General features: G+C 39.9%; 1 protein-coding gene across 1 annotated transcript; it reads left to right on the forward strand.

The window, feature by feature from the left end:
- Positions 1 to 40018: 40018 nt before the first annotated feature.
- Positions 40019 to 119483, forward strand: LOC114665035 (protein lin-28 homolog A-like). The gene is made up of 4 exons (XM_028819397.2): positions 40019 to 40534; positions 41866 to 42041; positions 98780 to 98964; positions 113204 to 119483. The coding sequence occupies exons 1-4, from the start codon at positions 40525 to 40527 to the stop codon at positions 113424 to 113426; spliced, it is 594 nt and encodes a 197-aa protein (XP_028675230.1). The 5' UTR covers positions 40019 to 40524; the 3' UTR covers positions 113427 to 119483.
- Positions 119484 to 121896: the final 2413 nt, after the last annotated feature.

Consider the following 121896-nt stretch of genomic DNA (forward strand, 5'->3'; position numbering starts at 1 on the left):
GCCATTCAATTTATTTTAGCTGTTGTCTGTGTCAAGGCGCTTGTTTTGAGAAATTATTTTGTCATTTCCAGTATAAAGGCACAAAATCTTAAATACACTGGCAATGATGTTTTGAGGTGAGAAAAATGTTAGCAGAAAGAGAAAAAAAAAAGCAAAATGGCACAGAGGTGTCCAGGAATAGCACTTTCTGATGACCAAATCAATCACTGCTGGAATCGGAGTTTCGATTACTTCTCCTCGGCGAGGGTGGGAGTTTCATCAATTTGCTGACAGGGCCTCAGTTCCTGCTTGGGGGGTTGTTAGCTGCAGTGGTCAGTGTGCTGGTCATCAAGGGCAGAAGGCAGGCTTGGATATTGATTTTAACACAATGGCTATTATTCAGGGAGGAACTGCATTTTATTAGCAAAACTGACACACTTAGCAAGCATTCCAGTTATTTTAAAGATGCAGTTTTAAAATGCTACACAATTAGTGTCGCCTAAACTTTTATTTCCTATCAGGCCTAATCGCAACGTCTTTAATACAACCTATAGGGTTGAAAGTTTTGACTTATTTAAAAGGTCTCTCAGTCCTTCCTTTGCTTAGATTCTGAATCTGCTTATTCCATCAGAGTTACGAGGGGGGCAGCAGTAGCTATGAGGCAGGAATCGTCAGTAGAGGGAATGGCAGTTTGTCACAGGGCACTCTCATGCACACACTCTTGCCGAGTCAGTTAATATTTGCCAGCCTGTACATCTTTAGGATTGGAGTGCCCAGAGAAAGTTGCACATAGCCGATGAGGAAGTCTACACCTGTGTCCTCACAGGTGGCGCAGTAGTAGTGCTGCTGCTTTGCAGTATGGAGACTGTGGAAGATTGTGGGTTCGCTTCCCGGTTCCTCCCTGTGTGGATAGCGCTTTGAGTACTGAGAAAAGTGCTATATAAATGTAATGAATTATTATTATTATTATTATTTACATCGGCCATGGCACAGGCAGTGTGGCATAGTGGTTAAGGCTTTGGACTTCAAACCCTGAGGTTGTGAGTTCAGATTCCACCGCTGACACTGTGTGACCCTGAGTAAGTCACTTGACCTGCCTGTGCTCCAGTTGGAAAAACAAAAGAAATGGAACCAGTTGTATCATAAATGTTGTAAGTTACCTTGGATAAAAGTCTCAGCCTGTCTGTTAAATGACAGAGCTGCTGTGAAAAGAAAACGCACTTGACGTCATCTGTGCTATCTTCACATTTAACAACTCCTTATGGAAAAATACTTGGCATTATAGATCTAAGTGGTAGATCAATGACTTCTTTACTCAGTTGATATTCACCAATGATCTCATCCCACTATGAAGGATGTCACAACAGACACTGTAGCTGACTAATTGGTTATTTAAGGGGAAACATTAGTATATCAGCATGGTTATCAATGTCCACACACTGCTCCAGGGGCTTAAGGGTCTGAAAACTCTACATAGTCCGAACACTTCCTTTGTGGTGTTTGCGTGGCCTACCAGTGTCACATCAGTTTTGTGCAAGTCCTCTGATCCCTTGTCACATCCCAAAGTTAGGCTAATTGGTGACCAACTCTTACTAAATGTGTGTGCCCTGCAGTATCCTGCCATCCTGTCCAGAGTTGATTCACTTGAAGTCCCAGCTTCTTGTATTCTTGTAATAAAATAGGCAGATGGATAAAATAAAAAGGATTCTTCTTCAACCTAACATTCTGCAGCCAGCCCTACAAGCAGGTCCTTCAACTTGGAGGGAAAACATGGGGGTTAGTGGCAGGATTGGCACTCCAGCCACCATAAAAAAGAACTCACACTGTTCCAGTGTGGCACTGTGGTGTCACCCACTGTACTCGGGTCCCAATCCAGGTGGTTCATCACGCGGTGAGTGCAGCAATACGCTATCAGTGCATGCTCCTGAATTATTAGGACCAGGCAAAAGATGAGCAAAAATTATCAAGGCAATCAAACGGTGTGCCTTTCTTTCGCTATTCTGTATTCGGTCCATTTGAATTGTTCATACCATTTTGCAGAGAAACATTGAGCCTTTCCCTTTATCGTGCAAATTAGGTTGAGTGGTTGGTTCATTAAGGCAAAAAAGCAAATTTCTGAATTTTATATATGTGTAAATTTATTAGCACATATTTCTGAATGCAAAATAATGAGAAGAAAAACGACAATTAGATCATTTAGAAATGGGGTCACCAACTCCAGTCCTGGAGGGCTGTAGTGGCTGCAGGTTTTCATTCTAACCCTTTTCTTAATTAGTGACCTGCTTTTGCTGCCAATAAACTTGCTTTGAATTAATTTTAATTAACTTGCTCTTGAAGACTCAGACCCCTTCGTTGTTTCTTTTTCCTAAACAATAATGAGATACAAAATGAGCCAAAACATGACCAGCAAACTGTGTCCATCATACAATATCTGAAAATATAGAAGGATGATGGTGTCAGGAGTGCTGATCTGCTCAGGTCCTCAAAACATTTTAACGGAGCCCTTAGAAAAGAGAAAATCAAAAATTCCAGAAATATCTGCTATTGCACAATGAGAGCGGCAAGAAGCCATGGAATTAAAGAACTGATTTAATTAACAAGAATCAGCACCTAATGAAGCAACTGGCTGGAGTTTCAGGCCCTGACTTAGTTGGTCTTCAGCTGGCTTCACATTTCATTTCTGTTTGGGTGCCATTTAAGGAAAGAAATGAAGCAATTCAGAGGAATGATGAAGAAATTCAGGGGAACAAATCTTTAAAAACAAATCAGTTAAAAATAAATTCAAAAGAAGTTAATTAGCAGCAAAAACAGTGCACTAATTAAGAAAAGGGTTAGAATGAAAACCTGCAGCCACTGCGGCCCTCCAGGACCAGAGCTGGAGACCCCTGATTTAGAAGTAAGACTGAATCATTTATTTGTGGCACTGCTTGGAGTGAAGATGTGCAGCCACAGTGAAAGCCCTGGACTGAATTTGGGACCCCCCTCTTCTGTCCAATTCAAAGTTAACATATAATTTGTCAAGATGGGCAGTGGGGGGACCGTCCTAGTAGCATCACAGGGCACATTCGATCACCCAGTTATGGCAGTGGACCGAACACGCGTGTCTAAACTGTAGAGCCAGCTGGGGCAGGAACGAGCAGCACAAGGCCGACATGCACGCACTGACGACGGGCAGCTAATGACAAGTGAAGGCTGCTCTGCTGCGCTCACTCTGCTGTGTATAGTTGACTATGTCGCGTTTCGTTCCATCATATTGTCAGTATTTCAGTAAATGAACAAAGTCAATCAAATAATACCGACGAACGCCATCTTTTGACTAACGTGTTTAGGTTTAGTTTGGCAGGTCAGACGAAGATCAGCTCAAGACACAACATGATCGCCATGTTAGCAGCTATTTAAGTGGTGATCGATTTCTGCACGTATTTATCAAAGATCCCTATGAGATAATCAGAGCATCGTATGTACATCATTGGGAACCCGAAAATAATCAATATTTATGATGGAACCGAACAAGAGAGTCGCACGCAATCATTGCCGATACAAACCGTAACTGCAATGACGGTAACAATGGACTCATCACGACTGTGCAATAACACGGGCGTAACTCAGAAAATGTACTCGGGGAAACATCAGGAAAAAACTGCTTTAAATCGCTCTTAACACTGTGAGTAAAGTTCGAAAGGTTTTTTGTGTCAGTGTATCAGAAATGCATTAACTTTATAATTATGTCCCATTATTCGTAAAAAGGTTCATGGTATACGTTATCAGAATATATATTAATATGCTCAAAAGAGTATAAATATATCCTGTGCGGATGGTTATTTCTAACATATTAATATTGAATTTCAAAATTAATTCAAGACATATCTTCATAATAACAATACTGTGGCAGACACACTCAATTTATCAAGAAAACACTTTTTCTTTACGCTTTTCTTAATAGGGTAGTGTTGTACATTAAAGTATTATCATTATTATTATTATAGGCTTCACAGTTTTCTTACAATATTTACATCCAATAGACAGTTTAAACAGCACAAAAATAGTATATACGGTATTAACTAAGTACATTAAAATACAACAGTAGTTTGAATAAGATTTGCCAACTTTTTCTCATTGTGTATTATTATTAATTATACCATTCTGGTAAAAGTCAAATAATATTTTCCATCGTTCTTTAGCTGCTGCAAATGTAAATCTTTCCAAGTCCCTCCTAATTTGCTCAGTTAACACAGTTTTTACGTGCTGAACTATTCCTCTTTCAGTTTTTACTCATCCAAGCTTTATACGATCAGCACAAACTGCTGTATCCAAATTAAGCACCGGTTAGTGGAGGTAGGCTTTAAACTTCAATAAAACACTCCCATTGCCACAAGCTATAAATCAACATTAAACACAACTGTTTGAAACCCAACATGAAAGAAATCCTAATTCACAGTCTAATTTTAGGAGCAGCGCCGCAGAGCCCCCTGGGACGTCAGTGCCCTCCATCACTACAGTACTTTACGTTTACTAATGCGGCTGACGCCTTCATCCAAAGTGACTTACAACAGGGCCGGCGCCACCATTAACGCGAATTAGATATTTGCGAATGGCGGAGATCATAAGGCGGGGGGACCCCGCCGCACGGGTATACCGTACAGTCGGATGGCGCACTAATAAGCTTGACCTAGGGCTCAGTAACTCAGCACCGGCACTGCTCATAACATTTATGATACAATTGGTTACTTTTCTTTTGTTTTCCTAATTGGAGTACAAGTGACTTGCTCGGTGTCTCTGATTTGAACCCACAACCTCAGGGTTTGAGATCCAAAGCCTTAACCACTGCGCCACACTATATTACTGCTAATATTATAATAATAACACCCGTCCGTTCGATAAAATGCCAGGGTAACAATCAGGACAAAAAAGGCCCACTAAATTCAAGGCAGAGCCACGAGGGCCGTCGCCACGCCAGCCCATCACAAGACGCATTTCGACACGGTTTGGAATCGCCAGTTCCACACTTGGACAATGAGGAAGGAATACCGTGGTGTCTGCAGAAATGCCCACGCTCTCTTAAAAACAAAAGGTGCCGAAGTGGGTCTTTTTAGTGACACTGAACTATTTTTAGTTAACAAAACAACTATGCGCATGGCGATTCTAGAAAGAACTTTTAATTCAGATCAGTAACAGTCTCCATAAAAACGAATAGATAACGGATTTGTGAAATACCAATGTGTACGACTCTTGTTGTATACAAAAACACGGGCTAAGTTCAAATCTTCTTGCTCGGTCCTGGTAGCCTATACGTGAACTGTTTTTGTCCACATATTAAGAATCTTTTCGAAGTCCAAAGAACCACTTTCATAAGCAAATTACCACTCACCGTATGGTTCTTTGTCAAGCGGTGAGGAACTAAGCAGACCAGTAAAGTGCCATTAGAACGCCGCACTTCTCAAAAGCGCAGCACGGTGCACAGAGAGACCGTGGAGGCTCCGCACACATACAGATTGTTGGGGGGGGGGGGGGGGGGGGGGGGGGGGGGGGGGGGGGGGGGGGGGGGGGTATAGGATTACTCACATCATTTTAATGTTTCAGTTTTTCACGCTGCATTCGATTTAATCCAATATTAATTTGTATAATAAAATGTGGTGCATTGCGTTAGACAACCCAAAGCGCGCTAACGCGTTTTAAAAGCTGTATAAATAAATCCATAAAAGCATTATTCAGAGTGAAAAAAATGGCACGCAATAAAAAAAACGTAAATGTCAACAATAGACTTTAAACAGTTCGATTATTAAAAAAAAAAAAAAACAAAGCAAGCGTTTCCCAACGTTTGTCACTTTGAAAAGGCAAACGCTTAAAAATAACGGCTCTTTAGTGTCACTTTACTGGGTTGTGTGGTTCCTTGTACAACCAATGCTTTACAAAGACCCATTTCATTCTGGGAAGAGTTCTCTGCATATGAAGTTGGTTATTTGTGCTTTAGAAGGGTTTCTAATACTGTATGCGGGCACAACAGAAATCTTTAATGTACAGTAGGCTACCTTGTAGGATACAAGAGATAAGAAATCCTAAACTTAGCCTAAGTGTTATCGTAAGCGGCAAGGGTTCTTTTAAAATCGCGAAGCCTCTGTATGAACTATTTGTGTTTGCTAATGAAATGTTACGAATCTTACTAAAATAAGGTCCTTTCTGAAACCTTAATGTGGATAAATGGCAACACTCTGAAGAACGTAAACTCAGAAAGACAAAAATCGTATTTTAGACATAGGACCCTCACCCGCCCAGCCCACATTACCGCCTTAAAACTGATACATGAGCAAATGTTCAAGTAGCTATTATTATTATTATTTATTTATTTATTTATTTATTTATACAGTTGCAATGGAGCCGTAAGGTCGCTTCGCCGCTCTGTTACTCGCCGACTGAAGGTCGTTCGTCCCCCACGTGCCGTTTATTGCACCGGCTCGAATGAGTGTGACTGTGCTCACCGATGACCCACTGTCTGTCCAGTGTCGGCCCCACCGTTGGGCGAGTGCAGTCAAGATGAATCACTCACTCGGTGAATGGGTGCACTTTTACTTTTTCACATTATTTTTCGCATCAAGCTCCTTGCATTGTGAAGAATTTACGCTCGGAGGCAAGTCGTTCCCGTAAATGAGTCAGGATCAGGAATTTAGATCCTTGAGTCGAGTAGTTAAATTAAAGTGACCTTCTTTTGTCTTTATCTTACTGTCACGCTACTGGCATTTGGTTTTTTCGTCATTAAAGATTCACGCCCGTAAAGGAAGGGTGGTACTGTTTTACGGGATCCATGAATCACCTGGAGGGGGGGTTGGGGTTCTGCTTTGAGCTCCCGGGCGTTCTTTGTGTGCCCACCAGGAGAGTTCATATATCAAGAAGGTTGAGTGGGCTCAATGGCCTTTTGATTTCACATCCTTGGGAAAACATGAAAAGCCGTGTCGCTAAGTCTGTTCGGGGCCAGCATGCAAATACTTAGCATTTCAGAAACCTTAGTAAGCTCCTCCGTCACTAAGGTCCACCGCCCATGGCCGTCTCCTGGTGCCCCAAACTGACTAGCGCTCTGTGGATGGCAGAGCGTTCAGCTCAACGGCGCCCTGTACTTTGGAACAAACCTCCTTTAATGAAATCAGTCAGTTAACTCAATCAACTTAAAACGCATTTGTTCAGCAAGGCACGTAACTTCCCCTGATATTCCGAGCCGTCCTCTCGATTTTTCCTCTCTGTCCTGGCCCTCAGAATGATTGGCATTTTGTATCACAAATTGTGTTACCTGTTCAGACTTTTCTTGCAATATATGTATTTTTTTTGGTATTTTTAATCTGGTTTATTGTCTCTTATTGTAATTGAATCATTGTATTTACCTTTAGTTAGTGTTTTTGCAGATAGTTGTTTCCAATTGAATTGAATTTCTGTGAAGTGTTTGATGCATATATAGGTATTATTGATTATTAATTTTTCGTGTTTTTATTTGTTTCATTAAAAACATGAAATATATCATGCAAAACAATACATAGTGTATTAAATAGAATAATGGAAAAGTCTGTATTTATTTCCATTCCACATTAAATACTGAACTGGAGACTACATTGTGTTGTTTGATATTTCTAATTTTTCTTGGTTATAGTATGACCCTGTCAAACCAGCCCCCTCCTTATGACCCTCTTGTTTTTTTTTTTTGTTTTTTTTTGTTATTCTGTAGGTGATGTACAGTAATGGACGTACACGCCTGCCTGTTCTGCACAGTGAGGTTAGCTCATATCTAAGCACTTTAACTTGCATCTCTCACAGAGGATTTCTGGAAATAGCCATCATTCTTTGAATGCTTGGGTCTTGTCTGCACGTGTGCTGCATTGTTTAGGAATCCTCATGTCAAAGGTCAGGTGAAGGTCATTTCCTCTTTATTCAGGGAAGGGAAAGCCAGTTGCGTCCCCATGGAAACCAGAATTAGTCTAAAGTGGCACAGTGAAGAGCTCTGATGGTTTCCCTCAGCTTGGCTCTCAGGGTTCCTTCAGCAACACAAGTCATTCTGGACTGCAAATGGAGATTCATGTATTGCGCACGGGTCCTCTGTGGGAGTGATGCAGAAGCTGCTGGAAGCAAACAACGCCATGTATGTAGCATTCATTCTGAATGTGCATGAAATTAGCTAGTAACAGTTTTTGATTTTTACCAAATATCAAAAAACTAGTCCTAGATCGAAAATGCATCTAAAATATTATTTTAACGTTGGACTGACACCTGTATGGCAACGTTCAAGATCAGGAAATACTGTATTAGTAGAGTAGTTGTATGTCCAAGCAACATGCAATATGTTGCCACACTCCAGCTGGATTCAAAATACAGAACTTCATTTTATTTAATTGAGCTTCACTGGTTGTACCCTGTACTCCTGTTTCTATGCTTCATTACCAGAAACCTGGTGGAAAAAAAACGGAGAAAAATTCCATCTAAAATACAGTTAGGTCTGTTAATATTTGGACAGTGACACAATTTCATAATTTTGGCTCAGTGTGCCACCACAATGGATTTGAAACAAAGCAATCAAGATGTGACTGAAGTATAGACTTTCAGCTTTAATTCAAAGGGTTTAACAAAAACATTGTATGAGCTGTTTAGGAATGACGCACATTTTTATACACAGACCCCCTATTTTCAGGGGCTCTAAATTATTTGGACAAACGAACATAATCATAAATATAAGATCATTTTCAATATTTGGTTGAAAATCCTTTACAGTCAATGTCTGCCTGAAGTCTGAACCCATAGCCTTCTCCAAGTGCTGGATTTCCACTCTAGTGATGATTTGCCAGTCCTTTACTGCAGCTGTCTTCATTTGCTGCTTGTTTGTTAGACTTTCTGCCATTGGTTTTGTCTTCAGTAAGTGACATGCATGTCCAGGTAGGTTGAGGTCACTTGATTGACTTGGTCATTGAAGAATATTCCACTACTTTACTTTGAGAAGCACTTGGTTTGCTTTTGCAGAATGTTTTGGCTCATTGTCCATCTCTACTGTGACGTGTCATCCTATCAGTTTTGTAGCAGTTGTCTGAATGTGAGCAGATAGTACAGCCCTGTACACTTCAGAATTCATCCCGTTACTTCATCCAGCAGTCATATCTTCAATAAACACCAGTGACTGTCTTCCATTAGCAGCCATGCATGACTGTGCCATACCACTGCCTCCACCATGTTTTACAGATGATGTTGTATGTATTGGCTCATGAGACATTCCCTTTCTTTTCCATACTCTTCTCTTTCCAACATTCTGGTACATACTGATCTTAGTTTCCTTTTTTCCAAAGTAAATTGTTCCAAGACTGGACAGGCTGTTAAAAAATGCTTTCTAACAAAGTCTCATCTCTCCTTCCTGTGCTTGAGGTTTACCAGTGGTTTGCATCTTCTGGCAAACCATCTGTCTTTACTTTCATGGAGTCTTCTCTCGATTGTAGACTTTGGCAATGATAGGTCTACCTCCCAGAGAATGTATTTGGTTTGGTTAAATGTTATGAATTGGTTCTTCTTCACCAAGGAAAGACTTCTGCAATCATCCAGCACAGTTGTTCTCCATGGTTGCCCAGGACTATTGGTGTCACTGAGTTCACCAGTGTATTCCTTCTTTTTAAGAATGCACCAAATGGTTGATTTGGCCCTTCCTCGTTTTTCTGCTATTTCTCTAAAGGGTTTGTTTTGTTTTCTCAGCCTAATGATGGTCTGTTTTTACTTGCATGGAGAGCTGTTTGGACCTCATATTGAGAGTTAACAGTGACAGCTTCCAAATACAAATTCCACACTTGTAATCAACCTCAGACCTTCTACCTGCTTAATAGTTAAATAAATAATGAGGGAACTGCACTCACCTGGCTATGGAACATCTGGTTAGTCAAATGTACAAATACTTTTAAGACCTTGGAAAAGGGGGATTATCTAGAAAAATGGCTGTCTTTCCTAAACAGCTTGTACAATATTTTTGGTAAACCCCTTAAATTAAACATGAAAGTCTATACTTCAATCACATATTGATTGCTTCATTTCAAATCCATTGCTGTGGATACTGAGCCAAAATTGTGAAAATTGTGTCACTGTCCAAAAACCTATGGATCTGACTGTACCTGCACACAAACACACAAAAGTAATTGTGGGTTCAAGGCTCTTCATCACAACTGTCTAGTAATACGTTTTTCAGTTGATGCAAATGCAGCTTATGTGGCATGCTGAGGGTCAAACAATGGGGCTCAGGCATTATTCAGGGCACTTAAAGCCTAAGGCTACATCCACACTCCATACATTTTTATTTAAAACTGGTGCCTTTAAATGAAACCATCATAATAGCATTTTCATGTCGTATACGAAATTATCCCTGTCCGACTATCATGACTGAAAATCCATATGACATAGATATCACCTACATTGGACATGCATGCATTGGTAGAAAAATCCTTGAATGGATGGTAACGCCACCAGCCACTGGATTTGCAGTAATCTAAAAACTATAGCAACCACTATAGCGTTCAAACTGTAAATAATTCAATTTAGATGCATACAGATAAGTAACACAACAAAAACCATGAAAGCAGCTTCTTTATGTCCACTATGTTGAAATGATTATGAAGAGTGACCAATCAGGGAACGAGACAGTGTAATTAGGAGGATCCAATCAGGGAAGTGCTGTGTAATAAGTACAAACCAATCAGAGGGGGATTTGAGTCTGCGTTTTTAAAGGTTTACATTTTTACCCATCCAAATCACAATGCCAAGCTGGTGTTTTCAGAATTATATGTTTCTGGAGAGCATTTAAAAAAAAAAAATCTTTGTTTTCAGGGGTTCAAATTACCAGGGTAGTTGGGACAAAAGGCAAAACTGGAGTCTAATGTGTGAAATTTTCCATGAAAACATAGTTGTGTGGACATAGCCTAAGTCTCAGCCAACACGCCATGATTAAAATAAGTGAGGACATTAAAGCCAACAATTCCAACTAGCGTAAAGAAGAATATAGTAATCTACAACAGTGTTAATCAATATAAAAAATGTTATTAGTAAACATAATAAAGAACATTGAAATGACAGTTCCTGGCCCTATGTACTTTACGAATATATTTCTAACCACTATTGGCGAAATAATTTCAGCCTTTCATAAGAACATCACTAATTAAAGTGAAAGGAAGCCATTCCCCCAGTAAAAGCTCGCCCAGTATTGTGCAGGTTACTTCCCAATCAACAAGAATAGAGATTAGGGTGGGAAACCCTGCATTAGCTTGAATACCGGGGAGGACTATGCAACTGCCAAGCTAATGACATTGACAATAGCGATGGCAAACAAACAACGGCAGGGCCCGTAATCACGAACGCCATCTGCAGTTTCCTCTTCATCAGGCTAATCAGCCTGGCATTTTTTTTTCTAGCAAGCATTACTGGATGACTGATTTCTTGAAAAATCATTTTGTGACCTTACAGAGCTGAAGAGATGACGCAATTCTGATAAGGGGATCGACATTTTCCAACTTACTTGTTAGAAATGATATTACAGTGGCAAGAAAAAAGTATGTGAATCCTTTGGAAATAACTGCGTTTATGTATAAATTGTCTTAAAATATGGTCTGAACCTCATCTAAGTTACAGTAAGGTAGACACATAGCCTGTTTTTAGTAATAACTTACAAATTGTTGTATTGTTTTTGTATGTATTGAATACATCATTCAAACGTCCACAGCGTAGGTTGGAGAAAGTTATGTGGACCCTGATTTCAGCAAAAGCTGACTGGAGTCAGGAGTTTGCAATCCCAGAATCCACTTAATGAAATGAGACTGGACGTGTGGCTTGGAGATACTTTGACCTATCAAAACATTCTAAATCTGCTATTCACAAGAAGCATCTAATGATGAGAAGCATGCCTCACAAAAACGAGATCTCAGAAGATCTACAATCAAGAAGTGTTGATTTGCATAAAGTTTGAAAGGGTTGCAAAGTCACTTCAAGGAGTTTAGATATTCATCAGCATGCAGTTAGACAAATGGTATATAGATGGAGACCATTTACTGCTGTGGCTACTCTCACTAGAAGTGGGCGCCCAGCTAAGATGACTCAAAAGGCATAATACAGAATGCTCAATGAGGTAAAAAAGAACCCTCAAGTAACAGCTAAAGGTCTGAAGGAACCACTGGAACAGGTTAACATCTCTGTTCATGAGTCTACCATACACAAAACGTTGAACTGACACCAAGAAGGAAGCCACTGCTTTCCAAAAAATACATCACTCCATGTCTGAAGTTTACCATAGATCACCTTTACACTCCACAACACTATTGGGAAAATGATTTGTGGGTGAAACTAAGGTTTGGGAAGAATATACAGCGGTATGAATCGCATAAAAAGGGCACCACCTACCAACATGAGAACATCAAGCTAGTGGTGGAGGGTGCATTATAATTGGGGGCTGTTTTGCTGCCTCAGGGTCTGTTGAGCTTGCCATCATCGAGGGGCAAATTAATTTCTAAATTTCTCAAGGTATCCTACAGGCTTATGTCAGGGTGGCAGTCCACCAGCTAAAGCACAGTAGAAGTTGGGTGATGCAGCTGGAGAATAACCTTAAACATCAAAGGAAATCTACTACATAATGGCTTAAAAAAAGAAAACCTGCCTTTTGGAGTGGCCCACTCAGAGCCCAGACCATAAATCAATGGAGATACTCTGTGAGAACCTCAAGAGAGACGTTCATATCCAGAAATCTTAAGAATATGACTGAGCTGAAGCAGTTCTAAAAGGACGAGTGCCTTGATGACCTTGTAACTGAATGTTTGACTGCCATAAAGTGCTGGACGGCTGATAATTGTCTTCAGCTAAATGAGAATAAGACTGAAGTGCTGGAGGTTGAGCTGGAAAATTATTTATTTACAATTGCGCAGAGGCTTGAAGTTTTTCTTATGTTCACCCTGTGATTTGTAATTTAGGTGTTACTTTTGACCAGTCCTTGAATTTTCTGGTCCACATGTTAGATTGTTGACTAAGTCATTAAAGAAATGTTACCAAGCTGAGGATTCTCATGTCTAGGGCTGAGATGGAGATGCTTAATTACATTTTTATTCCCTCTTGTTTGGACTTTTCTAATGGACTTTTTATTTATCTTAATAATTCATTGGTGGCCTGTTCTCAATCAGTCTAAAATGCTGCTGCAAAGCTCTTAACAAGATCAAACAGAACATCTAATATTACTTCTGTTTTAATAGCATTACATTGTCTTCTGATTCATTTTAGAATTCATTTTAAAATTCTTGTTCTTGCATATTGCGCCATTACATGGCCTAGCTCCCAGATATGTGGTGGAACTTCTCCAGTCTTACTCTCCCGCTCGATCTTTTAGGTCTTCTGGTCAATCGAGGTCTACTAACCATCTCCAGGACTCGATTAAAGACTGACGGTGCTCAAGCTTTCGAGGTGGTAGCCCCAAGACTCTGGAATTCACTTATCTGGCCCTGCACTCCAAGAGCTCAGTCATTCAAAGCTTAATATGTATCTTTTTAGAGAAAAGCCAAGGTGTAATTTTGCTTGGCTTTTCTCTACATTCATAATGAATAACACGGTACAACACCCTAGTACTACGTATCTTTTTAAACAGACATTTGGTTAATCATAGGTTTTATTTATTTTAGATATTCTAGATATGTGATGTTTGTCATTTTTGTGAGATTTTTTGATTATTGCCTTTATATATATATGCATATGTACCTTGTTTATGCATTTATTTATTGTGCATGTGAAGCACTTTGTGACTTTAGATCTATGAAAGGTGCTATTTAAATAAGGCTTATTTACTTACTTACAGTAATTATAAAAGTCTGAAATTCCTCCTGAATGTTGAGCTGGTCTCTTTGATAGTTACTGGAAATGCTCGCTAGAGGTTATTTCCGCCAAAGGAGGTCCAACCAGTTATTAAATCCAAAGGGTCACTTATCTTTTCCACAGCACACTGTGAATGTTTAACGGGTGTTGTGAGCTCGCCAAGTACAGGTCAAAACAGAACCGGGACCAATGAAGAATGTTTGGGACACCAGCTGAGTCGTCCCGTTTAATTCCCTGCTTTACTTTTTCAAACTGAAACAAGGCAACAACTAACATAACCCCGTAAGGCAAAACACAAAAGAAAATAAGGGCTCAGGTTTAGCCATCACAACAAAAAAGAGGTCTCTCGTAGAGCTCTGTCTTTTCAGGAGTCCTTCCCAAAAAAGACAGCTCAGTGCAAGCAGTTAAGGTTTTTATAACAGGAGCACCGGAAGGGGTGAGCTAATTTCCCTAGTTTCTCGGAGCTGCGGGGAGAAAAGGAGATGACATAGTTAGCGACAGCGCCCCCCTCTCACCCCGGTGGGTTATCACCTACCTTGAATGAGCCAGCAAGGAGATCCTCAGACTTGCATTTGTGACAGTGTGTTCAATGAAGACATGAAAGATTATAATTGTTTGTATGTTATAAGCTTAAAGGTACTGTATTTGTCTGTACTTGTGACTTAGAAGAAGATCTGTGTCCGTATTTGTCGAGCGTCTCAGACTAGGAAAACAATGCTGATTGGCTCAAAAATCTCACACTGATCTCAAGTTGGTCCAACTCTTAGGAGTAGCGGTACAAGTAGGTTTTCAGTTTTCCTAATTTATGAAACTACTCCTAACTTCACCAGGGTTTGGGAGAGTTTGTGAGCTGTCCTAATTCGCAAGATGGCGAAACCAGGAATAGCTGAATGTTTCGGACTACATTGAACTCATAAAAAGATATTGATATGACAGAGATGGAAAAATATCTGTAATGAATCATATACACTACATGATCACTCCATCTATGTGGAGAAGCCATGCACTGTTTGCCAAAATGAAAATGCTAGTAATGTTACGTGCAGCTTTAAAATTGCAATGATCTGGGTTTGTCACAACCATTTCTTGAATTTTGCACCAAACTTTGAATGCCCTTACAATGTGTGAGGTAAACGTAAATTAATAAATTTCTTTACCATGCCATGTGAAGTTTGCATTCGTGCCAATCGGTGCACACATGATGATCATTGCCCCAAGTGTGGGTGAGCACAAATATGTGAATTGGAAGTGATATCTCAGTATCAGTACATGGATAGTCATGGATGTTAGCTGTATCATAGTAGCCAGCATACTACCCTGAAGATAAGCAAAGCTGGATGGGTGACTGACTACAAAACAATCCGTGCACCCCTTGAACATTCCTGTTACACTTTACAAGCCAGGGAAGGTTCAAGAAGGCTGGTGCAGACTCCCAGGGCATTGGATAAATAGAAGAAGATAAGGGGTGATCATGGAGAGGGGCACGGCATAGCATAGTATGCTGGCAGAGTGAACATGACTTATAACTTTACCGAGTTTCAGTATTACTGTTACTCTGCAAAACATTTCCCTTGGCCATAACAGCAGGAAAGTAATTCTTCTCAAAGTATGGCCGTGGATCAATCATTGTTAAATGAATGTGCGTGTTGTCACCTACCATATTATGCTTTCCTTCTTTTCATTTTGTTATTAGACAACACTTTAGTTTGGGTACTGCAAAAATACATGTGGTACTCATTTACTCTTATGTAAGAAGTTCTTAACAAAAGCTTCTTTGGATCTTCATAACACTTTCAAAGCATCAGTAAAGTGTTTATTCATCTCTGCAATGTGACCTACTAATACTTAAGCGTGGTCTGAGCTGACTTAACTGGGACACATTTGTCTTGATATTACATATTTGAATTCTTCATATTAACAAATCATTTTCAATAACCCACACTGCACAGAGATGAATAACTGATCTACCGATGTTTTAAAAGTGTTATGAAGACCAAAAGAAGCCTATGGTAAGGTCTTCTTACACAAGAGTAAAGGAGTAAGAGATGAAATTTTGCAATACCTAAAATGGTTACCTATCATTATTATTATTATTAATAGTACAGTATCAGAAAATTACAAAGTGTTATCATATTTTCCAAGCAAACTGCAAAACGTCATTGTGTGTCCCACTTTGTTGTATCAGGCTGCCGTAAAATTGTGACTTCATTTATCCTAGCTGGGACTACCTGTGAGACCCTTCCTACATACTTGTCGTGTGCTGCTCTCATGTAGGACAAATTCTTTATCTAGTCTGACACTTAATGCAATTCCTAGGAGTAATTCTGAGATGCCTAATAAGCACAGGCCCAGATCACATTTTATAACCAATTCATGCCGAAAATCGTGTAAATCTAAAGGGTTCCCATACTTTTTCACACCACTGAAATCGTGAACATACAGCTGCTCTGATGATTACCATGTGATGCCACAAAATTGGGAACAGATTCAGCTTTTTAAATGACATTGAACTTTCATTTCAAAAGCTGGAACATCACAATAATGTTATTATCATTATTACATACTAAACAACTTAAACTTGACAGTATTGGTGGAGCCAATGTATTTTAACCTATTTACTTCAATGCAGTAGAGCGGCTCTTTTAAAATATTTACTGGGTGGTACACTAGAGGCCAGTCATCAAATCTTAAACAGTCATTTCTAAATTACACCTTAACCTGATGCTTCGAGCTTTTTCATTAATAAACACTGTGTTCTCCTTTACCCTCTGTTTACAAAACGTGACTCATTATGCTTTGAGTCAGTTTTGAAAAATAAGAAGGAAATATCCTAGTGCAAAACAATGGAACACGAGCCTGTATGAATCATCCCTGCTAGAATATGAGAAGGGCTCACAATTACACCTCTCCGTGTCTCTTTTTATCAAATTCTCAACAGGGGAATGCCATACAGAAGGTATTACTGTATACAATTGAATCTATTAAACATATTGTATCCAATAATTGCCTGGTAAAATACCTCAGATGTACGTATGCTAAATAATATTACCAGTAGCATGATCCATGTGTAAAGCAACAGTGGTGTGCTGGCTAGCACTTCCACCATACAGCTCCAGACGACTGAGTTTAAATCCCGACCCAGCTGCTATGCCAGTGTGGGTTTGTCACAGCTTTACTGCCATACAATAAAACTCAGGTTCATCGGTAGTTCTAACATTTCCCAATTTGAGTGAATGTGTCTTGTGAAAGACTGGCATACTGGCCAGATTGGTTCCTCTCTTGGCTCTGATATGATAGATGTTTGAAAAAAACTCTCTGTTTTGAAATTTGTCAATTACAAATAATACAATTTGCCTGCGAATGCTGTAATTTAGATTTAAAAGCTCCTCCAATCAGGTCAGCTGCATTGAGTCATTACTAAAATGAAATTAAAGCTGATAGGAGAGCAGTCCTTACAGTTTAAATTAAACTGAATGCAAACTTTTAAGTCATTATTATTATTAGTAGTAGTAGTTGTAGTAGTAGTAATAGTAGTAGTATTATAACATAGCATTCTCAATTCCTTTTAATCCAATACTAAGTAATGGGGAGCTGGAACCCACACTGGGTTACTTGGGCCCAAAATAGGAACCATCCCCTGACTGTGTCAGGCCATCACAAGGCCCACTTATGTACACAAAGCCACCACTTAACATAACATGTGTGTCTTTGGGGAGCCTAGGAGGAAACACAGAAACAAGCATGATAAAAACATGTGATCTCCATATGGATAAGTCTGGGCATGGAATCTGAACCCATAACACTGAAACCATGAGGCAACAGAGAGAAACACTGCACCACCATTCATAACATTCTCAAAACCACTTAATCCAATTCAGGATCACAGGACCTTCAGCCCATCTCAGCAACACTGAGAAACCAACCAAGGAAAGGATGTCAGGCTCTCAAAGGGCCCAAACACCTGCCCTCACAAACTTTTAGTGTGACCAGCTCATTATGGAAGAGATGGTTCGATATTCAGGAACGTACAGGAGCTGGTGTATATGCACTGTAAAAAAGTTTAGCTAAAAAATAAGACATAAACAATGAATTTCAGGAGAAAATGACTTAATATTAGTGAAATTATCTGTCCATGCAGCAAGATAATTTTGCTTGCCAAGACATCTTAAAATAAGTTAGTTATTTCTAAGTTAGAGCTTAGAAATAAGAAAGCTCTGATAGGAGTTCAAAGGTTTGAAATAAGTAGAAAATGCTGTTTTATAGAACAAATTACTTGAGATTAGACTTTCTACCATGGAAATACACTGAATATTAGAAAATCTTTTTAAATTCAGTTATGTTGCATTCTTAATTTTAACACACTGAAAAATGAAGGCGAAGGAATAAGGGAATAAATCACTAATATAAGTAGAAAATTCTTAATACTAGTGGAGAATAATTGTCTTGTTGCTTGAAATACGTTAGCTCATCTTGAAACAGGTAGTCTAATATTTAATCTCAGAGTATACTGTACATCTTAAAACAGTAAAATTATTTTACAAAAATCACGGGACTGAGGGTCTCTGCCAAGATGAAGAATAATCATGATTACTGTCAAGTCAAGTCAACTCAAGATGGGGAGCATGCACTGGTACAGTGCGTTGCTGAATCCACTACACAACGAAACAACTTGGGATCCCAGTTGGCAACCCCCCAGGCAGACACGTGTTCCAGTCCCACCCTCTGGAAATGACCCTCTATCTGCTGCAACCAGGTGTTGCATGGGCGACCCCTTGGCCTGGTCCAGCCACTCAGGTCCCCAACAATGAGGATCTTACAAGCTGGATCATCCTCAGGGAAACACGCCACATGTAGTGCCGCAACTGACGATCCCTCACAATGCAGGTAATGTCCTCATTCGGGACTCCATGAGCAACCGCTCATTCGACACAAAGTCAAACCAACGGTACCCAAGGATTTTCTGGAGAGACACAGTACCAAAGGAGTCAAGTCTTCGTCTCAGGTCACTGGATAGCGTCCATGTCTTGCAACCATATAGCAAGACAGGAAGCACCAGGATCCTAAAGACTTGGACCTTTGTCCTTTTGCATAGATATCGGGAGCGCCACACACCCCTATCCAGCAACTTCATGACCCCCCATGCTCTCCCAATCCATCTACTGACTTCATAGGAAGAGTCACCAGAGATTTGAATGTCACTGCCAAGGTAAGTAAACCTCTCGACAAGGTTGACACTCTCTCTGCAGATAAACACACTGCTGATGGCTGTGCCCAAGAGGTCACTAAAGGCCTGCATCTTAATTTTTATCAGGACACTCGCATGACCAGACACTCAGACTCCTCGCTCAGTCTCTTGAGAGCCCCGATCAGAACCTTCATTGACTCCGCGAAGATCACAGCATCATCCACAAAGTCAAGATCCGTGAATCTTTCTTCTCCAACAGATGCCCCACAGCCACTGGATCCTACGACCTTGCCCAACACCCAGTCCATACAAGCATTGAACAGAGTAGGAGCAAGAACACACCCCTGACGAACCCCAGAATCAACTGGGAAAAATGCAGAGGTTCTGCCTCCACTCTGCACAGCACTCACAGTACCAGTGTACAGGCTGGCCATGATATCCAGCAACCTCGAGGGGATCCCGCGAACCCTCAGGATGTCCCACAGGGCAGCTCGATCAACTGAGTCGAACGCTTTACGAAAATAGACAAAGGCTGCAAAAAACTCTGCCGATATTCGCATTTGTGCTCCATGAGAACCCTCAGTGATAGGATGCGGTTGATGGTAGACTTCTTAGGCGTAAAGCCAGACTCCAGTCATTGGTAGGTGATCATGGATCCTATTGAGGACGACCCTAGCAAGGACCTTACCGAGAACAGAGATTGCTTGCAATGCCAGGAGGACATCCTTACCATCAGCGTGGAGAAGTTCACCCTAGATACCACAGATCCCTGCAGCCTTTTCCTCCCCTCAGCTGGTTCACCACCTGTGCAATCTCAGTGAGATTGGGTTGTTCAGAGCTAATTGAAGAATCAGCCTCAAGGACCATGGACCCAGAGATATCCAATGTCCTAGCCGGAGGATCAGCTTTGAACAACTGCTCAAAGTAGCCAGCCCAGCGGGTCACAACTGCAGTGTCATCCGTAAGGACCATTCCATCAGCCGCCCTGACTGCGACTCTCCGAGGAACAGATTCGGATGAGTGTAATGCTTCGATTCCTCTGTAAGCAGGACGTGGGTTGCTAGACCACAGATGGTGTGTCACTTGCTCACAGATTCCTCTGACAAATGCCTCTTTATCTGCCCTCAGAACCCTCGCAGCCGTCCTTCTCATTTCCTGGTACAGACCAGAGTTGCCATTGAGCCGTGCTGCCCAGGTAAGTGAAGGAGTCCACTTTTTCTAGGGGTTTTCCCTCAGTCCAGACAGGCTCTTCTCAGTCAACGTTGATCTTCAGCAGCTTGGTTTTACCCTTGTGGACAGTGAGACCCACCTTGACTGAGACAGTAGATATTTCTGAGGCTTTCTGTTACTTCTGTTGATTGTTATGAGAGCAAATCCAGGTCATCAAGCTGACTCCAAAACATCCACTGGATACCATTTCTTCTTTTTTAGAGTATCACCATCTCTATCATCCAATCCGGGGCAAACAAAAGAAAGCATCGATAGAAGGCAACTTTGTCTCACTCCAGTCATAACCTTGAAATTCTGTCAGGCGTCCATCATGTATGACTCGGTGTGTCACTCCATTCTGATTCAAGACAATGATTTTCTACAGGATCCCATAATGAAGAAGCAGCTTCTACAATGTCTGTCAATCTAGACTGTCAAAGAAGTCTTCTCATAGCCCACAACACATACATATAGTGATGAGTTCCACTTGACTGTTTGAAAATGACCTGCAAAGTGTCAGTTTGGTCTGGACATGACTGTTCTTTCCTGAACCCTGCCTGCTCATTCCTCAGCTTTTGGACAACTGGTCCTTTGAGCTTCTCTAGGAAAATCCTGTTGAAGATCTTCCCAGGAATGCACATGGGTGTAATGCCAATATAATTTGTACATAAGCTGAGATTCAATCTACCTACTGCATTTCTTTTTTCATTGCACTGGGTAGCTTTAGCCTATCCCAGCACCACTGAGTCCAATGTCATGTCACTGGTCGGATGACAGACCACCACATAACACATACCAGGCCGGTGAACCTAAGATGTATGTTTCTGGATTGTGAGAGTAACCTGAACATTCTGAGAGAAGCCATGTGAGTATGGAGAGAGCATGTGAACTCCATATAAACAGTGAGAAGTCTAAAATGTAGGCACGCTCCATTGGAACTGTGAAGGAGCATCTGAGGAGGAATCTGTGCACCATCAAGCTATCCTTATTACATTGCTCTGTTCAAACCGCTGAAAATTGCAAAAGTACATGATGCATTTACATCAGACCTTGATTAACTTTCCAGATAGAACAATATATTTTAATGACGATTGACTGATTAAATGATTTTCTCATTTCATAACCAGATTGTACCACAAGCATAGCGTCACGTTTTCCTAATACAGTTCGTGATTCAAGGAAAGGGTTTTGGAAATCTATAAGTCAAAATGCCCCTTGGTGATTTTCTTACATATTTATTTATTTACAATTGTCTATTATTGTGTATTTTTTAACAACTGATCTGGTCATCGTTTTTAATCAGATGTCAATACTGAGCCTTTAATTAAAGATGATACTAATTAAGGTGTATTGACAATCAGAATTGAACCGTGATATTATTGTCACTGTCTTAAAGTGAGCCTTTTACTGCAGCCATTTTCCATATCACATTTTTTAAGTAGTTGTCATGAGGATGGCAAGCTGCACTCAGCAGTAGGGGCTCAAGTCAGGAACCTGCCCTGGACTCCTGTAGCCAGTACACTACAAGGCACATTCGTTAATAGAGTCATTAATCAAAGTCCGGTCCATAGATTTAAGTCACACTGTTTATATTAACAGTGTCCGAGAAGTCCATTACACAATTCATAATGGAGACAAAGCAGCAGCAATTGCCTAATAAGCCAGTTAAAAGTAATAACCTGATCCTTCTCCATACTACAAAAAGTCATAGCAGCTGTTTGGAGATGTGCAGGCGAGAGTGAACAGGTACATCAAGGGACTTAGAGGCAGGCGTACACCAAAGGACTGTGACTTCAGTCTTGAGAGCAGGCCATAATGGGATTTCATCCAGTTGTCTGATATTGTCAAAGACTTCAATAAAGGTGATCCAGTAGAATTCTTCCACTTTACATTTACATTTATCCATCCATCCATTTTCCAACCCTCTGAATCCAAACACAGGGTCATGGGGGTCTGCTGGAGCCAATCCCAGCCAACACAGGGCACAAGGCAGGGTGCCAACCCACCTCAGGAACATTTACATTTATTTATAAAAATACTTTTTTCCAAAGCAAAATACAAAAGAGCTCAAGTAAACATCACTCTGGGGGTCTATTTGGGAATAAAGATTATAGGACAAGGTTACAAAATTGATCACCACAATTGAAGGGCTCAGAGCAAAATACAAGCGAGTCATAATTCCTACATTAGAAAATCTAACAGCTACCATCAATTAGGCAAAAATTCACCAAACAAGAGAGTCTTCACGCCCCTCTCAAACACGTCTGAATTAAAAATGTGGGTCGGTAGCTCATTTCACCACCTAGGAGCTACACATGGTAAGACTCTGGATTGAGATTTAACACCACGCAGAGGTGGCATCACCAGATATCATTCATCAGCAAATGTGAGTGGGGAAGAAGGTGCAAGGACCTCGCAAGTCTCTCTATATACAGTATATACAGTGTATATATCTCTATATATACTGTATATAAAATCCAACGTCTGTCTGTCTGTATGTCTGTTTGCTTTTTGTGAGAGAACTGCTTAACGGATTTAGATCGGGATTTTTTGTATAATCTGCTTGAACAGTCTGGTTGCGACCTCTCTCATCGCGCTAAGAATCATAATCTGCTTGCAGGAGCGATATGTATACGTGCTAATCTAAGACAGAGGCTGCGGGTCGAGGGGAGGGGGAAGCGTGACGTCAGGAGTGGGGAGCCAGGCAGGGCCCTCCTCACTGTCCTTTTTCACTAATACACAGGCAGAGCCACAGGGCACGGCTACTATATATATATATAGGTGCTGACATGTTGTCTACTCTGTAGGCAAGCATCAAGGATTTGAACTTAATACATACCATTACAGGGAGCCAATAAAGTCATCTGAAAAGTGGTGTGACATGGGCCTGTCTCAGATGTGTTGCTGCATTTTGAATCATCTCCCAGGACTTGTTGACATATGCTGGTACTTCTGCCAGGAGAGAGTTGCAGTTGTGCAGATGTGACAAGACCAAAGCCTGGACCTGGAGTTGTGCTGCATATGGTTTGATCTTGTGGATGTAGAGAGTGAATCTGCAAGACCAAGAGACAGTTGCAACATGGTCAGTGATGGACAGCTGGTCATCAATCACCACCCCAAGGTTGCCTACACACTTGACAGGTTTTAGCAATAATGAGATGAGCTTAGCTGAGCTAAAATGGGTTGCTGAATAGATGGACAAACTGCAACAACAGGAAGGTCTATCTTTGCCAGGTCATGCTGGAGATGTTGTTCCTTCGTCCAAGTTGAAATATCAATGAGACCTGCATGGATTCTAGCTGATGCTGTGTCGTCCACTGGATGGAACAACAGGTACAGCTACACTTTATTATAATAACACTGATGAGAGAAACCATGGGTCAGGATGGTAGGGTCTAGTGATGAGGTATATAGAGAGAAGAGGAGAAGGCCCAGCACCAACCCTTGGGGCACCCTCAGTGCTAGCCTTGACGTTTCTCCCTGCTGGCACACATGGTAGGTTATGCCTAAGATGTAAGACTCAGAACACCTGAGATTAGTCCCAATGATACCAAGGTCAGACAGGGTGGCAAGGACGATCTAGTGGTTGACCTTGTCAAAGGCAGAGGAGAGATCAAGCTGTTAAATAACAAATCACATACTTGGTGCAAATTAAGGAGTAGTGCACTTAAGACCAACATTCGGAAGCCATTGTTTACACAGAGAGTCATGGGAATCTGAAAATATTACCGAGTCATGATATTGAAGGTGAAATCATCACAACTTTGACAAGCTTTCTGATTCAGATATTGTGACAATTTAACTAGTAGCTAAGTGAACAAACTTAATGGACTCAATGATTGCCTCTCATCTGTGAAACTCCTTATATCAGGAAAGACTTTCTGCTTTCTAACTGCAATCTTTATTGCCAGTTAGTAGGGCATAATGTAACAGTCTTTGCTTCAGTATTGCACATGAAAATCCTTGATTATTATTTCTAATAATAATGTTTGTCTGTTTGTGTGCATATCATGTAAAAACGGCTAAAACAATTTTCTTGAAATTGTGCACATCCATTGCCAATGATCTGACTTTAAATAGAGGCTACATAGTGCATTGGGGAGAAGGGTTGTAACGGAGGGGGACAACACAAAAACCAGCACCAACATGGGGACTACAATTCCCATCAGACAGCAGGAATGAGCTAGGCCTGATGGGAGGACACATTTATTAGCATGCAAAAAGTTTTGTACCTGCCAAAGCCAGATCTCATTCTAAACCATGCAGGCAGCATTTTCTTCTCAACTAATGTGAAAAACAATTTCATTGCATTGCTGGGTTGCATATTTTGTTTAAGACTATGCCATTTTGTTTAGCCATATTGAATTTCCAAAAGTCACCATTTCTTTTTATCTGGACCCTTTTCTGTGAAATATGAGGATCCAAAAGGAGTGTATGATGTTGCTAAACCTTGAAGAAGCAAACTTCTGTTCTTTCAACCCCCTCAAAAACCTTTAAAACTCCAAGATACACTTTTTAGTCAGTTTAATGGTTAAGAAGTCACATGCGAAACAGATTTTACCATCAAAAAGAAACTCAGCAATTTCATTCACCAAAAATCTGAATTATCTTGTGATGTTAGACTGTACAGTACATAACTAACCGGGCGAGAGTCAGACCACTGAACAAAGACAGTGGTGGTCTCCTCCGTGCTGGTCAACGCATGCAGATATGAATTTCATTGCATTGTGCACACATGACAATAACTCTGAAATAAACTGATGGTATAAAGTTTTTTTATCTACACTTAAGAGCTACATGTGGGCAAAATGAATGTCAGTTATAAATGCAAGATGGGAGACACTGCCCTGCAGGAAACAACTTCTGAAAAGAATTTAGGGCTTTATGTTGACATAATGTTCTTGTCATCTAAGCAATGTCAGTCAGTCAGTCATTTTCCAACCTGCTATATCCTAACATAGGGTCACGGGGGTCTACTGGAGCCAATCCCAGCCAGCATATGGTGCAAGGCAGAAACAAACCCTGGGCAGGGTGCCAGCCCACCCCAGGGCACACACACACATCCACACACCAAGCACACACTAGGGACAATTTAGGATCGCCAATGCACCTAACCTGCATGTCTTTGGACTGTGGGAGGAAACCCACGCAGACACGGGGAGAACATGCAAACTCCACGCAGGGAGGACCCGGGAAGCGAACCCACTAAGCAATGTGCAGAAGGCAAATAAAATGTTAGGTTATGTCATAAAAAACTGTTGAATATAAATCAAGGGATGTTATGCTTAGATTATATTATCCACTAATGAGACCACATCTGGTGTTTTGAATTCAGTTCTGGTCACCACAGAATACAAGAAAGACATAGCAGCACCTGAAGCTGTGCAGAACAGAGAAACCAAGTGCATCCCAGGACTTAAGTACATGTCATACTGTGTGACAGGCTCGGAGAATTTAGCCTGTTTAGTCACGAGCAGAGAAGACTGTGTGGGGACCTCATCCAGGTCTTCATCATCCTCAAAGGCATCGATAAAGAAGATTCAGCAGAATTCTTTCAATTTAACAGTGAATCACATACTCGAAGACATCAGTGGAAATTAAGGGGAATGGCTTTAGGATAGAAGGCAGAAGCACGTCTTTACTCAAAGAGTTATTATGGGAACCAGGACCAAACTACCGAAACCTTGACACCCTTTAAGAAGTATCTGAATGAGACACTTGGACAGCTTAGCTATTAGCTAAACAAATGAGCCTGACGGATTGGACAGTCTCATCTCGTTTGTCAGATTTAATATCTTCTTATGTTGTGTTCAAGCCTGGGTGGGGTGCCTTCCATTGCACATACTGTACATGGTCAAAATTGCCAGCATTTCATAGAAGTTAACTGTAATTTTCCACAATAAAATACTGTAATGAAAAACCTATTGTGTAATCACAGTAGACTAAGCCATCTTCTGTCATGAGCAAATTACTATGAAATTGTACTTGGAAGGGTCCATGGTGCATTATAGGACATTTGCAGTTTTTTAGAGTTTCATACCATTTCATTTATTTCTGGTAAAATGACAGTTCAAAGTCAAACCTGGATACTAGGGCACTGATGGAAACTTGACTGATATTGTACATAAAGTTAGAAAGTTTTCATTTGCATAGAGAACCAGAAACTCAGGGAATAAGTAACCAAGTAGTGTGGTTGACAGGAGCAGACATTTAGGGACCTTCAAAACTCAATATGATGTACATTTTGGGGAAATTAGCTGAATACATTGTATAAACATCTGATAAAAATACATTACTTAAACTGTACATTTTCACAGTCAAAAAACTGTAATAAAATAAACGGTCAAAATAATATTTAAATGGATACATTCAAGTAAACTTCCACTTAAGCAGTGTTATAGCTGTAGATATCAATTCATTGTTTCAATGTGTAAAACTATACGTGAATAATATTCCTGTAAAGTCACATCGGCACAGAAGTCTTAATTTAAATAGATTTGGATAAAGTAGCATATTTGCATAAGGAACGCCCCCCTGGCCACAACTCCGCTAGTTGCCCTGATGGCTCCCACACCTTTGTACTGTGACAGACAGTAATTTAAAAACGGCAAGCAAACTAACTTTTATTGTGTGCGCTATTGCGCTTTTGGTGGTTACAGAAACTGATTTATAGTGTGTTTTTCTTTTTTCAGCAAAATGGTGCACTTGTAGCACACTCAAAAGCAACCTTTTCTATATAAAGCAAATCTGCTAAACATTGTGATTGCAGTCATAAATATACATTAAATGACTATCTGAATAAACAGTATCTGTTAAAACAGTTCCCAGGTTTACTTCCCGGGTCCTCCCTGCGTGGAGTTTGCATGTTCTCCCCGTGTGTGCGTGGGTTTCCTCCGGGTGCACCAGTTTCCTCCCACAGTCTAAAGACATGCAGGTTAGGTGCATTGGCGATTCTAAATTGTCCTTAGTGTGTGCTTGGTGTGTGTGTGTGTACCCTGCGGTAGGCTGGCGCCCTGCCTGGGATTGTTCCCTGCCTTGCGCCCTGTGTTGGCTGGGATTGGCTCCAGCAGACCCCGTGACCCTGTAGTCAGGATGTAGCGGGTTGGATGATGAATGGATGTTAAAACAGTTTGGTAGTTCCTGGGTCGTATTCGACGGCTAAATAATGTAATTAGTAGCAGAACTGCAAGACAATCGTTAGATTACAGTCAAATTTATTTTATTTTTTGTGTAGCGGAGCATGAACTAACTTATTAGGCTGAATAACATTTTCATTGAGACTGTTTTAGACAACGTATAGCCAATTACTGGCTACTGAGTTGTAGTACTATTACAGTCGAAACTTCAGGAAGTTCATGTAAATTGTATATTGTTAAAAAATGTAATTTAATGTAATGTTGTGGCCCAGTTTACTGCGAGGTCGCTGTATTGTTTGTAACGGTAAAATCCAGTAATATGATGCAGTAAAATACTGTGAAAGTAATGCAACTACAGTAGTAGAAGTAATTTACTGTAAAGTTACAGTTTTTACAGTGAACATTTATTCATGCGTGTTTCTATTTAGAATATAGAAAAACGGAGCACGGGAAAGGCGCTATATAAATAAAATTTATTATTATTATTTAAAAACTACGTGTTCAAATTTTTATCAGTTACTAATAAAATTTAATTTTAGCTTCAATAAAGAAATACATAACGTAATGCACAGGAAAACTGGACTAACCGGTAAAAAGCCGCGCAGAACATACAGACAGTGCCGAGGTCATGATTCGAGTTTTGGAACTATGAAATTTCAAAAGGCCGTTTGGTTATTTATTAATGTATTTGTTTAAACTGCAATTATATACTTTTTTGAATGACTGATCGGCCCATTGTGAGTAGTTAAAGCTTTTATTTAAAGGTGACTCGTATTAAGCTGTACTGACCATTAGCCTTAAAATCCATCCATCCACTTTCAAAGAGGGGTCGTGTGGACTGGGGGCAGCTCGCGGAAATAGTGGCTGGAGTCAGGAGCTGTCCTGGGCACCTGAAGCCAGTAGATCGCTGTTGGACTTCACGACACAGGCACTCTGTCAGTGTCGCCCGTTATGTCTCAAAAAGTTTACTTAAATGTCAAACACATGAGACGAAATGGCCAAGTCACATGACGAGAACGGACCAGCTGTATAAGGAACATAGTTTAATGATGGCAGGTAAGGCGTCGTTGTTGATTTGTTTTTATTTTTCTTAAAAATCTGTAGCAGACCTTTAAGACAGAAAATCGGGATTAGAAGATTGTCTAATCGTTCGTCCATTCTCAAATTTCATTTACCGCAGAAACAAAAGCAGGCGATCAAGGCTTCTGAAAAGTGAGAAAGACCAGGGGAGCACTGCGAGGAGGGGGCGTCGAGCAGTGGGCGTCGAGCACGCCTTGTTTTGGACAATGGTGTAAATTGAGCCTGCAGCCGCGCTCTCGTCAAACCGCAAGCCCGAGGCTCAGGGCTCAGTGGCTCGCTGGAAGCAGCTGGGAGACAGAAGTGGCACCAGAAAAGTCCCTTTCCCCAGGGACACTCAGGTGGCAGTTTCTCCACCTCCGGGCCTGCGGTGGTTACGGCTGAAGTCACGGTTCTAAAAGCGCCGCTACACCCAGATCACGGTGCGGGATTGGATTTTGTTACAATTTTGCATTTTGATCACTTTTTTCTATTAAAGAATGGGTGTAGAAAAACAAAAACACATCTTTAACCCAAGGTCATCGTTCACAAGGTGAGGTATAAAGAAATTAAACCACAAACATGTATCTCTGGTTCAATCCCAAAAAGCTCACCTTTCTTTACTGTGGACCCTTACTTGTCACAGTCCTCTGAACAATGTCCCCTCTGTCACAGTCATAGCAGATGCTGTAAATTACCAAGGGGTGTTTGGCCAACACCTTATTAAAAAGACAGAGACACCTGCTGCAAATCTGAATCCAAATGGGGGGGTTGGGGGGCTTTGCGGGTGGAGGTGGAGGGGAATTTAGGCTAGTTGAAGTGCTAAGCAAATATATTTGACGTCTCTGTATTAGTAACGCAAAACAAAGAACAGCTCAAGTTTAAGGTGTGAATTATGAGATCTCACCCTGAGGACGGGGCTGATAGTTTATGTAAATGTTGTCTCTTTGAAAGTTTATTTTTAATCACTCCGAATTAAATAGTCAATTTCCAATATTGTAAAAACCGGGAAATTTTCACAAATTGTTGTTTTGGGGAAGTCCCCTCGTGTGTCGCACCAATGTTTATACAGGGGACATGTTCCAGTAGTAATCAGTAATAATAATGATGTTGTGTTCTCTGTGCTTATTCATCTTCTCCTCCTCCCCTCCTTCATCTTCTGAATTCGTAAATTGAGCAGTATGAAATAAAAAAAAATCGATGGGTTAATGCAGTTAAATGTCGGAATCGTGATACGATATGCTGACTTGCGAGACACTCTAAAAACAACGGTTCTTTAATGACACTTTACTGGGTTCAGTAGTTCCACCACTGTCTGTCAAAGAGCCCTTTCATTTTGGCGATGGTTCTTTGCATATGAAATTGGTCCTTTGGGCTTTGCAAAGGCTCCTAATATTTGGGCAAAACGTAAATCTTTAATGTGTAGGTGATCAGGAGATTACAGATTAAGAAAGCCTGAATTTAACCCGGTGTTACTGTATATGTAGTACGAATCTTTTTAAAATCAGGACCCCATTCTGTTATCATCTCTTTATGGCTATTTATACAGCCTGCTGCAGATCTAAATAAATAAAGGTTCTTTCAGGAACCTTCATGTGGATAATTCTTTAGGAAAGCAAAAATGGTTCCCTATGGCAGCGCTCTGAAGAACCGCTTTGGCACCGTTATTTTAAGAGTGTACATCCGGGAAACAAGAACAAGAAATTAGCTATACCTTATAGTTCCACTCCCTTAACAAAAATAAATAAAATACACGACAAATATTTCGAATCGAATCTAAGCCCCGTTCACTGTCTGACTTTTTGGATCTCGGGATTCGCCTTCTGTAGCTGGTTATTTGTGCACAATACTTTGGGACTGTTTATGCCTTGCGCTCGATGTGGCCGACATTGTTCGACTAAGAAGGTTAGAAAATGGATGGGCGGGTGAAACACAATGGAGACTTCGTTGTTCCGATCAATAGGATGTGCAGCAGTGATCGCCACTGATTTTCTCTTAACAGTAAAAGTTCTTTGACATGAAAAAAAGAAAGATATTACAAGAATGGAATTATTCAAAAATGGTACTTTACTATATTTGCTTGTGTGATTGTATGGATTAAGAGTCCTTTAAAATCAATAAAAATATAAATTGTATTTGTTTGTGGAACCCTCATGTGGATGGTTCTTTTTGGAACCAAAATGGTTTCCCTGTGGCACTGCTCTGAAGAACCACTCTGGTACCTTTATTTTTATAAGTGCATTTGTGTTTACAGTCCTATAACCTTGAAACTTGCTTGCACTGTCTCATTCAACCTCAGTTGCTCAGTAAAGTCCCCAACTCCAGTCCTGGAGGACCACAGTGGCTGCAGGTTTTCATTCGATACTTTTTCTTAATTAGTGACCTGTTTTTGCTGCTCATTAACTTCCTTTGAATTAATTTTAATTGACTTGCCCTTGAAGACTCAGACCCCTTAATTGTTTCTTTTTCCTTAACAATAATGAGATACAAAATGAACCAAAACATGACCAGCAAACTGTGTCCATCATATAATATCTGTAAAGAAAGAAAGATGAAGGTCTCAGGAATGCTGATCTGTTCAGCAAAACATTTTAATAGTGCTTTTAGAAAAGAGAAAATCAACAATTTTTGAAATGTATATGCCATTGTACAATGAGATTAACAACAAGCCATGGAATTAATAGAACAGGTTTAATTAACAAGAAGAGTCAGTGCCTAATTAAGCAACTGGTTGGAAATAAATTGGTTGGAGTTTCAGGCCCTGACTTAGTTGGTCTTCTGTTGGGTCACTCACTTCACATTTAATTTCTGTTTGAGTGTACAGTACGCCATGTAAGAAAAGAAGCAATTCAGATGAACAGTGAAGAAATTCAGGGAAACATCTTAAAAAAAACAAGACAATTAAGAAAGGAAAAGGTCACTTAGACAAGGGTTAGATGAAAACCTGCAGCCACTGCTGTCCTTCAGGACCAGAGTTCAAGTGCAAGTTCAAGTTCAAGTAGGCTTTATTGTCACTTCAACCATATACAGTTAGTACACAGTGAAATGAAACAACGTTCCTCCAGGACCAAGGTGCTACATGCAACATAAATTTACAACATAAATTACCAGAAAAACTAAACTAGCTAACTAAGAGGCCTAGTTAGCTGGCTAGCAGAGACAAGACAGATTGACCTAACATAAATTACCTAACATGAATTACAACATAAATCAACAAAAACTAACTAACTATCTAAGGAAGACTTTTTTAACCAGACAGCAGACAACAAAGTGCACGTGCAATTTGCAAACAAAAGCAACAAGTGACAGTGCGACAAAAACACAAACGTAACATAATAATAAGGTGTTGTGGTGATGAGTTGAGGTAGTGGAGAAACAGTAAACAGGGACCCTGTTGTTAAAGAAACTGATTAAAAATATCATTGTTTAAACAACTCATTATTTCTTAAAATTTGGAATACCCCTTCTTAAATAAGATGAACACAAGGCCCATAATTTAAGAAAATACCTCGAAAAACTCCTTACACGCATGCAGCGTTTGAGATCCTGGTGAATGGCCCACTGTGTACACAAACAAGTAGAATATGCCTAAGACATTTGAAAGTTATTTGGACAATTTAGGGACAATCGTATGCGTCTTTACATGCAGACAATAGCCGAACAGTTCACAATTTCTCCCATATTTGAAAAGGACGGAGTGAAAGACGGGATTCCATAAGGTGCGCACCTGCCATGTCCGTTCCACACGCGATTGATTTGATGTTGAACTCCACCCCTGTACACCACAGCATAACCCCCCGATCACTGTTCCCTAAATGAAGTTTATAACCGCTGTTCTGTTTGCAGGTCTGGAGTCTGGGGATGATGGCAGCAATAGAAATCCGCTGCTCCTTGGCATTTCCAGGTAAGTACACCATAGCACCAAGATTCGGGTACGGCTTAGTTATATTATTATTATTATTATTGAAGATGATTTTATTTTTGTTACTATTAAGATCTCCGTTTTCTCAAATGTACCCGCAGTCACAGGAGAGCACCACACCCACAGGTGCGCGACATGGGGACTTAAAGACTTCAGTCACTGCTTGGACCACCACTTTACTTTCGAGGGGAGAATAATGGGAGGAATTAAAATCATTCTTATTCTTCATTGCAAAATGCCAAACGTTTCTTGCCGGTATTAAGTTTTATAGATAATCCGAGGTTTAATGATTTTTGTAGCAACTGAAAATTATTAAGGGCCCGTCTGCACGCTCGCGTCAAACACAACCGACGAGCTGCCGCGCTGTTGAAATACGTTTTAATATGATGAGGTAACTAAAGAGTCGAGCCGTATACGCTGTTTTCTAAACTCTTCGGAATAACCGTCAATGGTGTTATCGATAATGGGAATCACTTAGGGCTATTGGGAAAAAGGTTAGAAGGAATCATATAGCTAAGCAGTTAACCTTTTATTGGCGTCGGCGCAAATTTGCTTGATCTGAGAAAGGCAATCGATATGTGCTCGTTTGATTATTTTGTTCTGTTTGATCTTTTAACTTGAAAGGGTTTTTAGTGCGGGGTGTGCACTCTGGACAGTTTTGAGTTACGTCTGGAAGCTTTTCTATATATAAAATAAATAAGAAAAAACAATTTTTAAAATTGTTATTATTATTGTTAATGTATTTGCATTATTATGCCTAATTGTTCGGTGGTCAGGACTTTGCGAAGTACGGAGCAGTTCCGAAAAAGGCGATCTTCATCTCCTGGACGGCATTTTCTTTACCTGGCAGTTCTTCCAGATATTTTTGGAGACCTATTATTATTATTATGATTATTATTATAACAATAATAATGTTACAAGTTATTATTTGCATTTATTGTATTAGTATGCATTTATAAACAGCAACGATAATAGTATTTTCTCTGTATAATTAAAAATAAATGAGAATTTCAAAAAAAAAAAAAAAATTCAGGGACTTCGGTTACCGACAGTATTAGAAGAACGTGATTGATTGAGTCTGTTACCACTCGGGGAAGGAATTGCGCTTTGATTTTTGGTGTGCTAAGTGTGTCCCATTACTCCTTTGCCAATACTAAATCGCGCAGGTAGTACTGTGCTTATTGAATTTCAATCATACCGGAGTGCAAATTGAAAGTCATTTTCGTAGCATATGCAAGTGCTCGCTGACCCTCGGTTAGTACACTGCGGCACTATTCCGAGTAAAAGCGGCTGACCACTGGTCACACTTCAGTTCTTTTTCTTAACAGAGGAAGTCGCGTGCGAAAGATTTAAAGCCCGGCAACTTCGGGTGGTAAAAATCATTTCGCCTGAGGAAAAATCTGACATGACAGTCTTCTCTGAATATCTACAATCAGACTTCCCTCACTCTGCCTGGCAATTGTCACATACATAAGTAAGTGAAATTAATATAATCATTTAGGGAAATTGTTCACATTTCACGAGCATTAAGGTAAATAATAATTCTGCACAAGGGCTCCCCACACTGTTGACTATATGATGGCCTTCAAGGAGACATGGATTTTTAGGAATCGATTTCTTTGAGCGACCACCTCTAAAAAAACGATTCCCGTGACCTGTAGAACAATCTAAAAATAATATTTCAACACGTTTTATATGATTGATTAATACAAAACAAAAAATAAAGTTCAGCATTCTGTTTTCCCGTAATTTCTCTCTTTGTTATTATACCGTTAGGGTTTACGTCCACTTCGAAAACAACGCTGGCTTGGCGGGTGGATGAGAAGCGACAAGCAAGGGCGTTGAATCTCTGCCTGTCTGTGTATTTTTTTCAGTAAATGGGTTTTTACTTTATGTACCGCTAAAGCCACGTTTCCACAAGAGTGCGTATTTGTTGGCTGAACACATTTAATATGTATGATTTTTATAGTTCATACTGTTTTATTGAATTTTTAAGACTAGGTTTGATACCTTGTTATCAAGTCAATTTTTTATTATTAAACCCTGTGATGTGAATTAGTAATTGTATGTAGAGACCCTAGTACCACATAATTGTATGTAGAAAAGTCTATGTAACTTATAAAGAAAATACATCATTTCCTTCTTAGAATATTAATAATAATAATAATAATAATAATGAGTGTTTTCACTTTATTGTTACACGCTACCTCAATATGTACAGTATAACGGTAAAACTTGTGTGCTGCTGGTTTAGAAGCAGCTTCGATCAAATGCCGTACATGAGAGTCAGCACCATGGACAGAGGAAGCAGCTGCAGATTCTTGAAATGCCGCGACGGCCCGTCACTTTCGCTTTTATGTAAATTATTTTATTTATTAAAAATAAAAACACATTTGTTTCTGTTAAGTGAGAAAATATTTAATAATATGAGATTATACGTTTCAATGTTGTAAAATTGGATACATTTTACTTTAGCGGTTGTCAATTTTATCTTTAAAATGTTTAGTATTTTAAAACCATTTATCTTTGACTGTTGTAATGCAAAAAAACAAAACAAAAAAAAAAAACAAAGCTAATATCATTTTAAAATACTTAAGATATTTTCACTTAAAATAATTTAAAAAATTTTTTCAGGAATCGCGAAATATTTAAAATAGATATATACATTGTAATCAAATTATTGGATTGTCAGATTCGTTTGTTTTAAATTAAATATTAAAAGGTATAAAAAAACCCTGCATTTACAGTGTGCATCAATTGCCGGAATCCTTAATTCTGAACGCTTAACTACTGCGTTTTCCCGCACGGGGAGGTCTCGGGCATTGAGTGTGGCGCTGCCCCGACACGTGTACGCAATCGAAACACCCACAGTGACGAATTTGGGGGAAAGTTTAATTAACACGAAAACATTTACAAGATGAATGTTCCAAAGAAATGTATGCGTTACTCTTAACAGGTGCTGATATTTTTAGTTTATTGTTATTTGGTTGATATTTTTATTTGTAGAACTATACAGTTATTTCGTTAAGTAATTCCTACCTATTCATAATTATAGATACAATTTCCAGAAGAAATGGGATTATGAAAATAGATATTTATTTTCCTCCTAAAAAATATCTTAAGATTTTCTTTCATGTCAGATGAGAGTATGAGAAAGGTGAGATCATGAAGATCGGGGTTACTTCTGCATAAGCGCAGCCATTCTCCGATTCTGTATAGACCATCTTTCCCGTCGACCTATTATAAACATATTGGATTACATGGTCGAAATTGTAGATGATAAGTATGAATATATACAAGTACATGTCTTTAACATACTGACATGGTAAGAACGCAACACATAAGAGCGTAGAGAACTTGGACCAATACATGTTGGCATGGCGTTCTAAGGTCGTACGAGTTCCGCTCCGACTTGGTGCCCGGCTTTCTCCCTGGGGTATATCGATTGTGGAATTGCGGCCTAGGAATAGGATGTTAACAGGCGCTCTCAAGGGGGAGGTTTGTTATTTAAATAATCATGTATGTGTATGATCGTAACATTTGCAGTAATCTATTTTTCCTAAAGGACATGTCTATTTTGGTCACGTATATGTGTTAGTAAGGGCTGTGTCAGCGTGCATCTGTTACAGTAATAGAATGCCATTTTTTTTGTTTTGTGAAAAATAAAATATAAAGGGTTATAAACACGACTTTTTGTGTAGACAGCTTTCATTTTGCATGCCTTTATTTACCTGTAAACGTTATGTCAATGTCAATTTATTTATATAGCACATTTAAAACAACATAGTAATGCTGTGGCCAAAGTGCTTTACAATAATAGAATAAAAGAAAAACAAAACAAATGAACATAAAACATAAATAGAAATAAAATATATGAACATAAAATAAAATACATAATAAATAGAAGTAATGTTATCAATGTAAAATGAAACTGAAGTTTTGCCTTTGTCAGTAGGCTGTGTTTTTAACTACAAAATGAACGACACTAATTGAAATGTTATCTAACCCCGCAAATCAATCATTTTTCAAACAAACTATTCGAGTAATAAACATTACAAGCTTACATTGAAGTAATTGTGTAAATGATCGTAATCAGACAGCCTAACGGAAGACACGTACAGTCTAAACATTCTTTATCACTCTTACAAATACCGGATCCTAAATGGAACTCTACATGGACGTGGGGTTCCTTGTTGAACCTTTGCTTGACATAAAACAATTTCATTCTTGAAAGAGACCATGCGTAAGAAATCGGTGCTTTGAGCTTTGAAAAGGCTCGTCATATGTGACATAACAGTAATCTTTAATGTCTAACGGGGAACTCGAACAAATCAAGAAAATCTCAACTTAAAATGTGGCGTGGAATGAATTCAGCAGCAGCAGCAGCAGTCAGGACCCCAGCGGTATTTCACGACTCCTTTTGTCAGCAAGATGATTTGTGTTTGTATCACACACTGGGCTATTTATGGAGGATTTTCGTGTAGTATTACTATTTTTTAATTCTAGTTTATTGTTTCTTATTCTAATTCAAAGCTTCCAGTTTCCTGTATTTATCTTTAGTTAGTATTTTCTGTGGATATTGTTTCCAATGTTGTATATTCCTTGCTGTTCATTTTGAATTTCTCTATAGTGTTTTGACCTTGAGAAAGGCGCTATATAAATAAAAGGTGTTATGTATGTATGTATGTATGTATGTATGTATTATTATTATTATTATTATTATTATTATTATTATTATTATTATTGCTACTGTTATAATTATGTGTTCGTAATCATTTTTGGAACCTGTTACGGATGTAAATAAATAAAAATTATTTCTGGAACATTAATGTGGATGAGTTTTTTAGTCGACCAAAAATGTTTTTTCTGTGGCAGCGCTGTGAAGCTCCATTTTTGGCACCTTTACTTTTAAGAGTGTATATACTGTACAATGAGCAAACGTTTTATAATGTATATTAGCGATGCGACACAGTTTAATAACATTTTCGCCTTTTCAGATTTCGGCTTAAAATAATTTAATTAAAACTATTCCAAGCAGTAAAGAGAATAAGTCCGTCAATTACACATTTAAAAATATAGAAAATTAATGTAAAGCTGAAGGCAAATATTTTAGCAAATATTCGATTTCTAAACAATGAAAAGAAATAAGAAATACTAAATGTAGTACAATGAAGAATGTAAGCGGCACTTCTAATCATTTATTGAATGTTTTTAAAAATCACAAGAAAATATCCAGTGGATGTCACTTGGATAAGAAATCTCACAAAGTATGCACTCGTCTATTCTCTTTTAACAACAGCGTCTTCTTCTTCTTCTTGTTATTATTATTATTATTGTTGTTGTTGTTGTTGTTGTTGTTGCAGCGCAATGTCTAAAATACTATCAATCACTGCTTGTATTTCCCCCAAAGTGCAGTTTTACCCTCAGCTCTGTTGACAAGGCTGCTATGTCTGCTCCATCAATTCAGTGGCCCGTTGCTTATGTAACACACCGGTAAACTGGACCCGAAGGACGGCCGCGGTCTTGGGCAGCTCAGTTTGCAGTTATGGTGCCCAGTGCCTTAAGCACATTGCTGCCCGTTTCGGTCTGCCAAGGCCGTGCCGCGATTCAGTGCAAGGACAGCACTGTCGCTATTCGACCTCGCCGTTCATTTCACAGAATGTCACACACGATGGCTCTCGGTTTGCGTTGTCACGCTACGTACTGTGCAGTTTCCTCAATGAGGAGGTTGCCATGGCTTTTATTGATATGAGCCTGTCTGCTGTCACCGTTCACGCTCATTCCTTTTGGCTGCAGCAGGACCGCACTCACTTAAACGTTGTAATTAACGAGGAGATGTACTTGAAAATGACAGGGAAACATAAAGAGGTTCAGCTAATTCAGTCCTAACTACTTATGTCCGTATTCTTGAGGAAAATAAATCTCTGCTTTTTATGCTTGTATTCATGAGGGAAAAAATCTCTGCTTTCGGGAGATTAGATAGAAATTAGGCGGAACGTGGTCCAGTTACTTGGAATTTGTGGTGTGACCTGGTGGGATGCTGATTCAATCCCCCCTCGCTGGAAATGTCCACCTAACAGCACAGCGTGTGTACGATTTGCACATTGTCTAACGCGTCAACTAAAGAAATGAATATTAAAATTAGAGCAATGTGTAAACAAATCGATAAAGATAAACAAGGTTAAACGGCAAAATAATACACATACCGTTTTTTGAAGAGATCTGCATAATGAAAACGACGCAGAGGAGATGACCTCGGCTTGCACCATCAGTTACAACTAAACCAGCGCCCGTGGATGTTCGCAAATGACCGCCACTGTGCCTGTAACTGTTATGTAAAAACGAAATAAGACCAACAATACTGTTAATGATTAAACTTTCAAAATAACTAATTGAGAATAGTAAGATTATTTCGAATATTCGTATACTATGTCAATTTCCTTAATTATTGTTTTACAGTATATCGAATGAAATTTATGGAATTTACAAAATTTGAGCATTTGTCTATTACACGTGCTTTATTTTTTTCAGTGTAATCCTCTTTTAAAATATTTTCTGCTTTTCTAAGGGTTCGGCCATATGCACAGATTACACCCTACTGTTTTTTGTGTATTGGGGAGGACGTTTCCCTGCACACGTATCGCCCTCCTCTTGGCCAGGCTGGTCCTGTCCAGTTTAAACTGACCATTGCAGAAGGGTCGCGCTGATACGATCTCTTGTCGGACCCCTCCCCCCCCCCCCCACCAATCCGTAGTCAACCCTCTGAATTTGGGCATTTGCATCTCACAGCGCGCCTTTCACAGTCCCGGGAGAACGCGGCATCCGCTCGTCCGGCTACGGAGATTTGCGCCAGTTTAAAGGGGCGAACGGACCACCCTCTCCGGGGGCCTAGTGAGACCACTTCCGAGGTGCTGCTCTGAAGCCAAACGGCCTAATGTGTAAAACGGGGCCAAAATCGTTACGTCAAAGTGCTACTTAAGAGTTTAGTCACTGACACGTTACTCTGCCGTACGGAGACAGAGAATGAATTCTGAGAACACCAACGGGCACTGATCGGCGTCCATCGACATTTTAATTATTATATTAACTTGTGTGCCATACAGTGAGAACTAAATGGATGGCAACAGTGGCTATCGGGATTATAGTACGCTCGAAAAGGTTCAAATAATAGTACAGGGTGACTAAAAACAAAATGGTTTTTATTTGGTGTTTCCTCGTGATTTAAAAAAAAAATCCCCAAAATTATTTTTTTATTATTTGCACATACACACACATATGTATACAATTAGAATTTTTAGATCAACGCATCAAATCCAAGATAGATAATTGGATTAATGCGTTGATCTAATTTCCCAAATATTTAGCTGCTTTGTTAATTGATTTATATTAAAACTATTCCCTATTGTTAATTGATTTAAAAATGTTATTTAAGTGAAACAAAGGATTCCCAGTGCCTTTGCATTCATTCATTCTAAATAGGCAGAATCAAACATAATTCGATTAAACGAAATCGGTTATCGCCGCCAATTTTTATTTTTAAAAATGAAGCCGTATACTGTCAGCATGTCGCACTCTTCAGAATTTGCCAGCTCACATACGAGTAGCGTCACACCGATTTCATTGTTCTTGTTACCTTTCTATAAATTAAGCGGGTTAAGAAAGGAAATTGATCCTGATTGTATAGAGAGAAGCTCCTCCTCCCCTTTTCGACATTAAGGTGAGGAATGTGGACGGGTACCGCTTTAATTGTTTAAATGGCCACTTCAAGACGAAGTGACCAAATGACCATCTTATATCCAAACTGGTGAGGGGGGGTGGGCTGGTCATTTAATATTGTCCCAAGCAGAGGGGGAGGGGTGCTTCGCTCAGCCATTGCCTTTCTGCTAGGTGGTCCCTGCCTGTGATTGGTCTCTTCCAGATTTGGGCTCCCTCACTGAGGAATGTGTAATTTATCAGTGAAGAGGTTGTAATTGAGAATCACGTGGATTTGACCCACTAGGTGGGGGTAGGATGTTGGAGCAGGGGGGGGGGGGGTGGATTTAGTGTATACATGTAAAAATATTGAAAGGAATTGGGGAGAAAAAAAAATACACACACAACCTAAACTTACGATTCTTTACCTTGGACAAAGAAAGTGTAAAATACATTTCTGGATAATAGGAGAAGACTCTTCCAGAGCCGTGGACTTACCCAGCATGGCAGAAGGTAGCCTGATTTCTGTTTATGTGTTGGTTTGATCTTTGCGGTTTATTCTTAGGGTAAGAAGGGGGCTGGGTTTCCCCCATTGTGTTTCAAATTTTGGGATTCTTTCTAAAAAATCCAACCTTTCACCCCCGGCCCTCCCACCTCTAACCTCCAACCTCCATTGTTGGGGGGTGAAGATGTTGCTAAAGCTTTTGTTTCTTTCTTGGAGCTTTTGATTTGTAAAGCTCTTGCAGCACGCTAGCACCATCTCGGACCTTAACGAGCTGGGGGGAAAGGGAGCTAATACTTGGCTGGAAGGCTGTGAGCAGGATGGGCTCGGTTTCGAACCAGCAATTTACAGGTTAAGCATTTTTTTTTAAATGGCCGTTCGTGTATGCAAAACAAAAGTGGGTTTGCGACGCATGCCGTGGTATTACCTAAGGTTACTTTGGGTGTGTATTTAATGTTTAGGTAAGCACAAAGCGAGAGGGCGGCGCCTTTTAACCTTTAGGTTTTAACCGAATGAAAAATGTATAAATATTTATCAGCGTAACATCTTAATATTTTTAAAAATATACTCTCGCTTTTGAAGATCTTGTCATAATTCGCCGATTTAAAGTCACTCATTTTAAAAGGCGCTCGAGACCTGATGGACGCTCTCAATGTTACGCCGTTGCAGTGCTTTAGTAGCACCAGGCGATCGAGATTTAATATCAATACTGGCAGTCACTTTTAATCTTGTACATTAAATTATGGTTTGAAATAATCGCAATTTGAGGACATCAGTATCGTCCGTGCTCTTTCGTTTACTGCACAATATTAACGTCCGATGCGCAGATGCCATATAAAGCGGATTGATGCAAGCCGAGCGAGGCGTGTGCGAAGTGGAATCGACGGCGTTGTGGCTGCTGGTAAATGAATCGAAAACACCTTTGCATTTTATTTGATGTATGGAAAGAGATCACTTGAAAAGAAAGCCCACCGGTATGTGCGAGAGGATGCATTTTTTTTAACTTTAATGAAGGCATTCTATTTTGGTTTTACGTAGATTATTAAGTAAACCAATTAAAATATAACGGCGGTAAGAAGTATTCGGTGGCTCCTGCATGCACTCTTATTTCATATTAATGACATTTATTTTTGCAAAAGCATTCGTTCCATACGTTAAGCATTCGGCGTATGCAGTCGCAGTTATTAAACAAACGTGGTTTATGTAAAGCAAGATGTTATGGAGGCGGCCCGTTACAATGCCGGTAACTTTGTCTTAACGCGGGTACGTGAGCTGGTGGTCGGTGTTCTGCATCTTTAGAATCCGCATGAATTTTTTTTTCCCTTTCTGTTGTAATTTTAAGGGGGTTGTGCCATAACTGAAGAAGAGGAATCGCCTAGTGCCGAGGAAGATTCTCGGGTATTCGTCGGCTCTGGCATCTGCAAATGGTTTAACGTCCGGATGGGATTTGGTTTTCTGTCCATGACCAGCAGAGAAGGGTCCACGTTAGAGACACCGGTAGATGTTTTTGTACACCAGGTAAGACGATCTCTACATCCTTCATCGGGTATGCTCACCAAACGCAAAGGCCTGCACAGATGATACGATGGCCTGGAATCGGAATGCAATTTACAAAAGAAAGGCGAAGGTTTTCATAATGGTACTCCACGAAATCAAAATTCAAAAATGCGGGGATCTCATTCAGGCCAATGAATGCAACATCCGTACCTACGCGTAGTTTTATACAATGAAAATAAAACGCACATTTTATATACGCAGTCAATGGAACGTGTCGGGGGGCTGTCGTCCTCCGTACGGTTGACGGTTATATTAAAACAGCCCGGTCATGTCTGTTCCATCATTCAGAAATGTACTTGGCAGAGGATCAGCCGACCCTGTTGCACATGTACATCACCGCGCATATGTCTGGGGGAGATTTATTTAAAAATACATAAATGGTGTAATCTGTAGAATGTGGGAAAGAAGCAGCCTGTCGACTACACAGCCCTAACAATGGCTCGAAAATGGCACTTTACTGGGCTCTGTGGGTCCCCTTAGAATTATTGCTTGACAAAGAACCATCTCGCTCCGGGAAGGCATCTTTGTATATGAAATAGTTTATTGGGATATGAAAAGGTTATTAATATGTGGTGTCAAAACGGAACTCATTAATGTGCACACTTAAAAAGTGAAGATGCCAGAGGGGTTCTTCACATAAAATGCCACAGGGGAACCATTTATGGCTCCCAAATGACCCGTCCACATGAAGGTTCCGGAAAGAACCTTTTATGTAGATTCATAACAGCCAACATGCATTAAATAACCATGAAGGGATGGTGATATATCTATGAAATACCGATGGGTCCAGATTTTAAGAGGACCTCTGGCTGCATTTAATAACACCGGCCAAATTCAGGTTTTCTTAATCTGATGGTGCCCTGCTAGGTACTCTCTTATTCATTAAAGGGTTCAGGTTTTTATTTTTCTTCTTCTACATATTGGGAAGTTTTTCAAAGCATAAAGAACTCATCCCAGAATGAAATGGTGCTTTATCAAACAATGGTTCTTTAAGGAACCTCATAATCCAGTAAAGAACCTTAAAGAACCAGCATTTTTGAGTGTAGAGTAGGCTGCCTAGTGGGATACTAACTGATCAAACATACTCTGGGTTATTACATGCAGCAGAAATCCTTTCATATCATAAACCCACTGGTATTTCACAAATCTGTTATCTGTCCACAGCTATGTTTTGGATCTAAATAAATAAAGGTTCTTTCTGGAACCTTCACATGGATGGGGATCCAAAACTGGATCTTGTATGACACCACCTGGAGGTTATGGGCATTTAATATACAATATCATGGCACGCGTATTTCAAATATGTGGCTTAGAACATGAGAACATCATAATGCCTCAATAAAAATGAAGCTCCACTGACTAAATTGCATCTACAGTCTGCATACTTAATGAAAAATTCAGACATTTGTTCCATTTGGAAGATTTGCAGTTTATTATAGGCTGTATTTAATTTTGTAGAAATTTTGGTGCCATGCTGTTTATGGTCACGACTGCTGAAGGATAAGCTGTTGCCACTCATTACCAAAAAAAAAAACCTGCTTCCTTGTCTTTAGGGGGTCCTTGACTGCCCCTCTTATATGCTAATATTTGAATATTGCGAATGCTTTCAAAGTTTCTTGTTTCATTTTCTCTACTATTTCAGCGGTACATCTATGTAGTTCACATTAAAAAGACCTTATTTTTGCATGGGGAAAGGCACTGTATAAATTAAATGTATTATTATTTTCAAAGATCCATTAAGTGCACAGCAACAGGGTGAGAAATAGCATTTTAAAACTCATTAATGTGGAGGCAAATAATTCCTCCTAGCATCACACATTTTGAGGTTGCCTGTTTTAGGCACAGTTTAGTTGTGAAAGGACTTCCATTCCTTTAAGCCTCCAATATCACAGAATAATCGTAAGTCTACCGGTATGTCTCCAGCATTACCCCCGCATGTATGTTCAAGGCCTGAAAGTTAAAGGCAGTTGCCTGATTTAATTGCGTTTTAAATGCACAGTTTTATTGGCTGGAGTTATAGGGGTGCCATTGAGTGCACATTTTATAACTGCAATAAACATCAGAATAAACAGTGGGGCATTTCCTTTTAAGTTTGTTGCCATTTTGTGGGCTACTGATAAGCGTGTCCCGGAGGTTTTTCCTGGGGGCTGTTTCGAGACCTAAGATGGAATTAAATTTTTATTCTTGAATCTCCTTTACAACTTAAGACAGTGTGGCTGGTGGTGAAGTGTTTGACTTTAAACTGGTGCTGATGGCTCCGACATAGCGACAATTCCTGGTCACTCAGTCATTATCTATCCTATCTTCTTAAAAATCATGGTTCTTAAATGACACTTTACTGAGTATTGGGTCCTCATTGACCCATTGCTTGACAAACACCCATTTGGTTCTGGAAAGGGTAAGTTGGATATGAAATTGGTTCTTTTGGCTTGGAAAAAGTTCCTAATACATGGGCAAAACAGATAGATGTCTACCTAGCAGCATACAACAGATCACAAAAAGCTGAACTTAGCCTGCTCTTAACTTATGAATCTAAATAAATTAAAGCTCTTTCTGGAACCTTCTTGTAGATGGTTCTTTTAGAAACCAAAAATGGTTCCCCTGTGGCATCATTCTGAAGAACCACTTTGGCTTGGCACCTTTTATTTTTAAGAATCTGTCTCTCTATCTGTGCCTTTCATGTTTCTGTCTTTCTGTTGGTTTGTGTAGCAACACTCCTTTTTATATACTGCCTTACATATCTGTTTCTCTATGATCTAGTTCTTTGTCTACCTATCTATTGAGAGTGATATTTACAGTATATTGTTGTACTAAATCTGTACAATTCAATTTTATTGTCCCAAGATGGAAATTTGGTTTGTCAGCAGGTTTTACAGAGAAAACACAACATAACAGTAAAAATGCATCAAGAAAGAATGCAACCATTGCACATCAACTTATTACAAATAAATAAAATGTAGAAGTGAGCATAATACTTGTGGTGAAACTTTAGATCAAATATATTAAGACATATAGATTTGACTGGTAATTTGTCGAAAATGCTACCCGCTCATCCTGTGAAGTTGGAATGAAGGACTATTTGAACCACATGCTTTTTATTTTTGAATGTGTGACCTGATGGCAACAACTGTAATTGAGAATGTAGTGGGCGAGTCCTGACTGACAGAATACTCTCTGCTTTCCCTAATACTTGCTTGTTAGTCATTTTGACCTTATTTTACTGCTCTATTTTACAATTTGATTTATTTTATTTTTGTTGCTGGCATTAAGATTTCCAAAAGTAAGCCAGCAGAACATAAGTAAAGACCAACTCAAAGAGTGTCATAATAGTAGGATTTTCACTAAGAAGACTTGGCTTCCTTACACAGTGGAGGTCCTGCTGTCCCCTCTTTGCAGATGACTCTGTGCATTCCTTTTATAAGTCAGTTGTGAGCCCCTGATTGTCTGCAGATATTCATAACTGTCAACAGTCTCCACTGTTAGGTCTCCGATTGTTTCTTCTGGGTGAATGGTGAATCTTCTGAAATCAATTATAAGTTCCTTAGTTTTTGTTATGTTTAGGCGTAGAAAAGACTCCTCACACCAGTTAATGGAGTCATCCACCACTGGACCGTGACCAGTTTCATTTTCATTCAGTAGGCTAACAAGCTCAGAGTCATCAGCAAATTTTAATGTGAACCTGTTTTCAAATTTATGACGACAACCATTTGTGTAGAGGACGTGCAGAAGAAGTGAAAGAACACCGTTCTGCACTCCAGGAATTATCAGTATAAAAAGATGAAATCAGAAACAATTTGCATCTATTGGAATTTGCTTGGCAGTAAACCAATTTATTTTACTTATCTTATTTTACTTTTGTGTTTCCTTTTTCCGTGGGTGGTGTTCACATACACATGAGAAATCTCCTCTATCACACTTAATCAATTCAGGACTGTGGGAGGGCAGCAGCAGGGAATGGCTGTTGACCGGGTGCCAGTCCACTACAAGGCTCACTCGCCAACACTTGAGCTAATTGAGGGATTGCCAGCTGACTTGGTGTCTTTGGGACTGGGGTTTAACGCCAAAGTACACCAGAGAAAATCCAATACAGACACTGGGGGGACATGCAGACTTCACACTGGCAATAGTCAGACGTGAGATAGGAATCCAGAATGCCACGAGAAATCTCTCCAACACCTAAGACCCTGCAGTTAATTATGAGTGCTGGTGTTTGGTGTCCTCCTGTAAAACGTGTGGCGCTGGGATTTGCTATTAAATATGCTTTATGAATGAAAACCCTGACATTGTAAGGCCTATTGCTTTATTTAAAGAAATTCAAGTTCCACAGCACCTGACTCTTGTTGGCAACCAATTTACTACATAAGGATGAGAACTCTGTGCAAGGCATTTTACAGTTCAGGTTCTTTTCTGGAGATTCGCTTACCTAATGTCCTTCTACTTAAAAGCATGAAGCGCCCTTTTAATAAATGCCTTGGCAGCTTTGTGTTTTTAGAAAGTTGGTTACCCAATATCATTTTATAATACCACATGTCTGTTCTCTACCTCTGCCTAATCCATTTCAGGGGGTACTGCGGGCTCCAGGCTTCCTTAGTTAGACCAACCGCAAAGCAGGAAGCAACTCTGGATGAGCTGCTGTTGGTCTGCAGAGTAGTTCACGCAAACCTCTAATGTGCTGCCATGTGTGTCCATGGCATGTGGGAGGAAAATGGGAGGACCCTGAGAGAGAAAAAACAGGCGGACACCATGGAAATGTGCAAACTACATACGGGGCAGTGAGCACACTTGGGATCCATGTGGTGGATCCATGAGGTGGCAGCACTACTGCTGCACAACCTTGCAGTGCTATAATTATGTACTCTGTGTGTGTTTTTATTTATTTATTTATTATATATATGTTACCGGCAATGTATGAAATGCAGGCATTGTATAGAATGCCGAAAATTGGATATCAAAGTATGAAACGATTTAATATGTCACGCATTTCCTAGGCATTCTATGCAATGCCAAAAGACCATACTTTGCCTAAATAGCATTTGTCATTCTATATAATGCCTAGGTATTACATACAATGCCTAGGGGAAAGTATATATAATATTAAAATAATTTGGATATTTCCTATTTTGCCTAAACATGCCAGGCATTCTATACAATGCCTGCATTTCATACGTTGCCGGTAACATATACACACTAGTACACGTGACAATACTTTTGAGTTTATTCTTTTGGAAGATTTTTAGAAATAAGCCATATGAATGGGGTTTTGAATTATAATTTCCTATAATATTCCTATTTCAGGCATCAATGCTTTTTTTTTTTTTTTTTTTTTCTCTTATTAAAATAAATAAATTAAATAAATGTGATTAGCACAGCTCTACTCTAACCAAACCATAAATGTTTAGCTCAGCATAATTTCGGTCTAATTTTTCAACATTGCCCAAATGTCATATTGGACAGTAACTGAAGTAGAGTCTCCTTCCTGGTGTGTTTTTAGTTTTGTCATATTTCATAAAGCTTCTTGATTTGGCTTAAAGTCATAGCAGTATTGTTAACTTTTATCAGATCCAAGTGTTTGAAAAACTGTATTGTTGCACCAGTAGCTCCATTATTGCTAAGATGAAGAAGGCTTTACAACATGAGCTGTCTTATAAATGTAATTTTATCTGCTGGAAATTCAGTCATTTCAGCACTCCTATTTTTTTGTTACCTCTTATGTACTCTTAAAATCCTTTTTATCTTGAAGATGCACATTTTATGAAAATAACTAAACATTGTTGTCTGAAAATCTTTGCCTTAAGTCCCCTTAAAAAGGAAAAACCTGAACACCACAAGTACTCATTAGGGGGTGAAAGAAACCGCCATTCTAAAGCTAATTGTTGCATGCTTACTGGGGGATTAAATTCCTCTCTTTGAATCCTTTTACAATGAATTTCTTTTAAAGAATGAATCTACTGGACCCCCGCACCAAAAAGTGTTTGAAGTGGGAGATCTGTGAAAGGACCCCCTTTTTTTTTTTTTTTTAAATAAAAGAATCCATTTGCTTCTTTATAATCTTGTTCTGGATTCGTAAAATTTGCGCCTCTCAAATGAAGATGCAGAATAAGATTCACTTCGGCCGCCTTGGTTTCTTTATCTTTTTTTATGCAGCTTATAGTAAACCCGGACAGGAGCGCAAATGTTACTTTGCTCACTTCATGACTGATGTGATGAAAGTAACGGTTGGTACTGAATGGCAAGTTACAAAGCCTTGGCATTGTGAATGGATCGATTTAAATGGACTGCTGTAAAATAATTGTCTAAAAACTGGAGTTGTTTGCTTTAAAAAAAATGCATTTTGTAAAATCGGCTTATTAATCTGCAAATACATCCAAGTTCCTGACATTTTTTAAATGTACTCATTCCACTTAGAATTGAACTCCCCATTGCACACTTTGATTATTAAGGTGGTAGAGAAGTTGGCACTGATCTCCTGCCACTCTAGTGACCCAAATTCAAAACCTTTGCCCATCATAATTAATTCATTAGCAGAAGTTGAGTTCCGTTTATGTTTAATCAGTTCTACCTCATTCTTTTTATGATGTTATAAATCTGCCCATATATCTGTGCCAGCTCTGTGTTTAGTAATTAGTATAATTTATACTTGCATTTTAACTGAGATTTGTGCCTGCAATTGGTGAAGAGCGCTATACAAAAAATAAGTTGTATTGTCTGAGTAGTTTGCACACTGGAGTGCAAGGCAGAAACGACTGCTACAGGGGGCAGAGGTGGGTAGAGTAGCCAAAAATTGTACTCAACTAAGAGTAGCGTTACTTCAAAATAATATTACTCAAGTAGAAGTAAAAAGTAGTCATCCAAAAAATTACTCGAGTAAGAGCAAAAAAGTACTTGTTGAAAAGACTACTCCAGTACTGAGTAACTGTTTGATCGTAATAAAGGACTTATTTTTTAAAAATGTTGTAATAAGACAGACAACAGTATAAAATAATGTGCAAATTCTGCTATTTCCAAATAATAAAATAGAGTAAAAATAAATAACACACAGTTCCAAATCTCAGTTTTTCACAACAAAGCTTTTGAAGCCAATACCTACAGTAGGTAACATGTACAGTATGTTTGAACAGTGACAAGCTGTACACTGACACTATAATACTGCATATTCACTTGCCCTCCAAATAACACAGCTGATAGAAAATAACATTAAAACAAGGCAGCTTGTGCACATACAAGAAGTCTCCCTTTACCTTGACTGGCCAGTCGCGGATAGTTGACACAGTCACTGTATAATAGATGTAGGATGCTTTTTTTAAAAAAATGTAAAAATTGAGACTGCAATTAACATGAACAAGTGTCCTTATAACTGTTCTTATTTTTAAGTTCTGTAAGAGATACACTGTCAGACAGATCTCTGAATAATGCACAGACAGAGAAGTTACTAGATAGATAAACTGGGAAGGAGCTGTATAATAGAAGATATCAAACTGTCAGGAGAAAAAAAAAAACAGAGGGATGGATAGATAGATGTGAAAGGCACTATATGGCAGGTGCTGCAGAAAGGCAAGCAGGCAGTGAGAGTACATTCACATGTGAAAGGCACTAGATAAACGGATAGATAGGGAAGGCACTTATATAATAGGCAGACAGAGAAGGCGCTAGACAGATGCACAACAGTATTAGCTATATAGTAGTTTCGTTTTATATATAATGTTTATGTATTTTACAACTCGGAGAATTATGTCAAAAAGAAATCCATCAAATCATATATCAATCGACACACGCGTGCAAGCGGGAAGTGAGAGTGGAGATAGATGTGAAAGACGCTAGATGTGAAATATAATTTATTATTATTAGATTGTATGCAACAGGCAAAATAGCGACTACTTAATAACATTATTAGATATAATAAATGAAAGCATTTATCAATCAACAAAAATAACCGCGATCGACATTTTAAACTTAATGATTTACTTAAGACAAAAAAGAAAAACGCCCCAGCAAGTCTATGAAGGCAGACACTGCAGGCAGGCAGGCTGGCAGAGCGGCGAAAAGCGCAGAACAGCGCCCCCCGAAACGGAAGTGGTAGAAAATAGATCGCATCGGGAGTGGTTTACTACTACCATAGAGAATGAATGGGAAACGGTTTATAGAGTTTTAGCTAAAGAATACGCGGCGGCCGCCTTCCCGCGGTGCATGTTTGAAATACAGCGTATATATTGGGGGGGGGGGGGGGGGGGAGAGAGTAACGAGTCGAGTGTTGCCCAATGTAGCACAGTAAGACTTCACAAGTGTGCTAAAGTAAAAAGTATGGTGCAGTAAAACTACTCTTACAAGTACGATTTTTTTTTAAAAAGTTACTCAAGTAAATGTAACGGAGTAAGTGAAACTCATTACTACCCACCTCTGACAGGGGGCATCAGTCCATGACAGCTGCCAGTTTAAGGCCATGTCACAATACATGTCTTTTCCAGCAGTTTTTCAGCTTCAAGCTTCATTAACAGTCTTAGCGAGTCAGAGGCAGTTGGCGATTCATTGCTGTGAAGCCAAAGGCCTAATGTGACATACCCCGACTCGCTCCAATAAAATCAAACAGGTTTGCCTTTAGTCGTAGCGGTGTGGCTGTGTGTGCATGAGTGCTAACAACCAGCAGACGCTCCTCTGTTAGTACAATGCATAGAATGTAGCAATGAGGAATAAGGGACAAACATGTTTTGACCTACACGTTGTGGCACGCGGCTGGGGGTGGTGCCCAGCCGGGACGCCCAGGAGGACAGGAGGAGGGCTCATTCCTCCTCCGGACCACGAGGGGGTAGCCGCCCTGGTTTCTTTGAGGGCCACGGGTGCAGGGCTTGGAAGCCCAACCCTGTAGGGGCCCGTGGTCTCCGCCAGGGGGCGCCCCCATGCCTGAAGGACCCAGAACCCCAACACTTCCGCCACACCAGGAAGTACTGGGGGGAAGAAGTTTGGGAACACCCGGAGGGCTTCCGGGAACACAGCCGGCACTTCCGCCACACAAGGGAGTGTCTAGGGAGTGTCGGGGATCACCTGGAGCCCATCCGGGCACTTATAAAAGGGGCCGCCTCCCTGCAGAGAAGGACTGGAGTCGGGTGAGGAGTGGACAAGGTTGCGAGGCAGGAGAGGAGGCGGCCTGACGAGTAGTTGAGACTGAGTGAGAGCCTGGACTTTTGGGGAGATTGGTGCTTTGGCACTGGGTTTGTGCACTTATTGAACTGTGTATATGATGTACAATAAACGTGTGGTGGACTTGAATATGGTGTCCGTCTGTCTGTGTCCGGGCAGCTTATCACAACGTACAGAACAAAGGCTTGTGTGTCTTGTGTTTTATGTACTAGAACAAAACGGGGGGGATAAAAGGGAGGGGGTTCAACAATGTACCTGATGTTGCTGTAGCTGTTAACCTTTCATACAGCACACGCTCTGCCAGGCAGTACACTTTTGGCGGTCACAAAAGCAATTTATTTTGTGTATTGTCCAAAATCACACAAGGAATGCCTTAATGGGCTTTAACAGGCCCTGTTTTGTGACAGCCCCAGCCTTGACTCCTGAAGAAGAGAAGAAATGGCAGAAAGGAGTAAGCATAACTCCCTCTCATATAAATTGACATGGTCTGGTGACAAGATCAGTGACTATGGTCAGCAAATCTGACATACTCCATGAGTAGAAGTCTCCAGTCAGCCAGACTTCCTAGGAATGTAGGAGGGCATCAGAGTTGGGCTTGCGGACCACATGGAGAACAGAAGAATGTGCAAACTCCATGCACCCTGACTGGGTCAGGTATTGAATCTGGACCTCTTGAGCTGGGACATGACAGCATTAAGCACTGTGCCACCATGCTGTCCTTTTATCTGCAGTTAATGTTTAATTTATTAGCTTGATGCAAGCATGTAGTCTTTATTGAAGTTGAAGATTTCAGTGGTCTTTTCTGTTTAATTATTTTTCTAAATCTTTAATTGTCGAGATGTTTTGCAAATCCCATAGGCGCAGGATTTGCTAACCGTAAAAGCATCCAGCCAACAAAGCAGGTTGTTATATTTGTAAAGGGGAGGGGAGAAGTTATAACCGCAGTTATACACCCAACTCTTGAGACTGGCAGCTGTTGGTCAACCCAGGACAGCAGCTTAGACTCCCAGATGCCACCGCAGTAACCACCCTCAGTTCAGACATTGTCCAGATGTCTACAACAAGGCAAGTGGTCATACTGGGACTAAACGTTCCCTGTCAGGACTGAATGTAGGAGGCAAATGAAAGTATGAGAATTTGGTCTGTGAATGCCAAAAAAATACTAAATGTAGTGGGCTGCCGATACATTAGCCAGTCCTTATACTGGACCCCCAAGAACCTTGGTATTGCCATCAAGAGCATCCTGAAGGCTATAGAAGAAGCTTCCAGATGGCTTTGGGTCAGGAGGGGTGATCCATGGTCCACAAAGCTTCTTGGATACAGGCCATGGATTGATCATTCCTGGTCGGGCCATTTAGGTGAAGGGTGTATGATGGTTAAAGACCCGAAACACTCAATGACCCTAGGTTCCATCACTGAGGATGTGTCCAAGGTGTATACAGTCCTCAATGTTAATGCTACCCCTTATGAATGTGTTGCAACAGCAAACTTTAGGGTTTTATGCCTTTAATATAGCTGGCTTTTTGATTCGGTAATGTGACTGGCTCTTAATCACATGTGTGGGTCTGAGCCCCATGCTGTGTGGATGAAACCTTTCACCTTTATTGAGATGTTTCCATTTACTGTAACTGACATTGGAATCCCATTCAGGGCTGATTTCTGCTTTGCAGTCCATGCTGATGGTATTGCCTCAGGTTTTCCACCATGTTACAATGAAAATGCTTACGAGTGGAGATGATCTAAAACAGCTTCCACGTCACAAACCCATGGTGCAACGGTTTCTTCATGTCTCTAAGGCAGGTGCTTGTTCTCCGTCACACACAGTCAAATGTGGGATTTGAATTAGTCGTTTTACATTCCAGTGCTTTAGCAGCACCACCAACTGTTACTATTTTGTTCCTCTAGATCCACTTAATGCATGAATACTTTTAGTATTTCTAGTGTTTAGTTAACACATTAGCACTTACAGGAATACTCTGCTCAAAAGTGTTTTTAATAATTCATAACTAGCCCCATGCAGTTTGTAGTGATGGCAGAGGAAAAATGTTAATGTCTTGTTTCTCTCCATTTTGCATGAAAACATTTCTGAAATCGCGACCAACAACTAGACAACAGCAAACCATATCAAAACATCCATGGGGAAGAAGGTCTCATACTACTCGTGTTATATAATTCACGTGTCAAGTCATATGCTCACATCACAAACCCATGTATTTTTCACTAAAATATTGTTAAATAAACTACTATTGGATAACGTTCTTGTGTTCTAAAAAGGGTACACGCTTAACCGTGATTGAGCCTTTGAATTGTAGACCCGCTTCTTGTCATTACATTTGTATTCATATCCACACCTGGAGTACCTTGGGATTATTTAGTGGGTGGCTATGGAGCTGCAGGAGGAAGTGACGTTCTGCGCTTGTTGAAGCATCTCAGATATGTGGAGGTCTGAGGCCTTCTCTTCTCCCGGTAACATTCTCACTAGCTTTTCTTTAACTTTTAATGTTTTAAATGCAACTGAGCATGTTCCAGAAAACACCTTTATGAACTTAAGCGGATGTGATTTTATTTAGCAATATTTTAGTAAAAAACAAAATTGAAGTAATGAATTGATCGCCATGAAGCACCGACACATGAATGACAAGTGGCTCCCTCCAGGAGTTCCAAGAGTAGAGCAGTGTAGTCCACGTAAACAGCAGTGTGGGTGGCGGAGTGAGCGGCGGCTCAAAAGGGATATGCGGCACCCTGGAAGGAAAAAAAAGGTTGTTGAGATTCTTGTATCGGTTTGTTTTAATCTGTACCAGCACGTAAAGTATGACCGGTAACCCAAAGCAGAGCCTCAGTTGCAATGATCTGTACACTTTGTGACCAACATATTGCCAAATGGCCGGTCACATATGGAGCTGTAAGTCGGCACATAACTGTATATCCAGAATACCCATATTAAGGTTTGGGGCAATGGGCTGATCCGGACGGGTTTCTGAATATTGTTGGTAGGCTCTTCCAGCAGGATGTAGAGGGATCTGTATATCTTACATTATTACAGCAGCTGAAATGGACAGGCTTTGACAGATGAGAAGTAACACCACCTCTGCTTAGCTGTTTGAATTTGATCATTCAATATTCTTTAACATTGGCGGTGGCACAGTGGTTAGTACTGGTCAGAAATCAGTCTGGTTACTATCGACGTGTAGTTTTGCACACTGTGCCTGTTTGGGCTTCCCTCTGCTATCTTAAGAAGGTGCGTGTTCCATTAAACGGTGAGCCTAAACTGAAACCGTGTGAAGGGGTGTGCTTGAGTGTGCCTTGCAGTCGACCAGTGCCTTGTCTAGGATTGCTTTTTTGCCTTGTGGCCCCCTAAGACAATTCGATTAAGGAGAATGGATGCTGTCAGTGCTGTAACTGAGAATGTGCTCTGCAACTTGTGTAAAAGTTCTAGAAATTGCCCAATGGTGTTTAAAGGTGTATTGCCCTATAATGTGCAGAGTGTTTTGGAAAGTGTCCTCCTCTTGAACTCCAGCATGAATTGGACACCAGGACTATTTGGGAGTTTCACCCAACAGCTGTATTCCATGTTTGAGTACTGCTGTACACATGGACTGTAACTTGTAGGATATTGAGGCGTGTTCCTCATCATATTGAAGGGGAAGCAGTCAAGACTTGGATTTAGATAAATGTTTATTCAAAACTAGTAGACTTGAAACCTATACCTTGGCTCTTTTATTCAAAAATGTATTTTTTAATCCACGCTTTGATGGTTCTAATTTAGAAGTATGAACCCCAATGACTTAAAGTGTAGAGCATTCATCTGATCAGTCTCATCCTAAAGAGAGCTTAACCATTTCAGTTTCTCCCCTCTTTGCCCAGCTGCAATTACTTTACTTTGTACCTTCTCCCATCTCCAAAGATGTAGCCCTTATACTAGTTGGTGATTCCCAAATAGCTGTATGTGTGTGTGTGTGTGTGTGTGTGTGTGTGCCCTGTGAAAGGCACCCCGTCCAGGCCTTGTGCCTGATGCTGCCAGGACAGGGTCTGAATTAAGCAGACTTTTTAATTTTATTTCAGGGCACTGCTTGTGCTTATGTTGAAATGAGGCCTTTCAGTTGGGAACCCAGTTCCAGTACTTGTATATCTAGTACTTTATTTCCTTTTTCGTGCTTTTTAATGCATTTTCCTGAGAGGAATGGGATGTAGTGTTTCCTTCCTGGAGAAAGGCAGACCAAAAGACTGGTATTCAAGATCCGTCTTGTAGACATGAACGATGATTATTGGAGAATGTGTCACTGAGGGAGTAGCTGTGCTGATGACTGCTAGTTTTAATGGGTGTGTTTTTTTTTTTTCTTCTCCAAGCTTATTAATTTTCATTAATAGCCTTCTTGTTCAATTAAATAAATGACTACATTTTTGTGCTTCTGTCACACTTAACTAAAACACTAGAAGACGAGACAGATTCAGCTATGTTATGAGTTCACAGATATCCAGCCACTTTATTCCTTTTACAGTTCTGCTTAATGTGAGCATAAGACTTTTTATTTTAGGTGTGGGTTTGAGCCCCGTGTTTGTTTCACCCAACTGGTCGTTTAGGGCAATTTGGCTTGTGTACATAAATCGGATTAGTGTGGTTGAAGTATGGAAAGCCAAACCTGCGGTGGACCAGATCCTTGTTGTGGCTCTGTTCTTGCCTTGCAAGCAGTATAGGCTTTGGAGTTGGAGCAGGTTTGAGTATGCTGTGTTATTATGTAAACCCCTATCCATCATCTCTCCCCCCCCCCCAACCCCTTCCATTACCATATTTTTACAAAATTTTGAATAAAACTAGGGGCTTGTGTTCAGATCACAAGTATGTAGTACAAATTTTTCTATTATAGAACCACAGGCTGGTGAGCTGACATGCATGGGGTCACCCAGGAGGGTGGGATTGGAATCATCAGCCTTTTCATTACTGTTCAGTCTTTTGAACATTAGGAAGGGACACGGACTCTTTGTACCAGACATGACCGTCATCATCAAGTTCTTCCATGAGAACCCTGAATACAATGAGGACTGATCGTTTGTTAGGTAGAATGCCTAGAGGGGGCTGGGCGGTTTCATGGCCTGGAACCCCTGCAGATTTTATTTTTTCTCCAGCCGTCTGGAGTTTCTTTTTTGTTTTTTCCGTCCTCCCTGGCCATCGGACCTTACTTTTAGTCTATGTTAATTAGTGTCTTATTTTAATTCTTATTTTATATATTTTTTTTCTTTCTTAATCATGTAAAGCACTTTGAGCTTCATTGTTTGGTTGTATGAAAATGTGCTATATATATATATATATATATATATATATATATATATATATATATATATATAATAAAATGTTGTTCTTGTACTGTATCTATTTTTCTGAGCCCTACTAAAACCGAGCTTATGATTACAGGGCACTGTTGACCCTGAGCACAAGTCAAGACCCTTCTTATCCATCTTTGGTTACACCACTACACTTGCACATACATGGATGATTTAGAGTGGGCAATCAATTAAATCTTCCTTGGGAAAGGGGGATTAAACCTGGGCAAAAAAATAAACAAACAAGGAAACGTGGAATATTCAAACTCCACATTATATGTATATTTAACACCCCACACTCTGAATTCGATTGACGAGTTAAAAGTGGATGGCAATCCTAAAATGACAAGAATGCATTTGGGCATTTCTAGGCCATGTCGAAGCAGGTTGGAGTTCAGTCACGTAATTTAACAATTTAAGATGGTCTTCCACTCTCAGAGTGAATGTTGACTCTGTGCTGCTTGGGAATCTACATTAGTGGCTGCATTTATGTTCAGAATCCAGTGTGTTGGCTGGTAGAACTTGACCCAGACATGGAGTGGCCTCCATACATCCTAATTTCACTCTTTATGCTAACCCAGTCATGAAGGAAGGCTTGGAGCAAATTCAGTTGACGAGATTAGGTAAGTTAGATGCAGGGTTTTGCATTCAAATCCCAGCAACTCCATGTTTTTTCCAATAAATTAATTCAAAATGAGTTAATTAGGAGCAGAAACATATCACTAATTAAGAAAAGGCATGAAAACCTGCAGCCACTGTGCTCCTCCAGGACTGGAGGTGGGGACCCCTGTTTTAAAGCACCTTGCCCTTAGTCATTTAGTTGCCCAATCACAATGGCCGATCCATCCCCTAATGAAATACACGTATAACCTTTAGCTCAATTCACCAAGGGGGGGATCTCTTCCACTCCCATATATTAATATAAACATGCTTGAGACTTCCAAGGGGGAGTATTGATTTATGGAGTGTGGTGAAGCAGGGAGGCACATGGTTGTGAGTTGGAGCAGGGAAGCTGGGGGTTTGTGGGAAATGAGAGGTTATCCAGTACTAAATTGGCTGTAGTATAGAATTCCGAAAACTGGTATTGACACCAAAGTAAATATGTTAGCACTGATCCAACACTACACTGCCACAATGACATTTATTGGTTTTCCAAAACATGCCAACAACTTAGCAAAATATGATGTATTGGTTTGTGCCATAGGGCTCTGGGTTTGAATCCATGTTTGTGTGGAGTTTATACATTTCCTCCATGCCCATTTGGGTCTTTTCCCAGATACTTGGGGAGTAGGTTTCCTCCCACATGATCAAAAAATGTCTGTCTCTGACTTATTGGTGGGTCTATGCATGAGTAGGTCATGGAAGGAACTGGCATCTCATCAGAGGCTGGTTTCTGCCTTGCATGCAGTAGTGTCAGGAACGGCTCTAGTCCTCTGTGAGTGGAATCTGAGTTTGTTACAAAAAGCCATTATGTTGTAAATGTGAAATGAAAAATGGTCAGAAAACCATTCATCTAAAAATTGGAGCTTTCCATGATTACCATAGTTCCTAGCTCCTTTCTGAATGTTGCCTTTTCATTATTGTGACGTAGTCTTTGGGCCCCTGAAGCCCCTTGTCAGCAGTATTGAAGCACAAGCCACTGCCTTCTGAATGGTTTGGGTGATTTCATGAAAGTAAAGTTTCATAAGGAGCAGCAAATATTTTTTTTCTCTTTGAGTGATTTTTTTAATTTTTGACTGCTTTCTTTTTCTTCTCTGGATTAATGAAACAAGATCCAAGTGCTGTAGCTCCAGCTCTAGGTAGAGGTGTGAACCGTTTACATGGCTGAAATTCTTTGGTTTCCTTTTCTTCTGACGCCCAAATGAGGCAATTGGAGATTTGTCCTAAATTCCTTTTACTGTGGTAATTCTGGTTTGGCCGGCAGTCCACAACTACCGCTCAGTGGGGAAGCCAATTGAAAAGTTTTTGTTTCTTAGTCTTTTGTTATTTAAAACCGGTAAATAAAAGCAGGATATCACTATTGTGGACTGAGAGGTGGGTGTTTGATATGCAGAAATGTTAGGAGGAATTTAAATGGACAATACGATGGGGATGTTGGAAGATCCATGCAGTTTTTCATGAATTCCTTTCTACAAGTTAGGGAAGCTTGGAGGTTCTCATGTTAGCATGGCTATTTGGAATCCACGTAAGCACTGCTTGAAAATGGTAAATAGGGAGTCTAGGGGGCTGTAAAAGAAGGCACATAGCATTGTGCATTTGGAATTCAGAAGATTGGTAAAGTCAGACCAATTGGGGTCTACAGACTTGGATTTAGTCTGAGAGGCAAATATGTGAATGTCCTCTTCATCACTTTGGAAGTCTACCTTTAAATGAAATTTGTGTTAGATTCACACAGAACATCTAACATTATCCCCAAGCATATGTTGTATGATAGGATTTTTTTACAGACATTAGAAATCCTGAGGAAAAAAAAAAATAGACACTAAAGTCTAAACCAGATGTCTCCAACTCCAGTCGTGGAGAGCTACTGTGGCTGCAGGTTTTCATCCTAACCCTTAATTAGTCACCAGATTTTGCTGCTAATTGACTCTTTGCCTTAATTTTAATTGATGCACAACTTAAGACCCAGGCCCCTTAATTATTTCTTTTTTCCTTAATTAGCAACCAAACAATATTACAACACAAAATGTACCAACACATAAACAACAACCTGCGTCTATAACACCATAATTGAAAATAAAGAAAGGTGAAGGCCTCGGTAATGTTGATCTGCTCAGGTCCATAAAATATTTTGACAGCGCTCTGAAAAAAGAAAATCAACCGTTTTGGAAATGTCTGCCATGGCCGAATGAGCGCCATGGAATTCAATAACGGGTTTAATTAGCAATGAGAATTGGCTTCAAATTAAACTGAAAGAAGTGAAGTTGGTTTGAGGTCCCAGCTTAGTTGGTCATCTGTTGGCTCACTTCACATCAGATTAATGTTTAGGTGCCGTTTAAGGAAAAAAGTCAATTCAGCGGTCAGTCTCAAGAAAAGTCAATTTAAATAAAGGGAAATAGTTAATAAGCACCAAAAACTGGTCACTAATTAAGTAAAGAGTTAGAATGGAAACTTGCAGCCACAGTAGCTCTCCAGGACTTGAGTTGGAAACCCCTGATCTAAAGGAAATGGAAGATGTTGAATTAGGGGATCTCTGGTAGATGACGTCTTGTATATTAGGGTCCCTATACAAATAGCAATGTAAGCCTAATTTGTTTTTCGTAATTAGTTTGCTTTAATCACAGCTTTTGGAGATGCAGGTTACATCCACACTATTGCATTTTCATTTAAAAACTATTTGTAAACACAAACATTCTCTGTCCACACTAACATTTACACATCGGGTATGGAAATTCTTCCATACTAAAACGATTAAAATGCATGACGTAATCATCCACCTACACTCGGCATGCACACAGCATAGATATCCTAAACTGGACACACACTTTCTGATTTGCAGTCTGTTTTTTTTTATTTTTTATTTTTTTTCCTAAGGTGGCCTCAATTTCAGCTTCATCAGCTGTTTCACACACAGTATGAGTGTCTGAGATGCACAGTTGGGATGACGCATGATATTAAGAAGTTCTGTCATGAATTCAGTAAGCTGCCTTGTTGTATGAGCAGTCCCATGAGCTGATTTTCTGATGATGCCATCAAATTTCCAAAAATTCAATGTGCAGCAACTGCAATGAGTGTGTAGCATACATGCATAGTCTTAGCATCCACATCCTGGCATGTTAAGTCAATCAGACCAAAGTGCTTAGGCGGTTTGAGCGTATACACGATTGGCAACCCCCTCATGTAGAGGGAGTAGTCGCTTGACCTCCATTTCTAAGGATCACACAAAACACAATTTAGATGCAAACAGGTAAGCAACACAACAAGTGCCGCTTTTTTTTCAAAAAACTTCTATACCTGCTGTGATGGAATATGTTGTTCTGCGAAGGGAGACTAATCTGGGAATGAGAAGCTGTAATGAGCAGGATCCAACCTAGAAAAAGCCACGAACCAACCACAGTATGTTGGAGTCCGCATGTTTATAGAAATCTTTTGTTTTTTACCTGTCCACACAGAAATGCTGTGCTGGAGTTTTCAAACATCTCCAGTTCTGGAAAGTATTTTCAGAAGTATTTATTTTCTGTTGTTTGAAAATTCTGGGGGGTAGTGTGGACGTGAGCCGAAAATGGAGACAAATGCCTGCGTTTTTAAGCAAAAATGTACTATTGTGGATGAGGTCACAGTTGTCTAATCGTTACCACTAGTTTCAGTTTACAGAGAGCTTTGAAAGTTACAAAATTAAGATTATTCATCCATCTCCTGTGTATTCTCTATTCTCACTCTTTGTTGTTTTGCTTTTATTTCCCATTGGAGGCCCATAGTGTTCATTATAAAATGACAGGACTAGCTTTGTATTGTTGTTGTTTTTTTTTTTAAATTTATAGAAAATGCTTAACTATATAACAATTTTACATGGAAAATGCCTATATACCATGTTTGTGAAGATATTGCTTTGACTTGAAAAATACTGAACTTAAGCTTTAACTTAACAGCCAGTTCAATCTGATTCTTTGTTAGGCTGATTCTCCTCCTGTGGGTAAAGAACTGGGCTTTAAACCACGAGGTTTCTGGTTCAGCGTCCACCTCTGACTCCTAGTAAAGCTCCAGCTCATAATAAATGAAATGTTCAATATGTATATACACACCTAAAGTGTCTGGGGGTAGCATTTGCTATAGGAAAAGATGTATGAAAAGTGGATGTTGGTGGTCTTGCAAATATCTGGCCAGATTTTTACTGCTGGTTGGTAAGGTTTCATTTAGATCCCGTCTGACAAGTAGCACTTCTGAGAAGGGGGAAAAAAACCAAGTGAATGACTGCCACTTATTAGCCTTTTTTACTAATGTTGTTTCTTGTCCTAGTGTGCATATAAACACAGCGAACTCCAGTTTCTGTATTGCATCTTGCCTGAAGAAGGGGCCTGAGTTGCCTCGAAAGCTTGCGTATTGTAATCTTTTTAGTTAGCCAATAAAAGGTGTCATTTTGCTTGGCTTTTCACTTCACTTCATAAACCTCTGTAAACCTGTGTGTTCTTTTTTTCATTAGCCACACTTTGTTGGGCTGACCAAACAACATGTGTGTTCCATGTCTGGGTGGCAGTAACAGGTGCCCAGTGAGTGTGCCTTACATGTTGCCAAAGATCCAAAAGCAGCCAAATGCTAACTTGCAAGGTGTGCCCTTGTGTCTTTTTTAGAATTGTATTTATTGGTGTTAATGGAGGGGTTTGTCTCCTAAAAGGTGGGATGTTGGTTCTGAATGCTTGATCAGTGAGCTCGTTTTGTAAATGCTGTCCTCTGCTGGATGGTACTGATCCGTGTGTTTCTTCTGGAGGTTATTTTAAACAATCCACAGTGGCACTTGGAAGTATGTCCTTTGCAGCTGTTTAGGAATTTTTACTTGTCTGTGAGGCAGAAACATTTGACCCCCTTCACTCCGCTTACTTCTGTAGAGACGGACACATTCCTTGTCTTGTATCACTTAAAGGATACTTTGCTCAGCTTCAGCCCACACCTCTAAAGAAAGTGGGCCTCGAGTGGAGTTGATAAGATCATTTGAAGATTCCTGTGGCTCTGCCATTCGAACCATCCCTCATGTTTTGTTTACTTTCAAGCCCCATTTGCCTTACTTCATTTTATTGGGATGTTTTTAAATAAAATAACTCTTCACACACTCTTTGACAATAATGTACTGCCTAATACATTGAAAACAGTCAAACCTAGATTTGCTAAAATGCCTACCAGACTGTTCATCTGTAACCTCTGAGGGAAGCAGGGGGGGTCTGGAGCTAATCAAGAGAGGCTCACTTCCAGCTCTGGAGTCAAATCCTGTCAGATCTGATAAGATTTGGGTGTTGGGGAAGAGTTACCCCCTACCACTCCTCCATTCACCCTTGGTTCCTGTTATAAAGCGATTAAAACATTTCAGTTGTCCATTGAGCGTCTGCCTGTGGCATTTACCCTGAGGGATCTCCGTACATTAGGGACAAGATAATAGTGACAACATTATCTCACAGGAGACCATTTTGGTGGCCATTGCCCCCTGCTGGCAAGCTTTTTGCCGGGAAATGAATCCAGAGATTTGGCTTTTAAAGTGTTTAGTCATTTAGCAATGATTTGTGTGCGTCATTAATTTTGACTTGCTCCCTGTGAGCCCCCTGCACATTCATGAATGCTTTATGCATTTGTTCGCACCTATTTAATTTACTGTATAGAGAGCCCTCTCTTTAAATCTTGAAAGATGTGGTCTAAAATGTAAGGAGCTAAACAAAATACAAAAGTCACTGAGTTACTTTAACCTTCTTGAATGAAGCTGCAGGCTGTGTGTGTGTGTGTGTGTGTGTGGTAGTGAAAGCATCAGATTTATAACCTAAAGATTAGATTATTAATAAAAGCACATTTAAAACCAGAGGTTGCGCCAAAGTGCTGTACAAAGAACCATTAAAATAAACACAATGCAAACAATCCTGCAGAAGCAGATTAATACAAAGAAACAATTATTAAATTAAAGGCTGTAGGTTCCATCCCTGCCTTGGACTCCATTGACCTGACTAAACTTCAGTTTAAAAATCCAACGTGTAAGCAATTGTGTTTTAACTTCTGCACTTTTGAAATCAAGTGCTAAGAGGCATACTACAGTAAAAGGGCTATGTAAAAATAATTATATATATATATATATATAATAAATATATATATAATATATATATATATATATATATATATATATATATATAAAATGTGTTACCTCCTTGTTGTCATGTAATCAGCCTGCTTGTTCATGTTGCCAGTGAACCTTTATTAAGGCTCCATTAGATGCTGCTCATGTGGCTGCACGTTTTTTTGTTCCAACCCGTTCCACAATCCGTGACTCATTTTACGTGTAATTTTGATTAATTAATCAGCAGCTCTTCCTTTCACTTGTTCTAAATTCGGGAAAAGCGCAGCAGGGTTTTTTTTTTGTTTTTTTTTTTTTAATTGTAAGAGTTACTTATAAATAAAGTACTTCAGCTTTTTGTCCAGCGACCCACCCATTCTAGTAAGACCCCGCGTATGATAGACTGTTTTGCTTCTTGATGTCTACTGAGTTTTTTTTTTTTTTTTTTAGGGCTTCTCCCCCCTATTTCTGGTCCTCTAGACCTGAAAAATTCTTAATTTTTAGGCCATATGTTGTGCGGAAATTGCGCCCTTCTAGTAATCTGTCTTAAGTGGAAATGACCAGAAGGACTTGAAGTCGTGCAGGCTGCATCAGCTGGCTCCAGAGGGGTACGAGGGGGACAAATGCTGCGTTTTTCGTGTTCTTGGACTATTTGGAGCTGTGAGTTGTGATGTTTTACCTTCTCACTTCAGTGCATTCACGTAGTTGCCGGTCTAACTATTTGGAAAAATGTATGATCGCTGTTGATTTGTTACTTGGTCTGGAAGGGAAAAAAAAAATCATCAAAATAAACGTATTGAATATGTATCACTTTGCTGCAAATGCATTTCAACCAAAAAAATAGCACTTTGGCCTGACCAGGTTATATATTTTATTTTAAAACAATTGACTAGGATGAAAGGTCAGCATTGCACCACAACTTGGGTTATTTTGTTGTGCCTGAATTTTCCGAGCTGTAATTCCGATGTTGTTGAGCGTTCTCATGGTATTTCCGACTTGATGACTGGGATTTACTATCTGTCCAAGAGCACAGAAATGCAACAAAAGTTACTCCTTTTCACAACGCTTTGAAGAAAATGGGGATCAGTAATAACGCATGTGGAATGTCGTTCTGCTGATCACAGATATGAGAATGTTTTGGCTTATTGATTCTTTACTGGTGGTCCTAGCGTTCTAAGAGCTGCTTCAGAAGGTTAAATGACAAATTTCAAACAAGCAGATGGGGTGTCATTTAGGCCAGTGATTACAAATATATTTTTTTAATCTTTTACGAGGGCGCTAGGCCTCTATGGCCTTCTAACAGTAGACAGAAAATTACCAATTTCTATTACAAACGAGAATATTTAGACTTTAAACATTTAAATTGAAGCACACATTTTAACATCTCAAACATTTGTTGTAAGTATTCTTGTTTATTATGTACTTCTACCTCATGTGGTAAATCATTTACAGTTCTTATGACCACCCTGAATTTGGCCAGTATATGCAAATTCAGACTTTCTGTATTTATGAAAATTTAGAATTTTTTTTTTTTTGTTATAGCTATTAATGTTCCTTTTGTTCATGTAGTTTGCTCCCTTCATTATATCCTAATGATGATTCCTGACAACCATTACTTCAGAATCAGAACTACTAAGGCACATGTTAGTAAATAACCAGAAGAGCTGGAAAAACAGAATGAACATGATGATGATGATGATCAGTTTTAAACCAAGATAAATAATAAACACTAAATGATCCCCATGTCCATCCATCCATCCATTATCCAACCTGCTATAGCCAAACTACATGGTCACGGGGGTCTGCTGGAGCCAATCCCAGCCAACACAGAGCGCAAGGAAGGAAACAAACCCCCAGGAAGGGTGCCAGCCCACCGTGGGGCGCGCTCACACACACGCACACACTAGTAAATTAATTTAGAATCGCCAATGCACCTAACTTGGATGTCTTTAGACTGTGGGAGAAAACCCACGCAGACACAGGGAGAACAAGCAAACTCCATGCAGGGAGGACCCGGGAAGTGAACCCAGGTCTCCTAACTGCGAGGCAGCAGCACTACCCACTGTGCCACCATGCCGCCCTGATCCCCATGTAACATGCATAAATGCTTCAAACATCCTAATAATGTACAAAAGTTTTGCATTTTTAAATTGACCCCAAAGCAGAAACTGACGTGACACCTTGTTTAAATAGACTAGAAGTCCAGCTGAAAACAGCAGATGATTGAAACAAAATCTTACAGTTACATTGGATCCCCAGGAATGATTTGGGGAACCTCTGCAGTACTATGGTGTGTGAATATGCTGTATAAATCACAAGGTTTGCTGGGGGGCTGGCTGAGTAAGTGGATCCCATTGCAATGTTATGGCAATTAAGTCTGTCACAAACGGCCCAAGCCTGGACATCCTTAGGCGCACTCACTGGCTCAGCTTAGAGTCCTCTGTTAGCCTAATGTACAGTAGATATGTTTGGAGCATGGGAGGAAACTAACCTGTCTGGAGGTTCCACACACTAATACAAGGGATTAGAGCAAACTCAGTGCCCGATGGCTGAGGCAAAATGAAACCCTGGAGCTGCACATAAGACATTTTAATGGTCCTTCAAAAGCTTCCTCCACGTTTTTATGTGCCTGATAGGCAAACTTCACAGGATCGAGATGTTCTGAAAGCAGGCGTCCAAGATCTTTCAGGATCAGCCCACTTGCTGCTGTAGTAACAGTGTAAGTAGGCCACAGCATTTTGGCAGTTATCATTGGATCTCTCACGCCTTTGTCACGGGTTGATTGTCCCTTTCTCTGTAACTCGCCGTCAGCCAGTGCAACCACATGGCTCTGTTTGAATGGAGAAATCTAATATGTACCAAGACGAAGATCCACCACCTCACTGCCAGACCACTGGACTACCACTTGTAACCCCCCACAGCAACGCCCATTCAGGCAGCTGTTTCGCACTTGCGGTGTTTTTTAATTTGTTTTTTTGGCATTGTTGTTAAATCCCACTGAGAGGCCTTTTGACATGATGATCAATGCAGTGCAGCGTTTAATTTAAGCTATGAAACCTGCCTGAATTTCCTAAGGGAATACAGTAATTAAACCGATCAGAACAATATACTTTAATGAAATGAATTTGTTAACAGTGTTCTGGGCAACAAGTACACATATGTATAAACAGCAATATACGCAAGCTATACATTTATACATTCTCATAAAGAGTTCATGGTGGGGCTGTGCCAGTCTCCACATCACTGGACACAAGGTGGGAAATGAAACCAGGTTAGATTCATTAGCACGGCCGACCTGTATGTTTACAGAGATATGGGATGGGGGACCAGAGTATTGAGAAGAAACCCCACAGAGACACTGAGAGAACACATGAGCTCCAAACAGAATGACTGTCCACAGGGATCAAGCCCAAAACATTCCCATAGGTAGCAGCACCTGGCACTGTGCCATTATGCCACCCTGTATATACAGTATGTGTACATCTATGTATTGTTGGTAAGTTAATATAGATCAGTCTTTAGCAGGTTATGAAAAATGAGATGTATATTTTTTTTTTTTTTTTAGATTTCTCAATATTTTCTGAATGGGGATGCCACTTGGTAAAGAGGCACAGATTCTTCAAAGCTAACTTAAACTAGAGCAGTTTAAAGAAATTTGGCCATTGAGAGGACACCATGTATCGCAGAAGGGTGGTATGGTGGCACAGTGCTAAGTGCTTTCCATTTGAAGTGGGAAGTTGGAATTTCCAAGTTCCTAGTTAGAATTTTCAACTGCAGTGCCGCCTTAAGTCAGATTTCCAACTTGGAGACTCTGGTCTGTCGAGTTTGTCTGCCTTCGGAGTATGACGTCAATCCAAAATGGCAACATCACAACCCCACAAACTTTAGTGCAAGGTGTGGTGTTAAACTGTTTATTAGTACATCTGTGTTTCATTAAATCAGTTGTACACATCTACATCATCTGTGGTTCTGCTGCTTCGGTGTTTGGATATATAGAATACCTCGCAATGTGGTGTTATCAACTGCTGTTTGTTCCATTTGAGTTAGCAAGTGCAACAAGAGGTTTCCTGGACATGTCCATATTGGTTTTTCAGGTATTTTACTTGAACTCTGAGCTGGGCACGACATCACACTCAAGCTGACAGACTTCCGAGATAAATGGAATACTGCATCAGATCCTGATTTCTAGGTACAGGTCCTAGCCCGGTTACCCTCTTCTGGGTGGTCTGCATTTTGTCTTGGTGTGCACTTGATGTGCATGTGGTTCGCTCACACATCCCAACAATGTGCAGGTTAGACTGACTGGTGACCAATGTTCCCTCTAAGCTGAGCGTGCGAGCGATCGCTCACATGAATTCAGAGCGTCGCTCATACCTCCCGCACAATCGCTCATTCCGATGGTGTCGCTCGTACTTATCGCATGATCGCTCACTCTGACCGTTGGAGTTGGTGCTCATACATTTTTGGCTTAAACAAAATGTCGCTTATAAACAATGTTTTTTGCTCACTATATGCTACTCCTTAGAGGGAACATTGCTGGTGACCCCATATTGGCCGTGTCTTCTGTAGTGAACTGGTGTCTTGTTTGTAGTTGTGGCTCAGTATTGAAGTGTGTTTAGGACCTCAACATATTGTAAAAGAAAATGTAAATTAGGGGTCCCCAACTCTGGTCCTGGAGGGCTGCAGTGGCTGCAGGTTTTCATTCTAATCTTTAATTATTGGCCTGTTTTTCCTTCTAATATAACTTCTTTTGAATTAAGTTTGTCTTATTTTTTTTAAGATTTGCTCCCCTGAATTTCTTCATCGTCTCTCTGAATTGGATACGTGTGTAAGTGGAGTGGTGGATACCATTGGAGCATTTTGGACAGAATTCAGATGTAAGGCAGATATAGAGCATATGAAGTGTAATGGAAAATAAATTGAAGGCCCTATACATAGGACACTAAATAAATATTAGAAATTCTACAATTTAGGGTATCTAAAACTTCAAAGACCATCCTTGTAAGAAAGAGTTGGAAGTTCTCTGGGGCTTAGCACTCTCCACAACCAGACAATGTGCTTGAGAAATTGAAAGGTTGGGTTGCATAGCACAATGTGTCAGGTACTAATTTGGGGAATTAAATGCATTTATGAGGGCTCCACTACCATAGTGTGTGATTTACTCACACCAGACATAACGGTGCTAAGGATGAGCTGCAAGGAAAGACTGTTTGTGCAAACGGGGACTTGTTTCAAATTATGAAGGAAATTATTAGGTGGGTTTCATTTGCTACTTTAAAATGAGGTCTTGAACTAGAATAAGGAGGTACAGGTAGGAACAGAGGTAAGTTTCAAACCGAGATCTCTGCAAATGTGAAATGTTGTGGTGTCAATAGTAGGACATTAGGTACCACAAATGAATTCTTTTTCACAAAATGCAAGTAGATAAGGACTCGATATCCTGGATTCAAATCCTCTGCCCAGTCATTGGCCATGTTGAGTTTGGATATGTTCCCAAATTTGAGCATATTAAACGATCAGTTGAGTATTTTTAAAGTCAAAATCACAGCCACGAGAAATTGCATTCAGAAGTGAAGCTTAATTTGTAAATTTTTAAAAATGCAATGTTGCTGTTTTGTTTTATAATGGAGGTGAGGGGTACCACCAGGGTTAAAGAAAAACTTAAAACTTACCGAATTACTTGAGTATGCTTTGAAATAACGTTTTGTTTTGTCTGGCACCTCCTGACTCACCAGTATGAGAAAACCCCTACATTTGATATAGCGTTGTTTGACTTTTCTTGATGTCTGGTTATGCATGACATCAAACTTATTTCTGGCCCCCCAGACCTGAAAAACATTTTTAAGCGTATTTTTGGACCATAGTTTGTGCAGGAACTCACACCCTTACTAGTAAAAATGATCAGAAGGACTTGAAGTTGTGCATCCCACATTAACCAACCTCAGGAGATTACCCACTGATGGGAGGCAAGGGGTCAAAAAACGTGGATCAGTAACCTAGGCATGCAGAGTGCAGTTTTATGCTATTTCAAGGTTGCTGAACATGGATATGATAGTAGTTTTGATATTTGATTCTTTATTGGTGGTGCAAGCCTTCAAAGAGCCACACTATGCGACTCTTCAATTCCACCCGGGGTTGGTAAACGTTAACATTATTCAAAGTTATTGACTGTCTGTATACCTGCATTGTTATCACTCTTTAATTTAATATTTTCTTTATCAGTATGCTGCTGCTGGAGTATGTGAATTTCCCCTTGGGGATTAATAAAGTATCAATCTATTAATCTATCATTTATTAATCTATCTGCACAAATTCCAAATATAAGTATGTGTGGTATTGTTGTAGACTATTTCAAGTTCAGCGATTACAAGCTAGTTGTTAGTTTTGAATCTTAATTCTTACACATCAAGCACTCTGTGGATTCTATCAGTAATATTTTGTTTCTAGTTTCCTTTCGTCATCACAAGGATGCCTCAAACATGGAAGGCATGTTTTCATAAATCAAAACCTTTGTGGAGACAAAGTGGACGTGTTCGGTAGGTTTTAAGGCTTTTTCTATTGCTTATGGTCCCATGTACCCTTAAACCCCTTTGTAAACTGCTAGAACAGAAAAAGTATCTTTTAAAAGCTTTTTTTTTATAACAATTTTAACATAAATAATGCAAATATAATAATATATACAGTATCCAAGATTGTGAGGAAATAACTTTGACTTTAAAAAAAAAAAATGCCAAACTAATCCTTTAAGTTAACTGGTGGTTATGAGTTGGCCCGGTGAGTGTTTGTGTGTGCATTGTGGAGTTTACAGTGGACTGGCATCACCCTGTCTTGTGCCAAGGACTGCCAGGAGGACTTTGGTCCCCTAAATTAGATTAAGTAATTAAACAAGATTTTTTGTTTCCTTTTAATAAAAACCCTTGACTTCTGTGATCTGGGTGACCATGAGAATCCTTGTTAACCTTCACCACTTTGTTTAGCCCAAGTTATAGTCTTTTATGGTTTTTTTTTGTAGTGATAAGGCTTGCCATAGCTGTAGTGCTTACAGAATGAAGGGGGCAAAGTTGTGGAAGTTGCATGGGTGGAAGCAATAAACCACTGGTTTGTAACATAAAAGGAACTTTAAAAGGAAAAAAGAAAAATAAACAGCAGGTCCAATTTATTTGCACAATTTCAAGCAGTAACTAACACTAAAAGCCCCTCCTGTTGTGTTTTACGGCTCGGAATTCCTATACCATGTGGTCTGATTTGGCTTTCCTGTCTTGTATTTAAAGCTGCCATCAGTCACAGATTATTGTGTGAGAAAGAATTCCGTTTGCTTCCCGGGCTCCATTGCGGCAAGGTTTGATTGTCTTTTCTTATCTCCTCTGAGCATAAAAAAAAAAAAAAGTGTGAGGGGGGAGAAAAAAAAATCCTACTTTGTCTCTTTCACTTAAGGAATTTAAGCAGAGCAGCATTGTTGTTCTGCTCACTTAATCGAGGGCCTTTGGTGTGAAGGACCACCCAAAGCCTAAAAATGTCATGTCTTAGTCCACTCGGCTTCTCAGACCATTTGTATGTAGGTAAGGTTACAAGGGCAGCTTTTTGCTTATTTAAACAAATATGGGTGTTAAAAATTAAATATCACATTGTCTTAAAGTCCCTAAAAAGAATATTGGGCTTTAGTTTAAATGATATGACCTGCCCTGCGGTGGGTTGGCACCCTGCCCAGGATTGGTTCCTGCCTTGTGCCCTGTGTTGGCTGGGATTGGCTCCAGCAGACCCCCGTGACCCTGTGTTCGGATTCAGCGGGTTGGAAAATGGATGGATGGATGGATGGATATGACCTGCCTGCATTTAATAATAATTCTTTGCATTTATATAGCGCTTTTCTCACTACTCAAAGCGCTCAGCAATTGCAGGTTAAGGACCTTGCTGAAGGGCCCAACAGAGCAGAGTCCCTATTGGCATTTACGGGATTCGAACCGGCAACCTTCCGATTGCCAGTGCAGATCCCTAGCCTCAGAGCCACCACTCCGTGCATTTGTGTTGTAATGGGCTGTAGAGGTACCCTTCACCATTGTGGGCCTCTCTTCATCCATCTGCTGTCTTGGCCAAGGCTACCTGGACACATGGCCTGGACTTGCACCATTAGACAGCAAGTCCATCCATTATCTGCACAGGGGGTCATCAGGTTACGACACAGTTCCGTTCCTACAACAGTGATGTAACCTGAATTTTGGTGTAAGTCAAAACACACCCTAGCCTAAATCACTTACCTATCCTAACACATTTGCAAAATCATAATCTAGAACATAAAAACACAACTAAGCCACAGAAAAAGGAAAAGGACATAAATATACTGTACTGTACACCATACTGTAGTAACAGAAAAAATGACAGAAAAATGAGTGTAAAAAATTCCTTACATTTATTCCTTCTGATCTCTTTACAATGTCTAATTTCACTTCCATTGTGATGGCTTTCCTCTTCCTCGAAGTGCTACCATCTGAAGACTCTGAGTTTCGTTTAGGAGCCATAAGGGCCAAAAAGTTGCCAAACAAAGCAACACAAACGGAACACTTCCTCCGCACACAACCAAACTAGTTTTCCAACTCCCTCACTCAAACGCCGCGTCACTGCATATTCAAACGTAATTCGCCCACGTAGTCTGTAAGTACGATACTAACGGTGTAAGCCGAAACACTCACGTCTCAGTTTTTTTTTAAGTTTTTGTGGGAGTGAGCGTTGTAAACTCGAAACGTCTTATGTCGAGATGACGTAACCCGAAGACCCCGTGTATTAGAAATTAAGTGAACTCATCGTTGTTACGGTCTGCCATTAAAATTATGTGCTGTTTCCAGGCTGCTTTATGTTAAATCAGTCATTCAGAGGTTATGTCTGCACTACTACATGTTCACTCCAAAAACAGTCTCCGTCCACACTAGCATTTTCACAAGCCAGTAGCCACTCTACCTGCACTTCAGAACCGGTCATCCGCCTGAAGCTAAGCATGTACAGGCTCGGCCAGTAGTTGGAAGGGAGACCATCCAGGAAAAGCTTGGGTTGCTGCTGGAGGAGGTGTTTGTGGCGCAAACAGGGGAAGCTTACCCTGTGGCCTGTGTTTTGATCCCAATGCCCCAGTGCAGCAATGAGTACAGGGCGCTGTAAAAAAAGGTGCCATCCTTTGGATGAGTCTTTAAACCCTCTGTGTCATGCATGGGCATCCTTCGTAAAGAGCAGGGTGTATCCTGATGTTCAGGCTGAATTGCCTAGTCATTCTGTCCCACTTATCATCCCCTGTCTCTAATCGGCTCTCTCTCACCCATTCACCACCTAATACTTTAGTGGTAAGCGTATCGAAGCAAAAATGGATGCCGTTGCACTGGTGGTGGTTGAAGTGGCTCTCCACTTTCTATGAAAAGCACTATATAAATGTAGAGAATTATTATTATACCCTCATCCACACTAAAATAACCAAATCACATACTGTACATTAGAGACGTTGGCCTACATTGACAGAAAAATCCTTGGCCATGGGATTTATCATAAAACTGTACTGGCCAGTAAGTCATTTTCCTTTTACACATGTATACAGCATTCAAACAGTACAAAATGCAGTTTACTTAGAAGCATACAGACAAGCAACACAATAAGTACCATGGAAACTGTCTTCTGAGTTGGAATATGGTGTTCCTCTGTGAAGAGTAACCAATCGGGGGGGGGAAAAGAGATGTTGTAATGTGCAGAATCCACTCTGCAAAGGGCTGTATAATAACATTGACAAATCGGAGTCTGCATTCTTCTGAAGTTTACATTTTTTGCCCATCCACATTACAAGGCTGGGGCTGTGTTTTCAGAAGTATGTGGCTGTGAAGAGAGCTGAAAACACCAGACTAGTGGGGACGAAAGATTAAAACTGAGACTAACGTCTCCGAGAATGTGAACACAGCTAAGGACGAGCTTCTGTTACTGGTTTTCTATTCCAGTCTGTTGATCAGAGGTGATCAGGAACTTGAATGAGGAAGGCGGTCACTCATCATTCCATCAACATATCCGTTCTGTAGGGTAAAGTTTTCTTTTACAGACTCAAAAGTCACCAGTATGCATATTGTCATACATTTCAATAATTGAGGTCAGACACCCTTATGCATTACTGTGTGACTTTCTAAATATTCTGTCAATCTCCAATTTATACATAACTCTGCTACCACACTTTTGACAAACTCAGATGTGTAGTATTCATTTAGGTTAGGTTTCTTTATTTAGTCATGTTTACACAGGAAAACATGAAATTTGCCTTCTCAGTTGCATCTAATAACAGGTAACAGACAGAATGAAATAAAACAGACAAATAGAAATAAGAAAGGTTAAGGTAAGGCAGTTAGATAAAACATATTTATACCAAAAAAAAAAAAAAATTATCATTAACATTAAACATTATCTCCGATATTTCTTATTGAAAAGTCGTATGGCACTAGGAAGAAAGGAGTTTCTGGAGCGATTTGTGTGGGTTTTCAAAGCAACTATCCTTCCTGATTTACTGAAGTTTAGTTCTACATGTAATGGATGTCTGTCATCAGTTGAGATGATTTCCAGTTTCTTTAGCATTGCCCTCTGACACACACTAGTCAAATCATCTACATCAGCCCCAATAACTTTAGCTGCATACTTCGTAATCTGCTGGAGCTTTTTTGAGTTTTGGTTTGTCAGACTATTAAACCAGGCAATGAAACTGAAAATGATCACAGACTGGATCATACTGCGATAGAAGGACAACATGAGGTCCTTGTCTACTTTAAATAGTTTGAGTTTATGGAGGAGAAATAAGTGCTGGTTGCATTTAGAAAATAATTTTTTTGTATTTGTATTCCAGTTAAGATTTTTATCTAGGTAAGTTCCTAAGTATTTATATTCATTCACTAAATGACAGTCCAGTCATCTCAGAGTAAAGCCACTGGTGGTTTGGTCTTGTAGTTCGGCTGGCCACTGGACATTTTCAGCAACTACACCTGGGAATTCCTGGAAAAAGTTGCGGAGGACTGGCTGGCCTGCACTGTTTAGCCCAGCGTGTTGTTTCCATAACATGTCATTCATTCACTGGTGAACATCTTCAGTATTTTCCAGTAAAATCATGAGTTGTGTACTAAATTCTTAGTGATTTTTAAAGTACTCTGTGACCTGCCTCGATAATTTTGCTCTGATCTTCGATGGGTCTAATATCCTTCATACAGACTCTGTGCTTTTGTTACTTTTTGATGGTCATACAGTCCCACGCCATGCTCTATGTGAACACAGTATCTCCATCACAACTGTAAAATGATGGATTACAACCTGCCCCTTTCATTTTTGCTAAATATTCTGCATAAATGTAGTATATAAATTACTTAAGTCACAACCGAATAGCATCGGGTTTTATGTACAGTATATACACTTGTAGACATAATACAACTCACTGATGGCTGGAAATGTGGAATCTCTCCAAGTACGGGGGAAAAGAATGTCTAGAAAATGTGTAGAGCACAACTTTCATGTCATAACTTAACAGGCCAGCAGTCCTGACCCTTTAGCTCCAGCATTCTTCACAAACTTGTTAGGAAAATGTTCATCGTCCGAGCATTGTGGCTTTATATCATTCGTTTAGGAGTTCACACTCCTCCAGGAAGGTGGGGTGTTTCGCTAAATGGAAATCCTTACACTGCCGGGTGAGTACCACCACAAAATTAAGAATACTGCTCAGTAATCATGATGACACTAGCACTACCTAAGACAGGCAAGTATAAAATTAAGAGCTTTACACATTTTACTACAAAAATCATGTTTTGAGTTTACTAGTGGTCTTAAGCATTAAATTTCCATGTACAATATATATGTTTGAACATTTGTAAAAAATAACTGGGGAAAACCACACACACCTTTTCCAACACAGCTGGCATTCAAGGCATAAAATAAATGTCCGCCTCTTTGGCAAATTGTGTACCATTACTGTGGTGGAAGACGACATTCTGTTGATTATTCAAAATTGTGTTTTGAAGTTGATGTGAATCCCATCAGTTGATTCATGATTAAGTGTTAGTCAATCTTTGTGTATGTGTCTATATATAATATGAGTATATAAAAAAGTGTGTGTGTGTTGTGATGGACGACTGGGCTACCCGACTACCTGGCTAAGATGCCTTCATGATGGAAGGACCAGGGGAGAGAGCGCTTGCATGGGGTATTATCTCCCCCAGAACAGTAGAAGGCAGCCCCCCTGGCTTGCTACAGCACCATAAGCTTGGAAGCACTGCCCTGTTGGGGTCCATGGTTACCATCAGCAGGCGCATGTAAGTACTGCTGAACCCATTATTGCAGGACTTTCACCACACTCGGTAGTGCGGCTAGAAAGAGATTAAGGGACACCTGGAGCACTTCTAGGCGCTCTATGAAAGGAGCCACCTCACTCCATTCAGAGAGAAAGAGTTGGGAAGAGGAGGATGAAGCTTACCAGTGAAGGAGTGCAGGCGGAAGGAGCAATACAGACAGAGAAGGAAAAGTGCTGTACTTGGTTCTGTTGGGAAACAAAGGGAAAAGCATTTCCCACTGAAATAAAGCATAGTGTGTTGTTGGATTTGTGCCTCTGTCTGCTGTGTTGGGTGTTTGGGGAGCTGGAGTGCACCCTGGTGCCCGTAGTGCATATGTGTGAATACACATAACACACACTTACTTATATACAGGCAGTTCCCGGGTTACGTACGAGATAGGGACTGTAGGTTTGTACTTAAGTTGAATTTGTATGTATGTCGGAACAGGTACATTATTTTAATAAATGCTGTTGTTGACTGACTGTAACCAAGTGCTCTGCCAATGAATGATGGAGTTTCACCTCTCTCTGACCTTTTTATTATTTCTACTTTGTTTTCAATGGTGATGGTTTTTCTCTTCTTTACTGTAGCACCAGCACTTGCATCAGATTTGTGTTTCAGAGACATTCTTGAAGGGTGAAGACAAAAGGTTAAGATGAGCTCTTCTGCACAGCACTGTACACGCTATCACAGCAGGAGTGCAAACATCGTCAACATGTCTGATGTACTGACAAGAGCCAGCTATGTGCATAACAGCACAAGCAGACTTGCTATTGAGAATGAATGGGGCGGCAAGGGGCGGTTCATCACCAGCCCACCTCACAGTCACCTCCACTACAGTATGCTGCCTGCATCGTCCACCCACCAAGAATGAACACGGTGCAGGCAAAGGTGGCGGTAGTGAATCACCCACCGCTGTCCCCATTCAACAGGCAGCTACCCGCTGCCGCCCTGTTCACCCTCAATGGCCTCCGTTCAGCCACAACCGGGTCACCGTTTTCAGCATTACCAGCCGTCCACCGAGAACGAATGGAGCAGCCGTGTGTGATGGGCAGGCAGTGAAATGCCCCCCTCCGCTCCATCCAGCCTGCGACCAGTCAGGAGCAGTAGCTGCGGCGGCGTAGTGGGTGAGCAGCGAACCGCTCCATCAAGCCTCCGTCCTGCACACGAGCGATAGCTATGGCCCCGGTGACTATGGACCACGGGTCGTCGCCGCCCGAGGGACACTACACTGCGTGAGCAGCGAAATCGCCCCCCTCCAGCCACCGCTTGCAGCGTCCCCAGGCCGAAGATGACGGAGTGGCAGTTACTGAGGCACATGCGTCGCAGCTGCGGCCCAGTTCGTAAGTCGTAGGTCAGATGTCCGTAACCTGGGGACTACCTGTATACACAAATATAAAAGACATCTATATGTGTATCCCTTGGCCCACTTTCTAACTTCTTAATCTTTTTTTTATTTACGTTAAGTTTGTTGCTGCTGACTTTAAATTCAAATATATATTTGTAGAATGTATAAAAATCCCTGACATTTCCCACTGTACAACATTGCTTAGTGACAAAGGCACTTGAATGTAGTCTTGAAAGGCACCAGTTGAATCCCCAGTACTGATTCCCTATTTGACTTCTCCTAACCCTGTCACTTATGCTTTAAGTGATCCAAATGCTGAAATAAAAAATCAGTCGTGCACAATGGAGGCTTGATATATTGCATTTTCTTTTAACTTCTGTATGTTGAAAATAAATAATGAGCTAAGGTGTTGTTTACCTTTAAAGCTGATTCAATTTAAGGACTCCTTGTAGTAAATGTTTGAATGGATTTTGTCGATTATCTGGGTGGTATGCAGTACAGCATGCAACTTGGTGTGATTGAAGTAATGTATATTTTGCATTTGTACTTATGTTACAGAACCTTTTAAATGTTCACTGAGGTGTTTGGTTTGTTGTTAAATTGTGGCTGGAAAATGCTTGTTCTGTCATTCTGTTTATTCATTGCTAGATTGGTTCCTATCCTTCATGCTTTGCTTTTCACTTCCAGAGTCCGAATCTCTAATGTCTAGTGAGTCGGTCATGAAAGACGAATGCCTAAACGGGAAGTTGCCAGGGTTAGAAGAAATGTATTTAGTGAAATGTCTGAGGACATTTCAAGATAAGGCGAAGTCCACTTTCCTTTCCTGTTGTTTTTTGTCAGGACTTTCTCCCCAGAGTCCGAAGAAGGCCTGCTGCTGGCTTGAGTGACATGTCTAAATTGATTCAGAGATTCCTTCAGTCCTGAGATGAGCCGTCCAGATTGGTTTCTGCTTTACATGTTTTACGATGGATTTGGCTCCAGTTCACAACACCACAAAATTATAACTGAGGCAGTAAAAAAAAAAAGTCATCCAATCTAGCAACTCATTTAGAGACTTTAAATCAAGGTTTTAGTCCTTTTTTTAGATTATAAAGATTCTAAACTCTTCAGAAGTTAAAAATTTATTGTAAAATCTATCAAAGCTGACCCTTGTGTGAAAACGCACTGTGATGATTCAGATCTTGATTGTCAAGTTTCTTATTATAGCCTAATGTCCGTCCCTGACTGACCGCATGTATTTAGACAGAATCACCCCAGCCTAACCTCGGTGCTGTTGTATTAGCAGTTTCCTAAACAGTTTTGATTGGTTAGTTGGGAGGCAGCAAATCATTTGTAGTCGCCACATGCCTTTAGATTCTGCATGAGACCTGGGCAGACGGAGGACAATGAGCAGCGGCTGGCCCAGCATGGCATTTATCATTTTACTTATGTTAGAGAGTTGGTTTGAAATTGTTTCAAATGAATATTAAACCTACCCGGCTAAAAAAATCTCATCTCTTTTGTGATTCCCTGCAGGTTCTGCACAGTTTCCTCATCTCAAATATTCTCCTATCATGTCTGTCTGTGTTTTAATTAGGAGCAGGTGGATGGCTGTGGAGACCATAGCACCAGTCTGTGTTCTTCTGCTTGGCATATCGGTGTCCATATTTATCAAGAATGTCAGAATTACCCCTTCTGAATTGCAATAAAAGTCTGACTAGGATAAGAATAAGGACATGAGAACTATTTATGAAGCATCTTACACTTACTCCCAGTGAGGAACAGTAGTCCGTGTTTCAGAATGATGGACATCAGGGTTTTTACGACACTCCAAGCTTCCAACTGGCAGTCATGAAGGCATTTTGTAGTTTCTTTGTAAATCGTGATGACATTTTGTAGTTTTCTAAAACTAATGCTATGGCTTCACCACAAAAGTTGATTAATATTAAAGAAGTAGGAAGAGAAGAAGAGGAAGACATAATAAGGTAGGATATTGCATACATACTTGTTGCTACTTCACAACATCAAGAATAATACTCCAATATGCATCAAAATGGAAAGACCACGGCACAGGCCACATGAAAGTAAAGCTCAATAACGAGATGTTTATTTAACAATGGATGATCCACAGCTGTACTTTCAGAAGAATTGCTTTCCCGCTGTTACGGACACTGGAAGTGCCTCGTAAAGTAACATTTACTGAATCTAGCCACAGCTATACTTGCTCTGTTTCTGATGTTGCGTTCACCAGTGTTCCCCAATCATTTTCCACAGTCGCATGACCTGTTTGCCTCTCTCCGGGATCTCCCCCTTATCTTCTTCAATGCTCTATTTCTCCAATACCCAGGTAGTCTCTACCTACACCTTACAACCCCAGGAAGGTTCAAGGAAGTAACACAAGTGCCCATGGGACTCATGGGTTACAGAGCTCAGCGTACCTGTGTGACATTTTAGTTGTCAATCATCCATCCAGCCCCGCTTATCTTCAGGGTAACATGCGAGGGACTATGGTTCAGTTTGCATTTGTGACTCTGAAGCTGTGATATCGCTCGGTATTAATATATTTGTGCTCATCCACACTTGGGGCAGTAGTCTTGAAGTGCACGCTGATTTGCATGAATGCAGCTTGCTTTAATATTACCTCATGTGGAGTTGTGGAGAAATATATAAATCTGCAGATTACCTTGCGTGTTAAAAGTTTGGTACCAAATTCAAGAAATGGTTAGTTGAGACATACCCAAATTGTTGCTATTACAAAGCTGCATTTTACACACAACTTTGCCAACACTGTCATTTCGGCTGACAGCAAATGGTTTTTCCGTGATCAAGATTTGTTATGAGGAGTATTACAGCTCTGTCAAATTGATATTCCTTTTATCAGTTCATTGTTGTCCAGCGTTTGCAAAACATTCAGCTTTACTGGGATGTACATGCCAGTCTGCTGCCTCAACACCATCTTCTGGCAGTTCCTAGAGCAGGGGTCATCATCTCCGGTCCTGGAGGACCACCGTTGCTGCAGGTTTTCATTCTAACACTTTTCTTAATAAGTGACCTGTTTCTGCTGCTAGTTAACTTCTTTTGAACTAATTTTAATTGACTTCCTCTTGAAGACTCGGACCCCTTCTTTCTTTATCCTTAACAATAACAAAATAAGCCAAAGCAACTGGTGTCCATCATACCATATTTGAAAATAAAGAAAGATGATTTCTCAGGAATGTTGTTCTGCTCAGGTCCCCAAAACATTTTAACGGAGCTTTTAGAAAAGAGAAAATCAACAATTTCAGAAATGTCTGCTAATGCACCACGGGAGCAGCAACAAGCCACAGAATTAAAGAACGAGTTTAATTAATGACAAGAATGGGCGCCTCATTAAACAGCTGGTTGGGGTGAAATTGGTTGGAGTTTGAGGCCCTGACTTAGTTGGTCTTCTGTTGGCTTCACATTTCATTTCTGTTTGGGTGCCATTTAAGGAAAGAAATTAAACAATTCAGAGGAATGATAAAGAAATTCAGGGGAACAAATCTTAAAAAAAGCAATTCAATTAAAAAGTTAATTAAGCAGCACAAACGAGATATTCATTAGAAAAAGGGTTAGAATGAAAACCTGCAGCCATGGTGGTCCTTCAGGACCGGAGTTGCTGACCCCTGTCCTAGAGAGTCAGAACAGCTTCCTAAATTCTGGTGAAATTAGGAATAGTTTCCAAAGTTAGGACAGAGTGTAAAAGTATTTGAGTTTTTCTAAGAGTACGTCCAAATTTGCTTTGCTCTTTTTCTTCTCTGAGATGTTTGATAAATATGGGCACAGATCTTGATTATTTTTTTAACTTTTTTATTTTTGGACGATCGCTCCACCCTGTGCCAAACCAGGTGAATTCAATTCAGAGTTATGGTAGACAAGGCCTATCCTGGCAGTGCAGGGCATGAGCAAACTCACTGTAGGGGACACTCCTGCCCAGAGCCTTGTATGAGTAAACATGGCTAACTGAAAGTTCTAATTAATCTTAACACCAAGGCAAGGAAAAAGTCATCGGGATTATATTCCAACTGTCGTAACGTTGATGATAACCAGACTTATATAGGTAGTCCTGCTTTCTCGTGTCAAGTTTGCCTCCTTTTGCTTTTTATAGTGCCTTACTCGACACTATCCATATGATTTGCTCTTGAGTTTACTGGCCTTGTGAGGTTTGTCCAACATGTGCGTTCAAATGATGCGAGTGTGTTGAATGTTCTATGACCGGCTTAATAGAAATAACAAAACAAAAAAGTCGAAACTGAATACAAATAAGGATTCCAGCTGTTGTTTCCCGGTGCTTTAGTTTGCACACCTTTTTTTTTTTTCTTCTCTAAGTGTATGCAGATGAAGCAAAGTCGAGTGTAGCCTTAAGTTTTACTTTTCCTTTTGTGCTTAAGAATCTAAATAAAGAAGTGACCAGTTGACCTGTGAACCCTGCTTTCTAAATGACTCTGGGTGATTGATAATTTCAGGATGGTTCCCTGGGAATGGCCACCACAACAGTAGCTTCCTTTGTCATTTCAGGTGGGGGGAGGGGGTGGGATACGGTTATATGATCCGGGTTACTGTGTAACTGCTTTGTGAATGGATAGTAGTTGTAGGGGTTCATTCAGAAAAAAAGGAAGGGGGGGGCGGAACCCTGAGGAGGTGGGATTTCTGGGAAGTACTTGGACTGGGAGGAGCCGGTAAATGATCCACACATGCTGCTTGGTCTTCAAAGACTGCAGTTTGAGTCGCATGTTTTGAGAAGGTGTTCTGTTATGTTAGCCAAGGCATCATTCCAGTGGCAGGGAAATATGGAAAAAAATGGCTTCATGATATAGGCTTCTGGTGGAAGCCTTTGGCTAATTGTGTTGATGAAACTGTTCCAGAGTTGGGATTGGAAGACTTTATTATTTCAGGGGGAGATTTTAGTTCCATCCAGAGTCTTGTTTCGTAATTATTTTCATGTTATTTATTTGCCTGAGGCCTTTATCCAAAGCAACTTACAACACTCTGAGATAAAATTGGTAAAATTTCTTTTCTTTTTCTAATTGGAGCACAGGCAGGTGAAGTGACTTGCTCAGGGTCACACAGTGTCAGTGGCAGGATTTGAACCCACAACCTCAGGGTACGAAGTCCAAAGTCTTAACCAATGCGCCATACTGCCACACTTCGACATTAATTAATGTAAACCGTACATAACAATCATGTGGTGTTTCCTATACAGACTGTAAGGCATGGGACATAGAGAAGTGACCTTTAAAAAATGCATAAAGAATTTAAGAATCCTACATGAAAGCAGACGAATATCTAAAGAGAAATATTTTGTACAAAACAACTATTGCTGATGGAAATATCTAAAGAATAATTAAGTACATTTGTGCAAAACAACTTCTACTGCTGATGGAACTTCATCACATTTTCTGCTTTATGCAATTTTTGCATTTTACATGCAAGTTCTTCCTTCCACCTTCGCAAACTGAACCTGCTTTTCCTGTGCACAATCACAGGGAACGGGAGCCAACGAACGTAGCAATTATGACAACACAAGTGAAGAGGCAAGACATGACATCAATTTTACTGGAGTACACGTGTAGGATTAATGCAGATAAGAAAATCAAAGTCTAATGGTACACTGAGGCAACTCTGAGTTCCTCAGGGGTCTTGCTGTAATTTAAAATGTTTATCGCAGTGGAAATAGGAGTTGTTTGTGATTCTCAGAACTTGAACATTAATCTACGACCCAATGGTCCCATTTGAAACTTTACGTTGAAAATGGCCTATCTGACCCCTCTGGCATATGGTCCAGTGCAGACCAATGATTGCTGTGCATGTGACAGTAAACCTGTAATGTGACAATGTTGCTAAGATGTACTGTCTTTTTAATACTAACTAAAATATAAAAATAATCTATTTATTTCAGAGATTCTGTAAAAAGCCAAATTTACCCCTGGGGACAAAATAAAGTTGTCTTTTGATCTATAGATCAACTTGTAAAGGAGTGACATTATGGTTTTGTCCACTTATGAATTTGTTCCAGGGTCCTATAATCAATGATAGTCACTAAAATGGGGTGACTTAAAAATAATACTGATAAATTTTATTGAAAAATCGTCATCCGTAGTAAGAATTATCACCATTTGCAGCATGTTTGAGAAATTAGGAGGCTGAAGCGGGGTGCAGGAGGGTGGATTTCTTTTTTTAAACTAAACACAACACTTAAGACCTCCTTTCTTTGAGCACATGGTGGGGCTAAAGAGTTGGCATGCTATAACATGGCTCGTGTGTGTAAATAAAAATTTAAAGACCGGCTATTGAAAAATCGTGTTTTTATTTTCTTTTATATAAAAACTCTCAACAAAATGTGTCTAGCACTTGATCTGAAGCAAGCTCTGCTAAAACTTCTGAAGGGCAGCATTACCTTCTGTCTTGATGGTGCAGTGTCACAGCTCATAGGCCACTGTTTCTTGCCTTTTGTGCCTCTGGGTGTTTTGTATGCTCTCCTTGTGCTCCCATAGGTGCCCAGTGCCCCCCCAGTCCCAATTCAAACATTAAGTTAATTAGAAATTCTGACCCACCCACCATGTGTGCTCCGGGCGACTGGCACCCCACACAGAGTTGTTTCCTGCGCCCATTACTGCTAGCTCGAACGTCACCTTTCCATTGCACCGTGTTGGAGGAGAGCAGGTTCACGATGGCATTAGAGTGCAGTTTTGTAATTCAAGTCTAAGGGAATCAATCCACTTATTTATTTTTAAAATTGGTGCTCATTCACTGCCTGCAGTGATCCTTTGTTGGTATTTTTTATTTTGCTTTCAATAAGCAAGTCTGTCATCTTTTATCCTACATTTTCTTTGATTTAATTTCTTGAAATCTAATTTTTTGGAAATTCTTCTCTAATCTTATAATCTGCAAATTGTATTTATGATTTTTTTTTTTTAAATTTTAAGCAGCAAATGACCACTACACTGTATGGCCAAAAGTTTGTTGACTCTTTCCCATCACAGGTAAATGAGCTTGTTGGGCATCTTATTCCAAAACCATCTGCATTACTAGTTGGCCTCCATTTTGCAGCTTATAACAGCCTTTCACTCTTCTGGGAAGAAGATTCCACAAGATTGTAAAGTGTGTCAGTAGGAATTTGTGGCCATTCAGCCAAAGAGCATTTGTGAAGTCAGGTAGAGTTGTTGGACGAGACGATCTGGCTTGCAATTGGTGTCCCAATTCATCAGAAAGGTGTTCAAAAGTGTTGAGGTCTGTGCTTTGTGCTGGCCACTCGAGGTCCTCCATGTCTTTATGGACTTGTGCACAGGGGCACAGTCTTGCTGGAATAGAAAGGCCTTCACCAAGCTGGAAGCACACAATTGTCCAAAATGTCTTTATATGCTATAATATATAGGCCAAACCCTGACAAAACAGCCCCACGCCTTTACAGCAGACTCTATGCAGTCCAGAAGGTAGCGTTCTCCTGGCACCCAATTCAGATTTATCCATCAGACTGCCAGATGGTGAAGAGTGACTCGTCACAACAGAGAGTATCTAATGCCGGTGTGCTTTACGCCACTTTGACCGAGGCTGGTGTGTAGAAGCTTGATCATGGAAACTTATTTCATGAAGCACCTGACGTGTAGTCCTTGTACTGATGTTGCTTCCAGAGGCAGTTTGGAACTCTGCTATGAGTGATGGAGCAGAGGTGATGTAATTATTAGGTGCTTTGTACTTTAGCACTATGTGGCCTCACTCTCTGAGTCTGTGTGGTCAACCATGTCATGAGTGAACTGTTGTTGCTCCTAGACCCTGTCACTTCATAATGGCACCTAGAGTTGACCAGGGCAGATCTAGTAAAGCAGAAATTTCACATACTGACTTGTGGCAAAGGTGGTATCCTATGGAAGTGCCACGTTTAAAGTCACTGAACTCTTCAGCATGACCAACTCTACTGCCTGTGCTTGTCAGTGGAGTTTACATGCTTATGTGCTTGACTGCATGCACCTGTTGATAAAGGGTCGGCTGAAACAGCTGAACTAAATCATTGAAAGGGGCATCCACATACTTTTGGTTGTGTAATGTACAGTATATGGAACTGCGAGACAGACATTAATACTGTGCTGGTTTCTGTGATGAGCCGAGTGTGAAGTAGAGCAGCCTTTTTGATCGTTTCCTTGTACCATCCACTTTTGAGCACCTGCAATTCCAACCCAACCCAAAATACACAAATACAAGTTGTTCCTGCCAGCAACATTAATATTATGCACAATCACATTACATCTTAGAGATTTTTCTCGGTGTCATAAATTTTATCAATTAAAGAAAACAAACCGCCTGTTTTTAGTAAATTTGTGTGCGTGTGTGTTTTTTAAAGTAGAGTAGTGTTATCCCTATTGCTCCACCATTCCAAAGTTCTGGATTCAAATCTCATCCTGGGTACTAGCATAACAGAATTAGTTTTTTCCCGGTGCTTCTGTTGGTTTTCCTTTGGTACTCCGACTACATTTTACTTTCCAAAAATGTCTAAATAAAGTTGGCACTTTTAGATAAGTACGGGAATATGACATGTCTAATGATGGTCCTGTCTTGGGCTCTCACCCGGTCATCCCCTCATATTGGAGTAAGCGGGTCAGAAAGTGGATGAGTGATTTGCCATTCAGCACTGTGAATCTTGGACAATCCTCGTGAGGTTCCCACTGATCACCATTTGGAGTGTGCCATGAGTCTGGCATAATTACATGTTTTAAACTTTATAATTTTACCACATGTGAACTATACGTTTTGCCACTGATCTCCACAGTTACAGTAATCCCTCTGGCTCTGGAACGTAACCCCCGCGATAGGTGAAAATCCGCGAAGTAGCGACCTATATTTATTTTATTATTTATACATATTTTAAGGCTTTATAAACCCTTCCCAGACTCTTATAAACCTTTCTCACTCTCTTGTTAACCTTTCCCACGCTCTTATAAACACTTCCTATGCTCTTAAACACTTTCTACATTCTTAAACACCGCAGACCAACACTGCACGCAGCGATCAGACGTCAATGTGTCTGCACTCGCTTTGTGAAGGGGGGCAGCTGAACTCACGCTGAGCAGAAATGGACTTTGTGCTGCTTCTGCCAAAATGCCTGCTTGTCGCTCTGCACGAGGAGTGTGTGTGTGTGGGTGTGTGTGTGGGTGTGTGAGAGCTGAACGCACCTTCGCTCAAAACCCCCCTCCCCGGAAGCGTAGTACGCTCCTGCCACTTCGCATTGTCAAGGGGGTGGGGAGCTGAATGAACGCTAAGGAGAAGTGGACTTTGTGCTGGCTTTGTGCTGCTTGTCGCTCTGCGTGTCAATAATTTAAAAGCCTGTACATCACCTGTTTTCCTGTCTCACTGTCTTGTCTTGTGTGAAGTTAAAATGTTTTATAATAGTGAGATGTTACTCATATCCTTAGCCCTACATCCACATATCATATGTGTTAACAAAGTGTGTTTTATAAGTTTACATGTGTTTAAAGCATGTGGGATGGGTATTTTAAGGCTTAAACTAAAAAAATGTTTATTTATATGGTCTTTCTATATCGCGGATTTTCTCCTGTTGCTGATGGGTCTGGAACATAACTTCCGCGATAGGCGGGCAATCACTTGTATTTAAAAACCCGCGAAGTGGTGAATCCGCGAAAAGTGAACCGCGAAGTAGCGAGGGATTACTGTAATATTTTTTTTATGCTGTACTAGATTGTTTTGCCTATGCAGTGTAGGGAAGTACAGAGATGGGGTCAAAATGTTGAGTTCTCAGCAGATTTTCATGTTCAAGACATCTGTGAATGGGATTTGACCCCTCGTGAAGAGATGTCCGTTAGTGTCAGGATGAATGTTTGAGGACTCAGACTCTGAGTCACACAATTGAAGTGAAGCCTAGAAGCCTATTGCTTTTTAGATTTGCTTCACAGAGATGCAGACAACATATTATTTATTTAGCGGATGCAAAGCAAGTTATAATAAATACAAGGATTATGGTGCAAGCATCAATGCAACAGAGAACAAGATATAAAAAAATGTATGCCATAGGCATATAAATAGAGTGGAAAGAGTTTTGATAAGATCAAATTATTAAAGCTTTATTTAGGGAGATGCGAGCTGCGCTCATCAGATTTTTAGTATTACTATGGTAGAGTTGAGGCACCAGGTCTGGGGCAGCTCTTACGAGTTTTATGTGCTTCAAGAACTTTCAGATTTTCCCCAAATGGTGTCTGTTTCTCACTTTGTTGCATTCACATGAATTTCCAGTTGGCATTTTACAATATATGCAAGGCCGCTGAAGATCTGCTGAAACCAAATGCATTAGGCATTTATAATGCCATACATTTCAACCATAAGAATGCAGTTTCTGGCTTTGTTTTTTGTTTTTAAGACGTGTGTTACAACTTGAGTACTTCTGGTGGTATTGTTTCCCCCCCAATTGTTATCCTGTTGAGCTACAACTTCTAAAGAACTTTCACTTGAAATTTCTTACTGGGGATGCTCCTATTTCTGCTGTCCCCCGTCGCACTTGAATGCAGCACTTAGCTCCGAGCAGGTGTCGCTAATGGGGCCTGCACTAATTGTGTTCCGCTCCTGGGTAAAATGAGCAGAATGGCAATACACCCTCACTCCGTCACCAGAGACTTGACAAAACATTTGGTTGTATGATGGTTTCACATTGATAAATGTTGATGTTCAGCATGCTTCACACACAATGAATTTCTCTGTGCCGCACGTGTGAAAAATATATTTGGGATATTTATATAAAAAAAAAAAAAAAACTGAATGAAAAGAGAGAACTCATCGTAGAGATGGCTCAAACAATATATCAGTAATTGTTAATGGGAGATGTTAGGGAAGCCATTAACTGCTGGCTATGTGTCCGAGGATAATAAATAAATAGGTTGTTTCCATGCATGCATTAAATAAATCTAACTTTAATGGTCTGTGTTAAGGTGAATCAGTTTGTGTGCGTGTGTGTCTGCGCTAGTGTTTTTCCTTGATCATAATTTTAATTTGGTCCTTAATGTGCAATTGTAGCAAATGTAGGACTGTTTCACGGTTATGGTGTTCCCAATTTGATTCTGAAAAGAAGATTTAATGGACAAGAATACTACGTCCTTGATTACAAATATTTCAGTCTCTTTATTTTGCACATTTTTGCTGTTGACGTGTTGAGAGTTGAATGGCCGCACAAGTAAGAATTTCACTGTGCTCTATGTATGCAAATTTTGTAAGGCTTGTAATCTCACTTTATTAGATTTTTACAGATTTGAGATTTCGTTGAGGACCACCCTTAAACACTGCCCACATCTCATATCCAGAGCTAAAACGAGATCAAGAAGCACAAAATTGGATGGGTAATAACTAGGCAAATGACACACACAATGAGCGGCTTCATAATGTCAACATTTTTTCTGAACAACTTGATAACCCCATACTGTCAAAAATGGGGACAAATGGTGAAAAGCTCCTGGCGGGCAGATAAACAAGGAACATTTTTCACTGCACTGTGTATATATGATGAATATAAGAATATTGGTATCAATATCAATAGTAATAATACCAATGTTAATAATATGAATAACATCACTATTAATAATAAAATTACTATTTTTCTAATTTTTTTTTTGAGCTTATCTATTTGAATTCTTGTTTTTTGAACAGCCCTGGTTTGTCGGTGAGGACTCTGAGTTTAGGTTTACTGCTTGATATCCGCTGGATCAGTCGGGGCCATCTTAATGTATGAGCACAACAGGCACTGGCCGGGGGGCCTAAGATATTTTCTGATGCTTATGTACGTTTGTTTTGCTATCAAAATAGGATTCCAGTGCACTGCTTTGCCCAGGGGCCTGTGATGCTTGCAAGATGGCCCTGGATCAAATCTTTTTGTGGGCTTGTGTATTCTTCCTGTGTGTGAGTGGCTTTACTCCAGCGGCTCCAAGATTGTTGCCTGTGATAGTCTGGTGTTCATTGGACTCTGGCAGTCTTTGAAAATTTTAAAAAGGAAGAACAGCTGGACTTGCAGTCCCAGAGAGTTGGAGTCTATCGTGGCAGCACTGGGCACAAGGGACCCGTAATATAAGAGTAGGTTTTCAAATTCAACAGTTTACATCCATCTATCCATTTTCCAACCCGCTGAATCAGAACACAGGGTCACGGGGGTCTGCTGGAGCCAATTCCAGCCAACACAGGGCACAAGGCAGGGAACCAATCCCGGGCAGGGTGCCAACCCACCGCAGCAACAGTTTACAACAATGCCTAAATAAAGAGTGTTGCTGCCTGTTTGAATGGAAGTAAATCTTAGGCACCGGAGTTGAGAAGTAGACTTTAGTAAAAACAAAATTCTCTAAATTGAAATCCTGCTTATCTTGTGTCTAACAACACTGCTACACAGATGTAAAGTATCTTTCATTACTTTTCCTCTGATATTTTGCCTTGTGTCGTGTCAGCTTTCTAAACTGAATGTGTTGTACTGAACCACATCTCCACACTGTTAGGAAGAACTTGGAACAAATTCACACATTAAACCAAAGTCTTCACCAGCAGACCAGTTATCCCAGGGGTGGGCAATGTCAGTCCTGGAGAACCGCAGTATGTGCAGGTTTTTGTTCCAACCCAGTTCCTTAACAAGAACTCAATTATTGCTGATGAAGCACATATTGCTTAAGTGACATTTTGAGGCTTCATTTTAGTGGTCTCGCTTGTTAAGGTTCTCCAACCTTAATTGCTTATTTCAACTGTAAACTGCTGCATTCAGTGTTTTAATTGCTCCTTATTAGCAATAAGATGTAAAAGACAAAGCAGCCAGCAGTTCTCCAGCTAGCTTTTTTCCAATTACATCTGTGTGTGTTCATCATGCACGGTTTGATTTAATAAAACACTTAATAGAATGTGACATACTGAAAATGATTTGTTTTAGGCTTCAAATCATTTGGATGATATCCTTGGAAAGGAAAAAAAGTCTATGTTATAAGAGCCTTACATTGGACAGACTAACAAGCCATAAAATTAAATAAGGTCGGAGATTGGCACTGATTGGTTTCTAATTAAGCAATTGGGTTGGAATGAAAACCTGTAGCCACTGCGGCTCACCAGGACCGACATTGCCTACCCCTGAGTTATCCTAACATGCAACACAATGAAGTTCTACCCAGAGCTGAATCCTGTTTCAGCTCAACCTGACCTACAAATGGAAAATGTGGGTTTTGGATTGGATAGATGAATAATGCTTAGAATTTGGGAGAACATGTATCCCATCAGAATATGCAAAATCTATAATCCTAATTGTACAATACAATACAATTTATTTTTGTGTAGCCCAAAATTACGCAAGAAGTGCCGCAATGGGCTTTAACAGGCCCTGCCTTTTGACAGCCCCCCAGCCTTGACTCTCTAAGAAGACAAGGGAAAAACTCCCAAAGAAAACCCTTGTAGGGGAAAAAAATGGAAGAAACCTTGGGAAAGGCAGTTCAAAGAGAGACCCCTTTCCAGGTAGGTTGGGCGTGCAGAGAGTTTCAAAAAGAAGGGGGCCAATACAATACACAGAACAGAACACGTGTGTGTATGTAAATGTATAAATATATATATATTCATTGCTGTCTTTTTTTGGTGTTTGATTAACTGTCCTGTGTGTGTCGATTATGTAACTTATCATTGGAGAGTCACCAAAACCAGAGTCAAATTCCTAGTATGCGTGTATACTTGGCCAATAAATCTAATTCTGATAACTGACATTTGGATTATGCAACATGAGTAACCGGAGATTTTATTTGACCTTTTTCATATTGTTGTACAGATTGGTCACAAATGGCTTCTATTATATCACACATTTTTTTCCCCTCTCTGTTCTGCATAAAAACAGGGTTATAAATTTTTTTTTGGCTACCACTACAAAATATTTTTGGTATTGGGTACACTGTATTAATCCCTAAAGGGAAAGTACATAGGGTAAGTAAAATCTGAAAAAAAAAATATTATTTTAGGGTGGAATATTCCTTAAATGGACACATTTATTTCTATCCTGACTGCTCTTTCTGAGACTCTAATGAAGAACCTAGAACATGGGAAAGGCGCTATATATTTATTATTTTTTTATTATTATACATGTGCTTTATAATGGACCGGCATGCCATTCATTGCCTTTGGCACAAGTGTTCCTGGGACAGGCTGTGGCGGCCTGCCACTCAGTGTTGGTCACGTGTGGGCGGAGGTCACCATAAGCCAGTGGTCCACTGCAGTGGTTGAGGCTGGGAAGACGATGCATGCACTCCAGCTGCAGAACTAGTGGGAAAATGCCCTTTGGCATGTTCATATGGAAGTGTCAGCCAAATAAATGGAATAAAGAAAAGGTCTTCACATTTCCCTTTCACTTCCAATTGTAATAGTTTGTTTTTTACCTTCCAGTTTTTATGCTACTGTAGCCATTTTAAAATGCATTCCGATGAAAGGACTTTTAGAGCTGAAATCTCCTTTCTTTTTAGTAATTGAGTGAATCGGAGCAATGCCGTGAATGTATATGACAGACAACACTACAGCCTCAGGTTTATGGTTTATTAAGTGGGCATATTCATGGCAATGTGTTGTAATGTCGTTTGAACACTTACACATGTACTGTGTGGCTGCTCAACTAAAATGCCCCCCTATGCGAAGTGTTTTTATTCTAATATTGTGAAAGAGAATTCAAACATTCTGCAAAAGCACGTCTTAGGTAACCGTCAGGTATGTAGGATGTAATGTTAGGAACATGCTGGCTGAGTATTTTCCCTTCTAAAAGCTCTTTTTCCTGTACACATCTCTAAGTTATAGTTTTCTAGATTTGTAATGAGTGTTTCATTTGCCATATTTTGCCTTTTTTTTTGCCAACACCATGATGACAATTTAATACTCCTGTTCCTCTAGAAACCAAGAAAATTAAATCCTGCCCGTTCTAAACTATGGCTGCAGTCATAATTTATTCATCATCTTATTTCCATTATTTAAATATTGAAGCAATCAATGCCGCATGTTTAAGTGCTCCCTTGGTGCTACGGTGTTGGTTTCTTGATCTGCTTAGCACTTCAAATTCAAAATGCTGAAAAACCTGCTGATTCAGGATATGCCATCAATATTCAGCTGTAAAGTTCAGCGACTGCTGAAACTAACGCTTTTTACAGCTAATGCCATATAGCCTTATGAACTAATCTTGTACATTTTTAGAGGGCTGTTGTCTTACTGAACATGCTATTTTTCTGCGTGTGTGGTAATCTGTAATATTTTTATATTTAGAGAACTGCTCTGTCGTTCAGTGTGTGTTTACATGCTGTGACACTAGAGGGCGCTGTCGCTCCTCAAACCCCGCAGACAAACGTCCAGGACACCAAGTAAAAGCACCAATAATATTTTTAATTTCTTTTCAATATTGGGCCACAGTAGACACCACAATCGCCCCAATAAACAATAAATTAATAATACAATAAATCGCTTCTCCTCTCCCAGCAGCTCCGTCACTCTACCTCCCAACTCCAGCTCCTCTTGCTGGGTCTCGCATAGTCCTTGCTCCTGTCCTTCAGTCCATGTGATTCAATAGCACTTTCGGGTCAGATGAAGACATATTTTTCATCAGCCTTTTGTTCTTCCATCCCCGTGACATGGGAGTTCTTCCAGGCTATAGGGAAAAATAAAAATCCCCGCATCTCCCTGCAGCGTCACACGATGGCACCCATGGTACCCAGTAGGGCTGTGAAGCCGAACTCCATCTCCCATGGTGCTCTGCGGGAATCTGGGGCACCTCCATGCTGCAGGGAAGACGCCATCTAGCGTCTTGGATGTGTCGGCCGGGATGAGCTGCTGGCCGTCCATCACAATGCACATGCATAACCGGGATTAGGAGAGTAACCTGATTAAGGCAGAAACCTGCTTTTTCAACTCTGCATTTACATGTGCAAGTAATCTTCTGGAGTTTGGCAAAACATTCCGACTTAAACTGTGCAAAAAAGAACTGAACATCCTCATCGGCCAGCGTTAATCCAAAAATGAGCATGAGGCCTGCGATCATTTTCTTGTCTTTTATGAGTGCACATAATCCTTCACATGCTGTGAAGTAAATAACATTCTTCCCTTTTTTTTTTTTTGACATCTGAGTACTCGATAATTTGCAGTATTAACACTGGCAGCTGCATCATTTGGTCGCACTGCTTCAACATGCCTTTAGCAAATAGCTGGGTTAGAACTAAACTCTCACTTTATTTATAGTTTTCTGCTACTGGACTGCTTGCACCACACTCTTTCTGCTGGGCTGTTTGATTGAGCTCTGCACAGGAGTGGCGCACCGGTACATGGTGTTCTTGTGTTACACCCAGTGCTGCTGCTGCTGCGATAATAACGCAGGTATTTTTTACTTCAATAAAATTAAATATTACGTTAGGTTACTTGTTACTGTAAAAAAAGTAATCGAACTATGTAATGCACACTACATTTAAAGTGTTGCCCCAGTACTGCTACTGAGATTGTGCTGCTCAGTTTAACATTGTGTGTTCACCTCATCAGCATAGATTTAGCAATTTATGAAATATTCTGTCTCCTGGATGAAATAATTGGTCTCAATAATTTGATCATCCGACTGCAGGACTGTCTTAACGTATGGGCACTGATTGTGGGCCCATGAAGTTTCTGATGCCTATGTATGTTTCTGTTTTGCTATTAAAACAGGGGCCCTAGCACACTACTTTGCCCCGGGGCCTATGACGCTGGTAAGATGGCCCTGCTGACCCAAGCAGTTGCCTCAGGAAATTTATCTTGTGGACTCTTCCACGTGTGGCTGCTGAAGGCATGTGCAAAGCTAACATATGTAAACGGAGAGCAATGGACACACAAAGACTACAAAATCCTTTATAGTAGCTTGGTTAAGGGTTTACATGGTGAAATAACTGGGTTACTCGCAGAGAAATCTACATCTGGTAACCTGGTTTTTCAGACACCAATAACTCTGTTTCTCTAACCAGAATAAGGGTTTACATGGTATTTTAGAAACCAAGTTTCTGTGGATAACTGGGTTATTATGGCGCACGTAAACACACGGCTTGACATTACAAGGAACGAGTGCTTAAATATACTTAAGCACTGGCAGTCAACATTAAAACCTTTGTGAACACACCTCGCTACTTCAGTCATTTTATCAGAGGTTAGAAAGTTCAAAATTAATTAACTTATTTACTTTATGAAATTGGGAAAGAAACATCTTAGCAGCACATTGCTTTCAGTGTTGACATTTTATCAGGAAGTGGAGCAGTTATCAATCCAACTATTGTATATTAGAAAAATCCATTTTATATGGAATAAATCTGAATATTCAATTTTTTTTCTATAAAAAGTGCACTTCCATTTATTGGCCCAGCAAGATATTCATTAATTACAAGTATATCAAAGTCCAAACATTGGATAAAATAAAAAATAACAAAGTGACACGCATTCATGGAAAAATCAGCTTTTATTGTTTGTTTGTTTTTTCAGTCTTGGTCCTTGATTATAATCTCTCAAATCAGCCACAATTTAAAATTGACCATGGCACAAGCAAATTGTGATATTTAGTCCCGTGGGGGTGAAACGTATCCTTTTCAAGGTGTCCCAAGGAACTGGAGAAAAAGAAAACTGGAGACTTAAGTGCCAAACAAACCTGCCACAACTATACAACTGCTGATCATCTCCGTTTAAGGTCACCGGAGGGCAGGGCCTATCCTGGCAGCATTAGCCAAGAGTAGTTTGGGGTCGGAGAGTGTGGTTAGTCTCTGCAAGAATTTTAACAAGTGGCACAATGAGAAAATGATTATAAGGAGACCCCGTAGCCTCTTGTTATACTGTTGGTTAAAGTAGATCATTCCAGAGTGTTGCCTCATAGCTAAAAGCTCTGCATCCTAATGTAATTTAATCTATGAACAAGCAGAAAGGTCAGCTCACCGGCGTCGTATCTGCACTGCCTCATCTGCTAGGCCCTATTGTCAAGTCCCACGGCTTTTCTTGTCAGTGCTATGCTGATAATACACAGCCATACCTACAGAGGAGCACACACTATTAGCTAGAATTTCTGCAGGTCTCATTCCTATTTTAGCCTGGATGAAAGAGCATCATCTCCTGCTCAACCCTTGTACATTCTTGTTATTCAAGCTTGTTTGTATATTCAGCACCCCTTCTCTGTTCATCTTGGTTTATTACACCTGACAAGTTGGTATGCAACATTTAGGTGGTGATCAATGACTAGCTGCCCTTCAAGAACCATGTTGCTATGGTCTCTCATTTTTACAGATTCACTCAATACGGTATCTACAAGATCAAGCTGTACTCTGACAGAATATGTAGCACAACTCCTGGTCCAGTCTTTGGTTGTGTCATGTCTGAACTACCGGAACACTCTGCTGGCAAAAGTACAAGTAGGTGTTACCAAGTTGTTTCAGATCATTCAAAATACAGAAGCACATTTGGAATTCAAGCAGCCGAGAAGGGCTCGTGTCACTCCTCTTTTTAGATCACTACATTGGTTTCCTGTAGCAGCACATATTAAGATCAATTCCTTGATGCTTTCCTACAGAATAGTCAATGGTTCAGCACCTATGTACACAGAGACACAGGTGAGGTCCTAGGCTCCTTCTCAACCACTCAAGTCTGCGATGAACAGTGTCTGGTGATGCCACCTCCTTGTGGTATCAAATCTTAGACCAGTCTCTTTGTGTGTGTATCCTGTAACCTAGGAATTGTAACTCACTTGAATTTTGTTCTGGGCTGTTCACTTGTGATGGTCAATTTTTAACCTTGTCCTGTAACTTTTGTTCCAAAGAAATCCTCCAGGCGGATGTTTACTGGATTATGTTGACCTCTTTTATAAATCGCTTTTATTAAAAGTATCTGCTAAGCAAGTAAATGTAAATATAGTTTCAACATACCACCTTTGAAAAAAGCCAGCAGACCCATGAAAGGGATGAGAGAGAGGCCTTCAATTCAAAAGCTTATCAACTGAACATGCCACCTGTTGTTTCACAAAATTTTGCCAAAAATACCCAATTGCATCTGACATTTGGATCATGCAACACTAGTAATTTGATTTTTTTTTTTTCATAAGAGGTTTTGATTTTGTTTGCTGCGGTTCAGGTTGAGTCACCATTGAAGCTCATTGTATCAGGGAATATGATTTACTCTATGAAAACATGAGATTAAAAGGTTTGAACAGATTTTAAAATAAAATACTATCAGGTGAAGCATTCTTTTAAATTCTGGTGGCTGTGCATTTCTATATTAGGCACATAACAGTAATATGGATATGATTGACATAGAGTTTTCACAATTAAGTATTTAGTAACAGTGATGCTACATGTATGAAAGTCTAAGAGGGCGAAATGCAAACCTGGTATTCAAGTTGATAGGAAAATATGTGCCTTGCTTCAACAGAGCTTTACAGATCAGGCTTTGTTTGAAAAGGCTGCGCTTTGAAGCTGTTCTACCAAACCTGAACCTGGTTTCTCATTAAAGTGATGTTTGAAAATGGCAGTGGCAGACAATGAATAATCAAAATGTATATGTTACGGCCAAAACCCGAAATTGGCCAAAGCGGGAAATGGCCAATGTCGCTGTAAATTGACCGGCCAATGTCCGATCTTTTCCTCGATTTCGGGATTTGGCCAGCCAGTTTGCGAAATGGCATGGGGCGATCGGCCAAAGTCAGAAGGAAAAAGGTATGAGCAGCGATTTGTTGCGCACTTAGTAGTGCAATTGCGTTGAGTGTAGCCTTGGCGGCTCACGTTCAGAAAGCAGACGCCTCTTGGTTGTTTCACAATAATTAAGATCAGGTATATAAGTAGATTTCACATTTCTGTTATTTTAGCAATAAAATAGTGACTTAACATCAGGGACCTATTTTATTGAACTTAAGGTAAGTGTTTGGGCGAGGGGAAGGCCGTCTCAAGTGGCGTCCGCTTTGCTGAATAAGACCCGCCTTGAGCATTTTCTCATGCAGAATGGAAAACTCACTTCTGAATCTGCATCTGAAAATTTTTAAGCATCTTCTCACCTTGAGCGGACAGTCTTACATCAGCACATCGGATTTTGACCAGGGAGTTCTCGCCACTTCACGAAATGGCTGGCCAAAGTAGCATATATGCTGGCCATTTCTAGTACTTCGGACTTTGGCCACGTCTCGCGGCCAAAGTGCGAAATGGCCTGTCAATTCGGGAACTGGCTGAACTTGACAGCCTTTGCTGGAAGTGTCTATTCTGCTTTTTCTCACCTCTTGCGAGTGAGACACAGAGTGGCTAAAGAGGAGGTGGTGGGCCAATGCGGTTTTCATGTGCAGTGGGAACTTATTGAGTTGTCATTTATGATGTCACACCCATCATTTCTCTTCACGTGCATTGTGGGAGAAACACAAAGTCGCACTTCATTTGCTGTTTGATCTACAAAGAAAGCAATTAACGGTAGTTTTGTTTTTTTTGTGATCATGAAAATACAAATGTGCTAAGCAGGTGTCTTATCACTTTGAATCCAATGTAAACCCTGAATGCTTTTTTGCCAAGTTGATTATATTTGTTTTTGTTTTAAATACTAAAATCAAGTCAGAGGCTAGCACTGTGTCGCACATCTGTGAATTCTGGTAACCGTTACGTCCAAATTGTTCTCCTGGGACCAACTGTTTTAAAAGGGTGTTCATGTGATGAATTTCCCATGGGGAGGCTCATATTTCCCATACCACTTATAAAACGCTACTTCTCAAAGTAATGCTTTGTTATGTCCATTCTCCCACTGCTGCTATGATTTTTGTACATTTGTCCAATACCTTTGTCCGAGGCAACTTATAAAGCAAGGATGTGTTACATCTGTTTATGGGTATTTTGTACAACTGGAGCACAGAGGAGGTAGGAATTCTACCATAGAACCTTAGCCACAACCACACACTGCCTGCCTGTTAAAAAAAATAACATCTAAGTATCCAGCGCCATAGGGACACTGTCATATATCCAGAGTCCAGTGAAAATCTTAGCGAGTAGAACTGCCTTACCTCAAATTCTCAAACACACCTTATATATTCCATACTGAAAATACTCTGTTTTCAAAGCTGCACCCTTCAAGAGAAACTCTACCACAGGGGATGTTCCATTATACCAAATAAGTAGGGTTGGAAAAACGCATTTGTGCTCAATCATCCGTGTCCCCTTCAACAACAAACGTCACATTTATGAGATGACTCTTGGTATTAAACCTACAAAATGGACGCATTAGTAGCTAGTGTATGCATGCCTTTTGCTCTTGAGGACAGCAAACAATTGGTCAGCTGTACATTATTAGGTTCAGAAGATCCACATGGCTAGCTTTTGCTCGCACTGCTGCACCGAGAGGTGTGTGGGTATAAGTAAGGAGCCAGCAGTGGTGGGACCATGAGTTTTGTCATAGCTGTAGCCCTCCTCCATTGTTGTGTAGCCACACTGCTTGCTGATGACAGCGTGCAGCCCTTGTTTATTGGCAAAAAAAAAAAAAAAAACACATGAATTCTGATGTGACCGTTCTCATTCAAGTCAAATTGGATATTTATCTGATTTACAACCTCATATGAATGCGACTCAAATCTGATTTAATAAGATCGAATTTCAGTGTCCACACAGTCATCAAAACATCAGATTTGTGTCACACTAATGCAAAAATTGAATTTGACTCACTTCAGCCTAGTAATGTGAAACCAGCCTTAAGTCTCCAATCGCACATGGCAGACACAATGTGAGATGGAGAGACCACTCTCTAGTGTTTGGAATGTTTGACTAACTGATGTCTTCTATGATCCCAGTCATTGCTTAGTTCTCTCTGCCTATCCCATCATGGAATAAATGCTGTACCTTTTTCTCTGCAGAGCAAACTACATATGGAAGGTTTCCGCAGCCTGAAGGAAGGAGAGGCAGTCGAGTTTACTTTTAAGAAGTCAACCAAAGGATTAGAGTCTCTACGAGTGACTGGGCCTGGTGGAGCCTTCTGCGTGGGAAGTGAACGAAGACCCAAAGGAAAGGGCATCCAGAAACGACGTTCCAAGGGAGACAGGCAAGTAGGCCAGAAGAGACATGTTGTCTATGATGTTCTTGCATAATTCAAGAAGTATCAATGCCAATTGATTTTTTCATGCAATGCATCAAGTTTGTGGAAGTCTCTTATCATAATGCATTTCTGCTAGAATCCTTGAAACCTTTTCCAGTCTGTTGTTTTTGTTATACATTATCTTGTAATCTCCTAGCTTTCTCTAGTGCTTTGCATTCCATTCAAAGAACACATGATTAGTGGTGGTCAAATAACTGGCTAGTAAAGTATGTCATTTTATTTGCTTTTCGACAAGGTAGAATGGTTTTGACTTTTTCCATTTATTTATTTGTTTGGCGGTACCCTTTTGTTTGTCAATAGGATTTTCTGTGGAAGCTGCTACACAACAAAGCAGGAGTCATATACACTGCCTGGCCAAAAAAAAAATAGTCACCACCTGGATTTAACTAAGCAAATAGGTACGAGCCTCCTATTAGATAATTACTGCATGGGCGATTATCTTTCAGCTGGCAACAAGTTATTTAACCCCAACTGGTGCAATGAGTTGCTTCTCATTTCTTAAACAACCATGTCGAAAGACACATCTCGTGGTTGTGGAAAAGATGTTAGTCTGTTTGAGAAGGGTCAAATCATTGGCATGCATCAAGCAGAGAAAACATCTAAGGAGATTGCAGAAACTACTAAAATCGGGTTAAGAACCGTCCAACGCATTATTAAAAACTGGAAGGATAGTGGGGACCCATCGTCTTCAAAGAAGAAATGTAGCCGTAAAAAAATCCTGAATGATCGTGATTGTCGATCACTTAAGCGTTTGGTGAAATCAAATCGAAGAAAAACAACAGTAGAACTCAGGTCTATGTTTAACTCTTTTAGGGATAATTTTTTTTTCGTTTCTTTTCCCCCCAGGGCTGAATATTTTTCTAAAAACTAACTTTTTTTAAAAAAAGATCACAAAGCAATTGAAATCAACAAAAAATATTTACTTTTGACAAATGTTACTGTCTTGCATGTTGTATGAGCCTGCATACTCTATGATTTCACATACATATCACATACATGTTACACAGCAAAGTCCTGCAAAGTCTGATCTCGCTCAAAGCAGCCAATTTCAGTCATTGCCACATTACACTGCTTACAATATGTGTTTCTTTGGTGCCTACTTTTCAATTGTCTGTTGCTGCACTTTCTCACATATACTGTTAGTGTGTACTGTAGAGAGACAAGTCACCCATTTGCCATCGTGCCATGCCACTGCCACCAAGTTATCCGCCCGCATAAAAACCGTATTGTCGCCTCTTTTGATCTTCAGCCTGTCTGGCTTCATGTGTCTCCTGTTCACCCTCACTGTGCCACAAGCTCCAATTCCTCTGCTCTGTAGCTCCATGAACAATTCTGGGCATGTATAAAAATTGTCCAAATGTACACAACATGACCCAAATGTTCATAGCCCTGAAGCAGCTCCAGCACAACCTGACTTGTCAAGGGACAGTTCTCTCTTTGAAAGAAATACTTTCCTGTATATGTAATTACTTTCAGGCAGAAACCGGTGTTTGCTTCTGCCAGTACAAAATCCTTTATGCCATACTTTGTGGGCTTGTCTGGCATATATTTGCAGAAAAAAAGGTGTCCCTTTTATTTTATCATAGATTCATGCACAGACAAATCACAGCCAGGCTGATAAAATTGTTTCTATGTTGGTTCCACAATGTCAAGCAGGGGCTGAACTTTATGCATGGCATTATATAGCCTGGCTCACCCCATGGGATTTGCTTCTGTTTATTACAGAAGTGAATAAAACTTTGTAGCATCACGTACCTATCATCACGCTGCATAACCTGTCCAAAGCCACCAGGGGACAAAGCACGTTTGGACCAATGCTCCTTGAAGTTATATCACCAGTTCTGTCCCATCTCTATTTGTAATGCCACAGCGCACTTCATCTTGTCTTTTGTTGTGGGTTTCCACTTTGAAAAACGAGAATGCAACGCAAGTGCAGCCCGCGATTCAAAAAATTTCTCTGCCTACCTGTTTGTCTCGTCTGACAGTAGCTGAAAAGCAGCATCAGGAGAGAGCAGCCTGAAGTAGTTCAGCAGCTGGTGATCTGTCATGTCCAACAGCAAGCCATGTCGTCTTGTGAAGTCACGGATCAATGTCTGTGTATTCCTCCCACGCGAACCTTGCCGTAGATGCATCGGCTGCGCGAATTCGCTCAGCTGGCAGCAGATCAGCTGGCGCCGCATCGGCTGGTGTCCGATCAGCTGATGCCAGCTTCTCACTCTCTTGCTCGATTCCTGATCACTGTCAATAAAATCCGATTCTGAAAAATCAGAGTCCGACTCCACGATAATGCGCAAAACATTGTCTGCCAAGTGTTTTCTTTTCTGCACTCGCTTCGCTCCCTTGTGACATGTCGATGCCATCTTGCCATTGTTTACATTTCGCAACTCACGCACACGCAAGGATTGGTTGCTGAGTCAACGAGTCTAGCATTCCTCCAAGCACAGAGAGAATGCCTACGACGTGACAGTGAGTTTTGTAGCCATTGACAGCTGATTGTCGCCCTCTATCCCTGGATGTCGACTTTTGTCGACATTCACCCTCAACCCCTCCTGTCGACAAAAGTCGACATCCGCCCTAAAAGAGTTAATAGTGAAAGTAAGAGCGTTTCCACATGCACAATGCGAAGGGAACTCAAGGTATTGGGACTGAACAGCTGTGTAGCCGTAAGAAAACCACTGATCAGTGAGGCAAACCGGAAAAAAAGGCTTCAATTTGCTAGGGAGCATAAAGATTGGACTCTGGAGCAATGGAAGAAGGTCATGTGATCTGATGAGTCCAGATTTACCCTGTTCCAGAATGATGGGCGCATCAGGGTAAGAAGAGAGGCAGATGAAGTGATGCACCCATCATGCAAGATCTTCGTGAAAAATTGATGCAACACTGGATGGAACTAAATCTTGTGACATTGCAGAAGCTTATCGAAACAATGCCACAATGTGTGCCGTAATCAAAGCTAAAGGTGGTCCAACGAAATATTAGAGTGTGTGACCTTTTTTTTTGGTGGTGACTTTTTTTTTGGCCAGGCAGTGTAAATAAAACCGTTTATTCTAGGTCCCTGGTGACATTCCTTTGTGAAAATGTTAAAATACAAGTTTACGTGAAAACTTTGTAATGTATTAATTGAATTGAATTTTTTACTTGAGCAGAACTCTCTTGACATTCTCCTAGGTAACTGTCACTAATGGCCACATACTGTATGCTAGAATCCCATCACGGGCAAATAGATAGATAGATACTTTATTAATCCCAAGGGGAAATTCACATACTCCAGTAGCAGCATACTGATATAGAACAATATTAAATTAAAGACTGATAACAATGCAGGTATACAGACAGACAATAACTTTGTATAATGTTAACGTCCACCCCCCCGGGTGGAATTGAAGAGTCGCATAGTTTGGGGGAGGAACGATCTCCTCAGTCTGTCAGTGGAGCAGGACATTGACAGCAGTCTGTCGCTGAAGCTGCTCCTCTGTCTGGAGATGATACTGTTTAGTGGATGCAGTGGATTCTCCATAATTGATAGGAGCCTGCTCAGTGCCCGTCGCTCTGCCACGGATGTCAAACTGTCCAGCTCCGTGCCTACAATAGAGCCTGCTTTCCTCACCAATTTATTCAGGTGTGAGGTGCCCTTCTTCTTAATGCTGCCTCCCCAGCACACCACCACATAGAAGAGGGCGCTCGCCACAACCGTCTGGTAGAACATCTGCAGCATCTTATTGCAGATGTTGAAGGACTCCAGTCTTCTAAGGAAGTATAGCCGGCTCTGTCCTCTCTTGCACAGAGAATCAGTATTGGCAGTCCAGTCCAATCTATCATCCAGCTGCACTCCCAGGTATTTATAGGTCTGCACACAGTCACCTCTGGTGATCATGGGGTCCAGGAGGGGCCTGGGCCTCCTAAAATCCACCACCAGCTCCTTGGTTTTGTTGGTGTTCAGGTGTAGGTGGTTTGAGTCGCACCATTTAACAAAGTCCTTGATGAGGTTCCTATACTCCTCCTCCTGCCCACTCCTGATGCAGACCTTGATATCAGTGTTGTCAGCGAACTTTTGCACGTGGCAGGACTCAGTAGTAGCAGTAGCAGTCTGAGTGATTTTCATTGGTGATACTTCTACAGCCATTCTTGAACTTGTTAATCCATTTATAGACATTTCATTGTGGCAAAATTTGGTTTCCATAGTGTGCTGAAAGTTGATGATGAATCTGTGATCTTATCTTTCAGCCTGTGAAAAATGTATAACTGCACAGTGCTCGTCTTTAGTGTGAATGGAAAAGGGAACAGTCCGTATAAAGAGGCCATAAATTAACCAGTCCAGTTTGGATCAGTGTTGCAGTAACTTGGACAAACAAACAAAGCTCTTACAGCCACAGTGTAAAAGAGTTGAACATTACTACAGATAATTTTTGGCTTATCCTTGTTTCATGAAATTTGTGCTACTTTCCACTTCTTTGAGAAAGTATTTGTTAGAAGTAGACAGCATTGTGGTGCACAGGCTTTCTCCATCTGTTATGGAGATAACCTATATTAACCTTCTTGGTGTTATCCTCAAGCATCTCCCGGGCTCTTAAGTCTATGTAAAAATGGTTAAGCCTTAAACTGTACAGTGTTAAGTCTGAATATGAATCGGGACAGTGTTCTGCTGCAATCTACAGTATTAGAAAAAAATAACATCATGCTGAAAGAGTCATGAATGTTTCTGTGTTTTGCAATGCTATGGTAACAAATATTCATGAGTGGGGTGGAACCTTTAAAATGGACAATGGCATTTAAAACAAATAAAATGGTAAAACCAGTTTTAGAACAAACTGAAATCAAGCGATAGTGGTGACAATGTAATCCGGCATTGACACAGATTGTGAAACTGATTAATGCGGCACTGTGGGACTAAACTGCAATGTGATGCCTGGTGAATTCGGTCACATGAAGCTTCAGTGTGGCAAAAAAGTTAAATTGATTGGAGGTGGAAGGACGTAAAAAATGTTATCCCACTTAGTACTGTTGACAATGCAGCACCTGTCAATGTTTGTGTCAGGGGGAATGTGGAAGTCACTAAGCCTTGCTCTGTGGTAGCCTTTAATAACGGAAGGGGCACTTTCATCATGTGGATCAGACTGACATTCCATGCTCTCATGCATAAGTACCAGAAAAAGAATATAAGAAACATGCAAAAAGAAGCCTGCCTTTACGTTCCCGATTGCAACACTGGACTGTGTGTTGGTGACGGTTTCGAAGGATGTGTACGAAATCTGCGTCAGTACATTAGTGAACACTAAGCACAACTTTCCTACTGTATTTATGTGGACGTTTTGGTATTGAAACGTTTCTGTTAGCAACTTTTTTTTTTTTTTCTTGTTAAAGAAGTTACTTTTTTGCTGTTTTTTCTGGGAGTAAACATTGGTAAGGAATCTGCTATGGTCAACGTGGATTTTTTTCTGGGCATTTTGGTTATATTGCTTAGTATTTATTTTTGTGGTATTTTTGTGTTTTCCCAACCAGTATAGGTTTGTGTGACTGTTATATGTGATGGATAGATATTTGCTTCAGAGTTAGTTTCTACCATTTGCTTCAACAGACAAATGACTGCCAGTGGTCTTGTAGTGGAATAACTGGGTTTAAAGCATGGAGGAGTGGGTATGTGTTTTCATATACTGTATAACCACTACATATGTAATTAATACATCATTAATTTTTCTTGCATGCCATTTGCTCACACTGGGTTAGCCAAGTACCATCTCGGAGCTGACTCTGGGTGGTGTCTTCTGGTGCATAGTTGTTGAGATAGCATTGGAGCCCTGCCTAGTGCTTATTTATCTTACAGCTGGAGAGTTGTGCAAAATCAATACAACAATATAGCCATTTAACTAGGCTAAATTAAAAAAGAAATGAATACCGATATTTAAGGAGCTTGATTATGTAAGCAAAAAAGACTCTTCAAACAGGTCTTCTAGGTTTTGCTTTTAAATTTTCAAAAAAAAAAAAGAAAAAACAGTTTTGGTTTTCTTTTTCAGGGGCTCAGTCATTTAATTAATGACAGATGTAGGTGCCTGAGAAAGGTCAAGGGTCAACACTGCCATGGCAACCAGCAAGTAGAGGGTGTGAGGACAGAGGTTGGAGGTCAATAGCTGAAAGATCAGGAACGCACAAAGAGATGCTCCTAACTGCACACACGCTAGAGGATGAAAAAAAGGGAAATGATCAATTGCAAAAAAAAAAAAAAAAAAAAATGGAGGGGGTGTTCTATTGTGTGGAAGAGAGAATGAAAGAGAACAAACACATGAAAGAAAGCCAAAAGAGGACTGCAGTGAGGGCTTAGCATGAAGGCAGATTGGAATTCAAAGCCAGTGTGGGTCTCAATTGGTGCTGTTGAATCATCTGTGAATTATCAGTTTTTAATTTTTTGATTTTGAATACATATTTGTGTAGTACTAAATTATAATACAAAAAATTTCTGAAATGTAGCTAAGCCGTAGTGTTCGTAAGAGATGTAATGATTTACTTCATGAGGAATTAAGCATATAATAAATAAGAATAATTGCATCATATATTTGAAATAATTAAAGGGGTGATTTAGTTTAAATGTTTAAATTCTAAATATTCTCGATTATAATAGAAATATGTTATTTTGCACCCTTTGATGGAGATCCGTAGACGCCAAGGTCCCTAGTAAAGGGTCAAAAATGAAAAATACCCTAATCCTTGACCTCTAAATAGTCTAATATGATAGCCCACATGCTTGTGTCTTAAGTTTATCATTTTTAGCCTTCTGGGAGTGGCTCTTACAAGACTAGGACTACTGACAAAGAGTCAAAAATGAAAATGTTTATCATATTCACGATCATCAGCCTCGAAATATCATATCAATGCTCCATGTGCCTATTTTACCAATTCCCATTTTTTCATAGTTTTGTGAAAAGGAGTACTTTGGCCTCTTGTTTTCTATTTGGGGGGTGGACCTCTGGAATCGGTTGATGTGGAATGCACACATCTTTCTGTTCATTTTTGCTTAAGAGACCAATTGGCTTACACTTTGTCATAAGGGTTTAATTTTCTGCATAAATTCTACTCGTAAAATGTCCAAAAAAATAGTATTTTTCAGGTCTAGGTGGCCAAAAATAGGAAGGAAACACCAAAAAGCTCAACGTCTTCCATAACCATACATGAAGATGCATCGAACAGTATATTGTATGTGGGGGTCTTGTTGTACTGGTGAGTCAGGAGGTGTCAAAAAAAAAAAAAAAAATAGGAGTGATTTCAAAGCGTTCATAAGTCATTTTTATGGACACAATAGAAAATCTCCAAGTAAAGGGCTGTGTCTGTATAAATTATATGACTACTTTACGCTTGCACTTTTATTGTGGTCCCGGCCAGAGTGTCTATGGACAAACATTCTGTCCACTGCCTTTAGTTCAAAATTTCTCACTTTTCATGTATCTACTGAATTCAAATATGCTTAATAGTTGTCCCATCATGCTTCAGTTCTAATTAATTATACTGTGCTCTGTGTGTGTGTGTTCCTTATTCTGAAACCCATGTCCCTTTTTTGACTAATGCCCTTTGTTACAAAAAGGAGTTCTAGGCTGAGATGTCATTTTGTTGTGTTCTTAATGCACTGTCAAAGCTGCTATTTAAAATAGTTTGACTTTCAAATTAGCAAATGAGATTTTAATGTATTGCTGGTGATATTCTTCATCAATGTGAAACAGCAGGTGTGTGTTTGTAAACTGTTGGTCATATGCTGAGGTGGGTCTCCAGATGGTATGCTACTTTATGAATGCACCCTATAATTGGTAACCACTTATCTGAGGCCGTGTCTGTTAGGAAACCAGCATGTGTTATGATTGATCAACGGCATTCATCAAAAAGTAGGAAGAGTGCAGTAGAAACTGTATATGAATCCACATTGTAGTGAAACTAGCTAAAAACTGTTAGAACTGTGTTTGTTTGTTTGGTTTTGACCCTTTTAGTCTCCGCTATAACTCTGGTTTTGAACTTTGGCCCTTGTGTCTTAGACCTAGAACTGCCTATTTGTTTTTCTTCAGTTTTTGACCTTCACTCGTAACTCTGACAATGACACTTCTCTCTGTTTTTTGCTATTTTTAAAAATGTTTTTAACTTCCTAATCCTTTCATTCCACTTTTTCATTTTTTTTTTTTTTTTTTTATTTACCCTCAAGATCAGTGCGTAGGTCTAGCGGTAGGTGACAGGTCTTCCTCCTGTAGAGTGTTCTTGATTTGGCTACAAGTTGTGAAAGGGACTCCTCTTTACCAAGGACAGAATTCTGTCATCCAGAACAGTTATCCTCCATGACTATTCAGACCTTCTTGTGTTGCTGAGCTCACCAGTGCATTTAAGAATGTCCCAAATGGTTTATTTGACCATTCCATGTGTTTTTGCTATCTTTCTAAAGGGTTTGTTTTGTTTTCTCAGCCCACTGAAGGCCTGTTTTTACTTGCATGGACAGCTGTGTGGATCTCATATTGACAGTTCGCAGTGACCGCTTCCATTAGCAAATTCCAGACCTTTTACCTGCTTAATAGTTAATGAATTAATGAGGGGGGACCATAAAAATGTCTGTCATTCCTAAATGGCTCATAAAATATTTTTGGTAAACCCCTTAAATTAAAGCTGACTTGTTGCAAGACCTTGTGGTAAGACAAATGACACTGGGTTTGAGGAGCAGTGTTTCAATGTCTAAGGCCTGGATACTACTAATCTACCAAGCTACAAGTAATGCTGACAAACCACACATTCTCCAGATACAATGGGCCTACAGGATTGTCAGAGTTCTCAAGGTATAAATGGACCAAGTCCTGAAAGATTGAGTACAAAGAGGTTAATGTAATGCAGCCAGGTCTAGGCCCTGGCCACACTACTACAGGTATGTTTTCATTTCAAAATACAGACTTTGGTCTTGGTTTTCACCTTCTGTCCACACTATTTAGTCAACCCACAAACATAAATACTTTTGAAAATGCTCTTCAGAGTTGTATACTTCTGAAAATGCCAGCTTGGGGTTTCAGTGTGGACCGGTGAAAACTGTCTGATTGGTTCTTGCTTATTATCAGGCTCTTCCGTGATGGGTTCTGCTCATTACGATGTCTCATCACTTGATTTGTCACCACTCACAGAATAAAACCACATTCCAACATAGCGAGCCTAGAAGAGTTGCTGTCTGTGGCACATGTTGTGTTGCTTACCTGTATGCACCTAAATGTTGCTTTGTACAGTTAGAATGCTGCATACTGTATGTACACAAAATGCCAGTTTACAGGTTGCTACAATTTTGTGATGAATCTTAAGGTCAGTAGGATTACCACCTCTTCAAGGATTTCTCCACCAGTGTGCACATGCCCAGTGTAGATGAACGTCTGTCATCTGCATCTTCAGTTGTTGTAATGTGAATGGAGATACTTTTTGGAAAAAATGTGAAAATGCTAAGGCAAATGGCAGAGGCCATTTTGGTTTAAAAATGTTCTTAAGTAGTGTGGACATAGCCATAGAAAAAATAAATGATCATTTATCATTTGGTCTTTATTTTCATGCAGATGGAGTGTAAAGTAAAGTTGATTAGATTTTGTGTGGGGTAGGTTTCCACCATTCCACCACCCCTTCCTATAGTTGGCATTGCATAATGACACTTTACTGTAGTTTTCTTTAAAACGGGTTGGGACTGCATACTATTGAATGTTTTAATATTTAGATTTTGTTTGCACACAATGTTTTCAAAAGTACTTCATGTAGGAGTGAAAATACTCAATTTAGTAGTTAAGAGTGCAACAACAAATTGAAATTTTATATGGAGCTGGGATATGTTAAACCTTGCTGGATACAAGATATTAGAGATGTGTGCATTTTATTATTAATTATAAGTAAAGTTTGTTTTCAAAAGATGCACAGTTGCATGGTTAGGAGTGCCAGTGTAAACTTCACAAAGTGTAGGAAGCAGGACTACTTTATATCCAGTCGTGGCTGATTTGTGTGAATTGTGAGCTCAAGAGTTGATTGCAAGTTCAAGTCCTTCATGGGGCAGCCTGCAGCTTTTATGGGCTGAGAAATGTGCAGTGCTTTGAATTATCCTTTACTATACAAAACTGAGTATCTGTCACTCTATCTCCCATTCCTGTGTTGTGTGAAGTATACGTACTGTACATAGTCATTCATACATACATATAGTTATATATATGATTTAACATAACGTGCAGCAGATATTCCTCTTTATTGTCATTTCTCCTTAGCTGTCATTCTGTTTCTGTGTGTATAAATATGTAAAGTGTGTGTGTGTATATAATGTAAAATGTGTATGTGTAAATGGTATATATGTATGTATCCTTGTTAGTAAAACTTTTGTCTATGTATTTGTTGTGTGTAAATGTATTCTGTATACTAGTAGCAATAGAGGCTTCCACTCTCCATTTTGTTTTTCTCGTGGAAAGGATAACACAGGTAGGAACAGAGAAGTTTTTATAAAATACTGAAGACATTAATAGTAACTCGAGTGCTACTCCCCAACCACTGGGGTGGCAATAAGATCACACTTCCAAATGTGTGTGTTTTATTTCATATTACTGTTCTTTCATGAAAGTAACATAGTATACAATCAAGCAGATACAATTTGCAGAGCTTATACAACAGATTACTTTAAAATCAAACTAGAAAGGACACCTGAGGAGTGAAAAGATGCTTCCAAGTATTAATTATAAAAATAAAACCTCATGGCAGTTTTTTAAGGATTATTTTCACTTTTTAGTGAAGATGATTTTTTGTGGACCTCGGGGCCATGAGACCGATCCATCAGTAAAAACCATTTGTCCTTGGGTTGTCTGTAAATAGTCAAGAATTTCTTGTCACTCAGTTAATCAGTGACATATAGCTTTCTTCTTGTGAATACATTTTTATATAAAAAATATATATATATACTGTATATAATCTCAAGATTAATAAGGTATACAGGCTGGACTTTAACCATGATGCTAAAAAAAAGTTGGACATGTTACAACTGTTTGACATTCTAAGAATAGTTTTTTGACTATTAAATGCAAAATTTAACTGTGGTTTTCTCCATTTTTTTCCCCCTTCTCCAGTCTCATCATATTGATCCATTAATAAACGGCATTTTTCGTTTCGTTTATCTGGAAATTTCCAAGAATTTTAGCGCATAACAGACATTTAGCTTTTCAGTATTGATCTATCATATAGTGCCTTTCATATCTATCTAGCTACACAGTAGAACCCGCATTATCTGAGGAAATGTGGACTGAAGCTATGTTGGATAACTGAAAACTTAAAGGAAACTGATGGCCCTGGCCAGTTCAGGTTAAAAATTTATACATATAAGATTTTGCCAGTGTATATGATACAATATTACTTTTGAACCTCTTTTCATACCTTAGTGAATTTAATGTTATTTTAAAAGAAATGAAAATACAGATTACCACTTATTTTTGTGGTACATCATTTATTATATATCTAAATTGTACAATAGTTTTAGGAATTAGTAAAAATTAGTATTTTTGTAGTTACCTTTTAATATGAAGTAAAAAATTAAATGCTAAAAGATAACTGGTTAAAAGTTTAGTATTTATGTGCTCAGTACAGTATTCATGGAAAAGCTTTTGTGAATTTATAGGAAAAGCAGTGCATTACACTTACAGGTTCACTGTGGATAATGTGGGACTGCAGATATTGGGTTTCTACTATATACAGTATCTTTTATCTGTATAATATTCTGTATGCTTGATATAGCTAAACATAGACCAAAAGTTAAACATATTTTATGTGTATGCATTGATGTTAGTGTATGTACAGTGCATATGTTTGTATCTATGTAGGTAGGGTGTGTATGTGTATTATATGTATGTATGTATTATACATGTGTATAGATTATACTTTATTGCTCCCCAAGGAGAAGCTGAAATTTTACAGAAGCTCAAAAAAAAAATAATCTGCCACCCCCATGACACACATAAGAGCTTCTGGCCTGGATTACAGAGAGCGGTTGCTGTCAATAACAAGGTTGTAGGTGTCTGTAAGATAATGTCAGGTTTATATTAAAAGGCAGCAACATCTAAATTCTGTAGAGCAGGCACAGCTTGTAGTTTCCACAAATGGAACCTGCAGATTGATATTTGTTTCCTTCTTTGAACTCCCCAGTATTCAGAATGATTTAGTAATAGGAAGATTTAGAAAATGGAATGGTATGACTATTGGTACAGAGTGAATCATTTCTGTTGCTGAGTCAGCCAGGACAATGTAACTTACTTACCAGTGCAGTAACGTGGACAGATTCAGGCTGCATTTCAGTGTCTGTTTCACAGATTTAGCTTTATCACGTTCTCAATTTTTCGCCATTGCTTATTCACATAATTCTCCAGCACCCCTCTTGCTCGAAAAATCAGTCTAAAGAAACATGTCAATGATTAAAATTTAAAATCTGAAGACAATACGGACAGGATAAGTTCATTAATTGAAGGATATGGAAATGTTATGTTGCTTTTTTTTAAAAAAAAATCTTAAAAATAAAAGCGGGCACTTCTCCAATCCTATATTTTATACCAAAGAGATGATGATCTTTTGAGGGCACAGCACTCATGAAATTCAACAACCGTAGCGTTTCTTTGAATTAGGGCTGGATGAAATTAGTTTTTAAAACTCACAGAATGACTGAAAAGTTAAAGATCTAAAGTGAGTTTGACCAAGGCAGGGTGATGATGTGATTAAATATCATTTCACCTATGGCTTATATAGTGTTAGCTTCTTATTTTTGCAGTCGCAATATAAAGAATGATAAAAGTCCATTGTGAGGTGAGGGAACACACCAGAAAATACAGTTGGTTATTTGTTAGCTGACCTATGCTGCCATCTAGAGGCTGAACATCTTAAACACTGACACATGCAATGGCTTTTGTTCTTTCATATTGTCTGTGCTTTTAAACGTTTTGCATTTGTTATTTTTTTAAATGTCCATTCATTTTGTAACCCAGCTTAATTCAGTCACAGTGCTGCAGGGAGCCAGAAACTGTGGTGAAATAATGTTGTAATCAATTACTTAATCAATGTCATAGTTTTCCCTTTTTCTAAAGGAACTAATAAACCTAGATTTTTATGTTTATCTGTAATCAGACAATTTAATAATACTGTTGGTGGCGACACAGACAGCAAATGATTAATATTATGGCTTATCGAGCATAAGATAACTGTCCAACAAAGTCTTTGTGAAGACTCTGCTTGTTTTTTCTGAGATTTCTCCACAACAAAACCTCCTCATAGTACTGTGTGCATGGCAGGAACAGACCGTAGATGAGATGCTGCTAAATTACATGGACCATAAAAGACTAAATTGCAGAATGTTATTTCTCTATAAAGCAGTTGAGGAAGGAGGTTTGGATTAGTTTGAGATGGTGTAGACAGGATATTATGTTACTCAGAAACCAACTCTTCTTACAACACAAGTAAGCCCGCGATTTGCTAGCAAATTGGAAATCCAAGAATGGCAATCAGTTTCTGTTCCGTCCGATATCTGGATGGATGACATATCATGGAGGGTGGGTGCGTCTGGGTGGGAAGCCGCTGGGTTAGAGTCTGTGACCGTTATGTGATCTATATTACTGGCACAGTGGATTAGAGCAAGTGTAGCTCACAGGTTGTGTTGTTTGGGTGCCATGTACTGACTCTGGGAAGCCGCCGCGTTTGACTCTGGGGCGGGTGCCACCGCGTTTTGGGACGCCGCTGCGTTTGACTCTGGACTCTGGGGCGGGCGACAAACTGAATGACCGTTATGTGATCTACATTACTGGCACAGTGGATTAGAGCAAGTCTAGTTTACAGGTGGCGGGCTCGTTGCAGTGCGCGTGACATCCGGTGTACAACCTTCTCGTCCATATTACTAACCTTTCTGTGGCTGTGTCATTAGCTATGGGTGGGCTCGTTGCAGTGCGCGTGCGCTTTGATGTGCCCTGCGTCCATAAACTTCTGTTAGTAAAATGGATACTGTTTTGAGGTGTGCTGGTCACATAGGTTATAACTTACATCTTAAAGGGTGGTGGTGGTGGTTCATAGAAAATGAACATGCGAGATCATTTTTATAAGTGATAACAGATTATTGTACTTTATAAACTTTTTATTAACAATATAAATATAGTATTGTTACTAAAGTGCAGTGTTTTAATTTCCCTCTCTCTTACAGGTGTTACAACTGTGGTGGACTGGACCATCATGCAAAGGAGTGTAAACTTCCACCCCAACCAAAAAAGTGTCACTTCTGCCAGAGTATTTCTCACATGGTAGCCAGCTGCCCAGTCAAAGCACAACAATCATCGCCCAGCTCTCAGGGAAAGCTCACCTCCTCCATTAAGGGCGAGGAGGGCAATCAAGGCACTGCACCGCTGCCACCAGAGAGTTCTCAGTGAAAGGAAGAAATGTGTCCTGGAGAAGGAGGCTGCTCAAAATTACTGAATAAAATGAGAAGTGCAGGCCAGCATCAGAGACAACCTAACCCACTCCCAAAGGTTACCTGTTAATCATGAGATGCCTTTGTAACTCTCAGGTGTTTTTGTTTTGTTTTGTTTTGTTTTTTTGTTTTTTTTTTTTTTAAAGAGTATTTTAAAAAAAGATGTAATAGTTTGAAAGCTTTCCCATTTTATTTGCTAAGCGATTACCAATAACATGAACATGGATTAATATTAGAATGTAAATTAACTCTAGGTCATAACGAGCATGTGATCTTGGAACAGAAGGATACAGAAAACTGACAATGTGACCTGCTGTTCCTTATGTTTCTATTAAGAGCAAAAAAGAAAACCAAAATAGCATTAACCACTTAAGACTATCAGTTTTATTTCAGCTCTATAGTGCCGATTTCTACCAACAGTTAAAAATGATCTTTGACAGTGGAAATGTTCACCTTTTGCACTGTAGTATGATCAGTCAAGATAGACATATGATCAAGGGTGGATGGTTATTTTTTTAAGAGTTGTAGCATTTAGGTACCCAAACTAATAACAGGCATGTTACAAACCGGGCATTTGTTTAAGATCTATAATTGGGCATTTTATCTGCCGAAGTGAATGTACTCAGTCATCTGGGCTAAAGCGTAGTAGGTAGGATCTCCATACATACTTTTTTTTTTTTACATTTTTTTTTTTTTAAAAAAACAAATGGAACATTTTGACTTTAGAAAAGCATATTTGACTACGGGTGCTTGAAGATTTCATTTAAGGCAATGCCTTTGTTGACTAATTTATTTTCCTAATTCTCTGCACATTTACAAAGCATTATTTCAATAGAGTGGCCTGTGCTAATTATGTTTACACTATTAATACTAATGCAGAAGATTGAGTGAGAGTTGGGACAGATATCCTCCAAACCTATAAACAGAAGTTGTACACTACTTCTTTGTATGGTGTTTAAAGAAACAAAAAGTGCATAGCTTGTAGCTGGCCATATAAAATGGATATACCGGTGTCCAAGCCAGCATAGATAAATCCACATTGTGAAGGTTCATACTGATCAATGATGTGATCAACTCTGACTCTACTCTCCACAAAATTATAAGCCCCATTAAAAGCTCCTATCCTGCAGAATCATTGTGAGGATGAACATCCGACCATAATGCTGCATCATATAGATGCATCTTTGGGGGTGGGGGAGCTGGAAAGGTAAGATGATTCATTCTGATATCCCAAATCTGTAAAGACGAGGATTGTGTTTTAAAAGAATCCGAATGAGATGGACATTAAGAATGTAATTGGAGCTGCTCTGATCTTGCAGTTTCCTTCACGGCACCAAATCTCTAACTCTTTATCAAGTTGGACAGTTGAACTTTGTTGGAGTGTTGCCTCGGTCATCTTGATTTGCCCAAAATAATGAATGAAGAACAATTTGTGTTGTTTCTTCCACTTTGCTATATTTTAATACTGCTGTTGTTTAATCCTAGATATCCCCCTTATTTTATCGGCATGGAAGATATCATTTTACCATTTTTTATAGTGGTCTTGTTTTAACTGCATTATTACTCAATCTATGGACTTTGTTGGTAAGACTTGGAATATTTCATAATAGCTTCGAGGGTGTTAAATTATATAACATTACATTGGGGTGCCTGCGTGAGCTCCTCACTGACACATCCCACTTACTAGACTTAGGGTACCAAAAAGTGAAGTCCAGATTTTAAACAGTATTTCTATGAGATCTGCCTAACCTCAAAAACTGAGGAAGGTATGTGTCTGCTTTTATGTGAGTATTAATGTGATGCTACTTGGCGCTCATTGTGTGTGTAAGATTTACTTTTAATATAAATCTGTTCTGTATTTTTGTATATTTAAAAAGCAAGAGAGGAAAAATAATCCATAATGTGTCTCAGGAAATCAAAACCCAAAACTCAGGGATACTTTCAATCAGGTGAATTTTTATAGTGCATTTTGAAATCACATTTAACCTGCCCATATGCTACACTGTGTGACTGACAAAGTGTGTTTATGTCCCGAAAAGTGTTTTGAATTTGAAACCATTTTCAACATGGTAAACTGTACGTGGTTGTTGGAATAGGACCAAATCGGAACTTGAACCCTAAAATTTGTGTAATGATTGAAGACTAAAGAATTGGAAGTAAAGCAAGATAAGAAGTTAGTGGCTGGTCAGTTAAATAAACAGTGTGGTGCCAAGATGCTTTGTAATGACAAAGAGCCGTAGTCTCATCAAATACAAAATGTCATCTGTGTGAAGCTGTTAGCAGACTGTATTGTCTTGAGCCACCCATTCCAAGACGCGAATCAGTATCCCAAATATGCACGTGTGGTGCTTTTTAAATGGTGTATCCTCCCAGAAAACGTTTTCCATGTGGCAGAGGTGCATTCTGTTTTTTGCAAAGTGCCATAGTCTGATTCTATTTGAGCGAGTTCTTGGTTGTTGGTCTGCCCTGAAGTATTAGTCCATATAAACCTATGCATAAATTGGCATAAACCACCTCCAATATTCATCTTGGTGCCATGTGTGCACTACGTGTTTATATGTTGCCCTTGTCAAACTAATTTTGTGGCTTGCTTGAAAAAGGAACATCTAAACACTTCCAAATTGAACAGAAAATGAAATAACGATTTGGCATAAAATAGATGCTCATACAAGATGGGGAGGGTACAACATGAGGAGCTTTCCCTACATGTTCGCAAATTATGAAGCAATCCTTCTTTAATTTTCTTATAATAATGTGAAGATTGGCAACAAAAATCTCAACTCTGATACCTTCCAGATTTCTTGTCTGCTTTACATCCAGGGGCCTGGCAGCAATATGGTTAGAAGATATTGTCCAGTGTGGCTGAATTTTTTGGAATATCTGCAGGTTTTTACTGTTTGTGTGCTTATGTATTTATGTATGTAATATGTGTACACAAACAGTTATATTAATATATAATTGTGAGTATTGTTGCACTCTTGTATATTGCTCTTGTACAGATACTGTTTTTTTGTATATTTCCTGTACGTATTCTATAGTTTGGGGGTACACCGTTGGTAGTGTAGTTGCCAACAGCAGGGCATGGAAGATCAATGTGCATTTCCTAATGATCGGGTCCTGTTGAAGGAAAACACTGAACAATCTGGAGAGACTCATTTATAGGACAATGCCTGTAGCGTCGTCTTCAGAGATCTGCAGGCATACTGCATTTAGAGGTGTGCATTGCAATCTACAAAACTATCACATCCTACACGCTTTCTTAGTTGGATTCTTATGACAATGTTAACACGTTGAACGCTTTAGACTAGACGGACATGTGGCCAAACAGGCCAGAAGTAATTTCAAACAATCCCACGTTGCTACCTGACTTTGAGGTAATGGTAGCTTTTTGTTTATTTATTTCGTAATTTAAAAAAAAGAAAGAAAGCTTGGTGAAGTGAGGTCTTCATCTTGCCTTTTGTTAATATTGTGTATACTAAGAAATGTAGGATGTAAGAATGTGTTGGTATAGAGTGTAAAATTGACATTAGTATTGCTGTAATTTATGGATTTTTAAATCTGACTTAATGAATCAACAGCAGCCTGCCCTGCTGTGTGTAGTATTGTGTAATGGTGGTGGGTTGATTTTTATTCTAGGAAATTCAAAGCAATCTATACAAATCTACCTCAGGAGATATTTTGGACACGGACAATGTAACTGAAATACTAAGGAGCTGTTTCTTTGTCTTTCATTGTATCCAGTGAAGCATTGTCCATTTATGTATGTACTGTGGTTGATAGTGTGTGTGTGTGCGAGTGTGTGTGCCTTTTTTTTTTTTTTTGCCACTCCCCCATGCCCCACTTTGTGTTTAGTGTTTTCCAAACATGATAGTGTAAGACTTATCATGCAGAAGACATCAATGGACAAACTGTCTATGACCCCTAAAATGGGCAGTTGTGTATTTCTTATGCAAGTATAGGCACAATAACGAGCACAGATGCGCTACGTGATATGGCAGACTTCTCCCGCTGTCACTTCAAGCTGATCTTGTTCCAAAGTGCATTAAGCCTTTCAAATAACCGTGCCATTGAATGTAAGGTCCGTCACATCCAGTTGATTTGATTTCTGCTAGTGTCCATTTGCCTGTTAGGCTTTTGTAAAAGAGGTGACCAGGGGTGGTGGTGTCCCTTCCAGTCCCAACCAGAGGCCTAACTTAAAAGAACGATGTGACACGTGTCTACAGTTATCAAAGAAGTGTTCTCTGCATTTGCCATTATGTGACGCCAGAAATGTGACACTCTTACTTCTGTAAATTAAAGATCATCATTAATTATGAAGGCATTAACCAAGAAGACAGCAAGTCCCACTTTGCTTTATATGCTGTAATGACTTGCACATCCACAAGTATGCCATCATTTATATTTTTTTTGCTTTGAGTCTGATGTAGTCTAATAATTTGGCATACTTTTTCCTCTTTGGTTCTTTCCAGGTTTCTCTCACGTTTGTTAATTTCTTAGTCGCAAAAGCCTTTTTTCATTTCTGCACTTTCAAGTGCTTGGCTTATCCCTTCACAGCAGCCTCCCAAATATTTGATCCCAATGACAACTTCCAACTTAATGTTAAATGCCTAAAGTTTAACTAGACATGGTGGATGATTAGTTTCACTGGAAAGATTTTATTTTTTTTCTGATTGTGTTTTACTTGTCTAAAAGACCAAATGTGGGATGTCGCTCTGGCAAAACTGACCATTTTAAGAAAGTACTGCGATTATATTTAAAATCTGTGCAATTTTCCCTGTTAGAATGGCTAAATTAATGTTAAGACGCCTCAAAAGCAAACTGATGTTCAATGGGCAAAAACACAATCATCAAAATGTTGACACACATGAGGACGTGTCTCCTTCCTCTCACGGTCTCCTCAGTTGGTGTGTTTGTAGCTCCTCTTTCTTGGACTTTGTGTTCACAAATGGGGTTATGGGGGCGGGTGGGGGGGGGGGGGTGTTACTTAGTTTAGCAGAAATGTGCGCTGGATAACGAGTGTGGCTGGCAACTTTTAAAAGCCCTTTGCAGGCAAATCCCTAGGCTTAACATTAAGAAGGGGCACCCAGTTAGGATGCCAAAAGCACACAGTCGCCATAAAAGTGCAAGGATTGAAAAACTGCTTGAAAATTGACAGGCTATGATTGTAAGTGGTGTGCAATGTGATACAGAGGGGAGACTGCTGGGGATATGTTATTGTGTGTATCTAACCCCCCGCAACTTTGGAAGAGGTGATCCCACCTCCCTGAAAGAAGAACTTGCATTGTTTTAAACTTTCTGCTCAACATTTATACTGGTACCTAAAAAAACAAAAAAGCGAGTGCCATTTTATCCCCTCTCGTGCGCATTTCACACCTTTTTAAATTTAATGTATCTTATTTTTTACTATGCTCAGGGTGATGTGTTAAGCACAATTTAGAAGCCTAACTTGCACAGAGTGACGCTTGTTGGATGAATGTATGTGTGCGAATGTGGGAATGCACATGTCTTATTTTATTTTAATTCATTTTTCATTGCGAAATTGTGTATGTGTTACAGGTGTAAAATACCAAATTTGAATTCATGATTGTACCGCCTAAAAGTGACTAACGAATGTAACTCTGTTTACTGCTAGAAACCAAAGTTTCACAAGAGGAACTCTCCCTGAAGGAGATTTCCTGGTTTTTATAAATAAATATATATATATATATAATCTATTTTTATTTTCCTTTGTAATTATTCCGTAGCCAATCAGAATGGGTTTTGTGACTGTGTTTGAAAATTTTGTTTCATTTTATGTATCCATTACAAACCCAGCTGTTACCAAGTTGTTTCATACTCTTGCATCAAAACATGTTCTCTCAAGTAAATAAAGTCTGTTATTAAACTGTTGGGCCTTTTTGTCATTGACTTGTCATTTTTAGATGTGAACAGTTCACTTCTTACAGGTCTCTATTGAGTAACTGCACCGGTAGACTCACTTCACACCCCCTGAAGACTTGAGTGTCTGCATAGGTATTTTTTGGTATGAATTTCTCCATCTTGACTAGGATTGTGTGGTATTTACCACACTTTTGTGTCCTGGTTTTGTAAAAAGGTAAGAAACAGTTGATTTGGAAAGTATCCAGACCACTTCACATTCGATGTGCTTTATTGTGTTGGACTTTTAATTTTAAATGGATACATTTGCCATTTTTGCCAATCAGTCTATACTCACTGACCCATAACAACAAAGTGAAAACATGTTTTCGTAAAGGTTTGCAAATATATTAAAAACTCACTGATATCTTTCACTTAAGCATTCTGACTCTTAATTCATCATTTTGTAAAAGCCTCTTGCAGTAAATATAGCTTTTAAGTCTTCTTGGGAAAGTGACAACAAGCTTTGCACACCTGGACTTGGGCAGTTTATCCCATTCTTCCTGACAGATCTTATCAAGCTCCTTTTAGATTGGATTGGAATTGTTTGTAAACTGCCATCTTCAGGTCTCTCCACAGATGTCCCATGAAGTTTAAGTTATGGCTTTGTCTGGGCCACTAAGGACAGTTGGGAGACTTGTCCCAAAGCCCCTACAGTGTTGTCTTGGCTGTATGCTTTAGGCCATCGTCGTGCTGAAAGGTGAACTGTCACCCTAGTCTGAGGAAATAATAGTGAGAGCCATGTCCGTATACTCTGAAAAACATCTGCACCATTCTCGATGGCTGTGAGACCCCACTAGGGCTGTGCTTTGTCTCCTATTCATTTGTGATTTTCATAAGACGTCAAAGCATAGCTGAGGAAGGGAGGCTGTCCAGTCCGGTGGCCTTAGAATTTCATTGCTGCTTTTTGCAGATGATGTGGCCCTGTTGGTTTCACTGGACTGTGAATTCCAGCATGCATTGAGAAGGTTTGCAATAGAGTGTGAAGCAGCAGGGATGAGATTCTGCATCAAATCTGAGGCTATTCTCCTCGGTTGGAAAAATGTGGACTGTCCTCTCTGAGTGAGAGATGAGTTACTGTCTCAGGTGGAGGAGTACTTCAGGGTCTTGTTCATGAATGATGAGAAAAGGGTAGGTTAGTGCAGTTATGTGTTTGCCATACCAATCCATAATGATGAAGAAGGAGCTGAGCTAGAAAAGGCAAAGCTCTCAATTTATCAGCTGATCTACATCCCTACCCTTACCTGTGGTCAGGTGCTTTGGGTAATGACCAAAAGGATGTGATTGTGAGTACAAGTGGCTGAAATGAGCTTTCTTTGGCAGGTGTCTGGGCTCTCCCTTAGAGTGAGAAGCACAGCCACCCAGGAGAGGCTTGGAGTAGGGTCACTGATCGTCCACACTGAGTGGGGCCAATTGATGCGATTTGGGCCTCTGACTCTGATGCCTCCCTGTGGAGGTTTTACTGACACAACCACCTGGGAAGATATCTCCTAGATGGCCTTGGGATACTACAGTATGAGTTGGCAAGGGTGGCTGGGAAATGGGCATATAAGCCTCACTGCAAAGACAGTTGTCTCCACTAAATACAGTCTTGGATAAGTGGTAGAAAATGAATGAATAAATGCACATTTTTCCTGTGTCAATGGCATGAATGTTGTTGGTCATGAAATATAACTGTTTCATAAAATGTTTTGCACAACAAAGTTTCACTGCAAATTGCTAGCTCATCTCTATTAGTGAATATACTGAAGTCCTGATTGCTACCCAAAACATTAAAATAGAGTTCAGTATCAAGACTTTAGATGAACTGTTTGGTACGAAAAATGTTGTGTTCTCCAGACAAGTGTTCAGCTTGGTGCACAGTCCTACCTACCAACAGCCATGACACATGCTGCTCTAAGGATATAATATCCAAAAATATTGTTTAGATTGCTCTTCCATCCATTTAGTCCCCAGCAAATCCAGTGCTTGTCAGTCCCAAAGGAGATATGGGTCCCATTGTTAAGGATGACTCAACACTAATCTTCAGCAGTCCAGATGTGATCAGCAATGGTAAACATTGATTGGAAGATGTTGTAACTGATGCTATCACCCAAGTCTACAATTTATTAATTGTTGGTATATAATCTGAGGTGTTAATTAGATATCCATGGAGATTACTCCATCCCTATAGTGGGTGAAAACATTTGTAGCAAACGCTGTAACTGTCAGTTAACCCAAACCAGAAGTAATTTTGAAGAGTAGCACTCCTGGTCCTCCCAGATCCTTCCTAGCAGACATGAGAAACATCTGTATAACCATCATGTCTTATACTACAGCCAACCAAGAGCTTTTCTTAAGGGCACCTATTTGACCTCACTCAGTTTAGAAGGCACCATGTTGGAGGAATGATTTCCACTGCTGCCTCACGGATCTGTCATCCTGGATTTAAACTCTGTGCCATGTCATTTTTCATATGGTTCTTCTTTGGGTATGTTGGTGTTATCCTGCCTCTCAAAGACATGTTAGGTTAA

The sequence above is a fragment of the Erpetoichthys calabaricus genome, chromosome 14, assembly GCF_900747795.2.
Source record: "Erpetoichthys calabaricus chromosome 14, fErpCal1.3, whole genome shotgun sequence".
NCBI classification, from domain to species: Eukaryota; Metazoa; Chordata; class Cladistia; order Polypteriformes; family Polypteridae; genus Erpetoichthys; species Erpetoichthys calabaricus.

Excerpts from the sequence above, each read along its gene's own strand:
- LOC114665035 (XM_028819397.2), top strand. Across the intron at positions 42,042-98,779 it reads TAGATGTTTTTGTACACCAG|AGCAAACTACATATGGAAGG; the intron begins GTAAGACGATCT and ends TTTTCTCTGCAG. Across the intron at positions 98,965-113,203 it reads CGACGTTCCAAGGGAGACAG|GTGTTACAACTGTGGTGGAC; the intron begins GCAAGTAGGCCA and ends TCTCTCTTACAG.